The sequence below is a fragment of the Zootoca vivipara genome, chromosome 8, assembly GCF_965207765.1.
Source record: "Zootoca vivipara chromosome 8, rZooViv2.hap1.1, whole genome shotgun sequence".
In the NCBI taxonomy this organism is placed as follows: domain Eukaryota; kingdom Metazoa; phylum Chordata; class Lepidosauria; order Squamata; family Lacertidae; genus Zootoca; species Zootoca vivipara.
This window is the reverse complement of record NC_142591.1, coordinates 59,148,443-59,277,236: the sequence shown is the minus strand read 5'-3', so window position 1 is coordinate 59,277,236 and position 128,794 is coordinate 59,148,443. Positions and strand designations below refer to the sequence as shown.

Here is a 128,794-nt window from a genome sequence, read left to right as displayed (position 1 = left end):
CCCCTGACCATCAGGTCCAGTTGTGTCCAACTCTGGGGTTGCGGCGCTCATCTCGCTCTACAGGCCAAGGGAGCCAGCGTTTGTCTGCAGACAAACAGGTCACATGTGGCCAGCATGACAAAGCTGCTTCTGGCGAACCAGAGCAGCGCAGGGAAACGCCGTTTACCTTCCCGCCGGAGCGGTCCCTATTTATCTACTTGCACTTTGATGTGCTTTTGAACTGCTAGGTGGGCAGGAGCAGGGACCGAGCAACGGGAGCTCACCCATTGCAGGGATTTGAACCGCTGACCTTCTGATCAGCAAGCCCTAGACTCTGTGGTTTAACCCACAGCGCCACCTGGGTTAAGAACTTAATTTGTTCGGGAGGTCTGTTCTTAACCTGAAACTGTTCTTAACCTGAGGTACCACTTTAGTCAATGGGGCCTCCCACTGCTGCTGCACAATTTCTGTTCTCATCCTGAAGCAAAGTTCTTAACCCAAGGTACTATTTCTGAGTTAGGGGAGTCTGTAACCTGAAGCGTCTGTAACCCGAGGTACCACTGTATTACATTTCACAAAGTAGTTCCTTCCCAGAGAGTCTAGGTCAGCTGGCACAGGGCTAGTTCTCTGAAACCATATCTGATAACCTGCCAGCCTGGTCCTTCATGCAAAGCCCAATCCCATCCAGATGAGACTGATTCACATCTGCTTGGTCACATGAAACATGGGCGACAAAAAAGAGCCTGTGGTAGCTCATAACTGCCTTCTGGAAGGGCAATAGTTCCAGCACTATATTCTGGAAATGTCCATTCATGTAGGCATGAAAAGACTACAGAACTGTTCCCACATCACAGATAGCTGCTCCAGAAGTCTACTAGGGTGGATGGGATCAAAAGCCACCAAGAAGTCCAAGAGAAATAACAAGGAAGCACTCTCCTCCTCCTTATGACATAGCCGGGACCACATAACACCGGTCCTGAGAGATCTACACTGGCTCCCAGTACGTTTCCGAGCACAATTCAAAGTGTTGGTACTGACCTTTAAAGCCCTAAACGGCCTTGCTCCTGTATACCTGAAGGAGAGTCTCCACCCCCATTGTTCAGCCCGGACACTGAGATCCATTGCCGAAGGCCTTCTGGCAGTTCCCTCATTGCGAGAAATGAGGTTACAGGGAACCAGACAGAGGGCCTTCTCTCGGTAGTGGCACCCGCCCTGTGGAACGCCCTCCCAGCAGATGTCAAGGCAATAAGCAGCTATTTTACTTTTAAAAGACAACTGAAGGTGGCCCTGTTTAGGGAAGTTTTTAATGTTTGATGCTGTGTTGTTTTTAATATTCGGTTGGAAGCCGCCCAGAGTGGCTGGGGAAACCCAGCCAGATGGGCAGGGTATTATTATTATTATTATTATTATTATTATTATTATTATTATTATTTTATCTTCCAGAGCAACCAAAGCAGTTTCAGTGCCTAGACCAGGAAAGAAACCGGAATGAAAAGGATTTTTTAAAAAACAGCCGTCGTCAAGAATTCCAGGAGTTCCATGACCACCACTAACTTAAGAATCTTGTGCTCTTCTTTTCTGAATAACTATTCTTCTTCCTTTTGCATTGTCCAGGTGGCCCCTCCCCAGTGACCAGATCAGCGATCACAGCACCAAACTGGAAGCAGGAAAAGGAGCACAGTGCTCCCAGGAGGATATAGCATTGAGAAAAAGGACTGGCACTGCAGTAATTCTTTCCCCCACCCTCTGCTGCTTATGCTACATACATTAATCTCTGCTATGGCTACAATTAACAGAACCAAGTGGTGAAGCTTTTCCTGTGGCTGTGTCATTCAAAGTGAAGGTGGTCATTCTAAAATAGTGGTCAGGTAGCAGGGATATCACTGCAAGCAGAAATAAAATAGTATGTCTGGTGGAATCTGTCTTTCATATAAGCTTCGTTGTTGTTGTTGTTGTTGTTTACTTGCAGCCTTTGGTTTCCTGTAGTGGAATAATGAAATATGCAATCTAAAACCTGCAGTCTGACATCCAGGAAACCACAAATCTCTTGACTGGGGAAGGACCATAGCTCAGTGGGGAGAGCAAACGTTTTGCATGCGGAAGATCTCTGGTTCGATTCCTAGCATCTCTAGTTCAAAGGATTGGGTAGGTAGCAGGCAATATGAACCACCCCTCTGCCTGAAATCCTGGAGAACTGCCAACCAATAAAGGGCAGAATAATCAGACAACTTCCTGCATTCCACAATGGTGCTGATTCTGTTGCCCCACAGCTAAATGGACTATCAGTAGGTTTCAGCATGGGGGTTGCCACAGCCCTTTGGTTTCAAAACCCTCTCTTTCAAAAATGCCCTAGAGCGAATTAACATTGGATTCATTCACTTGTGAGGGATGGGTTTAATGTAAGTTTGTGGATGTAGATCGTCAAATCCTTCAAAAGACCATTGTTGTGCAGAAGTGTTTCAGATACATTAGATTTAATCCTATTAGTCTTTGAATTTAATGGGATCAGGATTGTGCTATTTTTTTGCTAAGCATTGGTGATAAAGGCTTCCCGTTTTTGTTGTTATGTTAATATGTACCTTGTTTTGCGAGGGTTTACTGCTGATGGATGTTTTCTCACTCCCTTTTTAACTTTGACATTAATTCAATTACCTGTGGTTTGTCTGCTTGATTGCATTCCTCATTTTCTTCTTTAACATTCTGAATTTGGGAAGCTGTCTTAGACAGCTTCCTTGTAGATATGTTCTCTCTCATGAGAACATAAGGCATAAAAGTTGGTCAGGGTAACATAATAAATGGGTCCATATTACAAGACTGTTTACATTCGTGTGCAAGCATAGATCCCGCTACTAAATTCTGCTAGAAACTTCAGAATGTCTTTTAGCATACTATTAGAATGGGGTGGGCAGACTTTCTTTTCCATAAAAGTTAAAGATTGTTCCCTTTTCAGAAAACGTTTTCCATAAGTGAGATTATGAAATGCCTGGTCCAATCAGACCCCCAAATAGCATGATTATATATTTTTTCTTTTAGAAGCCCAAGGAATACCTGCTAAAGATATTACTAACCATTTGTTGCCTGGTGCCAGATTTTTAATTGCCAGTAGTGGAGGACTCTTAATGTAAATCTCTTTTAGTTTGATTTTCACAGGTATGGGGCTCTATACTTGTGGACAAACTAGTGGCATTGCAACAAGAGCACCATACTGGAAAGAAAAACACAAACTTCGAGTGAATACTACACTTGGGCAAAAAAAATGAAAGGCACAAATACAGGATGGGAGACGCCTGGCTTGAGAGCAGTACATGTGAAAAGGATCTAGGAGTCCTGGTAGACCACAAACTTGACATGAGTCAACAGTGTGATGCAGCAGCTAAAAAAGCCAATGCAATTCTGGGCTGCATCAATAGGAGTATAGCATCTAGATCAAGGGAAGTAATAGTACCACTGTATTCTGCTCTGGTCAGACCTCACCTGGAGTACTGTGTCCAGTTCCGGGCACCACAGTTCAAGAAGGATACTGACAAGCTGGAACGTGTCCAGAAGAGGGCAACCAAAATGGTCAAAGGCCTGGAAACGATGCCTTATGAGCATGGGCGTAGGCAGGGGGGGCAGGAGGGGGCAGCTGCCCCCCCCTAGAAGCAAAAAAATTAATGTATTTTACAGACCATAACCAGCACTTTTCCCCTCCAAAAACTGAAGTGGAAAGGGCTTTGCTTTAGCAAGAGCAGCTAAGTCTCCGCTTGCTGGGGGGGGGGACACAGCAGTAACAAAAACACATCAAATAAATAAAGCAAAGTGGCTACCAGTAGTTAAGCAGTTAAGACAATGGAGCATATATCCCCAGGCAAGATTCGATAGCTGACCATTTCACCCTATTGTTCTTAAGTGGCAGTTGTTAATGAGCATTCAGGAGCATTAAGAGTTCTATTGGCGATTTAATGAGGGTGCAGACTCAGAGGATTCAATTTGAATAAGGTGGCTCTGCAAGGCTAAAAAGAAGTGAATAAGAAAGGGGGGGCTGTAGCATTGACAGACACAGTGATGTTTATAAAAAGCATTGGTGTTCTAGTCTGCCCCTCCTCCTGCATCTGTATACTGTAAATCAGGGGTGGCCACCTCCCAAGAGACTCTGATCTACTCAGAGTTTAAAACTGGGGGTGATCTACCCCCTTTTGGGGGGTTCAGGTCAAAGCTATTGAGTTTTTTTTAAAAGGAAGGGAAGCCCTGTTTTTTGGGGTTTAGGTCAAACTTGTTGAGCTTCTTTTAGGAGGGAGGCCCATTTTTGTTTAGGGCTTCAGGTCATAGTTCAACTTTTTTGAGGGAGGAGGAAAAATTTGGGTGAGCTTTTTTTAGGGGTGCCAGTGACCTACCAGTGATCTACCACAGACATCCAGTGATCTACTGGTAGATCACAATCTACCTGTTGGACGTGCCTGCTGTAAATCAAGCAGAGCGAAAGCTGCTTACAAGGCTCCTGTACATGCAGAGTTCCAGCATCACAGCGTCACCCAGAGGCACCCACAAATATGAGTTATCCCTCTCTCTATTTCTTCCTTCCTTCCCTCCCTCTTCCATCCTTAATAAAATACGGGGGGGGGGCAGATAAGCCCCACATAGAAAGCCCATCAACATGGGGGGATGACTCTTTCAAATACGGTATTTACCAGTAATTGGGGGGGGGGGAGAGGCACCTAGGCCTCTAGGAGTTGGCTGCTATGCCTAGGAGTAGGACAATTCAAGAAAGCAGAACGATGCATATGGTATGGTAATATATCAATAGAATCATAGAATTGTAGTTGGAAGGGACCACAAGGGTCATCTAGTCCAACCCGCTGCAATGCAGGATTTTTTCCCTAAGGTGGGGCTTGAACCATGGTTGAAATATTATGCTGATATGCAGCAACGCCTCGGAGCCGTCGTGGCTGCGGCCATGTCTTGCCTCGCCCTCGCCCGCCCTGCCACCCCCTCTCGCCTGCCCGACCCTCCCGTCCTCTCCAGCCAAGCAGGGTAGCCGCCAACACTACCAGCCCCAGAAGCACAAGGTGGCCGCTGCTGCCACCGCCACGATGTCATCAGGCCCGTTGGCCCTTTAGCCCCGCCCACTTTGTGGCCCCTCCCCTTCTGTGCCTTGGCCCCGCCCCTGAACGACCATGGCTTGCCCCCCCCTAGTTTTGATCCTGGCTACGCCCCTGCTTATGAGGAACGGCTTAGGGAGCTGGGTATGTTTAGCCTAGAGAAGAGAAGGTTAAGGGGTGATATGATAGCCATGTTCAAATATATAAAAGGATGTCATATAGAGGAGGGAGAGAGATTGTTTTCTGCTGCTCCAGAGAAGCGGACATGGAGCAATGGATTCAAACTACAAGAAAGAAGATTCCACCTGAACATTAGGAAGAACTTCCTGACAGTAAGAGCTGTTCGGCAGTGGAATTTGCTACCAAGGAGTGTGGTGGAGTCTCCTTCTTTGGAGGTCTTTAAACAGAGGTTTGACAGGCATATGTCAAGAATGCTTTGATGGTGTTTCCTGCTTGGCAGGGGGTTGGACTGGATGGCCATTGTGGTCTCTTCCAACTCTATGATTCTATGAATAAAACTTGTATTTCCCTAGTTAATTCATTTTTAATTTTATTTTTTGCCAGATTTGTACTTTCACTTACCTCATGCTTGCCACAATTTCTCCACTGCATGCCTACTGTATGGCCAGACTGCGTAAGAGAGATTGGGGCTGCTATCCAGAAACACTAAACTGAACCCAATGGGACTTACTTCTGAGTAAACGCATCTAGGATATCACTTTTTAATGTGCATGGCATACTGGCACAGTATGATAAAGGAAGGATCGCTCAAGTGTTCTAGAATAGATTGGCTCCTATTGTGTCAGGGAGTGGCTGGCCAGATGAAATTAAGCAGAGGAGCTGATCAGAGCACAACAGAGGACAAAGGTCTCTGGATGATTTCATCTGCAATCGTACGCCCACTTAGCTAAGAGTAACTCCTGTTGACCTCGACGTTGACCTGAACTTTTAAGTAGAAATGTACAAGATTGCATTGCACAAAAGTACATTTTTCTTTCTTAGAGTTGTGCTGTACTTGTTCCAGTGCTGATCTAGCCCTAGTAATATTATTTTTTTGTTCCCGTATAAGAGATATGGGCTGTCTAGGCGACAATCTTGTTGCTAGGAAGAGTACAGTCCTGCTTGTGTTCAAGAGATGTTGCTCAGTAGTAGAGCAGCATGTCCCCATGTTCAACCCTCAGGAACTCCAAATGGGGCTGGAAAACACACACTCTCTCTCTCTGAAACCCTGGGGAGCTGCTGCCAGCCAGTGTAGACAATAGTGAGCTAGATAGACCAAGGGTTCAAATAGAAAAAAAGGCAGCTTCGTATGTTTTGAGAAAGCAAGAGGCATGTGCATACCTGTGCTGAAAGGAGGGATATTCAGCTGTCAAAATTAAAGCAATGTTTTAAAAAGTAAACTGTTCACTATGTGGTGGATATTGCTGCAGAGGAAGAGTCAGCCTTGGCAGTAGATTGCCAGTAGATTGTTCAGCGGCCAGGCCACAGGCATAATCACATGGGATAATGGAGAAGCACACAGTCTCTAAATAAATATTTATTTATTTTTATAAAAAAACCTTTTAAAGGTCAACAAGTGCTACGGGCACTGTGGGGGAGAGAAGCAATGTCATTAACAATGTGGACAATTTTCCATGACACTGGGGCAACCATATCTCACACTACACATGCAGCACCAGTGCATATGCTAGCTAGTGGGGGGAAAGTAAATACAATTTTATCAGTAACAAAAAAGTTTGAGAACTAAAGGAAAAAAACAAAAAAAAATATCTCATGCTCTCCTTTCCATGCACACACGGACAGAGAAACAATATCAATATATTTTTGAGACATTTGCTGCTCACTTTATTTTTCAAAATGAATGTTCTTTCGCTTTGGTTTAACTCCACTGCCCCACCTAGAGACAAATGATAATACTACTGACTTGCGCTATTTGTAAAAAGTATTTCTTTGCACAGTCCCTTAAAATTATTTTTTAAGGGATATATCCAAACTTCCTTAGGTGCATAATGGATCATTTCTGCAGCAACATAAAAAGAGGCTTAAACAACAAAGGACCATTTAAGAACCTGGAATGTGATTCATTCTCTTTTGAATCAGAGAGCCAGAGCTTGGTTTCAGCGCCGGCCCAAGGCATTTTGCTGCCTGACGTGGATCAGGATATAGTGCCACCAGCAAATCAAGGGGCACAATATCCAAGGCCTGCCAACTTGACACCTAAAGGAGAAAATCCTACAAGCTCCCCTCTCTCCATCACCCAGCAGTTAAAACACAAACACCACCAAATTGAATAATGAACAATTTGTTGCCCTTTCATGACATCCCTCCTCAACCTTTTACAAGACTGTTAGACAAGGACAGTTTGGGAGCCAGTGTGATCTAATGGTTAGAGCAGGGGTAGTCAACTTTTTTATACCTACCGCCCACTAATGCATCTTTCTTGATGGTAAAATTTCCTTACTGCCCACCAGTGCTCGATGGAAGGAGGATTCAGCTTGTGCCGTAGAACCCCCTACCGCCCTAGAATCCTGAAACACCCACTAGTGGGCGGTAGGGACCAGGCTGACAACCCCTGGGTTAGAGTGTCAAGACTAGCCATCTGCAAGGGATTCCCCCATGGCACGGTTATAAATAGTTGGAATAAGTAAAGAAAAAAGAAGGTACAGTATTGGCTTATTTTAATTAATACTACATTTGTTCTCTGTGCTCTGAAAACTGGTTTCAGGGATCCAAGATGAACTTTGGTATAAACAACTCCTTGACCTTAGTATTTACTTAAGGACTTAAATCCCACAGAAGCGTTCCACAACTTTGCTAAGTGAAGTTGAGTCAACGTCTTCTCAATCCAGTTTAAGAGCACAACACAGCCATTGTCTTCATTTTTGTTTTCTAACACATCAGTCTTCCTGAAGACTGTGAGTCTCCTTTCATCATTTATATCCTCCCCTGGCACTACAGTTGCCTGTCACTGAACTTTCCCTGGAGATGTTCCTGTTCTTAATTGGAATTCATTTACATTTCTAAGATCATAACAGTGCTCTATCAAGTAACAAAAGCACTGAAAGCTAATCAGTATCTTACCTTGGGCAGGGAGTGGGAATCGGTTAAATATGCAATTTCCACTGGTATCTCACCTCCCACATTAGATCACCAAATATGCTAAAAATGAACTTAGTTATTTGAGTGTCACCAAGATGGTATCAGGGAACTTGGGAAAAGCCCATGATTTGCCAAAGAACAAATATCTTTAGACCGCATCCTGCTGCCAGACTAAGTACATCATCAAAGCCATATATGATTGAGGCTGCTCAGTGGGCACTGAATGTTGGCTTGCTGTTGGGGCAGAGGGTGGGACATTGGGGATGGGAAGGAAGAAGGGAATGGAATATCCTGGAAAAGGGCAACGAAAATGGTCAAGGGGGTGGAGAGACATGCCACCACCCCCATGAGAAAGGTTGCAGTAAGAGCTGTTCAACAGTGGAATGGACTCCCTTGGAAGGTGGTGGTCTCTCTTTCCTTGGAGGTTTTTAAGCAGAGGTGGGATGGCCATCTGCCATGGATGCTTTAGTTGAGATTCCTGCATTGTAGGGGGTTGGACTAAATGACCCTTGGGGTCCCTTCCAACTCTACAATTCTATGATTTTCTTCTTGGAGACTTTTTAGTTTAGAAAGGATGTAAGAGGTGGCGTGGCAGAGGTTTATAAAACTATGCCCAGCATGGACAAAGTGCATTGAGAAAAATGGATCAACCCTCTCTCCTAACGCTAGAATTTGAGGACATCCAGCAAAGCTGAATGTTGGAAGGTTAAGGACAGATAAAAGGAAGCATTTATCCATGCAGTACATGGGCGTAGGCAGGGGGGCAGGAGGGGGCAATTGCCCCCCCAGAAGAAAAGGCTGAGGGGTGCAGGCGTGGCAGCCCCAGGCTCCCGCTCCCGGTGCGAAGCTCCAGAGGCGCGCGGGGAGCGTAAGCGGAGGAGCGCTAAGCAGGAGCGGGGAGCATAAGCGGAGGAGGCAGCCACAGGCTCACGTTCCCCGCGTGCCTCTGGAGCTTCGCGCCGGGAGCAGGAGCCTGGGGCCGCCTCCTCGGAAGACCGGGGAGGCGCGGAGGAGGCAGCCACAAGCTCGCGCTCCCCGCGCGCCTCTGGAGCTTCGCACCGGGAGCGGGAGCCTGGGGCCGCCTCCTTGGAAGAGCTGGAAGGTGTGGAGGAGGCAGCCACAAGCTCGCGCTCCCCGCGCGCCTCTGGAGCTTCGCACCGGGAGCGGGAGCCTGGGGCCGCCTCCTCGGAAGACCTGGGAGGCAGAGGAGGCAGCCACAAGCTCGCGCTCCCCGCGCGCCTCTGGAGCTTCACACCGGGAGCGGGAGCCTGGGGCCACCTCCTCGGAAGAGCTGAGCAGCGCAGGCAACATAGCCCCGCCCACATTCCCACTGTGGCCCCTCCCCTCCCGCCCCTTGCCCCTCCCCTTGCCCCCCCTAATTTTTATCCTGGGTACGCCCCTGATGCAGCACATGGTTAAACTATGGAACTTGCTCCCACAGGGGGTAGTGATAGTCACCAATTCAGGTGGCTTTAAGAGAAGATTACAGAAATCTAGCATTGCCTGAGCTCTGCGAGTGCAGCTTTCTCCCGATTGAACTGCATAGTGTTTGAGGAGCGGGACATTTGCAGGGAAACCAAAACGCTTGTTTACAAAGCTATTGTACTATCAACCTTACTGTATGCTTGTGAAAAGTGGACCACTCATAAACGCCATCTCCAACTCCTTGAAAGATTCCATCAACGGTATCTCCGAAAAGTTCTACATATCACCTGGGATGACAGGTGAACCAATGCCAGCATACGGGAAGAAGCAAAGATCACCAGTGCTGAAGCAATGATTCCTCAACATCAACTTCGTTGGACTGGTCACGTTGTGCAGATGCCCGATTATCGTCTTCCAGAGGAGCTACTGTATTCTGAACTTAAAAATGGAAAGTGTAACACTGGTGGTCAACAAAAAAGATTCAAAGACTCTCTCAAGGCAAATCTTTAAAAATGTAGTATAACCACTGATAATCAGGAAACACTGGCCTACGAGCGCTCCAGTTAGAGAATAGCCTTTACCAAAGGTGTCATGGGCTTTGAAGACGCTTGAACTCAGGACAAAAGGGAGAAACGTGTTAAGAGGAAGGCACGCTTGGCAAACCCTCACCGTGATCAACTCCAGCCTGGAAACCAATGTCCCCACTGTGGAAGGACGTGTGGATCCAGAATTGGCCTACACAGTCACTTACACACTCTCTGTTAAGACTGTGCTCATGGAAGACAATCTTACTCGACTACAAGTGATCGCCAAAGAAAAAGAAGAAGACACAAATTCATGGATGGTAAGGCTATCAGTACCGGTAGCTACCAGCCATGATTGGTTCTATTCTATCTCCACTGTCAGAGCCATCATGCCTCTGCAAGCCAGCTGCTGGGAACTGCAGGTGGGCAGAGTGCTGCTGCACTCAGGTCCTGTTTACAGGCTTCCCAGGGCTTAGCTACTGTGAGAAGAGGATGCTGGACCAGATGGACTATTGGCCTGATCAGCAGGCATGTTCTTAGGACAGCAGAAACACTCCACATGACAAGGTCTCACTGATTCTATGTGCAATCCACTGTTTTGTTCCTTGCTCTTAAAACAGTCCTTTAAAAATTAAAAAAAACCACAACCCTCTTTTCTATATGGTGGTACCTCGGGTTAAGAACTTATTTCATTCTGGAGGTCCGTTCTTAACCTGAAACTGTTCTTAACCTGAGGTACCACTTTATCTAATGGGGGCTCCCGCTGCTGCTGCCGCACGATTTCTGTTCTCATTCTGAAACAAAGTTCTTAACCTGAGGTACTATTTCTGGGTTAGCGGAGTCTGTAACCTGAAGTGTTTGTAACCCGAGGTACCACTGTATTGCTATTTCCAGAGAAGGAAACAAACAAACAATAATGCAAAGGCTACAGAGCCAGTGTGGTGTAGTGGTTAAGAACGGTAGACTTGTAATCTGGTGAACTAGGTTCGATTCCCCGCTCCTCCTCATGCAGCTGCTGGGTGACCTTGGGCTAGTCACACTTCTCTGCCCCACTCACCTCACAGAGTGTTTGTGGGGGAGGAAGGGAAAGGAGAATGTTAGCCGCTTTGAGACTCCTTCAGGTAGTGATAAAGCAGGATATCAAATCCAAAGTCCTCCTCCTCCCCCCTTCTTCTTCTTCTTCTTCTTCTTCTTCTTCTTCTTCTTCTTCTTCTTCTTCTTCTTCAATCTCAAGCAAACTAACAAAACCTGCAGAGCAGTAAACTCAGAAAAGCCCAGGTTGTAGCAATAAGCTGGAATTTAAAAGGCATGGGTAAATAAGATACTCTGAAAAGACGTGCAGGAGAATATTGGGGTGGTAGAAAGCATGGAGAAAACATTCGAAAAGTCCACACATCACAATCCAAAAACCCCCACAATTCTCTGCTCATCACCTGCCTGGGGGCACCCAGGCTTCAAAAGGTGACCTTGGATTCTGGGTAGGTTAATGTGAGAAATCCATTTTCTTAAGAGTGTGTGTGTGTGTGTGTGTGTGTGTGTGTGTGTGTGTGTGTGTGTTTAATCAGCAAAACTGATCAGTTCTCCACCATGAGAGAAAGACTTACAGGAGCAAGTCAAAACGTGCATTCAGATGAATGCCTGGCTCCTCAACACAAAGCTTATTTTTCTGGCACTCTGTATTGAGCCAAAACAAATAAAATAATAAAATAAAATGGTGGCATGTTCCAGAGTGGAAAAGAAATATCTGTCCCAGCCAACTTCGTTTCTTGGGCACTTGTACCACGTAGTTGTACATGTGCAGCTCAAGGCAGAGGAATTGTTGGCCCAGCCAAAACAATGTGTCTGCAAGGAGGGGGGGGGGCGGAGTGACTGGTTGCCTACAATGGATAAATTGTGACTCTGGAAGGAACTCCTGCCAGCCGAAATGTTGAGAAATTAATTATGAGAGAGGGGTGTGTGGTGGGCCACACTTCAGACCCATTTAGCCTCAGCTTGAGAAAAAAGCAGTTATTGTCTCTGTGTCTCATCCTGCTCCCTTTCAGCCCTCAGAGCCAGTGTGATATAGTGGTTAGAGTGTTGAACTTGGACCTAGGGGACCAGGGTTCAAATCTCCACACAGCTATGAAACTCACTTGGTTACTTTAGGCCAGTCACTACCTCAACGCCTAGTCTACCTCACAGGGCTGTTATGAGGATTAAAGGAGACGGGGGGGGGAACCATTTACACCACCCCGAGCTCCTAGGAGAAGAAGGTGGCATATAAACACAAAGAATGAATCAGCAATTTGTGGTGGCCCATGAATTGTCAGGCTGCCCCTTTCCTTGGCAGGCAATTAACACACGTTTCTTGAAAAGCAAAGTTCAGCCATCCAGATCTTCAGAGAAAGCCTTGGAAGAAAATATTCTCCTTCTACAGATTTGCAAACACTTTAAGCTGCCTTTGTGCTTTGTTGGGTGGGGATTCTGGCTTGTTTGTTTGCTCCTCTATTCTTAGAAGCCCCCCATTCTCTTGTTGGGGGAATTTCTTCCAAGAAATGGTTACAGCAAGCATTGCCTTATTTCCAGGTTGTCTCGGTGTATCATCTCTTCTGATGGATGTGCCTCTGTAGATGTAGTTACTGTATTCCTGATTTAAGACAGCATTTGTTTGTTTGGTTGGTTGGTTATCGCTCACGCTAAACCTCTGTGTCTTGCTTTCATTAACAGCTGTGAAAGCTTTGCAGTGGCTCACCAGCAGCATCTGAGAGGGTAAGATGGAGACAGAACGATAATGATTGATGATGACTTCACCCTATTGCAGCAGAGGATAGAAAAGACTGGGAAAGCAAACCGGTGACCTGGAAAACAAGCTCAGATTAAGAAATGTCAGGTCAGTAGGCAATAGCAAAGGAGCACATATAGGTATAACAAAGATACTTTTGTCACACTGGATTATGATGGCATGGGGGATGGGAAGGTACTGTTCAGCTCCAACCTCATTGTGATGAATGTTATGAACCTGGGAGAAGGAAGGGAAGGGTAATCCCTCCCATAAACACGCTCAGTATTCCCTCTCCCCATTGCTATTTCTGTATTGACACACAGCCATACACGTTTCTATACACAACCACACACACACTCAAGAGTTTGGAGAATGGACAGTATTTTCATAGATTATTCATGAGCCATCTTATGTATGCAGGTATATTAAAAAAAACAAAAAACTTCGTTAGATACTAGAAAATGCCCCTGGCATTCTGCAGTCATAGATAATGTTTTCCATGACCATTTTGCTGTCCTCAGTGCGGAGATAATTCAGGTGTGTACATTCATGTGTCTTCCTGCTGAGCTCTGCCTGGTGGTATGTTCAGCATGCTGGTTCTGTTGTGACTAAAACTTACACCGCATAAATAACTTCAAACAAAGGAGTAATCCCTCTGGAGGAAAGAAAAACGCTTCTCTGCTTTCTTGAATCCCCGTCAAACCAGTTGATGTGAATGTTTGGAAAAGAAAGCATAAATATGGCATCTAGTATCAACATCTATGTCTCTACATCAATAAATAAAAGCAAAGCTTTGAATATTAATAATATAAGCACATGAGTTTTATTGTACACATAAATATGTGTCCAGGCACACCTGCAATACAGATTTATATCAGCAATACAGCAAAAATTGGGGAGGCCATGCATCCTATTTTATAGAGGACTGTCCTTTGTTTGGACGGTCCCAAGATAGAAACATGTGATGGTTCTTGGAGTTGGCCATCAACAGAGCACCTGGAAAGCAGAATAAGCAAGGCACACAGAACCTGCTCAGTCTTTCTGACAATGGTGGTATGTCTGTACACTAAATTATAGAATTTCTCCCTTAATTTGTAGCTATATATGTCATTTAGTGTCTGCAAGTTTTATGCAAATCTGAGGGTTTTTTGGTCCTTTTTGTGATTGTCTTAAGTGATGTGTGCATGGGCTCCTCTACAGAAAATTATCTGAATAGCACCCTAGAGATGTTAGTGAATCAAGCTCCTGAATTAATCACTGGGGCACAGTGCTTCATATATGCTTAGGATAGTTGAAATCATGACATTTGCACTATTTATAACCAGAGCAGAATACTGACCAGTCCTCTGAGGAAAAAACATATGGAAAAGAAACTGTACCTATTGCGATGGTAAGGAAGCACCGAAAATAAAGGAACATTATTATTCTGCAGAATCAGGGTGCTTGACTTTATAACTCTGCTTAGCATTAGCATTCTAAGGCAAAACATTAATGAGAGAACTGTGAAAATCCATCACACTAAAAGAGATCAAATTTTATGATCAATATGTAAATTGGTTCCTGGGCAGAGGTGAGTAAATCATGATGTAATATCTAGATTTTATTAGACCACAATATTCATGAATATATTCTTCAAGGACAGCTTTTACTTTAATAAGTATCTTGGCTGATTATCTCTCATGCGTCCGTCCTCAAATTGTGCTGAGTGTGTTTCTACCTTACCATCCTTGAAACTGGTTTCACTCCAAGTTTTCACTCCATTGGCAGCCTAGATAATGGACCACACGGTAGATGTTAGCTTGGCAAAGTCTCAACTCTCACATCGTCTTGAATGGCAATATGCTATTGTCATGGACTGGTTGGACACAGAGGAATGATGGGATGAACCAGCTGAGAAGCCACCAGGGGAAGAAGGCTTACTTAGAGCCTGGGGAGTGGTGGTGGGACAACAATGAGTGGTCAGAGGGAGAAGAAGAAATAGAAGACTGGGGGGGGGAGGTGTCGGAAGCTGAAGATGTAACAGGGCTTACTGAGCTGGGAGAGTCTGTGGCAGAAATAGGGTTGCCAGACTCAATAGAGGACAGGACTTCTGTGCCTTTAATTGCCCGGCTCTCTTTTGAGTCTGGAAACCTTAAAGAGAAACCAGCAGACCCTTTGCAACAAAGGGTCTGCTGGTTTCTCTTTAAGGTTTCCAGACTCAAAAGAGAGCCGGGCAATTAAAGGCACAGAAGTCCTGTCCTCTATTGAGTCTGGCAACCCTAGGCAGAAAGAAGTCCAGAATCAGAGGCAGTAACTGAAGCAGGTGAGTGGGAGGAGAGAGGCCAAGAGGCAGTGATGAGTCAGGCTGGCCAAGAGTCATGGTTGTCTCCCCTTCCTTCCCCCACTGTTTCCCAGAACCAGAAAAGGCCTGAAATGGGTAGAGTTGTGACAGGTTTCACACAGGCTCAGATGGCGATGAGGAGCCGGGGACCTTCAGTCTTGGGAACTGATTCATGGGGTAAGACCTACCAGGGATGAACTGCTGTGCTCATTAGGCCTAATGCTTAATAGATTCCCCCCATTCCATTCTACAGCATTGTTTTGGCGCTCTCTGCAGGGTGGCACCCATTCTGGCTGCGCCAGTCTTGCTACCCCAAAACTGCCTCTGTGGCTAGTCTAATGCCCTCTAGAGATGGTTAGATTCTACCTCCCATCAGCCACACTGTCCAATGGGCAGAGATGTCCAACAACATATGGAGGATACCATCTTGGCTACCCTCACCATAGGATACCAATGTGATTTTCATGGAATGTTTTGTCATTGTGGGTTGTAAACTGCCTTGAGTACAGTAATATAGAAAAGCTTTTAAATATTGTAATATTTCACTCCTTGGGCACTTAAGAGTTAAAGGCCAGCACCAAAAGTGCCTTAAAAAGCCCCATGACCTCAGAGTATGAGTTGAAATTCTAAGTAGCAGAACAGGTTTTGGTAATGCATTTGGTAATGCATTCAAAACCCAAAGGCTATAATCTCTGCTGCACAATTGTTAACTCTTTGGCAATGTTTCACCTGACCTTCTAGACTGATAGACATCAAAGGGTCGGACTTCTGTGTGATAAAAATAATTGCATTGCTATCTTGCACTTCCAAGTATTACCTTCTTCTTGAATAGTCCACATTTATTTTAACCATTTGAAATGGATACCTAAACACTTATCAGGTCTCACAGAAATGCAGTCTCCTCTGTATGAAATGTGACAGCTGTCTGAGTGTTTCTACTGATAAATGACAATAGCTTAGGGCTAGGGATTGCATACAATCAAATCCAAACAAAATAAAAAAAATCCTTCCAGTAGCACCTTAGAGACCAAGTAAGTTTGTCATGGGTATGAGCTTTCGTGTGCATGCACACTTCTTCAGATACACTGAAACAGACCAACACGGCTACCTACCTGTAACTAATCAAATCCAAATGAACTTGCAGGAAGAGCTATAAACAGGTAAGAAGCCCAATATGTTGGATTTAGGACATCTTGCACAGCTGTTATTTCACACTTAAACATTTTGTTGAAGGGAAGTACAGTACCACTGAGAGCAGGAGATTAGAAGAATGCATTTGCTTCTGCTTTAAACAAACCACAGTTTCTCTTCAACACTTGGAGAGCTGTAGTTTGTTTAAACTCATCCAAACAAACCAAGCATCTTGTTTCAACTCCTGGCTTATTTATTAAACAGAATTTAAGCAAAACACAGATTCCCCCCAGTTCAGCTGTAACAAAGAAATCTTGTTTGTTGAAAATCTCCTGATCTTTTTCTCTAGTGCCTGTTAGAAGAGGGGATCAGGAAGATAAAGCTTGGTCTGGCTTGCTCAGCTAGTAGCAAACCAGGCTTCCCTGTTGTGTCTGAATCAGTCGTTCATATAGAGAAAAATTGGGGTGGGGAAGTTTCTGATAGGTGTTTTTTTTAAAGGAAACCACCGAAATTCTTGAGCTTTTTTTTTTTTACAAGCATGCTAAAATTGTGATTTTTTGATTGGAAAATCCAGATCCAGGACAATGTGCTGCCTTTTGGAAATTTCCCCCGGACATCAATTCTGCCTTTGAAATCCCGGTAATGTCTGGGAAGATCCAGACATGTGGCAGCAGTAATTTCTGATAATTGATAACTTTGGTTGTTCAAATCAGTGTACGTAAAAACAAAATGGAAAACAAATTTCCTATGAGCACCTATGACTGGATTTCAGCTTGAGTTAAATATTTAAGAAAACAGCAGCATCCAACCAAACAAGTGTCTCAACACTTCTTAAAGCAGTGTCGCAGGTAGAAACAGGCCCTTTGTATCATTCTACATTTTAAAAATTGTAGAATCTCTCTGTGTGTGTGAATCTTTACAGGCCTCTGTGTCAGGTTCTTGGGAAATTCCCCATGCAATCCTTCTCCTAGAATTATAGAGTTGGAAGAGACCACAAGGGCCATCCGGTCCAACCCCCTGCCAACCAGTACCTCTCTCACCCAGCTCACCGGCCTTGAAATTTCCTCTGAGCTGCAATGTGTCCTTGACTTCTGATAATGACTCTTGCTCTCCTGGAAGATGGAGAGGCTGTGTGTGAGACTGTGAGCCAGCCTACTGTACAAAGGTAAGTTTAACATCCATTACTGATGTGGTCCTCAGAAGGTTACCCAGAAGAGAAGGCTAAAATAAATTTCCCTACCCCTCAGTTACACCATGGTAGCTCTCCTTTCCCTTTCATTATGAAAAAGAAAACCCCCACGCTCAAAAAACAAAAACAAGCAGGTGGCATAATTTAAATTTAAGCAGCATCTCATGATACAATTAGGAACAGAATCAAGAGCAAAGGAACACATTTTAGATTAAACACCTGTCTTGCTAAGGCATGATTTTCAAAGGCTTATTTCCTAGCGAGAATTGAGTTCAGAAGGAAATCAGCTATTTTACCATCTTAATATGCCTTCATCAGATAACAAAATGGATATACTTTGTTAAAAAAAAGGTAACGTGATAATGGTGATACAAAGAGGAGATAAAACAAGAAAGTCCCAGCATGTCTTCCTTTCATCTTGCTGGTTTTCTGCAAGTTTCCTTACATGAAGGATTTTTTTCATGTGTTCTCTCTCCTCAAGTCTTGTCAAATGATTCCGAACAAAAGTGAGATTAGTTTAGTGGTCTAAGTGCCTCTAAAACATTATTGGCTGTGTGCATGTGGTCGCTTCTCTCCTCAGGGCTCCCTGGGATTTCATCTCTTCCCGAGCCCTGGCAGGAGAAAATTTAGAAAGGAAGACCGTTGGCTCATGGCTCAGTCAGCAGAGCATGGGGTTCTTAATCTTAGGGTCGTGAGTTCGAGCCCACATTGGGCAAAAGGTGCCTACATTCAGTGGCATAGCAAGGACAGGTGGTACCCAGTGCTGAAAATTTCTTGTCACCCCACCCCTCCACATTTAAATTATTAAAAGAAGGAAAAATAAGATACTTACAGTTGCAAGTGGTATTTTCTGGTTTATTTGCTTAACATTGTGAGCATACACACTTAAAACCTTTTTTCCACAATGGGAATTTCTTATTTTTAAAACACATATTTTTTGCCATTTTGTCACCCCCCTCAGTGATGACACCCGGGGCGGCCAACACCCACCACACCCCTTCCTACGCCCCTGCCTACATTGTAGGAGATTGGAGTAGATGACTCTCGGGGTCCCCTCCAACTCTACAATATTCTGTGATTCTTTGGGAAAGTGTATGTACGTTTCTAAACAAAGAATTTAAAAGCACCACATAGACTCTGACTTGCCCCTTTGGGAAGCAACTGGTAAAATCTAATGCAAGTCAAGAACTACTGAGAGCCAGTGTGGTGTAGTGGTTTAGAGCAGTGGTCCTCAACCTTGGGCCTCCAGATGTTTTGAGACTACAATTCCCATCATCCCTGACCACTGGTCCTGCTAGCTAGGGATCATGGGAGTTGTAGGCCAAAAACATCTGGAGGCCCAAGGTTGAGGACCACTGGTTTAGAGCATTGGCAGCATTCGCACCCTACATTAGAAGCATATGGCTTCCCCCAAACAATCCTGGGAACTGTAGTTTGTTAGAGGTGCTCAGATGTGTAACTCAGTGAGTGGCAAATCAAAGTTCCCATGACTCTCTTCTGGGAGATATGCTTTTAATATATTGTCTGCATGCAGATTGTCTGCATGCAGACCAGATAGATCCAGATTCAGATCCCCACTCAGCTATGAAACTTACTGGGTGACTCTAGGCTCCATTTTGCTAACTGTAGGATTTAGTTCAGAGCAAGCATTTGGGGGGGGGATTTTTGATTCAGTTCTCATCTAAATCCAAATTTATGAAATCTGCACTTTCCAAAACAATACTAGAACCAAAACACAGCCACTCTCCAAAATTCATATTTACTTGGATTTTGTGATGCTGCTCTCCAACTAGTGCTTGCAAAAATGCCTATATCGTGGGAAATGCATAAAAAAAGAAAAATATTTCTGAAAATAACATACAAAACATACTTACATTGCTCTGATATTCTCAGAAACCTGTGAGCTTCATTGCAACCAGGTTCCAGGCTGTTTAGTGATATATACGGTAGTTATCCAGTAAGTGGCAGCAAATAACTTAAGAGTAACCAGCAATGAATTCAGTAAAGCAAGTTCACATAGGCTCTCTTTGATGAACTGCTAAGGCCAGGGATCCCCAAACTGTGGCCCTCCAGATGTTTTGGCCTACAACTCCCATGATCCCTAGCTAACAGGACCAGTAGTCAGGGAAGATGGGAATTGTAGTCCAAAACATCTGGAGGGCCGAAGTTTGGGGATGCCTGGCTAAGGCGCTTTTAAGATTTGATGTTTCACTTGGGTCTTTTTCTTTCTTTTTTAACAGGAAAGCAAAACCAAAAGGGGCTGAAATTTGAGGAAAGCAGGATGAAGGGGACTTTCGGTTAGCAGTGTGAAGCTAGAGAAGAAGGGATGGGGCAGCCTTATTTGTATTAGGGGGTATAGGTACAGAAGCAAGAGTCACCACGGGCTTATCATTCTTTTGCTTTAAAAATTAACACACCCTTTATAACTTCCCTCCTAATTAGCAGAAGCCAGCCATTCCCGGGAGAATAGCACAGCCTTCTGCAAAATAAACCTTTGAGGGAGGCTCCTGGAAGCAGAGCACCAGATGAATAGCTGATAAATTCTAGAGGGGAAAGTGTGCTAACCTGCTTGCAGGGAAAAAAATAACATAGCGTCCTGTGCCACCCTAAAGACTGGCAAGATTGTGGCACCAGTTTGGAGGGGATCCAAAATTTCAGGGTTTCTAGTTAGTGAAGCTAAATTAGCTGGCAGGAGGAAGAGGTGGGGGATGTTATTACAAAGTGAAGGGTGGAGACCAAACAATGCAAGAGATAAGAGCATCTCATTATGATGCAGAGCCAACTGCAAACAAGCAAAAAAGGGTCAGTGATTCAGAGGGAGAATTACTCTATTTAGTGGGCTGCCAGTCATAATCTTGATTGAGCTGTGATTGTTTCAAACCTGCATACTGATAGCAGTTCAGCAGCATTTTTAAAAATGAAATCTAGGGTTCAAACTGTTGTTTCTAGGTGGGTGGAAGCACGGGAACAGCTAATAGGATCCCTCCTCCTTTGCCATGCCATTAAAACCTGAGTACTATTTCTTTATTTAAATATTTATGTTATTTGGTAACTGCACTCTCATGAAAAGGTAGTATAACATCTTTCAAAATCTGTTACTGAATGCCTTGACAGGCTGAAATGTTCTCTTGCCAGTATCTAAGTGTTACCATCTTCAACACCTGACTTGTGTCCATTTATTATTTTTGCACAGAAACTGTGTAGTTTGGCTGATGTAAATAATTGAATGGCACTGCTGGAGCATTATGGCCTGTATATATATATGCACCATATGTTAGGGCATTTGCTGGTGAATACACCCTTGATGGTATGGCTGAAGATGTGAGGTCCTGTAGTAGTGTTACCTGAACAGATATGGGGACAGAGTTAGCACCAAGTCTAGCTATATGGCTACTTCCTGGATTTGTATATCCATTGGCATTTCCCTGCAAGGCCTGTGAGAAATAGTGAGTATTTTCCTCCATATGCTATCGAATAGGTGGAGATGCTTTTAGCTAGGAGCTGATGGAAGCCAGCGGGGGGAAGGAACTATCCCCCAGGCATAACTCAGGGATGTTTCCAGCCTGGCTCTCTGACGTCTTCATGACCCGTGGTTTGGAGACACTGAGTACATATTCAGATATCTTGCAGAGTAAAATGCAGAAGGACTGAGGCAGAGGTGTGTGCTAAAAGCTACTTTATTACTAAGTATAAGGCAGAACAAAAGAAAGCATGTCTCCTCTCGCTGAGAGAAGTCCGAAGAAGAAGAAGAAGAAGAGGAGGAGGAGGAGGAGGAGGAGGAGGAGGAGGAGGAGGAGGAGGAGGAGGAGGAGGAAAACAAACGGAGGCAGAATACAGCAAACATCCGCTCCCGTGATTCCAACAATCTGTGAAATGCATAAACACAGTCTTGTGACTGCACAGTGAGAGGAATAGAAACCAACAGGAGCTGTAGATGATGACTATTTAAAAAACAACATTTCTTTAATTATCATTTTCATTATTACTGCTGCCTGTCCTTTACCCTAGAGCCAGGGTGGCCAACTCCCCAAGAGACTGCGATCTACTCTCTTGAGTTAAAAACTGGCAGTGATCTACCCCTTTTGGGGGTTCAGGTCAAAGTTGTTGAGCTTTTTTAAGGGGAGCCACAGTTGTTCAGCTTCTTTGGGGGAAGCCAATGATCCACCAGTGATCTACTGCAAATGTCCAGTGATCTACCAGTAGATCACGATCTACCTGTTGTACATGCCTGCCCTAGAGTCCCAGGGTGGGTCATAACAATTTAAAATGCTACTTAAAAAATGGGTTAAAACAACTTATAGTTACAACAGTAGGATGGGTCCTAAAAATACACATCTCAGGTGCCAAAGAAGTTCAAGTTCAACATATTTCCAAAACTATAGTGAAGTTGCCAGAAGGAGTGCCACAGTTTAGGGGCTGCAACAGAGAATCCCCTACTCCTAGACCACCACCACCCCCAAAATATATATGAGGGCAGTGGAACAACCAAGAGAGCCCTCTCAGCTGACACCTGAGGGTGTCTGAAGGGAAGAAAGCGATCTTCCAGATATTTGGGGCCTAAGTGAGTTAAGGCTTTAGACACTAGCATGCACAGGCACCAGTGGGACCCCTCCATGTTTTTTTGAGGGGGCTCGGCCCCCTCAGTATTCAGAGGACATTTGACTTTGCTCCCTGGCTCCCTGTGATGTCACAAACGCGAGTTATCTTGAGAAGATGGAGCCCCTACCAATGTGAGTCCCTTTAATTGGGCCCAGAAACTAATTGGTAGCCAATGCAGCTGTTTTAAGCAGGGTTTATGTGAGTTATTTCCTAGGAAGTGGGCGGGAGATCAAAATTGTACATCTCCACGTCTTCTCTGGTTGATCTGTTGCTTCTACAAACACAGATTGTAACAGGACTCCAGCAGAGGGAGCTAAAGAGGACTTTCTTCCAGGAACTGGAGATTGAAACAAACTGCCAGGAGTCCACTAATTCCCAGCCAGCTTGCACTTCCTGTTGTTTCTTTTAGTGCTACCTATCCGTAGACAAATCAAAACTCAGAGAGGATTTTCTTGGCTCCAGCTATGCACTTTGGAGCCGCTTCAAAAGTTTCTCCTTCATAAGTGATTGTATTTTAAAATGTGCAAGTCTAACCTACACAGTTTGTGCAGGACATGCAGAACCATTGATGTGTGCTTATTTATTCTTTCATAGGCTACCACATTGTTCGCTGCAGCATTTACTTTCTAGTGTGTGCAACCCTCCATCCATTTTAGCTTGGGCTAAGGAGAGGTTGCTTACATCGCAACAATATGCTTGACATATGTCACTGTATTTGCAAGTGAGCTAGGCACACAATAGACCTGACCAGAGGCGGATTTAGGGGAGTGTGACTGGTACTGGGTGCAGAGACTTGGGGGTGCCACAGGGGACATCAAAACTATGATTTAGAACAGAGCACGAGAGGGCATGCCAAATTTTGGCGTCACACAGGGCACCGCTGAAATTTGAGACCCCAAGGTCTGCCACTGACCTGACGAGTGTCGAATTAAGCAGGGGCCAAATAGTTTTAAATGGGACGTTTAGAGCTGAACTCAATTTACCCAGCACACTAGTGGAAGCCAGTGCAAGGGCTCCCACTATGACAATGGGGCTTCCCACTTTTCCTCCCTCTCTCGCCACCCAAATCCACTCCAGAGGGTTGGGAACAGCACACAGGGGAGGAGAGGGGACGGTTGGGAGCAACACATAGATGGAGAGTGGCTGGGCTGATGGGAGTTGTAGTCTGGAGAGCACCAGGTTGGCCAAGACTGGCTTAAAGCAGATGTTTTGTGGCAGGATCATAACTGCCAAGAGAGCCAGTGTGGTGTAATGCCTATAGTGCTGGACTAGGGCAGGCGAGGTTAGCTTTCTATTCCTCTCATTGTGCAGGTCACATGCCTGTGTTATGCATTCCAGCAAAAATTGTTGGATTAACGGGAGCAGATGTTTGCTGTATTCTGTTTCCGTTTGCTTTTCTTCTTCAGACTTCTCTCAGTGAGAGGAGACATGTTTTCCTTTTGTTCTGCCTTACGCTTAATAAAGTAGCTTTTAGTACACAACCTCAGCCTGGCTCCGCCTGTGTTTTATCTCTGCTGGACTCTGAATATGTGCTCAGTGTCTCCAAGACATGAGTCGTAATAAATCGTCGGGAAAGAGCTGTCGGAATTCCCTAGAGCTGAATGCTGAACGCTGATGGGAGAGACGGGCTGGATTTGTTCCTGCATTATGCCTGGGGATCGTTCTTGCCCCCAGCAGACATGACATGGGATTCAAAACTCAACTCAGTCGGGAGGCTTACTGAGTAAGCTTTGGACCTTTCACTTTCTCACAGGGTTGTTGTCAGTATGAAATGGGGGGTGGGGAGTGAAGGACCACATATGTCACTCTGAGATGAAGGGTGGAGTATAAATATGGTACTTTATTGCTAGCACTGAGGTCACAGAAAGTTGCCTTGTCCTTGCACACAGCATTGGTTCCTATGGCTCAGTTTTGACTAACTTGTGGTGCTCCAGACCCTAAAACTCCCGTCAGTACCACCCAGCATGGCCAGTGTCCAATGGCCAGGGATGATGGAAGTTGTGGCTTGGCAGCATCTGTGGTGTTTGTGTGCCACATTGACTAACCCTGTTCTACATGGACTGGCAGCAGTTTTCCAGGCTTTTGGAATTTCCAAAACCCTACCTAGAGATCCAGCACTCCTGTCTAGATTTAAGCTGCTTCAACTCCACTGAAATCAATTGGTGTTTAGACAGTCCAGCTTATATATTTATTATTACACTAGCTGACCCTGCCATGCGTTGCTGTGGCTCATCCGTGTGATTCCCCCCACCCTGTGCCAATCCATGATGTATCCCGCCCCTCCCCCCAGCTTATTCCTGTGATTCCCCCCCACCCTGTCCCGACCCATGACATATCACATCCCCTCTTACCCCCATCCCTGGGTCATCCCTGTGACTGGTCCCACCGTGTCCTGACCTATCCTGTCCCCTCCTCCTCCCAACCCCCACCCAGGCGAGTCAGTACCTCCCATTCAGCCTAGCTCATAGCTGTCAAGTTCTCCCTTTTTAAAGGGAAATTCCCTTATGCTGAATAAGCTACCTTGTGAGAAAAAGGAAAACATGACAGCTGTGCTAGTCTATAAAGGCTTCGGCCTAGTATGTACAGTAAATGGAAGCTGAGGTGCTGTTGAGAGGGAAGGTTTTATAGGTGTAGTACCAGTGTAGCCGCCGCTAGAGGGTGCTGGTTTGCAACCTGGTTCTTTTCCCAGCATGCATTTTCGTCTGAGTGGTGTTTTGAAACATGGGTTTCTTGGGGTTTTACCTGGCACAGGTGTGCCATCTGTCTCAGCAAACTTTCGTATAACCTTCAGACATTCACATGTGATGTTGTGTCAAAATTTCACCTCAATCGGTCAAGCGGTTTTGTTGAACATTGGAGATGAAGGAACATACCCAGTTTACATTTTTATATATATAGATTTATATCACACCTTTTTCTCCAAGGAGATAAAGGTGGCACACATTGTTCTTCCCCTCACCATTTTATCTTCACAACATTTACTGTGAAGTAAATTAGGCTGAGAGACAGTGCCTGGCCTGAAGTTGTCGATACAGCTTCATCAGTGGGAATTTGAACCTGGGTTTCCTTGGTCCTAGCCCATTATTCTGACTACCATGCCACAACTGGCTCTTCACACTCAACTGTGCATTTTCCTTGGAAATGAGGATGCCGAGAGGAATCCAGAACCGGACTTTGCAACAGGTCAGGTCAGTTCCCTTCCGAGGCACATTCGTAACAGAGTAAGATTGCAGCACAAAACCCACAGTAATGTTTGCAGCAATCACTTTTAAGTTGCATGGAATAAACTTGGTCTGTGTGGCAGGAGTATTTGACACGGAGCATTTGTAGGTTTTGGCTGGAATCTGAAGCAGCAGCAGATGGCGTAACCACAGGAACTTATAGAGCAGGTTTTCCTCATCGACACATCAGATAGTCAGAACACCATATTGGATCTGGTTGCTGAGATAGTAAGTGCTTGAGTAATCTCAGAGCAGACAAAGGCAAAATGTAATAAGTGGTGCAGGAATTAACTGGAATGTTGTCTGTAGCATTTGAACTGAAACAGAAAATTCAAATCAATTAGATGGTGGCCTGATTGGTGGGGCCAATGTGTGTCCATTCCTGTGTGCACACATAAAAGGATACTGGAGCTTAGGATGTCAGTGACTGCCTGCCTAGTGAGCCCCATTGGCAGAACTTGGGGTCTCAAATTTCAGCAGCACCACTGAAATTTGGTGCCCCTGCCTCTCTTCTTCTATTCAAAAACATAGTAACTGTGGCACCTCCAAGGCTCTGCGCCCAGTGTGACCAAACGGTTGCGCTCCCCTAAATCTGCCTCTGGTGGAGAAGAGAGGAAGAGATGGCAATGCAGCCATATTTTTAAAAAATATCCCCCCCCATAAGCTTGCACAAACTTTCATCATGTGGGAGATGAATTTACCAAGACTACAGCTATGAATTGCTTGCCACAATCCATTTCCTAATCAAATTTCGGTTCCTTGTAAGGAGTCATCCACAAATCACTTTGGAACCGAACAATTAAATATATTGTAAGAAGTTATTCCAAATGTTTACTTTCAACTGCTGAGGTGATTCCTGCCCCAAAGAATATCACAAGGAGTGGGATGAAATATTTTGAGTTCCCTGTATTAAAATAGGAATGTGTTATTCTCTGTTTTAAAGTTTAGTTTCAAATTTAACATGCTTAAGCATTTGTTTGTTTGTTTGTTTCATAAAAATCTCATAACAAGAGCTCACTGGAAAGCTCGCAAAGCAAGGAAACAAATCTTAAAATATAATATAAAAGCTGCCATCAAATGATTAAAACAAAGCACTTAGTCATAATACATTTGCTGGACATTTTTTACTTGATGTAGTCATTTTGATTTAATCAGTATGACGTGTTTTTGCAGCAGATGTCATCAAGCTGGTGCCACCGCAGGGCATATCTAGGCAATGAGTGTAAACTACTTTCACGGTCACGTCTTTCTCGTCAAGGAATCCTGGGAGTTGTAGTCCCCGGTAAATGCTGAAAATCTGGGTGCTGCTGTTTAAGGGCTGCATACATGCACATCCTACCTAAACCAGCTTCTTAAACCAGCTAACCAACCTCCTAACTGTGAGTCTGTCTTAAAACCTTTACCTGGTTGAGGCCACGTTAAAACTAGCCAGATGGCACCCTATTTGGACTTTTGCCTACGTAGGGATGGCAGGAAGGAAGCCCAGCTGTGAGCAGGAGAGCAATTAATAATTAGTCGCAGGGCATCCTTTCCTACATCTCTCTGAGGATCAGTGTTTACGGGAGCAAGAGATGATTGGATTGAAACTGGCAGCCTTATTGTGTTAAGTGAGATGACGTTAGCGGCTGCTCAACCAAAAATGAAAAAAGAATGAAAATGAAATCAGCTCTTTACGAGAGGGGCAAAACCATGGATCGCTGTTCTATCCCTTGTAAAATAATCCTTCACACACTTATCTTGCAGACAAGAACATGAATGAGGCAGGAGGATTCTAGCCAAGGCAAGAGAGCACAGCTATAGTGCCCTTTTGCTGGAAGTCGCTTGCCACTGTTTTGTGCTGGTGCATTCGCTCCTACTGCTGTACAACTGTGCAATTTCTCCCAGCTTTTTTTTAAGGGTCTAATCCTACGTTTCCCTGTTTGAGGAACTGGCATGGTTGCGACCATGCTACATGACTGTGTTTTTTAAATCGCTTCTCAGTTGTAAACCAAACAAATGCTTAACATACAAATGCAACAAAATGTAGCTTGGTGAATTAATGGAGAAGAAAGCCAAGACCCTTTAGCAATTAATACTAGGAGACACAAGTCTCTCCATAGTCCCCTGTGGGCCTGGGTTGGTCGCCTTGTTTGATCGTCCCTGTGTTTACAGGAGATGAATGGTTATCCAGGAGACTAAAAGTGGAATGGATTTGTCTTTCCTTTGGTTAGTCAGGTTTTCTGCCAGTGTGACATTCCAAACACATGGCGGCTATGACATTTTGGACAAACCAATAATGCAAGGTCAAGAATGATCCGGGTCAATGATCCAGGTCAATGTTAATATACTGGCAATGGTTCATGAGCAAAGCCTTAAATAAAAGAATGAAAATACCAGCATCCCTTCCATTCCATGCATTCCTTCCTCCTGCCTTTGTCTTTATCCTTGGAGAAATGTTATCAGTAGTATTTGGAATCAAAATTGTGGCAAAGGGTGTCTGCTTGGATGTGCACCATTATTTTGGAGATTTCATACATCACTCTGAATGAATGCTGCAAGTACCAGTTGAATAAATCAATCAGGTAAGGACCTGAGGTTTTAAAGTGGTGTGTCAAAGGTAAAGAAAATGTGACAGTGAAAGTACTTCAAACATGAGCTGGTAACAGCCTTGAAAAGGACATTGTGAGCTGATTATTTGATAGCATTAGCTATATTGAGCCTCAGGACAACGAAGCTTTAGCTAGTGTTAGCCTACTATCTTGTATATGTGTCACACTAAACAATATTTTACCTTTCCCACATGCAGACCTCAAGAAGGACTCTGTAGTGGCACATGGAGAGAATGGTGTTTTGAAATACCTATTTTTGTATGTTGTCTGAAACCAAATCAGAGTGAAAACATTCCTTCCTGACCTCCCTTGCCCAGGAGCCTTATGTTGAGAAAAAAGTTTTTTTTGGGGGGGGGGGTCGGAGGTATCTTGTAACTTGCTTTCACTAACAGAGCCACAAAACAGGATGCAATGGTTTAAAAAGGTAATCTGGTGAGGGCGTTGGTCTCCTTAAAGCTTTTGCCCTCCTGAGATGCTGTTTTTGAGCTGAAGAGTTCTTTTTTAAAAAAGGACTTTTTATTTGTCTATAGGCACAGCACACACAAGACTTTAGGCGTATGCATGTTATCTATCTTTAGAAACCTGTTTGTCTTTTCAGTACGGTAGTATGCATTGAAATAGGAATGCTAATTCTACCCCCTCCCTGATAAACTGTTTAAAATATTATCTTTATTGTTATTGTAATGAAAGTGAGATTTTGTTAGTGTCCTTAATTGAATTGTAAAGGCTAATGCCTGAATTGCTTAAGAAGTAGTTAAACGAAGTTTAAAGCTCTTAATCCTAAGCATGCTAAGAAGATGCTGCTCTTTCACCTCAGGTGTGATGCTTTTTAGGGGGAAAGAGGACACAAGGTGGCTGGGAGACACTTTTGAAGACCAAGTGAAAGAAAGGTCTCTTGAACCTTCACTTTAACCCTCTGATTCAGCTCAACTTTACCTACTAAATTTTCAAGGAATGATTTTAAAAATCCTGCAGAAGAAATCAGAAAGGCATGCTAACCACACAGAGAGGCTTTTAGATAATAATTAAAGCCACGCAAGGCACATGACCTGCTCTGTAGCATACTAAACTTGCTGATTAATCAAGCCCTGCTTCTTAACACCATCATAAAATTGGTCATGGAAGTCCAATAAGATGAGGTTAGCATGCTCCTTCATCTCTCTTTGTAGCTTATGACAGATTCATGATATTGTGTTAACATGTTATGGTTTATTTATATACCTTAAAGCCCCCCCCAAGCAGCGAAGAACATATCTAATTAAAAAGATATATACAATAAATGTACCATGAAATGTAGAAGGTCCATGTTTGTTAAAGCACACCTTTCTCTGAACCCGCTTGCCCGATCGGCCTCAAATTTGGCCACAATGTCACATGCGGCTGTGGGAGTGTTTCCATGCACTTACACTGGACAGATGACACACCTAGGGCAGGTAAAAACCTGGATTTCTGTTTAAAAAAATTGCGCCCTCCAGTGGACATGAAACAAACATGGGACAAAAATACTCCCACAATCCCGCCCACTCCCCATCGACCCCCACCACCCCGGGAGCCAGCCCGCCCCGGAGACCATGCCCACCTCAAGAACACGCCGTTCCCCATCCCGGACCTTCCAGGGAGCAGGCCGTTCGCCCGCCCCAGAAATTGCTCCACCGCCAGGGAACAGACCGACCTGAGAGCAGGCCGCGCCGGGACCCCACACCGACAGGAGAGCCACCCCCCCCCCACAACGACCACACAGAACCGAGCAGATGGGACCTACCTTGAAAATGGCACAGTAGGAGAAGGGGGAAGGGCAGGGAAACATGCCTTCGGTCGGGGGACGACGACGACGACTTAGTTTCACTTTCCCTTCTTCTCAGTTTCACTGACTCACCCACGGAAGGCAATGCATGGCAGGGCCAGCTAGTATTATAATATGATGTCATGTCCTGGCTAGATGCAAAGGAGTGGTGGGAGGCACCAGCTGGGGAATCCCCCAAGGAAACCCCCAGTGGAAAAAGGCTCAGAGCCAGGGGGTTGGTGGTGGGACGACAATGAGTGGTCGGGGGGGGGGGAGGAGAGGGAGCAGACTGGGAGGAGGGAGGAGGGAGGAAGGTGCAGTCGGAAGCTGAAGAGGCAACAGGGTTTAGTGAGCAGGAAGAGGCTGTGGCAGAGAGCGGATCAGACTCAGACGCAGGAGAGGAGATTGTAAAATCCCTGCTGATACTGAGCTAGATGGACCAATGGTCTGACTCGGTGTAGGGCAGCTTCCTATGTCCCTATGCTATCAGATCTTTGTAAATGAGTCTGGCAAAGATGTAGAATTATTGATCAACTCCTTCCTTTAAACTGTTGCTGAAAAGCTGCAAAATGGTCTCTGTTACAGCAAGAATACAAATTCTACTTACTATTGCTATCTTGGTGGCTTTAACTGATTTACTTTTATGTAGTGAAGAAGGAACATTTTTCAAGAAAATTTTCTAATCACTTCACTAAATAACAGATTGCCTGCAGGCAAAAATGCCACATTTTCAAACACCCATGATCTTAACTTCCAGCAGTGACAATCTCTGCAGCAAGTGTGATATTGAATAAACACATCATTTCCTTCTTCTTGATAACTGCCTGTGAATAAACTCTTATTTCAAACCCACATACTGTATATTTTAAATTAAACATGAATTAAAAGATACATTTTTCATTCTGTGAATCGGCCTGAAATCTTGTGATGAAGAGTGGAAGAGGAAGAGGAAGAAGAAGAACAACAACAAAAGCTAGGCAAAACTCAGCTGATCACATACAGAATAATCCGAATTGTTTACAGTAAACGTGTGGAATGATGTATGCTGTAGTAAATAAAACAAGTGAGCAAATACAAAGCCAGCAGAATCTTCACAGAGGAAAGGATGGTGGATGTACATTAATACAACTCACCGCCCACACACATTCTGAGCCCATTCCAAGTAATTAAACCTACTTATTTGCTTTATTGTGGGGGATAACCTTTGGCCCTCCAGATGTTGTAGAACTACTAGTACCATAATCCCAGAGTATCGGGCAGCAGCTGAAGGATGCTCAGGAGTCAACCATTTCTGCAGGCCTACAGCTTAGTCATGACTGGGTTTTAATCCTAGCCAGTTTTCTCTTGAAGTTCATCTTCAGGCAGTACGGTGTGGTATTTAGGGTAGTGGAATAGGATTAGGGAAAATGAGCTTCAAATTCCTACTCAGCCAAGAATCACCCTGGGTGATTAAGGAAGAGACATGTAACTCCTCCTTTTCCATGTCCCTGGATGCTGAAGCTGAAACAGCACTGCTTCACTTCTCATCCCCTTCTCCCCTCTCTGGGAAAACGTTCCAAGATTTTAATGCTTTTCCAGTAAAACCCCATTTCTGGATAAACTCCCATCTTCTCCCTGTTGCTCCCCAATAACCTTACATGGAAACTCCACTACCTTGTCTAAAGTTACTCATGCTGTGCTTCTCTATATTTGGAAAATGCTGCAGTGGTTATTGTTTTGTTATTGTTATGGTATTTGTGCTTTTATCTTGTATTTTTATCTTGTGATTCGCCCTGAAATTTTTGGATGAAGGGCAGTATATAAATTTAATAATATTATTAATAATAACAGCGTTGTGTCACTTGGACTCCTTCTGGTAACAAGCAGCTAACAAATCTAATAAATAATCGTCATACAGAGACATGTCCTAAACAAGCATGATAACACAGATGTGTGCCTAACGAACAAAAATGTGAGCTTTAAAATTAGTGTCCTCTTACATATGTGTTAATTACTGTGTAGACAGATAAAATCAGGAAAGGCGTTTTCTTGAGGTGGTGTGATGATGCCTAATTATTGCCACATTCTGAACATCTAAGTTGCATATTGCCTGGAGAGGAAGTTGAAATAAGAAAAATAGTACGAGGCTCACTTCTACATAAATTTTGCTGATTTTTAGAATGTGATGATGTTCACCTGTTCTTGGGTTAAACTGGGGTCAGTTTAATAGGTAGCTAATGTATCAAGCTGGCATGGTATAATGGTTTTGTAGTGTTCAGACCTGAACTGGGGAGACTCTGAGTTCAAATTCCCACTGGGAACCAAACTGAATGATCTTGAATCAGTCCCACTCTCATCCTAACCCAGGGATTGAGGTTGAATCCTGACAAGACAGAAGTACTGTTTTGGGGGGACAGGAGGCGGGCAGGTGTGGAGGACTCACTGATCCTGAATGGGGTAACTGTGCCCCTGAAGGACCAGGTGCGCAGCCTGGGAGTCATTTTGGACTCGCAGCTTTCCATGGAAGCACAAGTCAATTATGTGCCCAGGGCAGCTGTTTACCAGCTCCATCTGGTACGCAGACTGAGACTCTATCTGCCCGCAGACTGTCTCACCAGAGTGGTGTATGCTCTAGTTATCTCTCGCTTGGACTACCTCAATGTGCTCTATGTGGGACTACCTTTAAAGGTGACCCGGAAACTACAATTACAGTCATACCTCAGGTTGCGAACGCTGCGGGTTACGCGTTTTTGAGTTGCAGACACGGATTGGTACCTCCATGATATAACAATCCGGAACGGGTTACTTCCGAGTTTCGGCGCTTGCGCATGTGCAGAAACACAAAATGACGTCACCGCATGCGCAGAAGTGCCGAATCGCGTCATGCATGTGCGCAGACATGGTGCTGTGGGTTGCAAACGTGCCTCCCGCATGGATCACGTTCGCATCCTGAGGTATGACTGTAATCTAGAATGCAGCAGCTAGACAGGTGACTGGGAGTGGCCGCCGAGACAAAATAACACCGGTCTTGAAAGACCTACATTGACTCCCAGTACGTTTCTGGACACAATTCAAAGTGTTGGTGCTGACCTTTAAAGCCCTAAACGGCCTTGGCCCAGTATACCTGAAGGAGCGTCTTCATCCCCATTTTTCTGCCCGGACACTGAGGTGCAGCTCTGAGGGCCTTCTGGCAGTTCCCTTGCTGTGAGAAGCCAAATTACAGGGAACCAGGCAGAGGGCTTTCTCGGTAGTGGCACCCGCCCTGTGGAACGCCCTCCCACTAGATGTCAAAGAAAAAAAAAAACTACCAAACTTTTAGAAAACATCTGAAGGCAGCCCTGTTTAGGGAAGCTTTTAATATTTGACGGACTATTGTATTTTAATATTTTGTTGGAAGCCGCCCAGAGTGGCTGGGGAAAACCAGCCATATGGGCGGGGTATAAATAATAAATTATTATTAGTTGTTGTTGTTTAGTCGTGTCCGACTCTTCGTGACCCCATGGACCAGAGCACGCCAGGCACTATTATCTCACAGTTGTGTTGTGAATAAGGATGGGAGGAATGTATTTATGCTGCCATGAACACACTGGTGGAAGCATCCTATTTAAATGTAATACGTTGTCACTGCTCATATTAAAATCTATCCAAATGAATATATCACATCACTCCAAGAACAATTAACACAGTACATAAGAATAGTATTGAGAGCAGATAAATTGAAATGAGGGAAGTTATATTACTATCAAAAGAGGTTTGATTCTGCTGTGTTATATCATGGAGGTACCAATCCCTACTGCATGGCACTTCACTTTCCAAAGATTACATTACCCATCAACATCTAGCTGATTTTCTTTCTTTCTCTTAGCCACAGTTGAAACAAATTCTAGTTTATTCAAGTTTTAAGAAATATTGGAATTTTCAAAATGAAAAGTGTCTTTGAATTGTATAGGCTTTCAGAAGTTTCTGAAATTTCTGCGAATTTTGGTAGGTTTCTAAAAAAAGATGAACTCTTATACAACCTGCTTACTTGAAGTAAACACTGGGGTGAATCTTTATGTGATGAGCAATAATTCCTCTTCAAGATTCTTGGGGGGAATGCCATCTGCCCCCAGTGCCAGGTAAGCCTTGGGGACCTTATACACTTGTAGATCCTTAAGGTGAGAGAAGCACTACAGGTGCCTTTAGGATAAAAATTGTGGTTGCATTGGTCTCCAGAAAATATGATTTTCCCTAAACTTTTGTGGCTTACACCCACAATTCTTATCAAATAGATTTCATATAAATTCTGTCAGATTATTTCCACTGCCACAAAGAGCTGCAGCATAGGATATCTCCTGCCCTGACCCGTATCACACAATTGCACGAAAGTCAACAGGACTATGGTTGCAGTATTGGACACTGTTACTTGGGAGTAAGTCCCATTGAGCTCAATGGGGCTTACTACAAAATAGACAGGTGCACGACTGCACTGTACGTCTCCGTATGTTTCTTTACAAAGTGCCCTTTCACTTAAGACGCAGCCCTCACAGTATGATTTGGCAGTAGCTATGGCAACAACTCTCTGGAACAGCCAATCAGATTAGGCATACCGGAATATGAATATGGGCCATGCGTATAATTTTTTTATGCACACCCTTTTAAAGAATTTAATTTCTAATGAGTAGTTCAAGTGTGTAATTGAGCATAGGAAGCACTGAAACCTGATGTTCCTGTTTCATATCAAAACGCTTCTGATAAAACACACATGCACACCCCTAGTTACAGGGATGGATCTAGAGAAAAAAAGACCACCACTCCCTGCCCTTATTTATTATTTATCTCTTACAGTTAGCTTCCGGCCTCAGGGGCACATCCAGTACAATCTCTACTTTGCCAAAGCTGAGCTGCAGGGAATATGAAAATGTCTCCTAAACTGTAGATCATTCAGAGGCTGGTTTAAATAAATGTAGCATAACAATAATTACTGATATAAACATGATTGCACAGCAGTTTCAGAAGTGCACTGTTCATATCCATGCCTGAAACAATGAGCTGCTGTTCTATTAAACAGAACGCCTTAACCCCTTCTTCCTCTAAATTCAGATAATTTTTCTGACTTGAGAAACAAAAAGTATTATGTACCTGAGCATCTTGTGCTAAACCAACACAGGGCATTGGTACCTATATAATTCTATGCTCACTAGTAATTGTGTCTAATGCAAGAGGTGCAGATTCCGTTTTATTTCTGTTCTGCAGGTCTTCAACCCTGAGTCATATATATTGATCTGTGGTATTGCATTTCAGAAGCCCGAAGACACAAAAGTAATTTGAGGTAGCTGTTTTATTTGCGTAAAACTGATGCTTTTCAAGCCTAGAGCAGCGGGCAAGGTACATGGCAGAATCTCAAATGAAGCTGAAATGTGGACAGAAACATTTCTCACGTTGCTAATTCTTGGCCAAAGGGGGAAATACATGTGACAGGTTGAAGAAATCCATTATTTTGTCATGTTGAGGAGTAGGACAAGGATTTCTCTTCAAAGTTAAATATGACACGGTGAAAATGCCCCAAGGAAAAAAAGTAGGTTTGGAAAATGTGATTAAGAATTAGTGATATGCTCAGTTTTATACTGCTGTGCCTGGTGGAATTGCTGAGGTTCCAGGCCTAAGCATGGGAGAAGACAAATGGCTTGGAGGTCTGTTTCCAGGAGCCCCCAACATAGGCAAAGTTGAAGCTAAATGGCAGGTCATGCTTGAGGATTATTTATTATTATTTATTAAATTTGTATACCACCCTGTACCCAGTAGATCTCTGAGGATGTTTATGCAAACTTTTCCCCTTGTATCTATATGCGAGAACATACCGGTAGTGTAAGATTTGCTGGAGCCAACATGCCTCGCCCACGAGGGGGTTGGAAGGTGGCAACATGAGAACGGTCCTTTCTGCAGTGCCACCCTGTTTGTGGAAGGGAGGTTCAGGCAGCGCCTTCAATATTCATCTTTAGGCAGGATGAATCCCTGCCTAAAGGGATCATCCCTGACTATTGGACATGCTGAGTGGGGCTGATGCGAATTGGATTCCAAAATCTGGGGGGCTTAGGGGTACACCTACACTAAGGGTTCTAATGTGGAATTTCTACTGTCTTCTATGTGAAAGGTGAATAGGAATTCACATGATGAAAAACAGGGGAATGTACCTGCTGAAGAGTGAAATGTAGCCTACAATAAATGGGCAGTGCTATATACCCTTTGAATGCACCCTTAGTCACATAACTATGGATATATGTTTGCAAGGTCAGTCTATAGTGGGGTTTTTTGGTATGCGTGGTATTCCTCACTATGCAATCAAATGCATATTCAAATTGTGCTTTTTTCATTGTGTGCTAAACCGCTTAGTTTTATCTTTGTGTTAGCAGAAGAGAGGGACACACACACGAAAAGCATTTGTATGGGCAGCAGGTAAAATTATGATAAAATGTGCCTGTAATATTTTGCTCTAACATGAAAAACGCAGCTTGAAGCTCTCCCAAGCAAATGGCTGGAGGCCATAAAGTGAGTGCGATGGGAATTGCAGTGAGTGACAAGAATCTCACAAGATAGCTGGGAAGATGAAAAGCAGAAAGGTTGCAAAACTAGGAAGGGTTAAATGCATGCCAAATAGTGTGGCTGCATTATGTAAAAAATAAAAAAGTGCAATAAACAAAACTATTGTGCAATAACACGCATGCAGCAGATGTAACGGTTTTCCTAGCAGTTCTCCCCAACAGTGTTTTCCAGATAACAGCATCTTATTTATTTATTCACGCAACAATACATACATAGCATGGTAGTGGGATTGCTAAACTAAAGTTCAGCAGTTTATTTCTAAGCAAAGCAATGCTGGATTCAATCCTAGCAGAAACTATCAAAGGCCGCCCTGCGCCCAATCCCAGTTGGTAGCAGATTCTGCTTATCAGTCAGTACTGAAGGCACTCTGTGCATGCCCAGGGGTGCTGTCTCCTCCATTGCCGTATCTCAGCAAATGGGTTTTCTGGGCTGAACCCCGTTAATAGGGACAAACTCCACTTGGCACAGGAGTATGTCTTTCCATACACATACACACGTGTGTGTTCTTTCACACACACACACACACACACAGCCCCGCACCGTCACTCTTGCACACCCCTTAAGGAGGAGACACCCCCTGAAAGGAAACGCAGCCAGCCCCCGCCCGCACCTCCCACACACCTGCCGCGCACCTTTCCGCCGCGCGGGCCAGGCGGGGCGAGAGCCGCTGGTCAGGTGGCTCCGACTGCCTGCCTGGCTGACGTGGACGCCAACAGGAACACGCCCTATATGAGGCGCGGGCGGGTGCGCCGAGTGCGGCGGAGCGAGGAGCTAGGCGCCTGCAAGGGTGGAGGAGGTCGGACGGGGCGGGCGGCGACGAGGAGCCGGCTGCTCTGCTGCTGCTGCTGCGCGTCCCCTCGGCGTTTCCCCTCCTCCTCCTCCCCGCTTGCTCCCTCTTGGCACGCCCCGAAGAGGAAAAAGCGCCCGCGCGAGAGAGCGTCCTGAGGGCGATGGCTGCCGAAATGGACCCCAACAGCGAGCAAGGTAAGGGAAGCGGGAAAGCAAGGGGGCGCTTCCTCCCTCGCGGGGGGCGGGGGCGGGCATTGTTCGGGCCTCGCTCCGGCCGGCTTTCTTTCCGCCCGCCCCCTTCCTGTTCAGCTGCCCCCCCCCCCGCCTTGCTAGCAGTTTTTGCGCTTTTCGCGCGCGGGCTCCCCTTCTCCGTTCGGGAGGCGCGGCGCCTAACTCCGGGTGGGCGTGGGAGAGAGACGAGCAACTGCTCTTGGCCCTCGCTGTGGGTGCAAAAAAGAAAGGGGGTGTAAAAGTGCCCGTTGTTTGCGGGGTGGGTGTGTCGGTCGGGTTGGGGTTCCCCCGCCAACCCGCCCCCCTCTTAGCTCCGCTGGAGGCCTCTCTCCCCGCGGGTCGGCTCCGCCCTTCGCTCTCCTGCCTTGCAGCACGAGCCCGAAGAGGGTCTCTCGTGGAAAAGAGGAGCGAAGAAGGCGGCATCTCTCTTCGCGCCATGCAGCCCCTCTGGACCTTTCCGCCGGGGGGGGCGGGGGGGTCCGAAGGACTCTGCTTCTGTTGTGCGGCCACCCCGTGCTTATCTGGCACGCTTCCTTCGGAGGCTGCTGCTTCTTCCCCCTCCTCCTGCTTGTTGCATCCGGAGGCGGGAACTGGCTTGGAGATTTCTATGGCCCCGTGAATGCAGCTGTCTAGCAGAGTCTTCCTGTTGGTGCAAGATGGGCTAGGATCTCTGGAGTGGCTGGAGGCGTCGTCGTCGTCAGTGTGGCTCTTGGCTATAGAAGCGCGTCTGAAGGGCGCAGGAAGAGAGAGGCCAGAAGTGGGGACGACGACGACGACCTGTGGCTTTCCATATGTTGTTGGGTCACCACCACTCTAGCACCCCTTGATGTTGGTCTTGTTGGCTGGGGCTGATGGGAGTTGTGGGGCACGCCAGATGTTGTTGGCCTGCCTATCTGGACAGCTTGGTTAGAGCGTGGAGCTGATAACACCCAAGGTTGCAGGTTCGATCCCCATAAGCGACAGCTGCATATTATTGCATTGCAAGGGGTTGGAGTAGATGGTCCTTAGGGTCACTTCTAATTCTTATGCTTCTATGAGATCCCATCAGCCCCAACCAGCATGTCCAATTGGTCGGGCATAGTGTAGCCTCAACTGGAGGGCCACAAGCCCACTGCCACTGATCTAGGAACAGAGGTACGTTCCTTCCAGGAGGCTGCTAGATACTGAAATGGCAACTTGGAAGACTTGTACCTAACCCTGTGTGGGCTGAAAGGGGGTCTCCTTTCTAGGCTTGAGTTGGGTGGTTTGAAAGGGTCTGAGGCAAATGGTGTGGCGACAAAGCAAAATGTTTAAGAGGAGACACTAGATTCCTTGCCTCTCCCACCTGCCATTTGTCTGCTTAGTCATTTGCAAGCCCCCAACACACCCTTTCTGTTCTGCACCCAGATTAGGGTACTGAAGCCTTTAAATTTGTCTTGTGTGTATGTGGTAAAGAAGAAAAGCAGAGAGATATTTTAGAGTGTGTCCCTTTATTCATGTTCGGGCGTTACATTTATTGCACTTTTACATTTATTGCTGTTTGAGAACAGAAAGCAATGCAACACCCACCCTGAGTTTCCATTTGTCTTTTGGTTCGCTTGTGGTCTGCCTGCTTTTCAGACACCCAAGGCTGAGCTCCTTGGATCTGCTGTAACATTGGTAGCCTAGGGTGTGTGACTGAGGAAGAGACAAATGCCTGCAAAAGCCTTTTTGAAGTTTTCCACTTGCTTCAGCTGACTTGAGCAGGTGTCTGTGGGCTATGCTGAAGCACACAAAATACTCCGAGCACAGCAGGTGTCAAATGCCTATGTGTGGCCAACAGCAGCCACATATCTTCTGGTGACTTGGCTTGCCTAGGATAAAGCAAGGGATCGCTGATTTCTTCCTGTATTGCAGAGAGGCGGGTAGGGCCTCATTTTGTGTTTGTGCAGGAGAGACAAAGTTTCCTGGTTTGTTTCAGGTACTTTCTTCTGGAAGAAAGTAGTAGTCCGTCACTTTATGGCAGGCATTAGAGAGCCCCAGAGAGCAAGAAATTACCACTACAGTAGTGCCTCGCTAGACGAGTTTAATTCGTTCCACAGGTCTTTTCTTATAACGAAAAAATTCGTCTAGCGAATCCCATAGGAATGCATTGAATTTTTTTGGGAATTTTTTTTGCCCATAGGAACGCATTAATTGAATTTCAATGCATTCCTATGGGAAACCGCGATTCGCTAGACGAAAACGAATTCGTCTAGCGAGACAACCTCCGCTAGAAAAAACCTTTCGTTAAGTGAAAATTTCGTTAAGCAGGGCATTCGTTAAGCGAGGCACCACTGTACTTCAGAGTGTCTTCAAAGCTCAGCATGGGCCGTGTGTCCTACTCAGGTCCTTGGCACAGGAAACCAAATAATGGCTAACCACCAAGATCACTCAAATAGTATCCTGCAGTGAGACTGCATAACAACTCTAGTTCTAGGTCAGGCATCCCCAAACTGCGGCCCTCCAGATGTTTTGGCCTACAACTCCCATGATCCTTAGCTAACAGGACCAGTGGTTGGGGAAGATGGGAATTGTAGTCCAAAACATCTGGAGGGCCAAAGTTTGGGGATGCCTGTTCTAGGTCTTACAGGCCTCTTTCATGCTTTATATAACTTTATATATAACACTTGCAATTTCCTTTTAGATTGCCTGTTACATTTGTGTTTCTTTTCTTTTTATTTCATTTTTTTTCAAATGTAAGCTGCTTTATTTTTATAGGAAGATGGGTAGAAATGAATAATGCATTAAAATGGATCAGGGTGCAGACCTCCTAATGAAGTTGGTGGCAAAGTGCCCATTTCTAAGGAGCAGGATTGTGATACTTGGTATTTTAATGGGGCTTGCTGAGATTTTAGTTTTGTAGCCTATATGTGAAAGATATTTAGTCAGCAAAGTTGAGCAGTTGAACACCAAGGGTCACATTAAAAGCATCTAATAAGATGGACTGGTGCAGCTGAGTGGGTTGTTTATGCTCAATCCACATTAGCATGAACTAGGAGGGTGCATGGCCTGTGTAGCTGCTAGAGCAGTTACAACACCCCAGATGAAGATTATGAGGTTATTATAGGTCCAAAATGACAGCTGTTGAAAGTTATTTTGGGTGGTATAGAAAATTCCCAGAATGATGTTTTTTTTCAAATGGAACTATAAATTTTGTTCATTTACAGTCCCTCGTGATAATCACTAATGTTGCTACGTGTTTAAAATTTAGTAGGCCTTAGAGCTGGAAAGCTAAACTTGCAAAACCAGTGAGATGAGAAATTGCCTACCTGTCTCTTCCATTGTTTTCTCAGCCATTACAATGAACTCCTGAAAACTGGTCCCTAACCTTAAAAAATAAAATAAGTCAATACATTATAACAGGGGTTGGCAAAGTTTACCTCGCCTGGACCAGTTCACTCCAGTGGAGAGCCCTCCACGTGCCGGATTGCGCCTGTGTGTGAGTGCGCACACCCACGATTTCCGGCGTCTGTGCAGACGCGATTTCCAGCGCTGCGAAAATGAATCCCTGTGTTGCACTGCGCCAGTTTAGCGCAGTGCGTGGGGACTCGCTGAGTGGGTGGTTGGGGGCGGCTCGTGGGCCAGTTAAACAACCCCCATGGGCCGCTTATGGCCTTAGGTTGCCTACTCCTACATTACAGTCTGCATGAAGCAGGCCTCCCCATTTGTCCTGCCAGACCATTTTGGGCAAGCCACCTGCCAATACAATGGACCTCGAATTTATGATGTCAGATGTAAAGGAAATAAAAATCTGGCCTTGCTGAAATAGAGTTTGCAGTCACCACTGATCAGCTGATTCTTGGGTTTTACTAGGCCCCTTGCAAATCCTTTTGCCAAGGCTCCTTGTGCTATCAGGCAATTGACAGGTGGGTTACCTCTGTTTTCTTATAAAGCTTGGCTTGTGAGGGCTGGGGAAAATAATTATCTGGCCTGCTGGCCGGATCTGATTCCCTGCCCTAGCCTAAAGTGTCAGATGTAGCTCATAAGCTTTCTACATTGCCTCTTTTAGCTGTGGCGCATGACTAGGCACAGTGCACATAGACAACCCTAGGAAGGTTGTCTTTTTCACACGTTGTATAGAGATAACAGCTATGTATGACGTGGCCCTGTGTCACTAGATTATTTGGTTGTCCAAGCACAGTGCCATTTGCTTGTCCTGGAAAAAATACCTTGCGCTATAAGGTTGAGCAATTTTAGTGTAGGAAACGTAAAATCTTGCCAGTGTACTATAGTCCTGTGTACTTAAAGTAAACATGCTTAGGATTGCTCTGTATTTCTTTTGTCATATGAAATGACCACTACTGTATTCGCATAATTTCAAAAGTGGCTGATCTAACAATACATGGAAGTAAACTGTTGTCAAAAAACAGTTCCACATTTAGAGTTTCCCGTTCTTTTACTAAAAGGTCAGTAACAGTGGGGAGGCGCAGGGGAGAATTTAGATAGTGGCCATGGCACTGGGGAATGACTGCCAGATGATATTTACCATTTTCCAGGTGAAAATTGAGCTCCTTTCCCCCACAAGCTATGTGCTCAGTAAGCAAAGTAGACTGTTCTCCTACAGATGACCTTTCACCCTATGGGCAAATAGCTCTAAGGGACCACATTTAATTGGGGGAAATGGTATGTAGGAAGAAAGAGTTTAACTCCCTTCCCCAGTGCCAAGAATTCTTCTGGGCTACTGTTAGTGCTTTAAAACGCACGCACACAGAGAGAGAAAATCCTATTTGTGTATCTCTTACATCATATCTTGTTTGGCCCTCATGCGTTCAGTCACATCTGAGTTGCCAATATTATGCTTCATTTTTACTAGGAACTCTTTATTTTTCATAACATGGAAATGTGGCTACTAACAGTTCTAATGGTCAGGTCTAAAGTGCTTCAGCTGCTTATCTTCAATTTGTATTGCTGTTTCTGCCAGTTCTGCTATCAAGGGTAGGTGATCAAGTGTCGATCCAATCCGTGGATATCAGCAATGCTCCCTCATCCTTTTGATGCCGTTTCAGCGTTTCTGAAGAGTTCATGCCAGCTGAGCTATTTCTGCTGACTTCTGCAGAGCAGCTGAATCAAGTATATACAGTCTTCTGTCTGTGACTGGGATTCAGACAGAACTGACAGCAAGGAAAATAACTTGCAAAATGGCCATGTTCAAGTTATTGGGAAGATTGCATTTAGAAGGCACAAGTGTTGACCCGTCATGTATGGCAGAAAAGTTTCCATGGAAGAATATAGCAGTGGGAAAGTTTACACTTCTAGGAATTTTCCACTACCATATATTTTTGTGAAAAATATTTCATTTTTAAGAAATGCATTTTGTGATAAGCTAGTTAGTACAATGTGTGGCTGGTATTTTGTTGAATCTAAAATTGTTTAAATGCCGCGGGATTCTTTCAAATTAAAGGTGGTTTAGAAGTGAAATAAACAAATGAAGTCAAAGTTATAAGTAATTTTACTTCAGATAACTAGCACTAGGAAGCACATATATTTATGTGCCCTGGTTCTTGAGGAATGCTAAAATTAGTATGTAAACAGCTCTCAACTCCTCTTAAAATACAGTATAAACAATGCAAGGGAAACAACAAGTTGTTGAATTGTATCTTAAAATATCTACAAGTATTTCCAATTAAAATGTCTTAACTAAATATTATTTTAATTTCTTTGAATATAATAACTATACCATACTAAGTGTGCTTTATTTACAACCCCTCCCCCTCCAATAGCATGTCAGTTCCCTCTTACTTCCTTTTCTCTCTACACTAAAATGCCTGAAATGTTGTAGTCTTTCATCATAGGGAGGTTCTAGCTCCATAAATACTTGGCTTGCATTTTTGGAACTTTTTCCAGCTCTGCAATAACCTTTCTGAGGTACCATGTATTTCTAAAATGACATTCATTATGATATTGGCAGTTTTATTTTCAATCCCTTTTCTGGTGATCCCTGACCTGGAATTTACCTTTTTCACAGCTGCTGCAGGCTAGTTTGCCATGACTCCCAAGAACTGTTTCGGATACTAGCAGTTCAAACCTCATAAATATAAAGTTAGGAGTTTTCATCCCATTGTGTTGACACTTGCTGACATTGGGTCATGTTTGCCATTTTAATGTCAGAGCCCCGTTTGGAGAGAGTCTTTTGGAGCTTCGTGCAATCCTTTGTTTTAACCACCCTGAACAATTTGGCATTAGGAAACTTGTCCACTTCACTGATCACCTCTAGCTCTAGATAACTTATGGACAAGTTTTAAAAGCTCAGATTCACTGAACCATTGAGCACCTCACCTCTTACATCCCTACACAGTCAGATGGGTGGCATATAAATAATAAATTGTTGTGAGAATTGTCCTTTTGTTTTGATTCTCCGTTTTCTGCTCTTTACACATCCATACGAGGACCTGTCCTCTTATCCCAGGCATCCCCAAACTGCGGCCCTCCAGATGTTTTGGCCTACAACTCCCATGATCCCTAGCTAACAGGACCAGTGGTCGGGGAAGATGGGAATTGTAGTCCAAAACATCTGGAGGGCCAAAGTTTGGGGATGCCTGTCTTATCCCATCACTACTAAGCTTACTCATGAATCTTCTGCAAACTCCTTTCCCTCTTTTAGCAAACATTTTACTTTTTTGTAGTTGGTGATGCATAAAAAGCTCCCAGAAATACCAGTGGGAGGGATGTGTGGGTGTGTTTTTTTAAAGCTACTGCTATTTGTGACACTGGGGAGAGACTTATTCAGGGCCACAGTAGGAGTGGAATGTTTGAACATCTCTCTCCATATGCTGTGGGTCCAATCTGGATCAATGTGTAGTTAAGCTCTAGAACATGCTTGATTCTATTCATATTGTCATGTCTAGAATTAAGAGTATAATGTACAATATTATTGCCATTTGGATGGCCACCTGTCAAGGCTGCTTAAGCTGAGACTCCTGCATTGCAGGGGGTTGGACTAGATGACCCTTGGGGTCCCTTTTAACTCTACAATTCAGGGATGACTAATCTGTGACCTTCCAATATGTGTTGGGCTTCAACTCCCATCAACTTTAGCTGGTATGGCCAATATTCAGCGTAATTTCTGCCATGCTTTAGAGACATTCCGGACCTATTCAGCATGCATAAGTAATGACTCTGTGGGTGGACATGGTCATTCCTGGTGTATCCCCTCTGCTGATGAAAATTATGCAAAAGTGACAATTTTATTGTACTCTTGGCGAATGTGCTGACTCAGCTTCAGTTAGAATGAAGTGTTAAACGTTTCATAACATTGCCAGTTCTCTTTCCTAAGGTTTATTATACCGTAGTACCTTCAGACAACGTTCCAAAAATATGTTTGAAGTGGGAAGACCAGTACTAGGGGAGGCTTGCCTGTTAGCAAAGCCTCTTCAGTATTTTTTGGCATAGTGGAAGATAAGATAAACTTTATGCAGGACAAATGAGTGTTTAGACTCCGTTTGACACTTTTAATGGTTTGGAAATACGTTCCCTAACTTTGCCAATATGCATTGAGCAAGTCATCTTATGTTGGCTTGTGCAACAGCCTGGTCTAAAACTTGCCATTTTCTCTGCATCATTAGGACTTGCTATCCTCTTGCACATCAACACCCACTTGCACTGGTATTGCATTTCCCCTTAATTATGCACCATCATTTGAGGTCTACAATACCCTGCACAAGAGACAGCAGTCCATGAAAATCAGCAGCAACAAGGAACAAAGAAGAGTAAGGAAAATGTGTAGATGCAGATCAGTGCATCGGATTGTTGGACCAAAGTCTCCCTACAAATTCTCAGTGCAAGCTATGAGCTTCCTAGAGTTTTGACCCAGAATTCCTAGTTCAGGATTCCAAGCCTGTTCAAAGGGCCATGTGCTAATTTTTTGTAATGGTTGTACGAAAGGTTTTTTTGAGGGGGCACTGTCAATAGACCTTCATTATGAATTGCCTGAATCTGCACACTGATAGGAAAAGGCAACCTACCAACAGGGAATGAACAAATTATTCTCCCATTCCTAGGAATGGAGATTTTTGTTTCTGTTTGAGGCCACTGGAGTTTCATCGAACTATAAAGTTTGAGCAACTACCCACGTTTTCAAGGGAGAAACCAAACTATTGAAACTCGTTGTTTTCCTCTACTGTTGAGACAGTGTTCATTTCAGAATACAATCTGACTAGACAGTAGCTGCTTTCTAGGGCTCATGTATCTTTACATTCTCAACTGTTTTGACAAATGATTTAGCAAAATTGAGCAGAATCCCTCTGAAGAGGGGAGGATGTCTGAAAGCACTTGTAGAGATAGCAAACAAGACTTGCGGTGCCTGAGCAGCTCTAAAATACGAAATGGGCTGGCCCTGGGCTTAGTTTGTCTTACATGGCCCAAGGTGTGAGTGCACATCCACCTACTATTAATTTGAACTGCACATTTCCTTGTATGGGCCCTGGTAATCCTATTGCATTGAAGGCATAGTTTGATCTGGATATAGGTGCCAGAGCAAGCTTTACTTCCAAGTAGGGCTTCCAAGATTGATACTTTATTATAGTAAGAACTTTTGGCATTTCCCTGCATCCTAGTGAGGAAAGAGTGCTGTACTGTATTGCAGCCTTTTAAAACAAGCCCACAAGAGCTATTGATACGCAGTTTTGTGATTTTAATTTAACTGACCGCAGAGGAGGGGAAGCTCCCTTCTCCACAGCCAGCATAGAAACACAGACTGCTGACCTATTTGCAGGCAAGTATCCCAAAAGAGAGCCTTCTATTAAGCAGATTGACACTACCAGTCCACACACTGGTCAGCATAGAATTCTGTGCGCTATGGTGGCCAGGTGAGTTGTTAACCACGAGCTAAAATACAAAGCTGCCATACTGTTCTGGATGCACAAGCACCAGTGTGGAGTCATAGTCACTGTTGGATTATGACTTGGGAGACCAGGGCCCCAATCTCCACTCAGTAAAGAAGCTCACCGGGTGACCTTGGGCCAGTCACTGTCTCTCAGCCCAACTCTCACAGGGTTGTTGTGAATATAAAGTAGGGAGGAAGACAACCATGTACACTGCCTTCAACTCCTTGGAGGAAAAGGTGGAGTTGTTGTTTAGTCGTTTAGTCGTGTCCGACTCTTCGTGACTCCATGGACCAGAGCACACCAGGCACTCCTGTCTTTCACTGCCTCCTGCAATTTGGTCAGATAATAAAACAAAGTGCTTACTTTATTAGAACAGCACCTTAAAAGCACAGTAAGTAATTCTAATGTGCCTTGTGATCTAAAGTACATAGGGAAGCTAATTTAGCATCAGGGGGTCAAGTTCATGGATCAGTTGGGAATAAACTCTTAATATCTGTGATGCAATGCTATTTGCAGCTCCCAATTTCACGGTACAAGCCTTTTGACCTGGTACAGTTAATGCAATCTTGGGTTTGTCAAGACTGTTCTCGTGACAGCTTTCTTTAAGCACACTTTTTAAAAGCAGTGTTTAATGACGTAGAAATCAACCTCTTATGTCTAGCTCTAATGTCTTTGCAAAAACCTGAGGACTTTGTGGCCTCTTTCACTACTCTTGACAAAAGCCAGCCAATACCAATAATGCTATGTGTAAACTTCCTCTTGTGGCACCTGTTGCTTAATGCCTGCCCTTCAGTGCAGGTGAAAACCAGGTTTCAACTAAATGGGTTGAATTGCAACTATGTGGAGATTCCTGGGTGCTAGGTTGGCAGTGGACATCTCCATCGAGCCAGGTGACTCCTTTCAGCAAAAGATGCACATCTTGTGCTTCTGCGCTGCCCCACGGATCATGGACTGGGCATCTTAGTCCTCCATCACATCAAGGAAAGTAAGTGCTGGGCTGAGTATAGGTACATTTTACTGTGTTGCCGCCTTTCCACGGGCTACCTCGATGGAATTCACAGGCCACAATTTAAAAACCTGTGCCTTGGTCCATAGTTAATACCTTTTCCATTTTTCCTCCTTGCCTACTGAAACAAGTGAATTGTTGTAAGAGCAAGCAAGGTAGTTGAGATCATAGAATCACAGAATTGTAGCGTCGGACGGGATCTTGAGGGTCATTTTTAGTCCAATCCCCTGGTGAATAGACATTCCATTACGGCAACTGTAACCTAGGTTTCAGGTGCCATTTCATGCCTAGCTTATATAGCTATGCGTTTCTAACACTGTTTATACGGTATTCTGAAATGAATCACTTCGTAAAAGTACAGTTCAGAGGAAGTTACTAACTTCAGACTCATGACAGCTGGCGAAACAAAACTAGCTTTTAGTAGTTGTGATTAGTATCTTATGACTGTCTTGCTCGATTTCATGCAACAGCCTTTCTGTATGTTAAAATCCATTCCGTTTCAAAATATAAATGGGGTAATCTATAAGACATAGGCTTTCCTGTCAGAAGGATTTAATTCTAGTGGTCTGGGTCACAGTGTATCTCTTGGATCGAGAAATGACATAGTTCATGTGGAAGTGCTTTATCTGAAACATGAGTGCGTGTGGCATGAGTGCGTTGTGACACATTTGTATTTCCATGGTGCAGTGGAGAGCCAGTGTGGTTCAACCATAGAGTGAATTATGACTTTCAGATGGACAGGGTTAGAATCCACACTTGGCCATGGATCTCACTGGTTAACCTTGGGTCAGTTACTATCTCTCAGCCTTAACCTCCCTCCCATGGTGGTTGTAAGTATAAAATGGGCAGGGGGAGAACCTTGAGCTACTTGGAGGAAAAGGCACTCTGTGTATGTAATAAATAAATAAAATACCAACAGTTGAATGGACTCTGACATTGTAGTAATTGACAGTCTTATTGAACTTGGGGTGTTAAAAGCCATACCGAGTCTAGAGAATGAAAAATAACATTAAAGAGCATTATTTCACCTAACGCAGAAGGTAGCCTCCCCGCCTTCCGAAGAAATCCAGGGCTACATTTTCTCAAAGCGATCCATTTGTTTGCTTTGGGAGCAGGGCAAGAGCCACTCCTTTATGTTTCTCATCTGTCACTAGGGCTGTCAGAAGGCCTTGCTTCCCATTCTGCATTGCATTCATTGCATGCAGAAGTGTTTCCATTCTGCTGCAGTTTGTCTCCCACCAGAAACTCAAGTTGTCTCACTGCCTGTTGCGGCAAAATTATTGTCTATGTATGTTATTCCATATTTCTCATTTCTGTGCAGAGAAAACACAAGTACTGTATTATTTGCAGACTGGAGGCAGCTGTTGGCTACTGTGGGAAGTAGGATCCCCCCCCAAAAGCTTATATTGTATAGATAACGTTGCATTGAGTTAAATTTTGTTTTGCCATATCTATGTCCTTGTAAACTAGCAAACAAAACTAGTGTGGAAAACAAGGGTTGAATAGACACAAGTCTTATAAATCTGAGTAGCTTTGTATATATGTTTGTTTTGGTGCACAATTTATTGTATGCAATTTTCCATGTAAATATCCATCCAAACACCCCCTCCCCCCCAAAAAAACATACAGACACAACAGAATGTCAGTAGGGGGAGCTCTCTTACTTTAATTATATGGCTGTATGGTATTCTGTATAAAAATGCAGAATGTGTAGAATGCAGACACTCAAGTGTGTTCAGTTTGTAGAAAATTACGTTTGTGCAATTTCTGTCTAAATGGATGTTTGCTAAAGGCATCTTAATATATATTGGTGATGGTTTATGTGGTCTTGAATAAACAATAGAAAAGTCAATATGGGGAGTCATTTGCTGGGTAAAATTGCTTTAAAAGCTTGCATATTTTAGAAAGGCACTAGATTCTTAAGAGTAGTTCTTGAGTTCCTCTGGTAGAGGTGAGATGGAAACTTGGCAGCTGTGTGCTTTATTGAGGGGGAAACGGTGAACTTTTGTGATATCTGCAGATAAGCCACCTTGCAATTCTTTCTTCCTGAAAAACTAGCTGTCTGGGCAACTTGCGGATACTTTTCAGCTTCTGAAATGAAAGATCAGCCAAGAAAGCTACGAGGTGTGGTTGTGCAACCCTTGTTTGCAATTTTTTAAAAAAATGTCTGATAGCCCCACCCCGTGGAACTGGCTTTCACGTTCGGTTGGACAAATATTTGCACATTTGCGCCTAACTTACCTGTGCAAGAGTGTGGGTGGAAGTGGCATCTGCATAGCGTGCCATGTTTAGGAGATGGTAGAAGATTTCTCTTTGATTATTGACATATGGGCTAATTACATGTTCTGCATGCACACATTTAACTGCACCCTGATAGGGCATTTCCTCCCTGATTTTGGCTACCAATGAGATTGTACATATTAAGTCATCCTTATGTTGACCTTCCACCCCTCAGATAACAGGGCAATATGAAGAACTACCATTATACAGCACTATTTCGTTGTATAGAGACTCCGTTTTTGGAAACCGAAACCATATGCCCTGGGTGAAAACAGGATCCAGTCACTCTAGTCTTATTTGGGAGGGGGAGCAAAGTGAAAGGAGCGTTAACTTGCTCACAATTGTTCAGAATCTATTAGTGCTTTCCCATGCTAGAACTGCTGCATCACATTATATAGTCCAAGGGTAACTGGTATTTAGTGGCATCTTCCAGTATTCAAGAAATATCTTAACAGTTATGCAATGGGCACAAAAGATTTAGGACACTGGAGTCTTGCAGAAGCTTATAGACAACAAAATGGCAGCATACTCCCCACCCCCACCCCAAACCAGGATCGCTTCTTTCCAAAACTAAGAAATACAAATTGGATGTATGCTTGTAGCTAACTCTGTATTTGGCTTGCTTAGACTGAGCTGACTAAAAGTGGAAAAGTAGGAAACGGGGCATTGAGGTCCGGTTTATAATCGCCCCCAAATTTACAGTATTTTACAATATTTCTTTACCGTTCCATAACCAGGGTTCTCTGTCTGGCTTATAAAAACATTACTGTGCTGTCTTAAGTACTGTATAAATAAATATTTAGCCATATATACTGAATTTGTGTAACTTGACATTCTTAAAATGTGCTTTTAAATTGCCAAGTACATATTCTCTTTTCTGAAATTTCTGTTACGCACCACTTCAAAAAACATCCATTGAAGTTTATAAATTTGCAAATGGATCGATACATTAAAAATAAAACATAGACAGCTGAGAGTAAATCACTGAAACTGCTGCAGGCATTCATAAGTTGCACAGGAAAAATCTTCAAAACTCTGAAACATTTCTCACAACCTTCTATCACTATTTGAAAACAGTGTTGGAAAACACATTAAATTTATTTTGATATTAGATCTGTTGACTTTTTTCCTGGTCTTGAAAGGCTGGTTGTAGTTGTACCCTAAGCAGGTTTTCCCACTTTGTCTTGGTGGATTCTCCATAGTGGGATATGCTGCAGCCTTCTGTACATCCTTGGAACTGCCCTGATTGTAGCAGGGCCCCAAAGGGCCCCAATTAAGGCGATAATGTAAAGATAAGTCATTTTTTGGCTTGCAGCACTGGCAGTTGTACAATTCCGCAATTTAGAGGGAAGTATAGGTGATTGTTTATTTGCTGTATTGTTTGGGAGTGCTTCAGCTGTGCCATGACCTAGTGTTCAAGGCTACGATTCTATGCACAGAGGTACAGCATAAGACTGGGAATGTGGAAAGGGGTTTGGGTGACTGATATTTTTGGCTTGGTTGTCAAAATATACCCTGTTTCCTAAAAAGGAGTCCTTGCAAATGATGATGACCGTCACAGAGCTGGAGCTTTATATATTCCTCAGTTGCTATATTCAAAACTTCTGTGCTGTTTCTTCACTCTAAAGGCCTAGTCCAGTTCCATACCGTAATAATGTTTTATTTTGGGCTGGGCCTGATGTTACCAGACTCTTCCTGGTTTTTGCAGGTTCCTCAGAATGAAATAAATGGGTTTTGGTGCCATTCCTAGAGCTGTAGTTAAGTGCACAAAATAGGAAATGTTCCTTCAAATCTTTAATGAAAGCATGGGATGCCAAGATCATGTCATTCGTAATCTAGTTTTATTTATTGACTTGAAACACTTAAAATGTTAAAACATCAATTCCTTTTCTCAAATAATACAGTCTCCAAAATGACATTTCAGAACCAAACTTTATAGCCCTTTGTAGAAGATAATCCTCTACTAGATAAAATCCTCTTAAATATATATATATTTATCTGAACACACTCCCCCCCATTAGTATGGTGTGTCCCAGCTTCCCTGTTTTCTATTCCATTTCAGCCTCTAAAGCAAATTGGAACAGAGACGTCAGAGCTATAAGATGCAGTTTATGTAAGAATGATGCTTCTAGTTTTGTGGGTGGCTGCCAGATGGACACAGAGGCCAGCTTTGTGATGTATAAGCTAAAACAAGTTTATAATGCTACCTGCTTTTAAAAATAGCAGTCACTTCAAAGGCAAGAACCTGCTTTTAAACACATTAACAGTTCCTGTAGCACAACCTCCACAATCACTGGCTGTTCCTATTCATATGCACCTTGACTTGATCCAGGATGTTGACTTATTCTAGTTATCCTTTTGTCCGTCCTGTCTCCCCCCCCCCCCCCCCCCGCAAGACATAGAGGACTTTTGGAAGAAGGAAGATCTCACATTCCACTGAGTGTGGAGTCACTGTGCCTCCGCTGCTCTCTCAGATGTTTGTACTGTATGTTCTAGTGGGCAAGCCCCTAGGTATTGTCTGGCAACAGCAGAATATCAGGAAAAGCTAGCCTTTTGAGCACTTAGAGGAAGACGATGCAAACCTGCATTTCTAGTGTTGTAAAATGAGCACCCTCCCCTTCTTGCTCTTGAGAAACAGTTGAATCCTAAGCTGAATTGGGTTGCTTCAGAAAGATTCAGGGCTCTTTTGATGGGAAGCAGTTGTCATCTGAGTTGTCATGAGTAAGTCGCTGTTGTTCCCGAAGCTGTAAACTGCCATTGTTTAAAATTGCTGCATTTCTCAAATTTAGCATCTAGGCATGGGGGGTAGTAGTTTTGTGACCAATGGGTCTAACTTTCTGCCAGGAAATACCTTTACCAGGGCTCTGCTTTTTACTACTAGTCCCAATTCTTTTGGAAGGGATGTAGGTGTCAACTGAGCGTAAAATAAAAACTTCAATCTGTTTTTAAAACTCTCTGGTGGAATTTTGCAGATGACTTACCCGGGACCCTTGATGTTTCTATCTGCATATAAATTGCCCAAAGACTAATCCAGACAAAGCCTTGGATTTACTGAGATGGACTTTGGTTTTGAAGATGAAGTGGGTTGTGTATGATGTGACTTTCTCAAGCGCCAAAATGGGATCCATACTGAAACTTGTATAGTATTTGGTACTTGGTTGTTGCTAGTATGCCCCAAAGCAGGAGTGAAGGCTTTCTTTAGTTTGGAATATAACTCTGAAAATGTTGCTACTTGCGATTGCAGACATCCTTTGCATTAATTTTTCTGCAGGTCTTCCCAGGTTATGACAATAACATTGAGGGATTATACTGAAAGCTACACTGTAGTAGGTTACATTGAGATGTTTCCATGCTTGTGGGTTGCTCTCATTCATCATTTAGCTACACACATGGTGGGAAATTGGGGGTATTACCCCCTGATGTTGGGAAAGATTGAGGGCACAAGGAGAAGCAGAGGACGAGATGGTTGGACAGTGTTCTTGCAGTTTGACCAAACTGCGGGAGGCAGTGGAAGACAGGAGTGCCTGGCGTGCTCTGGTCCATGGGGTCACAAAGAGTTGGACACAACTAAATGACTAAACACCACCACAACCACCACCACCAAAGCCAACATGGTAAGTTGGACCAGGAAGTTGTAACTTGCTATATTAAGGAGTGTTCTAACCTATCCTGTTTTGATATGGAGGTGAATCTGTACTAAAGCAAGAAGAAGAAGAAGAAGAAGAAGAAGAAGAAGAAGAAGAAGAGCACAACAACCCTCTGATGGAATGGTAACAATGTCAGCCTGTCACTCCCGGGATTAGAGCAGTTTCCTGGAGTTGCATCGTGCTCGCTCTTTCTTTCTCTCTTAGGACCTCTCTCACACAGACTTCTTTGTAATTATCTGCAAGACCTCTAAGACGGGCTTTTCCAGCTCTCTGCACTGTTTCATGTGAGAGGATTCACGATCAACCTTGCCACATGGACGCACTGGCACAAGCTGAGTACCTGCTCTCCTTCAGCAGCCCAATTAACCATTGACTGTTGCTAATTCAAGCGATGGTTTAGCAACTTAGTGGAAGGAAGACCAGGCTCTTCAGAAAGAAGGAGCATGGCAGTGTGCTTCAATGCCACTCAAGAAGAAGTGTTATGCTGCATCCCCCAAATTAATCCATTTTAGTAGCATTCTGCTGTAGCCATGTCCTCGGAAGGGGTGTATGAATTTTCCCCACATAGCTGTGACAGACTGCCTCTGCAGTGCAATATGTTTTTGCGTCTGTGTGTATTTAGGTGGCTGCTTGCTGGTTTCCCCAGGACTGCTCCTGAGGGAATGATTGGAAAAGAAACCGTGCCTCAGCAGATAAAATTGCAATCCAATTACTACAACCAGCGTTGAAGACACTTGATAATGCTTGGCTGAGCCTGAACAAGCCAATTTACGTTGCAGCGCATTCAGGTTAATTCCATTATAATTGGCTCAAGTGCCTTGGCCACAAGCAATATACTCGGTTGTCTCATCAACACCTCTGTAATAAAATTAAAGCTTCTGGCCCACAGTTAACAAGGAATTGTGTTAAGATTCAACTACAGTAGGTACAGGCTTGTGAACAAGTGCAATGCGGGGTTGTGCTCCAGAACTTCTCTGCACCTCCTCAACAGACGTATACTGGCTCCAAACTCTTTGGAGACGGAAAGCACAGTTGAATGCTGAAGGTGGAGCTGAGCATGAAGTGCCTTCTGTATTGCCTTTAAATATCCACGCCAGCCTTGAAGGGAGGGTGGTAGTTGAACAAGAGAACCAGCATTTGCAGAGGAATTGTACCTACTGTCAATCCTTCCCAGTTCCTTTATGCTCACTGTTTTAGAGGCTTCTGGGGGCTTTAAATGACCTGCATAACTATTGGGGATCAGTGTGGTAATCCATCTAAAAAGAAGCTTGAAGTTTTCCATTATGGCACCCAGTGTATGGAATTGTCTCCAGTTTGAAATACATGGTGAGCACAAACTTTGATAGGCCTGCAGTGCTTATTAAAGGTGCATCTGTCCACCTAGGCATTTCCAGGTTAATATTGAGCTTGGGAGGTACCGTAGGTTCTGTGGATTGTGATGTACCTTATATATTAATGTGTTGGTTTACTTGAAAATGTGTAGTATTGTTGTGAACCACCCCAGTATTGCCGATGAAGGGTGAGATGGAAATACGTTCCATAAAAGAATTTTTTAAATCATGCACAGTAATATTTTACAAATAAAGCATGGTGATTTTCTTTAAGCATTTGAGTTCTGAAAACCATGTGTCTGCAACACAGCACTAGCAACACAACACAGCCCACTCAATGGTGAGTTTGTGTTGAAATGTGGCTCAAGTATAGAGGAGCTCTTGCATAATTCTTACGCTGTGAACTGTCCTAAGACCTTCAGATGAAGGACAATATACAACTCTCTAACAAATAAATAAAATATAAAGAAATAAGCCAGCTTTTTGTGCAAGGGCTTTATTTTGGGGGTGGGGGAAGAGGCCTGTAGTGCAGTTGTAGAGCTTTGCATGCAGAAGGTCCCAGATTTAATCCTCAGCAACTTCAGGTGGGACTGACAGAGACACTCTACCTGAAACTGGGGAGAGCTGCAACCTGCCAGTGTCGACAGTATTGACCTAGATGGACCAAAGGTTTGATTTGTTATAAGGCAGCTTCCTATGTTCCCCTCCAAAATAATCACCATCACTTAAGTTTTGGACCAAACCCTGAAAAATGTGTCTTGTTTCCGTATCCTACACAGTCAATTTAGTTCGTTATCTAGTTAGTGCATCCACTGTCTGCTTGCAATTCTGTGCCTATATTCATTGCTCATTTTCTCCCCCATTTTCTTAAATGGATCCTTTCTAAGGATGACAGTTAGCATCTTGTTTCTTCATTTGCAACCTATTATGCTTGCTGTTGCACTTTCCTGAACGATGGGGAGCCACATACCCCGTACCACTTCCGAGTTCAGCAGAGCTAGACAAAGATTATATTACATGCCAGGACCTTCATCTGAGGTGAAGTCAGTTGACTGACATATCTCTGCAATTGATAGTGTAGAATCCACAGCAGCAACGTGATGAAGCTGGAAGTAAGAAAAGGGATTGTTCCAATCTGATAAGGAGGCACTTCACTCATAGAAACCTGCTGTGTGCAAGCAACAGATTTGTTTTCCCCACTAGGAAATTTGACTAGAGCTGTCTACTATATATACAAATACAAACAGGGCTGGCAAGCTACACACTGGAGAAGAAAAATCTATTCCATTAATCAGGCATAAAATCCTACACAGATGGCTTATAGGATAGATTATGGCTGGTAATCCTTTTGTGCCCTAGAAGATTAAGAATATCCTGGTGCAACAGCAGTCAGCTGACGCTTAAAAAAAAGAAAGACTGAAAACTCTGGTGTAATCCTGCACAGGACTGAGACTTCCCAGAGCCCATGGCAATTCAGTTTACTGAAAATGCCTTGTTATGTAGAGTGGATTTTGGCATACTGAAAAGTTGTAGCCTTAACCATCAACTGCATAAACTACTGAAGTTAAGGAGTACCCAAGCCATTGCTTTTTAAGTTGGTATCCCAAACCTCGCAATTATATCAATTGCTTCCAGTGGAAACAGCGTGTGAGTGCCTAGCATCTTTAAATTGGTGCCTCGGATTTTAACAAGTCAAATGACTTGTGCAAAGAAAAGGAGAGGAGAAGACTGGATGCAAGAGCAACATGAATGGCCCCCATGCATGCTGAGATCTCTGTGATGGACTGGCTGGATATGGATTTATATGAGGATTACAAATCTCCTTTTGATTTTGATACTGGAGTTAATCGAAATTATCTCTACCTATCGCCCAGCATGGCTTTTTCCCCTCCTGGATCTCCTGTGTTGAAGGATTCTGGTAACTGTTTTTATATCTACAAACTTCTTAAGAGAACCCATATTATAAGAGCAGATCATAGCTCAGTATGCTTTCTGAAAGCTATAGCCTAAGATCATAGAATCATAGAATCATAGAGTTGGAAGAGACCACAAGGGCCATCCAGTCCAACCCCCTGCCAAATGTTTGTTGTAATGTGCTCTGTACTGTTCTGCTGGAATGGAAATGATCATAACAGGGTTCCCAGAAGGGAACCAAACATAGCGTGTTAGATTTAATGGATGAAGAAATAGGAATGCACTCAATAATATGGAAGTAACTGAAAACCTGATTTGAATAATAGGTAATTAAATGTTAGTGGAACTTTGCCTTAGAGCTGCCTTAAACACTATCAAGCATAGAGAATGATTTGAGAGAATGGGGAATGTTGTGTTAGCATCCAGTACCAAAACAAGCTTTCACATGCATCTGACAACAAGGACTTATGCAGAAGCTGTAAGCTCTCTGTGTTTCTCTGGTCCAGGGTCACCCAATGAGCTTCATGGCTGGGTGAGAATTCGAACCCTGGTCTCCTAGGTCATAGTCCAACACTCTCTAACCATTACCGTGTTTCTCACATTTTAAGACATGTCTTATATTTATTTTTACTCAAGAAAATAAGCCTATGGCTTATTTTCGGGGGGTGTCTTATTTTATTTCTTTTACTAACCGGTAAGTTGCTGCTGCTGCTCAAGCACCGACAAAGCGCCCAGCAGCGTGCGCCGCATGGAGTCCCGAGCCAGCGGGACCCGCTGAAGCGCCGACAAAGCTCCTGGCAGCGCTGCGCAGAGCGCCCTGAGCCGCAGGAGGAGCACCGTGGCTCTCGGCCTCTCGGCCGTCCCGTTCCTGTTTCTGCCGCAGGCGTCGCCGCCTCCTGCTCCCTCCCAGGGCGTCCCAGGCTTCACCCGCTCGGCAGTGCTCCATGCAAAGCCAGGGGCGAGCGCAATTCCACCAGGAGGTTCCTCCGCAGCACCCGTAGAGACCATAGAGGAAAGGCGTGCGGCAGACACACCACTTCCGACTTCCGTTACCCTCACCCACTCCTGCTGCGGCTCGGGGCACTCTGCGCAGCGCTGCCGGGAGCTTTGTCGGCGCTTCAGCGGGTCCCGTGCCAAGGGGAAAGGAAGGGAGGAGGGGAGAGAGAGCGGGCAGAAAGGGAGGAGGGGAATAATCGCTGGCGCTACACGGCGAAAGAGAAAGGCAAGTTATGGCTCCAGGTGGAGCGACTGTCCCGAGATAATTGGAAAACAATCCTGCACTGTGTGAGCGTTTCTGCAGACCACGAGGCGCTGCTTGGCCCTTCCAGTTTGCTGCTGCTGCACGCCACGAACAGCGGAGGGTGAAAGGAGCAGCGCCGGGTAGCCAGAGTAACCTCCACCACCCCACAGCCACAACGTTTCCTAGCACAGGATGATTGAGGCTTTGTCGGCGCTTCAGCTGGGTCCCGCTGGCTCGGGGCCCCACACGGCGCGCGCTGCTGGGTATTTTGGCGAGGCCCTCCAGAACTGCACTTACGGTAGCACTACGGCTTATTTTCGGGGTATGTCTTATATTTTTTCAAAGCATGAAAATCGTGCCATGGCTTATTTTATAGGGACGTCTTAAAATATGAGAAACACGGTACAATGCCACACTGGCTCTTAGAGACATGCACAAGCAGTTAAATGTTCTTCTGGTTCTTAGTCCAGAGCTCACTTGAACTCTCCTTTGTGCTTGATCTTGGAAAAAAATGTGTGTTTCCCAAGTGTTCATAGAATACTGATTTAGGTAACTATAGCACAGCCTTCCTTACCCTGATGTCCTCCAGATGATGTTGGAATCCAACTCCCATCAGTCCCAGCCACTTGTTGTCTAAAACATCTGGGAGGGCACTAGTTTGGGGAAGATTTTGTGAGTGGAGCCTTTGTGAATTTCAAAGTGATTATATATATATTCAACATAACTGCTAGAAACTACTCCAAACAACTTAGAATAAAATTAGTTCCGTCATATTTGAACATAGTTTGGCATATTTTCACCCTACCACCTTTTATTATGCTCAGAAAAGATTTCAGCAAATCTTTTTGCAAAAAATTAAAGGGGTTTGTGTGGGGAGAAATGAATTTACAAATGTGAGAGACTTCCAGGCTTAGACATCACAAGCTAGGTTTTGACAGACTAGAATTTCTGGTTCTGTAGAGATGGTTTGATGCCTAAGGCACCAAACTTTTAATACTATTTCATGCTTCCAGGCTATAACTAACTTACTAAGTTATTTGGTAAAGCTAGATACTTGCCACTACAATAGTTTTCTTAAAATTGGACCTTAGCATACTTTAAAAACTGATTACAGCATTTAAATAAGATTGCAACTTTGGAATCTGCACTTAGACACGCTCTGCACAACAATCTTCCTGCAGATGGATGGGTTATTATGTACCCCATAACTACGATACACATCCTATGAAAAGCGGGTTCTTGCTGTGAATATTGGTGCTTGATGGAAATGACCTCTGTGCAATTTCCTCTATGGTAATGAGATCTATGTAAGAATATATCTGAAATGCTTCTTGGCCTGGTAGGATCCTAAATGGCATTAGTAGCAATGCATGTTTAGCTAAGTGGGTAGGATTCCACATAAACTTGTTTACTGATGAGCAGTGTCCTTCCAGTACAGTACTTCTAGCAATACTCTTGATTGTGGAAGGAGAAGCAAATCTAACCTTTTCCCATTCCGTTCTCTGTGAAAGGAAGTGACTGGCCCAGGTTTACCCAATGAGCTTCATGGCTGGCTTGGGATTTGAACCCTAGTATTCCCAGATCCCAATCTTAACGATCCAACTGCAGCACCACACAGACTCTCTTCTGCTGATGTGTTCTGCTGTCATTCTGTGCATCCTGAGACAACTTCCCTTCAGTGTGACTGGGAGGCAGCCAGGAGAGTTGTGCGGCACAAGAACCAAAAACCCTTTTGCCCACCATCCTTCTGGGGAATGCAAAATGGCACATTCCTGGATGGATATCCCCAATAAAGTCACAGCACAGCTAAAAATATAACTAGAATAATCTATTCATATAAAAAATTAAACCAGAATGCACTTATTGCAGAGAACTAGAGGCATTTGGCGGAATGTTTTAATTCAGTTGCTTGCTGTCTCATGAAAACTTAAAACACTATTTACCATCCTTTGAGGATAGGTTTTGCATAAATGATTTTAATGTTCCTGTAATGCAGAATAATTCTCAATTGGTTTACTGCCTTCTGCTTAAGACTCTTGATAGTAATCTGAAGAGAACTTTGCAGGAAATACTTCCATTTGCTATTGGAAAAAGAACATTCTCTTTGGTATGTGGAATAACAAGATTGCATTGGTGTTATTTACTACGTCGGTCTTTAGCATCAACCTCTGATTTTCAGGCTGTTCCAGGGAACCATATTGGAGGCGGTTATGTCCTTGAGAAGACTGGTAATGCAAAATAGCTTTCCCACCATTACTGAACATACTGTGCAGCTGCATAGGAGTGTTGGTTGTGCTCTGGGATGCATTCTGGGCATTGGGAACAACTTAGGACTTCCAGAACAGGCCAGTGTTGAACTGTATACTCTCTACAGTATTTGAGTTGTTTGGCACACAGATTTGCAAGTTTCAGATTTCCAAGCTTCAGGAATCAGATTCATGTAAACCAGCGTCTTTGGTTGTCATTTCTGCATTGTCCATATGATCTATAAAACCCTCGCCCAGTTCTGCAGAAGATGAAGATACCAAGAGGGCATGAATATGACGTGAAAGGGAAGGTGTGCAATAGGGAAATCTTGGATCACACAGAAGTGGTAAGGATAGAAGGTTTTAAGAGGCTGGATGAGGCCATGCCACTGAAATCTGAGTAGCAGTTAGTTCTGATCTTAAAAAACCAAAACCCTAGATAAAGCAGCTCAGTGTTGTAAATATAGCTTTTGCTTCTGCCTCTATTGAACTCTGTATTCGCTGTCAAATATCGTCTGTTGTCTTGCATCCATTCATTGAAACACTCCTTACAGCAAGATAATTCAGACAGTCCTCTTATCAGGGGCATGGGAAACCTGTGACCCTTCAGCACAGCCAAAAGGTTGGGGATGATGCAGTCCCCAGTGTGTGAGGAGCCGCAAGTTCACCATCCCTGCACCATTGCAGCAGTGGGAAACCTCCACTCTTGGTTTTCACACACACCACCAGCCTTGATGACGAATGTTTCGCAACAAAGCAATCTTAAAGTAGTGATCCCAAATGACAAATCTGAAGGTTTTTTCTTTTCTTCTTTTAAGATCTGCTGAAAAATGAAGTAATTCCTGAAGTTGGAGAAGATGCTGCTGCTTCAGTTAATGTTGCAGAGGCTTTGTCAGAAGAAGAACAGGAAGAACTTAGAAGAGAGCTTGCTAAGGTAAACCTATTTTGTGTGGCCCTCAAAATTGATCTGATTCACGTGCGTGAGCCACAGTTACATTTAATATGGAGTTATGAGGCTGTCTTTCTGATAGTGCTATTGGAAAATAATTTGTAATAAGCAGAGTTCTTAAAATGGACACAGTGAATAGCCTAAGGCTGTGTGGTGCTGTTCTGTAGTTAATTGTGTCTTGGTCTCAGTAGAAGGTCCATGTACAGCAGCTCTGTGTTTGCTGGAAGAAATGTATAACCTTGATTTATGGCTTAAGCTACCTGTGTATGCATGAAAGGTTCAACTGATTTGTGTGCTTCATATATTTTGGGGGTTTTAACAATTGCAAATTCATTAAAGGGAAAACAAAACAACCAGAAAAACACAAGAAGGACCTCCAACTGGCTTACATTAACAATACATTTAAATATCAATGCATCGATTTTAATTTACACATATTGATCAGTATATTATTTTGCAAGCAAAGGTAGTTCCTGGTTACCTGTTTCCACACTTGCTTCGATCAGCTCTGCCTCCTTACAGAATTTTAAAAAAGAGCTGAAGCAGAAGTTGGCATTTGGAATTGCAAATGCAGAAGGCTCTGGTTAGAATAAGAATGCTTGAAAGACATTGCAGATGTAGCACTCACTTTGTGTTTTCGTGTTTCTTGCTCTGCTGTTCAGGAAATCAACCATTCTTTTCCATTACCCAAACCAACGTGGCCACTGAGCATTCTGTCATCACCAAACTGTTTGTGGGGTTCACCATAGCTTAGGGTTTGTTTATTTTTTGCCTGAGGGCTTTCTGTTCTTCTGTAGTTTAAAAAACCAACAAAAAACCAACAACCCTGATTATCTGTGCAAAGGCACTTGCAGCCTGAACATTGGAAACAGAGGGAATTATATTGCCTTAAATCCATTACAAGTTTTAGATGCTGTTTTTAATGCAAATGTTAATGTGATTGGAAGTTGCTTTGAGTTGCTTTTGTCGGGGGGGGGGGGAGCAACCAATAACCAAAAGCAACCAATAAGTTCATTAATGTGAAAATTACCTATGCAATTGAATTGGGGCGCTATTAGTTGATTACTGAATCAGAATCGGTTGGTGTGTTTTTTCTCAAACTGAAACCTATAATTAACATATGGTATATTTAAACCTTTAAAAGATGCAAGTGTGATTTGTTCCAAACAAGGAAATGTTGGTAGGAAATGTCAAAACATCTGCTCTAAAATAATTCCTCACTAGCTTATGCTTCCCTAGTTGATTTTCTTCATGGGCTCTATCTTGTAGGTGGAAGAAGAAATCCAGACTTTGTCACAGGTACTAGCTGCTAAAGAGAAGCACCTAGCAGAAATAAAGAGAAAACTGGGGATCAGTTCACTGCAGGAGCTGAGGCAGAACCTTTCCAAAGGGTGGCAAGATGTCACAGCAACAAATGCGTATGTTTCTTCACTTAAATTATTTTGCCTGAATGCAACAAATGCGTATGTTTCTTCACTTAAATTATTTTGCCTGAATGCAAGGGATGGGCTTGAGTTTCCTCATCAGCTGAATTTGGTGGGCTTTCTCAGAGGATCTAGTGATGGCAGGTTATATATTTGTAGCGAGGGTTTTAGCAGGACCATTCAGAGGAGACCATTCTTTCTGAAATGTTAGTTTTCTATACTCCTGGATTCTCTTTGGCGATGGGAGAGCATTCAGACACTTTGCATGAAGCCTGAGCTAGGAAAACTTTGTGAATCGGTCCTTAATGTCTTGGCAAGGTTTAGTCAAGGCAGAAGGTAGCTTCTTTCCAGGGTTGGTTAGAATGGTCATGCCATTAAGCGTTTGGCTCTTCCGATGTTGTTTAATGACAACTCTCATCAATCCCTGGCAGCATGACCTTTGGTCAGGGTTAAGCTGTAGTTCGGCACATATATTGGAGGCAGTGTTTCTTTGGATGTCTGGGAGATTGTGGGTGTGAGAATGCCATTGCAATTGTTTTTGAACATTGATGTTTTTATTGTGAAAACACTTCCAATGTATTTTATGGGAAGCAATTAATAAATGGAATCAAATACATACTTTATTCAGTTCCATACCCCAAAGACACACACACATCTCAACATTACATCAATTTATCATTCTCATTGTCCACTGTGGGAGAAGAATGCTGGGCTAGACATAATAATAATAATAATAATAATAATAATAATAATAATAATAATATTTATTTTATTATTTATTATTTATTTATTTATTTATTATTTATTTATTTATTTTATACCCTGCCCATCTGGCTGGGTTTCCCCAGCCACTCTGGGCAGCTTCCAACAAAATATTAAAATACAATAATCTATTAAACACACTTAAGTAACATCTGCAGGACCACAGCTTCCTGTCCCTGCTCTTAAGCACGTGTGTTGAACATGTGGCCAGATGGTTCATTCTTTCTGGTCAGCTACAATTGCTGAAAACGCCTAATGCAACTGTGGGTAATGACTCAATATGGCATATTGGCACCATTATCTAAGACAAAAGAACCTGGATGTGTTGCAGTTTTCTAGAACTTTTTCTGGTTAAGTCTGATAGGAAGATGAAGCAACTATCCCAGCTGTTTACTTACCACACAAATTGTATCGTGTAGCAAATACTTTGACATGTATGTTGCAAAAGAGATGTGTTATTGGCAAACCTTTTCCATTTTAAACCAAATCAGTTATTCCACATGCTCTCCTGTAGATACCTTGTTGTGACTTGTTAGTTATGCCACTTATACAAAAAGAGAGAGTTCTAAACCCAGTTTCTCTCATTTTGATAGAGGAAAGGGACGCAGGATACAAAAGCTAACTTTTCAGATAAATTTGATGTACCGAAGCTAGTGTTCACTGGAAATGCTAAGGGCTGAAGAAGCTTATACAGTGGTACCTCAGGTGACGTATGCTTTGGGTTATGTATTTTCAGGTTACATACAATTTTAACCCGTAAGTAAGTAACCGAGAAGTGAGTGCAGCCTGGACATCGGCAGGGGCCTGCGGAGGCCTCTGCAATCGGCCTCCAGCTGCGGAGGCTCTTGGAGGTCTCGCTGCTGCCTGGGGCGCAGCCTGGACATTGGCGGGGCCTCCGCAATCGGCCTCCGGCTTAAGGCAGCGAAGCACAGCCTTTGTTGACATCTCAAAGCCTGGTTAGGCGGCTGTAGCTGGGCCACGTGTGAGAGGAGCGAGGAGGGGGCGCGCTTGGAACCTACTCGAAGAGACCCCCCCTCCCGCCATGTCACCCCGCTCCCTCGGTGGGCTTCTGCTGCTGCTGGGCCTGCTTGGAGACGCCATCGCCAGGTGAGCCGAGGGGCGTGGGAAGGGGCCGGAGGAAAAGATGCCGCCCCACCGGTGCTCGCAGGTGGCCTCACGGTAGGGTGGAGCCCCCCTCACCCCTCACTGCTGCCGAGGGGGATTCGTCTCACCCGCGCCTCGCAGCCACCTCTCCCCTTCCTCTTCCCACGCGGGATGGGTGAGCCTGTGCTCCCTTCCCTGGTTATGGCCGTTATGGAGCCCTGCCCAGGGTGACCGGGAAGAAGGCTGGTTTGCTGCCGCTTTCGCAGCTTGTGCAGACTTGGGAGTTTCGATTGGTTGGTAGAGTCGTGTATCCGGCCAGGACTATGTTGAAAGCCCTGTTCAGCCATGGACCACGCTCAGCCTAGCCCACTTCACAGGGTTGTTGTGAGAGATTGTAGGAAGGCCTGTGCCTTGGGCTCCTTTAAGGAAAAGCAGGTTATAGATGTGGTACGTGACACAGATGCTGCCTCTCACATCACGTTGTTGTAAGGGTTGAGATGCTAGTGCACTGGAAACAGGCAGGAACTGAATGGAGGCCAGTGCACTGTGGCCTGATCCAAAAAAAGGGGGAGGTACTGTTTGGGCTGTGTTTGTCTCCTCTGAAGGAACAGTTTCACAGCCTGGGGATAGTTCATCCCTGTCATGGAGCACCTTTTACTGACTTATCCATGCTCTGATAACCCTCAGATTAGACAACTGTGATACATTATTACAGGATCCAGCAACCTCCTGAGAGGGACTTCCCCCTACATTGTGCTGTCTCAGCTTTCAAGTCTGCTAGGGAGGTGCTTTTGGTAATCCTGTACATTGATTATTGCCTTCATTTTATGGATCAATGGTCTCGTTAGACAGTAAAATTTGTGTTAAATTGCTGTTTTAGGGGGTGTTTTTCATCGTCTGGAACGGATTAATTCACTTTCCATTACTTTCAATGGGAAAGTTCACTTCAGGTTAAGTATGCTTCAGGTTAAGTACAGACTTCCGGAACCAATTAAGTACAGTACTTAACCTGAGGTACCACTGTATAAGCTGCCATACTAGCAATGCATGGCTTCTTAATTTCAAGTGCACTAGGAGCAAAGTAATACGTATGCCTGATCCAACACTTGTGGGGCAGGTGTTTGAGAATTGTGATAATAGGTTGACTTTTTTTTAATTTAGGTATAAGAAGACATCAGAAACACTGTCTCAAGCTGGGCAGAAAGCTTCTGCTGCATTCTCAACAGTTGGCTCTGCAATAACGAAGAAGTTGGAAGATGTGAAGTATGACTTTAATTTTCCCCTCGCCTGTAGTAATATCTGTTTACACTGCATAGCGTTTCAACAGTGCCAAACACAAAATTGCAAACCCTTCCAAGAGTGTAGAGTTTGTGGATTGCAGCTGGGAACTGACAGCTTGATTCTATAACTAAGCCATTTATTTTGACATGAACGTGCAGGGAACTACCACCTCTGGCCTTGTGCTAATGACATTCTTTTTTTTTAATGGGTGGGTGGGGACTGTGCCACTTACATGTGAAATGGTCCCCAGTCCATTGAATGGGCTAGTAGTGATCCACATTGAGACTTGCATCTTCCCAATGTGCCTTGATTAGGTTCCTCCTATTCTGTGCACTTCCCAAGATATTTAGGTGCCTGAGTCTGCAAATTGTGTTTCCTTCCCGAGTGTTAACAAAGTTATAGCTGCATTGTGCTTCTCTCTAACAAAACCACACAATCTGCCATCTGAAGCAGGCCGCCTCAACCTACCTAACAGTTGGGCCGGTACTGCACTGAATTGATAAGACTAGTCATGGAGAGCTCCTGCATCTAGATGTTCCTTTCTTGATGTAATCATGTTGGAGGGTAGGCAGTCGGTTGGAATGGGGTTAAACAAGTCGCATGTTCTCTCTTCTTCGGTTACTTGTACACTGGGAAAGAGAGAAGCCATCAAGCTACCAAAAGCAAGCATGTGGGAGCTGCATGAACCCCAGGCATAAGGAAATAAACCAAGAACATTCTGGGTACCTGCATTTTTGTGAAAACTAACTCCCCTCCTAGAATTGTGGTTTACGATACTTCTCATCTTTTACTCTGTTTATATGTTTTGTACTGTTGGTGAGGTTTTCTGGGGGTGAGGGATGTAACGTACTTGTGTTGGGTTGTAACATCTCTAGGTATCCTTAGCAGAGGATGCGTGAACTGTAGCTTTGAATTCTATTTCCTGGAAGCGTTCTTTTTATAAAAATATTTGCATTGTGTGAGGGACAGGGGATATCGCGAAGTCCCTCCCCTCCTGAGTTCAAGCCCATCCCCGAGCACAGGGGAAAGCAGAGAGAGTTCCGATTCCAGTGGGGAAGCAGGAAGTCGTGTCCGAGGCTCAGGCAAGGTAGAGGAGCCAGGGTACCAGGTGGGACAGGAAGGGGCAAATAAGGGGGGGAGACCCATCCCCCCAACTCCGGAATTACGCAGAAAGAGGAGGGGAAAGAGGATGGGTCTGCCAAAGCTTTTGTGTTGGAGAAAGACGCGCCAAAAGCCATTCGGAGGTTCTGAACCCGACTGAACACCTAGCTCCGTGTATATAGCAATGACTTCAGCACTGTAAATACGCAGCACCAATAAAAGAATAAAATGCAGAGCTGTGTAGAGTCGTTACTCTGAAGTAGCCCGCTCCGGCCACTGTGACAGCAACCTCCGAATCTTTTTTTGGGCTACTTTGGAGTTGCCGGGATGAGTGCGTCAGAGGCGGAGAAATGGCGGCAGATCGCGGAGAAAGCCCAACAGGACCTGCAGCAACTGGCGCTGCAGGCACAGGGGAATTAAAGGCAGCTAAAGAAGAAACCAAGAAGGTCCAGGAGGACCGGCTACAACTTGCGGAACAGGTGAGAGCGCTTCAGGAAAAAGAGCAGCAATTAAGGGCGGTGGCGGTAGAGCTCCAAAACAAGCTGGATGCTGAGAAAAACAAGGCGGGAGGGGCCCCCCAACTCCAAGTGCTGCCAGGAAGGAGAGCGGGGACCCTAGTAAGCAAGTTCAATGGAGACCCGAGGGAATATCATGGCTTTGAGACTGAGATCGTGTATGCTCTTGAGCTGTACCATGATGAGTTCCCTGATGATGAGCACAGGGTAGCGTTTATTGTGGAACACCTTACAGGGGCAGCCAGGGAGTGGCTAAGACCGTTAATAGCGACAAAAAATCCTTGCATGAAGAATGTCAAACTATTTCTAGAGGCTTTAAAAACTATGTATGCGTCCGATAGTCATATGGACCAGACCAAGGAGGAACTGCATAATTTAAGGCAAAGAACAATGACAGTTCGCGAATATTGGGCGAGATTCACCATGCTAGTGCACAGACTGGGGTGGGAACTGCACTCGCCTCCGATGGAAGCGGCGTTCTACCTGGGGTTGAATGAGGATGTGAAAGATGAGCTCTCGAGAGGTCCAAAGCCCAGTAATATGGATCAGCTGAGCAAAGCGGCTCTGGCGGTGGGGGTGAGACAGGAATCCCGGTGGAACGACAAGCAAGCAACGCGCGCAAAGCGGGCTTGGTTCCCACGGTCGCAGGAGAAGCCACTCCCCCAACAACCCTTTCAAGCCACGCCTGGGACCAGCCAGGACCAGGAACCCATGCAAATTGATAGCGCGCGCGCGCGCGGGCTTTTCAAACCCCAGCGGCGACAAGACGCAAGGAGGGAAGGGGCGGGAATTGCTTTCTCTGCAACTCCCCCCAGCATCTCGTCAGAGACTGCCCACATCGCAGAGAGTGGCAAGGAAAGGCGGGAACGGTTGTGCCCTCCCCCACTGACGCAGCACCACAGCAGGGAAACGGGAAAGCCTGGTTGCAGGAGACAAGGGGCAGCAGCCAGGCGCAGTCAGCAGACAACAGCCCCAGCCAGCCCACCCGCACAGCGAGGAGCAGAGCCAGCCCACCCCTCCCAGAGCAGGAGTGGTTCTAGAAGTGACGCTAACGCTCCCAAATGGCTATCCCCTGACAGTCCTCGCCTTAATTGACAGTGGTGCATCTGCCAACTTCTTCTCGAGAAACTTTGCAGAAGAGCACCAAATACAGCTTCTGCAGCTGGACTTTCCTTTGCACGTAGCCACCATTGACGGCAGGGAGCTGCTGGGAGGGGCCATCACTCATCAACCCCCCCCCATGAGAATGATGGTGGGAAGGCACTCTGAGACACTGGCATTCAACATCACCACCATCTCAGACCCCCCCATCGTCTTGGGCATGAGCTGGCTGGCGCGCCACGACCCCTCCATCAGTTGGCACCAGAGATGCATCACGTTTGGGTCGGACTTTTGTCTGGAACATTGCATGCAGCACCAACCAGGGGAGGGGCCTCCAATAGCCACGGTGGCCACCATGCACGTCAAAGGGGGCGAGGCGATACCCAAGCCGTACTGGGACCTGCAGGAGGTCTTCAGCGAAGCGGAGTCCGACCACCTACCCCCACACAGGCCTTTCGACTGCCAGATCAACCTGGTGCCAGGGGCAACTATACCCCCAGCCAAGCTGTACGCCATGTCAGATCAGGAACTGGAGGATCTGCGCGCTTTTATCGACAAGAACCTCAAGCGGGGGTTCATCAGAGAAAGCAAGGCAGCAGGGGGCAGCCCGGTCTTCTGGGTGGACAAGAAAGACATGCAACAGCGCCGTCTTGTGGTGGATTTTAGACGACTGAATTCAGTGACAGAGCCAGTGGCTTTCCCCATGCCCAGAGTGGACGATCTCCTGACAGCGGCACGCAGGGGCAAGATTTTCACCAAGCTAGACCTAAGGGGGGCGTACAACTTGATCAGGATCCGGGAAGGCGATGAATGGAAAACCACGATGTTCACGCCTCTGGGCTCTTTTGAATATCTGGTGATGCCCTTCGGGCTGCAAGGGGGCTCAGCATGCTTCCAGGCCTTCATGCACCACGTCCTGGGGTCCCTCCTCTTCAAGAACTGCTTGGTCTTCCTAGATGACATCCTTATCTATTCCAATGACCCAGTGCAGCATGTGAAGGATGTCAGGGAGGTGTTGCAGCGCCTGAAGGAGAACCACCTGTATGTGAAGCTGGAGAAGTGCAAGTTTCACACCAAAGAGGTGGACTTCCTAGGCTACAAGCTGTCAGACAAGGGGCTGGCGATGGACAAGGACAAGGTGCAGGCCATCCTGGACTGGCACAGCCCCAGGACGCGCAAAGATGCCCAACGCCTACTAGGCTTCGCTAACTTCTACAGGAAGTTCATCAAGAACTTCTCTCGTGTCACGGCTCCTATCACCGACTGCCTGAGAGGCAAGCAGAAGTTCCGGTGGACACCGGAGGCGCAAGCAGCGTTCGAAAGCCTCAAAAGGGTGTTCGCTTCAGACCAGCACCTGTTCCACGTGGTGCAGGATGCGCCCCTACGCCTGGAGACAGATGCTTCAGACAAGGCTTTGGGAGCGATTCTGTTGCAACTGGACGCCAACAGAGAGTGGAGACCCTGTGCCTTCTTCTCCAGGAAGCTGACCCAGCCAGAACGCAACTACACAGTGTTTGATAGGGAACTTCTCGCGATCCACGCTGCGTTCCAGCACTGGCGACACTTCCTGGTGGGCGCCAAGCACCCCATCCAGGTGTGCACAGACCACAAGAACCTGGAGTTCTGGAGAACTGCCAGGGTGCTCAACCAGCGGCAGATACGGTGGGCAGAGTTCTTCTCGAACTTCAACTTCTCCATCCACTACATCCCGGGGGAGCAGAATGTCAGGGCGGATGCCCTATCCCGCAAGCCAGAGTACATGGAGGAGGAGTTGCCACCAGCACCCAGGCACATTTTCCCCCCATCAGCATGGTCCTGCGGAGCAGCAGTGGTGAGCGAGGCAGAACTCACAGCACTGACAGCAGCTGATGAATTTGCCACCCGCATCTTCAGAGAACTGAGAGGGGGGAGGGAGCAGGCAAAAGACTTCACAGACCGCAGGGGGCGGCTTTTCTACAAGGGGGCACTGTACCTGCCCACCACCCAGCTTAGACGTAAGGTCCTCAAGCAGATGCACGACAACCCAACGGCGGGTCATTTTGGAAGGGACAAAACCGCTCACCTAGTCATGAGACACTTCTGGTGGCCAGGGGTGCGGGAAGATGTCAGAGACTATGTACGGGGCTGTGACACCTGCCAACGAGCAAAGGTGGTCAGAGCAGCACCAGCAGGGTTGCTGGAGCCATTAGCCACCCCGCACAGGCCGTGGGAAGTAGTGTCAATGGACTTCATCACAGACCTGCCGTCGTCCAGGGGCAAGACCGCAGTGTTGGTGGTGGTGGACCTTATGTCCAAAATGTGCCATTTTATACCGTGTGCCAGGGCGGTCTCTGCAGAAGAGACAGCCAAACTGTTTGTTGACCACGTCTTCAGATTGCATGGATTACCTTTAAGGGTTATTTCGGATAGAGGCCGCCAATTTTTTTCCAGGTTCTGGAGGCGGCTCATGAACCTCCTGCAGGTGGAGGTTAGCTTGTCGACGGCTCGGCACCCGCAGACCAATGGACAGGCAGAGAGGGTCAACGCCATTCTGCAGCAGTACCTGAGATGCTACGTCAGCCAGAGGCAAACGGACTGGGTGGATCGCCTGCCACTGGCAGAATTTGCCTACAACAATGCGGTGCACGTCTCCACAGGGGTGTCGCCCTTTAAGGCCAACTACGGGCGCGACCTCAGATCTTTCCCGGAGAGGGAGGGGGAGGAGGAGGAGGAGGGCCCGCAGGCAGAGGATTGGGCAGAGGAGCTGGAGACGGTGCACCAGCAGCTCAGAGAACACTTGGAGAGGGCCAAGGAAGCGTACAAAAAGGGGGCAGATCGCCACAGGCGACCGGGGGAGGTCATCAGGGTGGGGGACAAGGTTTGGTTGTCCTCGGAGGGCCTTCCCACCAGAGGGAGGTGCAAGAAGCTGGCACCCAGAAGGTTGGGCCCTTTCACGGTCACGCAGCAGGTAAACCCGGTGGCATACAGGCTGGCACTGCCAGAGGACATGAGGGTGCATCCAGTGTTTCATAGATCGCTGCTGTCGCCGTACAGGGAAAGCAGCAGGCTCCGAGGCAGCGAACAAACCCCCGAGGGAGGGGGGGAGAGGGAAGGCAGGGAGCAACTCAATGAGGCCACGGCCATCCTTGATTCACGGAGAGGGGTGGGGGGCCTGGAGTACCTCATGGCATGGGAGGATGCTCCACCGTCACAGAATGAATGGGTCCCAGCCACTCAGATACAGGAGGAATTCCTGGTAGAAGAATTTCACGCCCTCTTTCCCCACAGACCCAAGCCCTGGCACATGGAAAGGGAGGGGGAGGGGGAGGAAGTACGGGAGAGCAGGTCACCATGGCGCTGGGAAGCGGAGTTTGAGGAACCAGAGGACGAGGTATGGGCGTCACCGAGATCCACCCAGTCAGAGGAAGAAGCAGATTGGCAGAACATTTTTACCCCCACCAGCTCTGACGCCACGGACTTTTTAGAATTCCCGTCCTCCCAGGCGGAAGGGGGGGGCTCGCAGGACTGGGGGGAGGTGTTCACACCAACGGGCTCGGAAAGTACTGAGTTCTTAGGCTTCCAGTCGTCACCGACACCTGGGGGGGACCTGGGGAGGGGAGAAGGAGAGCTTGGGAGGGGGGTGGATGTGAGGGACAGGGGATATCGCGAAGTCCCTCCCCTCCTGAGTTCAAGCCCATCCCCGAGCACAGGGGAAAGCAGAGAGAGTTCCGATTCCAGTGGGGAAGCAGGAAGTCGTGTCCGAGGCTCAGGCAAGGTAGAGGAGCCAGGGTACCAGGTGGGACAGGAAGGGGCAAATAAGGGGGGGAGACCCATCCCCCCAACTCCGGAATTACGCAGAAAGAGGAGGGGAAAGAGGATGGGTCTGCCAAAGCTTTTGTGTTGGAGAAAGACGCGCCAAAAGCCATTCGGAGGTTCTGAACCCGACTGAACACCTAGCTCCGTGTATATAGCAATGACTTCAGCACTGTAAATACGCAGCACCAATAAAAGAATAAAATGCAGAGCTGTGTAGAGTCGTTACTCTGAAGTAGCCCGCTCCGGCCACTGTGACACATTGTTTCTGAGGTTGAAGGGCCCGATTGTTTTTCTTCATTATAAAGCAGTGGTTGTGGGAACTTGTGATGAAACCTCATGGTATAACAGCAGGCACACAGTGACCTGGTTTGCATGTCAAGCTAAGCCAAACTTTGAACATGAATGTATGAAGGTGTGGACCCTTGAAGAAGAGCTTGCAGTCGTGTTGCTCCTCCCTGGCCCTTTTATATCTGCTGCATTGCACTAAGGTTTGGCTTTAGCATGTCCCCCGAACCTGTAACCAGCTTGCTTTTGGCTACATCCCATGGCTAATATTCAGGGAGCTTAGCATGTGTCCCAATCTGGGCTTTTGTTTAAGCTTGGCTCAGTTCTGTGCAGCTCAACATGGCAGCAAAAAAGGACTGGGGAGTGGCAAAGTGGCTGCAGTTTCCTCTTTGGGAGTCTGCACTAAGCCAAGTTTGGGCTCTGTGTTACACTCTGGGCAGCTTCTCTTGTAGACGACACAAAAATTTGCATCTTTCTTATTTAAGTTTGTGGGTGCTTGCACTCAGATTTCTTCACTCAGAAGCAAAATCACTTGCATTTAATTGCACAATATTCCCTTGGAACTGCTGAATCTCAGAGCTAGATTTCATTGCTGAAAACGAACCCTTCACTTCTGTTGCTGCCGTTTTCTTCTGTAGTCAGTTAACATATAAGTGCTACTTCAAGCTCACTTCTTTTACTGTGAAAATCCCTGTGTGTTTATACTGGAACTTTCTCTTTATTTTTAAATGTTTGCTTGGTGTCCTACAGAGTGCACGCATTTACACATTCCTTTAGGTAAGATTGTGAAAAGTTACTGTAGAGAGCATGCAAGTAGTCTTTCTGTTGTCTAGTGGATAGCTCCTGACTGACCATAATACTGGGTAACTTGAAGAGGGCTAAAGTAGTTTTTAGGGTATTCCTTCCACACCACAAAAAACTTTTCAAAAAGTGTTTAATAGATTATTAGAAATACTGGGTTGTATCCAGTAAAGTCGTCTGCAGAGAAGACCCATTTGCGGAAGGGACGTGGGAGATAGCACATGGCAACTCTGAAGAGCACTTCAATGTTGTTAGCCATATATAATATGTGAAATTCAGGGGAGGGGGGGTGAGAGCCCTGTGAAGTTGATTGCAATAGCAATGCAATTAAATAAGGAATGGAAGAGGTGAAGGGAGCCAGGGAAACAGCAGAGGGTTTCTGTGGTGAGTGGAAGGATGCTGTTTGGATACCACATCCATCCATCCATGGACAGGTGCCTTACCTGTTGAGAGCCAAACAGAGGGATAGACCTTGAATACAGGTTTCTCAGAGGTCAGATCTACCCCAGGTTTTGCCACCTCGCAATCACAAGATGTACCAGAAATGTTAGGCCTGTTATTTGATAGTTGGTTTGAATTTTTTTTACTATGAGTAATTTCTGCAGATTCCTATGAACCAAGCTTCCCCTGGATTGAGCACTTAAACATATTGAATAGCCCGTTTCAGGGGAATGTTACCAACGATCAAATAACAACAGATTGCCTTTGTTAAGGAAGAGAGTCTTAGCAAGAACAGTCTCGTTGCCCCCTAGCACAAACCACACTTGTAGGTGGGATTCAACCAGTGAGTCCCCTTAGTGGAAGCCCTGTGCAAGGACTTTCACTTGTGCAGTTAAGCTTCTCTCCTCTCCTCCCAAATGACTTTTTCTTGGGGGGGGGAGGGTATTGGGAGAATCACTGAAACAGCACACAGGGGGATCGTTCTGTCTGGCAAGCTTGAAATGTTTGCCACGATGGAATGATTTTCTTAGCATGACGTTGAATTTCTCCCTTTAAGGTAATACTCTTCTACTTTATTGGAGCAGAATTTCAGCACAGAAATGAGCAATAGCTTTTCTTATTTATTTAAAACTCAGATATTTTTCCTGCCCCCTCTCTAGTTCCTTCTATTATATGTCTGAATGTTTCAGACCTGCTGGTGAAAGTAGGAAGAAAGTAGGAAGAGGAAAGTAGAAGGGGATAGTAATGTGCACATAACACATTCTTCCAGTGGAACATCTGAAGAGGGAGATTTCTGTTGTCTCCGCAGTGAGACACCTGGGCACCAAACAAGAATAGAGGCAAGATAATCCTCCTTTGGATGCTAGCACTAGAAGAATGAAAAGCAAACGATGTGTCTGCTGAACTTCCCTGTGCAGGATCACAATAGCAAAAAAAAAATTTTATTAGAAATTTTATTATTGCAAAAAACAGTACATGCATACAGTACATGCATATATATACAATATATAGCTTCAATTTTATACTGTTTACATAAGGTTAAAATCCCAAAAAGAACTAAGAGGCCAAGATGAAAAAAGAAAGGGGAGAGGAAAAAGAAAAGAAAAAAAATGGAAAGGGGAAAGGAAAAAGAAAAAGGAAAGAAAGAAAAGGAAAAATTAAGAAAAAAAAGGAAAAGAAAGAAAGACTGAATCAACAGCCTTCTCTTACCTACATTCTTTACATCTTACAATACTTCCACTGCACTGAACACATAAATGAACCTTTCAGTACTTTTATACAGTTGTCCTCTCAATAACAATCACTTTTACATTTATACAGAAAAAAGAAATGCTTTAATCCTCTTTCTATACAGTTACCCTGCACAGTTATTCTAGGCACAGCCATGTTTCTTTTCCCACTCCTGAGTTCTTTAAATAGTCATTTAGGCATTCCCACTGAATCCTGACTCTGTTTCTAGGTTTGTTACGTATCCAATCCGTTAATTTAGCTAGCTCCAGGTATTCACAGAGCTTGTCAATCCATTCTCCTTTCGTTGGTATAATAGGTTCTTTCCAAACTTTCGCTGTTGTCACCCTAGCTGCTGTTGTTGCATATAGGAAGATGTTTATCTTATCGGGTGGGATATCACAATTGAGAATTCCTAATAAGTATGCTTCTGCTCTTTTCCTAAACGATATCTTAATTAATTTTTGAATCTCTTGATGAATCGTCTCCCAAAACTTTTTAATTCTTGGGCACAGCCACCACATGTGGTACGTTGTCCCAATAGCCTGTTGACACTTCCAACATTTATTGTTGCTACTTTTATTTATTTTTGCTATTCTCACCGGGGTCAAGTACCACCTATAATGTACTTTCATTTAGTTCTCTTTCAATACATATGAAGCTCTAAAATTAATTCGTCTCTCCCAAAATTCTTTCCATTTAGTGTGTTCTATCGTGTAACCCAGATCTTGTTCCCATTTTTTAATATACTTATTTTTTGTTTCCTGCTGTTGTTCAGGTTCCCTTAATAATCTATACATTTTAGAGAGGGTTTTATCTTTACTATTGAGAATTTCTATTCTCAATATTGAGGTCTATTACTATTGAGGTCTAATACTATTGAGGTCTTTCTCAAACCTTGTATTCACCTCATCAAAACCCCTCGTTTGAATGTCTTTATCAAAGGTTGCTTTCAATTGAAAGTATTCAAGCCACGACATTCCTTTAGCCTTTAGTTCTTCGTACTCTTTAAGTTTAATATTTCCATTGGCGTTTTCAGTTAGGTCCCTATATGTTGGCCACACCTGTCTTATGTAACATTTTAAGGTGGCACTTGCCTCGACTGGTGATGCCCACCAGGGAGTTTTCTCTATTATTTTTCCTTTAGTTCTCTCCCACACCTCCCACAAGGCCCTTCTTATAGTGTGGTTTTGGAATTCTTTATTTTTCTTTCCCTTTCCATATAGTAGATAACCATGCCACCCATAGATTTTGTTTACACCCTCTATCTCCAAAATGTCAGGTTTCTCTAAGGTCAACCAATCTTTTATCCAGACCCAGCAGGCTGCCTCATAATATTTTTCCAAGTCCGGTAAAGCAAATCCGCCACATTCCCTCGGGTTTGTTAATACTTCCATTTTCATTCTCACTTCCAGAACGGCGCTCTGGAGACCGGGCGGGAATCCGCGCTCCAGCAAAAAATTTTTTACCTGTTAATTCTTAGCAGTTTTGACTATTGCTCACTTCCAACACCGGGCACTATATTCCTTTAGAAACATTGGAAGTTTCTTTATACTGAATCATACCAGTTGATCCATCAAGTTCAGTGTTGTCTACACTGACCGGCAGTGGATTTCAGGGAGGGTTTCTCACAGCCTTCCTTTGGAGGTGCCATGGATTGATGCTGGGACATTCTGCATTCAAAGCAAATGCTCTGCCACTGAGCTATGGCCCTTTGGGGCATGCTGTAGCTACAGTAAGCATTTCGAGGAGGGTAGCTTGTCTTTAATGCCTGGTACAAATCCCAGCCCTAAGCAAGTGGAAAGTGTGCTGTATTCTTTCCAGTTCCGTTGTCTGGTTGTGCAGCACTTTTGAGAGAAATTGGATCTGTGGCAATATAGGTCAAGGGGATGCAGGGATAGCAGCAGAACTGAGGCTGCTACCTGACAACCTTGAGGCTGCTTCATCGCCAAAGAGCAGAACAGTTGGAAAATCAGGAAGAGGAAAACAGAAAAGAGCTTATGTGTGAGAGAAAGTAGCAACCAAGATGATAGGGCAAGAAAGTGAATAGATGTTAAAAGGTGAAAATGAGAGGTTAAGCACTGATGTGCCTGGGGGAATGATGTGAGTGAGAGGTGCCTGTTCACACATGCACCTTGAGTCGCTTTTGTGGTATATGTGGTGGTATGAATGCCAACTTCCTAGTCTGTAGATGGTGGGGTTTTGGTTGTCTATGCCCAGCATTCAGAAGAGCTGTTAGCAATCTTCACAAGGCTAAAAAAATTCAAATGTTAAAATATGATCCAGTTACTTAAACTCCAAGCTAAGAGACAACCTACAGTGTGAACCATACAGTACTCCTTGAGTAGACCCATTGAAATCAATTCAGAAGTTATAGTAATCAAGACTTAGTTGGACTCAACCCTATGTGGCTAGTATCAGTTGTGTAGTTGGCAAACTAATTGGTGTTTCCCAAACTGTATACAGAAATAGTTTAGAATCATAGAATCATAGAGTTGGAAGAAACCACAAGGGCCATCCAGTCCAACCCCCTGCCAAGCAGGAAACACCATCAAAGCATTCTTGACATATGGCTGCCAAGCCTCTGCTTAAAGACCTCCAAAGAAGGAGACTCCACCACACTTCTTGGCAGCAAATTCCACTGTCGAACAGCTCTTACTGTCAGGAAGTTCTTCCTAATGTTTAGGTGGAAGCTTCTTTCTCGTAGTTTGAATCCATTGCTCCTTGTCCGCTTCTCTGGAGCAGCAGAAAACAACCTTTCACCCTCCTCTATATGACATCTTTTTATATATTTGAACATGGCTATCATATCACCCCTTAACCTTCTCTTCTCCAGGCTAAACATACCCAGCTCCCTAAGCTGTTCCTCATAAGGCATCGTTTCCAGGCCTTTGACCATTTTGGTTGCCCTCTTCTGGACACGTTCCAGCTTACCGGTATATAGGAACATAATTGAAACATTCGGACCAGCTTAAGTGAGAACCATTTTTGCTTTTTCTCAAGATGGAATGCGTTTCTGTAGAACAACCTGTCCCTTGTTATAAGCTGATAACTTTCATTAGCTTTGTTTTAGCTTCCTGATCATCTGGAACATGTCATAAAACTGGCTTGTTTAACAACCGCATCACTAAACCTGGATAGGCTTGGCAGCCTATCTAACGGCCTATAAAGTAACAGCTCACCATAACAGTGGAGTGACTTCCCCAAGGCATTATCTACTCCTGTGTTGCTGAAGGAACAAGCAATATTAGTATACTGAAAGCTATTGTGATCCACTGTATAGTTATTGATAGTCCAGATCCGATTTTTCCTTGCACTTTTCCAGGCTGGGTGAACAGATAAAAGAATAGGTGCCTGGTGTGTCCTGCATGATGGTTGTGAGGATGAACATAAAGATAATATAAAGAACATGAACATAAAGTGCTAATATAAAAAGAGGAGTGGTTTTTGGCAGAAGCTGATTGGCCCCATTCTGAAAACACATTGATATTGACTAACATGCTTGATCATGTTTATATCCCTAGGTTAAGGTTTTAAAATTCTGGGTGTACTTCTGAAGTTTACACTCAGGCCTAATCTGATTAATCTATGATGTTTGGCATTCTTGACTAAATCTGATCAGTTACATTAAGAACCACCCTGTGGAGTTTGTTTACTAACCTAGCATGATGTGCTTATATGTTGCTACTGCTTGCCTCTTAGTGGTGCATGGTGACAAATTTGCTTGCCTGTTTTGAGTGCGTTGGATAAATATTCTGATAATGTGTTGCTACATGAAATGGCAGGGACATGGCACACCTCTCCTCATAATCTGACTGATTCTCCTTTCTTTTAACGCTGCCGTGTAGTATACGTTGTCTACAACATTCAATTAGCATGCCTGCTATGAGGTAATGTATGTAATTGCACTAAGTTTTAGTTCCTATTCTAATGTAAGCAGGGACAAATAATCTTGATTGCTGCAAATGCATATTTAAAACAGGTAAAGGTGTATTTGACTTGCCCCATATAGAGTGCTAAATACCAGTTGTGAGAACATCATATGGCATCGTATGTGACGTATAGCATTGCGTATGATGTCTGTTGCAGGGGGTGGAGAAAAAACACACAAATAAAACAAAAGAATAATTGGGAGCTTTAAAGCGTGCTGCCTATGGCTTCTTGACAAATGGGGTTTTCATTTGGTATTTAGTGCCAAATGCAAGATGGGATAGGCTACACTTCAGAGTTCAGCTGATTGGTGCTGGCTGAATATCAGCCCAGTTTGATGTTACGCTGGTCTGTAAAGGGAAATGTTTAATTTGACAACAGATGATTGAGGTGGGTGGCCCAGCTTGTCTGGCAAGTGCCCCCAGGGAGCGTGTGTGTCAGAATCTGGCCCACTGACCGGATCTAGTTCCCCCCTCCCCTGGCGTATAGGATTGGGCTGGAAAATAATGAAATTTAAAAAAGGGAATTGTATAATTGGAATCGTGCAGGCTACTGACTGTCACCATAGCTGCATCTTAAAAGTACTGTTCTGCTCTTCATGTTTTTCTTTAAGTGGTTGGCCATTGCATATACGGTACATTTTCTAAGGCCAAACAAGAAATGTAACTCTTGTTTTCCTTCCTGAATAGAAATTCCCCAACATTCAAGTCCTTTGAAGAGAAAGTGGAAAACTTAAAGGTAAATCTCCTAACTACAAATTTCATTCCTAAAATAAATTTTTAAAAATTAGCTGAGATTTCTAAGAATACTTGGTCTGTGAGTATTTTGCTTCCTTGGAACAGTGGAGAACATTTAACTACTATGGTGTCTACTAGCACTACCACATCGTTGGGAACTAAATGAAGCTTAAGTTCTACATTGTTGGAAGAGAAAAGAGAGGGCAGGTTATTGGTTCTTAAGGGGACCAGAATGAAGTGTGCTCAGTAGAAACAGCCTGAGAAATGCATTAGCAGGACAGTGTTAGTTTCCTCCTTTCTCTCCCCATATACCAATTGGAAGCACAGTTGAAACTCTCAGGAAGTCAAACTTGCATTGAATTAGTAGCTTATACAATGCCTTGTGTGCACCTACACCCCGAGGATATGCTTAAGGTAGGCTACTAAAATTATAATGATTTAAATAAATTTTGTACACCCGTAATATCATCATCATCATGTGCCTATTAAAATAAGTCATGACAGCATAGAAAATAAATCTTACTGGGCAGCGTTTTAGCTATTGACCTTACTTGATTTTTTTTAGTATGTCTGTCCGGGTGTGGCATTTATGCAACCACAATTATGCAAATTGGCCTAACCATCTTTTTGCCTTATCTGTAAGGCACAGAGATGGTTGTTTTAACACGTTGCTTGCATGTCAAATTGAGATTACATCATTTACCTACCTCTGGTATTTTACTACAAAGTTTCCTCTACTATTGCTGGGGCTAAACTTAATCTGTATGCTAAGATGCTCACGTGTGCACACTTTATTCAGTTGTATCAACCTGTTTTCCAAAAGCTCAGAACTGAAACTGTTCCCAGTAGAAATACATAATGGATTTTAAATTGCTGCATAAAGAACAAAATTATTCTGTATTCAGGTTTCTGCTTTGGACATTGGGAGAAGGAAGTTTCATAATTGTGGGGCAGCTATGGGAAGCACCTGTGTTCCCTTGCTATCTAAACGTGGATTACACAAAGAGACAGAGAGAAATAATATTTGAGTATATAGCCATAGACTGTTAACCATAATTGCAGTTTAACTTCTAAAGAGTGTAATCTGAAGTCTCTAAATCTCTCTTCAGTATAAGGTTGGGGGAACCAAGCCTCCTGGGGGTGACTTTGGAGAGGTCTTGAACTCTGCTGCCAATGCCAGTGCCACAGAAGCTACTACAAAGCAGACAGAAGAGGAGACTCAATGATTGTCCTGCCTTCCTTGTGCTACCCACTGCCAGATGCTACAAGCAAATGCTGAAGCACAACACCTCTGCTGTAGACTCTTCCAGGATGTCCTTCTGTTTAGCACTTAGCTTTATAGCTGTTCAATGTAAATCGTTTCTATAGGTTCAGAGTATTTTTGAAACCATAAAATACACTCTTGCCTATGTTATCTGTGGGATGGGGAATTTTTATGCATTTTGAGTATTTAAAAAGATTTATTTCTGGTCCAAAGAAATCATTAAGGTTTTACAAAAGGTTTAGAAATGGGACTCAACACTGTATAAGATAGGTGCTGGGACGAATAGCAGTTGCTTCATGCCATGTCTCTTCATACTTAATTCACTGTCAAAACCTTTGAAAACTTCATTGTTTTAAGTGTGTACCTTTAATTGGTTCTGTTGCAAGAGGTTCCACTGGCAGAATAAGCTTGCTTTGATATTGCAATGTTAAGTTATCAGTGTATGTGTTGTGGTCTTGGTAAGTGGACACTGAAAGTAGGGTGATTCCAACAAACATTCACTATGTTTATGGTTTCCCTAAAAAAAATAAAAATCCTGATAGTAAACTTATCTGAACAGTTCCAACTAGCAGAGATGCCGTTTTCTCCTGGGTATTGGAAGTTGACTTCCAGAAGTAAAATGAGGCAAGCTGTTAACATAAATTAAAAGCCTACTGCAAAGGGAGTGGTTTAGAAGCACCATACTTATAAAAATAAAATGGTTGCTCCCTTCCGCTTGCTAATTGATGAAAAGGAACATTAGACTAAAAGTCCATGTTATTTCTGCTGCTTATAACACTCCCCCCTCTCAAGAAAGAAAGAAAGAAAGAAAGAAAGAAAGAAAGAAAGAAAGAAAGAAAGAAAGAAAGTGTATGGTGCAAACAGTGCAGTCAGCTATGCATTTCCATTTGGGGAAAATGCACATTGGAATGTAGTCATTATAGACCCAAGCTCTGAATTGGCTGTAGTGGAAGATTGGAATAAGATAAAGTGGGCAATCTCACAGCCTGGAAATACAAAAATGAGCACGGTCAGCTCTTTCTATGCTTAAAAATGTTCTCTTAACTGAAACCTGTTGCTGATCTTGTAAAAAGACTTGGCTTCCTAGAAGCTAAATGCACTCCCACCTTGTATGTATACTGTGTGCCTGCATTAGACAAATTTCTGGCACACTGTAAGGTTATATTTAGCAGAAGTGTTTTGCCACATTAATCACAAAGTTTGAAATGAACTAGAACACATTCTTAAAAGGTGCATTGCAACTTAGGCTTCATCTTTATAGCTGCACCAGAGCTGCCACAAATAATGCCTATGAAGCAATTTTGCTGTATTTGACAGCGTTCTGTAGCATTTCAGATTTAGCCTCAATACTTGATTACTTGTTAAAATAAAAGCATTGTCTTCTCAGATGTAAAATGCTACTTTGAGTTGGCTTGTATCTTTTAAACAAGGTTATCATTTTCAAATGGTGGTCTCAATTAGAGCTTCTAAATTTGAGAGAGCGCTTCCTTTCTAGATGGGGTTGGAGGAGGAGCATTTTGCTCACTGATGCAACCTGGGCACCCAGATACTTGTGATGGGATGCAGCAGTACCCCAAGGTGCTTGAGAGCTATGAAAATCCTATTTGTTTTAGGCCATATTCTCAAAAGTCATGTCTGGACATCAGTTTCCGTTTGGATCCCATTTTCAGTTTCAAAGAATGGTCATATACCAAGTAAGTACTGGAATTCCAGGATTTGATTTGGAGAAGTAAGTCCAGAGAATTGGGTGTCAAGCTTTGGATCTTTATTGTCATTGAGTGTTGTTATACTTACCACTCCCCCACCCCCAAGGCTTACTCTGTCTCCAAAAATATTTAGGTCTTACACAGTTTTAAATATAAGGAACTTAATTATACCTAAAATAGGCTAGTCTCACAATAGCCACAAGGTGGAAGCACTTGAACAAACTATTTTAAATGAATATATTGAGATAAACCATTATATTTACAACAGCAAGAGGGCGTTTTGTTTTCTAAACTTTTGAAAAAGTAATGTTTCAGGCATGTTTATGTCTTGTGTTGAAACCAAGCATCTACTTCTGTTACTTTAATATCCCAATTTTTCGGTAACAGAAGGATCACAAGTACAGTACAGTACAGTGGAACCTCGGTTTATGAACACCTCGGTTTATGAATTTTCGGTTTATGAACGCCGCGGACCCATCTGGAACGGATTAATTCACTTTCCATTACTTTCAATGGGAAAGTTCGCTTCAGTTTATGAACGCTTCAGTTTATGAACAGACTTCCGGAACCAATTACACCCATGCTTCGGGTTAAGTACGCTTCAGGTTGAGTACTCTGCGGACCCGTCTGGAATGGATTAATCCACTTTCCATTACTTTCAATGGGAAAGTTCGCTTCAGTTTATGAACGCTTCAGTTTAAGTACTCCGTGGACCGTCTGAAATGGATTAATTCACTTTCCATTACTTTCAATGGGAAAGTTCGCTTCAGTTTATGAACGCTTCAGTTTATGAACAGACTTCCAGAACCAATTGTGTTCATAAACCGAGGTACCACTGTATAGAACTATAGTCCGCTGCAGTCTTGCTCTGCTCGTGCCATAGGGTTAGACACCTGTGCACAAATTCTTGGAAATCGGCAATATTTGTTTTCCCCATTTTTGCCTTAAAGTTAGTCCTGTTTAATAAAACAGTATCAGGGCAATGGAAAATAGCAAACATGATACAATTTAAGGCGGTGTGATTCATAATACACTATGATAACATTCAGTACAGCGCAACAACCTACCGGTATATCATCTGCTTATATAAAGTATTTGACACTGTTCTTCAAAAGTTGACTTAGAACTTAATTAAATTTCAAATTCATGTGGTAAAGCCCTTGAAATTAATTGTCATTGGACTACAACTCCCATTACCCCAGACCATTGTCCATGTTGGGCCGCGGGCGATTTGTGCTAGTTACCCACCCTTCCCCTCCTTCCACTTCCTCTGGCACATGGTCTTAGAGAGGAGTGGTGATGTCTCTCAAGTAACACTGGGTTTTGGAGTACAAGGTTATATGCACAACAAAACTAACAAGCTCTGATTTAGTCTTCTCCAATATTGGAGAACCTGTTTAGCTTCAGGGGCCATTACTAGAGGCCTGGGGTATATGCTCATGGCAACCTGATCTATAGAGTCTGGTCAAAAGCTATATACATAACTGACCATACCATTGGGCAGATTGAAGCAAGCATATTGTTTGTAAGGAGGTTTCTTCTTGGTATGCTGCTGCTGGTTTAATGGTGACAAGACTCCACATCTTGCCTGGCTCTAGCAAAGGCCAATGCCCAAGAGGGTCATAAAAAGAAGCAAGCTGGGTTAGGCCAATGGCCCATCTAGTCCAGCAATTCTTTCTCGCAATGGCCAGCCAGATGCCTATAGGAAGCTTCCAAACAGGACTTGTGTGAAATAGCACTCTCCCCACTTCCTGTTCCCAGCAATTGTTCTCCACCAATTTAGCAGCAACAAAACAAAGTAACTCGGGTGAAGGAGCTATAACCACTGCCAGTGGGGGAATTGGACGAGAGTGGTGGTGAAATCTCTTGTGCTAGCCCTGATCTCAGCCTCATGTACCTCATAACACTTTGGGGCTAAAGTTTGTAGACTACAGTCATACCTTGGTTCTCGAATGACTTGGTACTCGTCCGTTTTGGCTCCTGAACGCCGCAAACCCTAAAGTAACTGTTCTGGTTTGTGAACGTTCTTTGGAAGCCGAATGTCCGATGCTCCTGCAGCCAATCGGAAGCTGCGTCTTGGTTTTCAAAGGTTTGAGAACCAAGGTACAACTGTATTGGTATAATTTTACTGCTATTTTAAGTAGCATTGGAATGATTTTAAGTTGTGGGATATAGGGCATAAAAAAATTAAAAAGACAGTAGCTGCATATTCTCCCTCTTTTCCATGCCCTGTCATAGGTGAGATCTGCAACAAAATATTGCAGTGTGGGGATGCTCCTGTGTAGGGTTTAGGCCCTGTTCCAGGATTCTGCAAACCTCACTTTGCCCTCTTCTTCCTTCCACCCTTGGTCAGCATTAGTCTCTACAGTGAGCTATTCTGGGGTTAACCCCCCCCCCGTAAGTTTCTTTGGCATTTCTGCTCAGGGTTTTTCAGAACTTGCTCGTGCCTCCCTCGTGTGTGTCTGCATAAGGATCCACAATGTCTAAATTAAGGAACTGGTATCGGTAGCTACAGCTCCCATAATAAGCAAGATTGCCGTCTGGTTTAAGCGCATGCGCGGTTCTCTCTCTCCAGGCTGTCGCCGTTCACAAAGCCAAGGACACTTAAGCTCCTTTCCGCACCGCCAGCGGGGTCAGCCACGTGACGAGATGATTCCTTGCGTGATTTCTCCTTGTAAGGGAAGGGGCGGGCGTCAACGGCCGTCGCTCACGCGCGAGGAATCCAAGCGGGCTGGTTGCTACGGAACTTCATACGGGCGGAACTACAGTGAGAAGGGTTGGGCCTCCCTAGGCTACTTCCGGCGTGAGTCGCAGATACGTTCAAACCTTTCTGCCTCTCGGGGCGGGCTTTGAGAAGGGACCATTTCCGGCGCAGGAGGAGCTTGGCCGACTGGAAAGCGCGGGACAGGTGTTTGCCATGGCGGCGGCCGTTATCGTCGCGGCGGCAGCGAGACACCTGAGAGCCTCTTTGTTAGAGACACGAGTCCTCTGCGGGGCTACAGGAACGACAGTTGGCTGGCGGCGCCAAGGTCTTTCGGGGCCAAGAGGCGGCGGAAGCGAGGTGCGGCGCGCGCGGACGTGCATCCCTTCTTACCCTCCCCCTGCTTCCTTCTAGCATGGCTTGAGTTTGTTCCGGGGCGGAGGGCGACAAACCCGGCCCTGCTAGTGGATGTGTGTCAGTGGATGCTTTTTTTGTGGGGGAATCTCCCCTCCCCTCCTCCCAGCCCCCTTCTTTGCCTCCCTTTTTCCTCTCACGTCTACTTCTGAGAGGGGCTGCCTGGCCACGTGTGTGCGTTTACTCGGAAGCCGGTCCCGCAGACTTACATGGAGTAATTAATTACCCCCAGGTAAAATACAGAAGAGAGTTATAGCCTTAGGTTTCCACATTTTGCTTGTAGGTAACCTCGTCGAAGGTAGCGGGACTGGTTTCCAAGACGGGAAGGTCCGAGTATGTGCATGTTTACTTGGGAGTAAGCCCCTGGTGGCGCTGTAGGTTAAACCACAGAGCCTAGGGCTTGCCGATCAGAAGGTCGGCAGTTCGAAACCCTGCGATGGGGTGAGCTCCCGTTGCTCTGTCCCAGCTCTTGCCCACCTAGCAGTTCAAAAGCACATCAAAGTGCAAGTAGATAAATAGGGACCGCTCCGGCGGGTAAACGGCGTTTCCGTGCGCTGCTCTGGTTCGCCAGAAGCGGCTATGTCATGCTGGCCACATGACCTGGAAGCTGTACGCCGGCTCCCTCGGCCAATAACGTGAGATGAGCGCCGCAACCCCAGAGTCGGTCATGACTGGACCTAATGGTCAGGGGTCCCTTTACCTTTAAGCCCCGGTTATTGCCCAATGTGGCTTATTCCCAGGCATAGCTGCCAAGTTATCCCTTATTTTAAGGGATTTTCCCTTATGCTGAATAGGCTTCCTCGCGAGAAAAGGGAAAACTTGGCAGCTATGTTCCCAAGTCAGAGTGTACATGGCTGCAGCCTTGGTAGGTAGTGTAAAATAGGGATGAGCAGATTTCAATATCGTAGAATCTACTGAATAGGTTTCTACTAGAATGCTGCGATCCACCAACTGGAGTGGTGGATCTATGAAACATACTAATTTGGGCATTTAGATTACTCACATGTAAATTCTCTTTTGTTGTTGTTCAGGGAACCTCCATGAAAAAAGAGTGCTCCGAACTTCAGACCTCTGTCAAATATGTGGAGGGCTGTAAACAAGATCAAATTTGTTTCAAGTACCAGAACAAAATAGAGCTCACAGTTTTGGGGGGGCCGTCAGTTTTTAGTATTCATGATGAAACCGAATTAGTACTCACAATGAAGCCAATTTTTTGGAATACAAGCTCTTTCATTTGGGTATATTTTCTTATACTTTTTTATATAAACAGAGAACACCATGGGCAGGATATACATTTTTGTATAAACAGACAAAATAAATAAAAGACTGCATAAGTTTTTGCTCTTGAGACTGCAGTCTTCAAGAATCACCACCACTGAAGTAGGCGTAGTGCGCAAACTAATCACATTTCTGAATAACTGCATAGATTCAGCTTATAAAACACATTGAGTATTTGTTTCTAGCTCTTTTTTCATCAGCTGATTGCAATATTTAGCTTTTAATTAGAAAAGAAAATTTAACACTTAAACTTAGCCTGAAGTAGGAACAGAGAAATACCCAGCCTGTGTTTGAGTCTTTTTCTCATAGACTCTTGTTATTTTCTGATTAGTTCCTCTCAGGAAATAGCACTTTCTGACAATTCTCAGTGGCTCAGTTTGCACAATCCAGACATGCATTTCATTGGGCAAATACATATTTTTAACCTAGCTTTTAAAGGAGTTGTATACAAGACTGAAGGTGGCGCTTGGTCCTGGAAGTCCTTTCCAAGTCACAGCTTGGGATCTTAGGGTATTCAAACAGTTGCAGCCTTCCTCAGATGTGTGCTCAAACAAGCATGGCATATGAACCAGGCTATATTTCTGATTGTGACAGCTGGGAAATATGGCTCTGGTCACGCAGATTCCTGCTAGATATACAATCTGGTTTGTTGCTCTGTACTGAAGAACAGTTGGACCCAGTTAAGTCTGTAGAAAAGTAATTTTGTGGCGCAACACCAAATCTTCTCCAAACAGCTTCTTAATGTGTTGGGGGGGGATGTAACTTGGGAAGCTTTTCTTTCCAGAGCTACAAACTAGCTATATTTACCGGATTATTCGCTCCATAAGACGCACCTGACCATAAGATGCACTTAGTTTTCAGAGGAGGAAAGGGGGAAAGCCCTGCTTTTTGGGGGGGGGATCAGCTCACAGTTGTGCAGCTTCTTTTGCAAAGAGGAAAAGCCCCATTTTTAAAGGATCAGCTCAAAGTTGTTGAATTTACTTTGCAAAGGGAAAAAATCCTGTTCAACTCACATTTCTGCAGCTTCTGATAATCTAATCAGCCAGATAATCCAATCAGCCAGTCACATGTTGCTGGGGAAACAAACAGCCTCCCTCTGCAGAACATTCAACAAGGGAGGCCTGGGCAAGGGGGCAGCGGGAAGGGAGCTAGAGTCCCTTATCTCCCTCCCCAATCTCTTGCAATCAGCTCCTGAGAGGCTTCTTTTCAACACCCTTCTTTCCCTATTGTTAGCCTTTAGCTCTTTCTAAAAAAAGAAAAGAAAAGCACAATCTGCTTTTTGCCCCTGGGCAATTCGGCTCAAGGGACCACACATTCGCTCCATAAGACGCACAGACATTTCCCCTTACTTTTTAGGAGGAAAAAATGTGTCTTATGGAACAAAAAATACGGTCCTCTCCAGAAGTGTAAGAATGAGGTGAATATTTCTTGTACAAATACATTAACGAGGTACATAAAATACAGTATGAGGCACCGTCTTTAGGTTAAGAAGTGACACACAAGAAAAGAAAGGAGGAGAGGTTAGAGCAGGCATCCTCAAACTTCGGCCCTCCAGATGTTTTGGACTACAATTCGCATCTTCCCCGACCACTGGTCCTGTTAGCTAGGGATCATGGGAGTTGTAGGCCAAAACATGTGGAGGGCCACAGTTTGGGGATGCCTGAGTTAGAGGGTAATAGATTGGTTAGGGTAGCATGTATTGGCATACTTTTCTTTGCATATATTTTGCTTGTGTCAGCTACAGATACATATAAAAACATACCTTTGAAAACTTCATTTTATGCATGTGTTTATTCTTGCTGTGTTACTTGCAAATAACCCCACAAAGGGTACTTCTTCTTTTTTAATGGCAAGCTGGGGGCTGGCAGAGGAGGGAGAAAGAACTGCATTTCTACAGTGGAACCTCGGTTTACAAACACAATTGGTTCCAGAAGTCTGTTCATAAACCGAAGTGTTCGTAAACCGAAGTGAACTTTCCCATTGAAAGTAATGGGAAGTTGATTAATCCGTTCTAGACGAGGAAAAACACCCCCTAGAACGGATTAACCGCTTTGCTCCGATGCCTTCGCGGAGGCCGGGGAGCGTTTCCGCGACTGGGCTGCAGCCGCGAAAGCGGTCCCTGGCCTCCACAAAGATATCGGAGCAAAGCCCCAGCCTCCGGAAGGCATCGGAGCTGGGACTTCGCTCCGATGCCTTTGCGGAGGCCGGGGAGCCGCGAAAGTGGTCCCCGGCCTCCGCAAAGGCATCGGAGCGAAGTCCCGGCTCCGATGCCTTCCGGAGGCCGGGGAGCGTTTCCGCAACTGGGCTGTGCAGCCGCGAAAGCAGTCCCCGGCTACCTGAAGCCGGGGACCGGTTTCGCGGCTGCACAGCCCAGTCGCGGAAATGCTCCCCGGCCTCTGGAAGGCATCGGAGCGAAGTCCCGGCTCCGATGCCTTCCGGAGGCTGGGGAGCGTCGCGAAAGTGCTCCCCGGTCTCCGCAAAGACATCGGAGCGAAGCCGCTCCGATGCCTTTGCGGAGGCCGGGGACCACTTTCGCGACTGGGCTGTGCAGCTGCGAAAGCGGTCCTTGGCTTCCGGTTGCCGGGGACTGCTTTCGCGGCTGCACAGCCCAGTCGCGGAAATGCTCCCCGGCCTCCGGAAGGCATCGGAGCCGGGACTTCGCTCCGATGCCTTTGCGGAGGCCGGGGAGCATCGCGAAAGTGCTCCCCGGCCTCCGCAAAGGCATCGGAGCGAAGCCGCTCCGATGCCTTCCGGAGGCCGGGGAGCGTTTCCGCAACTGGGCTGTGCAGCCGCGAAAGCGGTCCCCGGCTTCCGGTAGCCGGATGCCTCCGCTCCGATGCCTTCGCTCCGATGCCTTTGCGGAGGCCGGGGAGCCGCGAAAGCGGTCCCCGGCCTCCGCAAAGGCATCGGAGCGAAGTCCCGGCTCCGATGCCTTCCGGAGGCTGGGGCTTTGCTCTGATGCCTTTGCGGAGGCCGGGGACCGCTTTCGCGGCTGCAGCCCAGTCGCGGAAACGCTCCCCGGCCTCCGCAAAGGCATCGGAGCGAAGCCCAGCCTCCCCGAAGGTATCCGACGCTCCGATGCCTTTGGGGAGGTTTGGCCTTCGCTCCGATGCCTTCGGGGAGGCCGGGCCTTCGCTGCGGGCCTCCAGGAGGCATCGGAGCGAAGGCCCGGCCTCCCCGAAGGCATCGGACGCTCAGTAGACCTCCGGCACCTCGGTTTACTAACTTCCGGGTTAGGATAGTTCGTAAACCGAAAGTTCGTAAACTGAGGTGTTAGTAAACCGAGGTACCACTGTATACTAAATGTGCAGGAGGAGGAGGAGGCTGTGTCTTGTAGCAGCCCACTTGATTTCTATGGTGTGAGCTGAGAAAGGATGTTTAAATTGTTAGTTAATTGTTAGCACTCTATCTACCCTCTGCTGGCCCACTCATATGCAATTCCTCATCATATTTGGCTATCGGTTAGTGACTAATATTTATAGTTGCCTTTATTTCTAATTCAAAATTGGTGATTTGTTGGTAAGATGACACACACAAGTGGTATGTTATCTTGGATAAGAATAGTTTGGATTCAAATTTAGCTGACAAATTATTCTAGGTCAATACTTTACTTAGGTTGCTCCTGCTGTTTGTTTTCTGTCAGCACGCCTAAAACATCAGGCTGCTATTTTTTAAGCAATGCTAACAAGGACTAGGAGTGGTTCTCATGTCTCTTATTGGGTTGGGTTGTATCCATGTCTAGTGTTTTCAGAGTCTAGGTGATATTTTTGGTTTCATGCTTCAGCAAATGTTCAGATTCTCCATTGTATATTGTTCTTCTGAGTCAGAATGTGTTTGTATTCTCATTACCTTCAGTTCTCACCTTATTAACTTTATTTGCTGTTGGCTTGTGTATACACATAAAATGTACACGCACTAATATGTTTATTGACCACCATGTGCCAAATAATGGTACAAAATCTTTTATCAGATAAACCAAGTAGTTTCTAAGGTGGAAGGAATAGTTTCTGTTGTTGCTGATATGTGATTCTTTTGCTTTTTAAAATTCTGTTTACCCAAATGTATTTGAGAGAGGTTGTAAAGCAGAATGGTGCTAATATATGTTTCAACTTGGCTTGCCACTTAATGCTTGTTATTTAATTTGTTAGCACTTTTTATACAGTATGCTTATTTTCATTCATTCTATCAATATTATATTAAGTAATATATGAACATTCAAAGTTTGTCTACGTATTTGCTCCAGCCATGCAGACTTAGAGCAGGGTTGGCAAACCTTTGGCCCTCCAAATGTTACATAGCTACAAGTCCCATCATATCTATCTTTTACCCATGCTGGTTGGGGATGATTGGAATTGGAGTGTCACAACATCTGGAGGGCCTAAGGTTAGCTACCCCTGGCTTAAAGGGAAATATTATGTTGTTATCATAAATCCTCCCTTTTTCTTTTCTTAGTTATGGACTAGATTCTAGGACTCAGTTGAGGTGGCATCCTAACCTCAGAGACAATTACTTGGTTTTGTGCATTTGCACCACTACCGTAGGATAGCTTTCTTAGAGGTGTGATAACTTTCCTGTTTTCTAGTGGCTTTATTAGCCGCTAGGTGTGATGCAAAATGGGATGGTTCAGGGCAATGTCTCTTGTATGCCCGGTTTTTTTGTACCATGAGTGTCATGAACAATCACTGTGAAAGTAAGGAAAATATGAATATCTGGATGTCACATTTTCATTCACTGTTAAGAAAACATAAAAACAGCCTTGTAGGATCAGGCCAGTTGCTCATGTAGCCTAGCATCCTGTTTTCACAGTGGCCATGCAAATGCCTGTGAGAAACTCACAAGCAGGACCATAACATAAGAGCTCTTTCCTCTCCTGTGATTTCCAACAACTGGTATTCAGAAACATAGCTGCCAAGTACCCTGTTTTCCCTGGGAACCCCCCGTATTTTCTTACTGTTTCCCGCAGGTGTCCCGAATGGCAAAATACCCTGTATTCCCCCAGATTACGGAGCTCCTGTCGGCGGCCATGTTCTTCCGGTGCCAAGGCGCTGCTGATCCCGGATTTTTCAATTTGGAACTTGGCACCTATGTTCAGAAACAGTCGAGAGAGAGCATAGCCAACATGCCTATTAGTCATTGTTATCCTTATCCTCCATGCAATTGTCTAATCCAGTGGTTCCCAACAGGTGGTCCGGGGACCCCCAGGGGTCCGCAAGCTATGCCAGAGGGGTCCGCAAGATGCTATTAGAATAAAAAATATATTAAATATATTTCGTATGATAACAGATTTTTGTTTTGGCCGCTTCCTGCATGAGCAGAGTCTAGCACAAAACTAGAATTAGATAGAGGCAGTAGTTCTGCTGTATGCCGTTAGGTGGCGCTTTACAAACACTACTGTTTTGCAAAGAGGCAGCGCGTGCATTCTACTAACGCTCACCTCCCCAAGATGCTTTGCACGTGTCGGCTTCATTTGTGCGCTACTGCACAGGTACCCCGTCTTCTCCATTCCCCTCCCTCCTCCCTGGCGCGCGCTGCCTCTTTGCAAAACAGTAGTGTTTGTAAACAAAGCAAGCATTTTCTTCCATGTGTTTCATGAAAAACAAATATAGGAATCGGCTCGACATGCGGTCGGATTTCAGAGTGAAAGTTTCAAGTTTGGAACCTAATATTTCAGAAATAATGGACCCAAAGGACAGATTTAACTCATCTCATTAAGAACTGAAAATTAAAACTAACTGTATACTGATGGAGTACTCTGTTGTAACTGTAAAAACGTATAAATATACAATATAAAAAGACTCTTAATTTGGCTCTCACTTTTTAATTTTAGAATTAGGAATTAATGGGGGTCCTTGTCACAATAGTGGCTCGGTGAGGGGTCCTCAAGAAAATTTTGTTGGGAACCCCTGGTCTAATCAGCATTGAGAGGGTTGGTTTTTTTTACAATCAAGCAGTGTATAAATTTTATGAAACAAGCAAACAGTCCTCTTAAAGCTAAGTTGGTGGCCATTGCTGTCTCTTGTGGGATCGAATTCCATATTTTAACCCTGTGCTGTGTGAAGAAGTACTTTATGTGTCCTGTATCTTCAGACATTCAGCTTTACTAGATATCCACAAGTTCTTGTGTTCTTAACCATGCTACTTAGAAATGTTCTAAATTGAAACTCTGCACCTGGCAACAGAAATCTAAGGATAGATTTACATAATTAGCTATTACATATTACATAATAAGCTGCCCTTTGGCAGTAACTTTATAGCAGTTCTTTGTTTATCTGGTCTTGTGGTAATGCTCAGTTTGATCATATCTCAGCTTAATTGAGCCAAGTGATGAACATTCCTTTTGGTGTGCATACAGACAGGCCCGTTTGCTCCTCCATTTGTAGCAAGAACACGTAAATCATGAAGTCTTCAATTAAGTTGCAGTTGTAGAACCTCAGAGAGCTCTGCCCTGTGACAGAGGTGGGCTGAGACCTTCTGAGCTTTTTCCTTCAGTCCTAGGGTCCATTCCCTTCATGAGAACTGCAGTCCTCAGAGCAGGGTTAGGGAATATTTGGCCCTTCAGATGTTTTAGAACTACATCTCCCACCAGCCCCAGCCAGGATGTCCAAGGGTTCTCCACCGCTGCCTTAGAGGAACTATGGGTCATACGTAGTGCTGCAGCTCAGCTGGTGCAACAGACTTCAGTGTGTGCAATGCACCTTTCTTTTGTCCCTTCCAGCCTCCTACATACCACCAAAACAACCTCTGGGAGGTTGGGGACCCTCCAGAACACATTTAGGAGGCACTTGGCAGAAGCGAGAAGAGGAAACAGAAGTCCCATTATAGCAGTGGAGCTTTCTGGCACCTAACTATATAGATCTAACACAAAGTGCCTGCCGATGGGTGATTATGCACTCTCTGTCCCATTGTACCTGAGTGGTGGGTTGGGAGGTCTTTGGTTCTTCAGTCCCAGGGAAGAAGGTGTCCATGAGGATTCCAGTTCTCTCTCCATCAGGCCTAGCTCTGTTAGTTCTGGTCCATGTTGCTCCTGCCCCGCAGTTCTGGATTTAGTGATCCCCTGAACACCAACATCAGGCTCAGAGTTTGACTACTTAGTTGGCGAATCTGCAGTCCCCAACTCTGTGTCTTGATTGCCACTAGGCTCTGGGGCCATGACAGGTTTCCTGTTTTGCCCATACCAGAGAACTATGGTTAACAGCTTCAGAACATGCCTGGATAGGAAACCATGATTGCAAGTTGGTTTGCTATTCTGGCTTGCTCCCAAGCTGGTTCAAACAAAATAAGAAATTAGTTTCCTTGCTGACACAGAAGTGAAGGGACTGCATGTGCAGCTGCAAGGCTCATTCATATATCAGCCTCTGCTACTTCCTTGATAAGAAGCTTCAGTATAATCAGTCCCAATCAAGTAAATGTCCTTGGCTGAGGGGTAGCCAATATGGTGCCTTCCAGATGTTATGGGCTACAACTCCCATCGGCTCCAGCTAGAGTGATCAGTGGTCAGGGATGATAAGAGTTAATAGTTCACAACATCTGGAAGGCACCTTGATGGTTATCCCAGCTTATCATTACAGCAATTGATAGGTGACATGCTAGTTTTGACAGCACCAATCACTCATTTGGTGTGAGAGTGGACGCACTTAATCCCAGTCTTTTTTCCACATATCAGGTTTTAAAAAATAGCATCGGTATTTTTTTGACTGCATGTAGGTGGATCATTGAATGTAGGCTATTACTGCCTATTGTGGTCACTAGTTTGGGAATCAAATTATCTAAAACAAAGGATGCTATGTAAATAAAATCCTGAATGGTTGCTTTTCTATATGTGAAAGAATAGTGTTTCATTGAATGAGAAAAATTATTATTATTTTTGTTTAGGTTCCTTCCAGGAAGGCGGAATCCTTTGCATCCATGTTGAGGCGCTCTCCTTTAATTCAGATGGGACCTTGCAAAGACAAAATTGCCATTGGAGAAATTTTCCACATCACAGAAGATGATCTGTATATAGATTTTGGTGGCAAATTTCATTGTGTATGCAAGCGACCAGAAGTAGATGGCGAGTAAGTAAAACATTCATGATGGAAGTTTAATATGCGTGATAAAAGTTGAATATTCATGTATTTCAGACAAGTTCCCCCTCAGATACTGAAATTTCACAATCTCATCATTGGTTTAGACATTGCCTTAAAAGTCTTTTTGCTTTTCTTTCCAGCTGCTAAGGGAAGTGACCATAAAAGATACTTTGCATTTAATGTCATAGACAGGCTTCTATGACAGTATAGGAACCCGTTTACCCCTCTGCCTCTTAATGAGGCAGGACAGGTGTAGAATTTTTCTCCTGCTTGTCCTGGCTCCAGAAAAAGGGAAGGAGCTAAAACAAGCAGCTATGGCTAAATATTGCTTTTAGTACTTTTAAAATCTACTCATAGTGTTGCTGGTGATGATCTCCTGCTGCTGTCACATGTGCTCCTGCATTCTGGCAGGAATTGCATGATGCATCAGATGGGCCTCAGGAGACAGAATGGGTGAAGGAACAAGGTAGAGTAGGAAGCAAACTGTGTAAAACAAGTCTTAACAGAAGAGAGAAAAATGATTTTGGAGAGAGGCCTTTCACACAGATTTCTATGCTGTTTATGGGAAGTGAGGTATGGGGAGCAGAAGGGAAATGAGAGCTGACAGAATTGAAATAACTAGACAAATGTGGTTCTGGGTCTCTGGTTTTAGATACTTTTGCCATGCAACAGTGGGGTCAGATAAAATTAAATTATACACACCAGCTATTTCCCAACACTCTGTCACATTCAGGAGAAAGAGTTACACTTTGAATTCTCATTCCAGTGGGTACTGGGTCTATTTCCTGTGCTTTGTCTGCCAGCTGAGCACATGGCTTTAAGAGTGGGTAACACAGTCCATTTCAGAGGATCTGCAGTAATTGCTACAGTCAACTGGAGTAAAGCAGACTTGACTCCCTACACAACCCCACATTGATGGATGAAAGGATGGGAAGCTGGGAGAAGAGTTTCTTATCTTTCTGTCCATCATTGAAGTTGTTGCTGCTATTGGAGGTAGGGAAGGAGAGACTGGGAGTGGTAGGCAGGGTTGGTTTGGGAGGTCAGGAGATGAGAAAATGGGAGGGAGAAGGATTGAAACCCTTCCCCCCATGTCTCCTAACATTCCTGTGAAACTTTATAATTCTTTAGCTAGTTTACAAGTAATAACCAGTGACTTAAGTGAAATACTTTAAGTTAAATAAATTTGTTTAAACTTCTGTGCAAAAGGTAAGCAATTTAAAGGAAAACTTCTTGTTTCAAAAATAGAGTCTGTAAACCAGGATTGTAAACTATAACAAAAAGGTTTTGTTGTAACTTGTTCCTTTCCTCACTGGATGGAATTCCTAAGCTTTGTAAAATACGTTAAATAGATGTGCTGACTTACACCCTTGCAAGCTCTTCTCTTTTGAACAATGAATAACCAAAGCTATCTGATTATTAACAGTTTCTTTTTGTGTGTGTTCATTTTTCCTTAACTTCCTCCTCAAAAGAAAAGGTGGTGTGAGTTTCAGTGACTTGAGATGGTTGCTGGCAAATAAAGTATGTCATACTTACGCTTCTAGCCACAAACTACTGAAATCCCAGAAAGAAATCTTTGACAAGATGGTTTTCCTTGTCCTGTTTCTGTATCATAGAAGTGTATGTGTTTTTTTAAGAGAATAGCTGCTATTTTATATTTAAAGAAGTTTAAATTCAAAGAGGGTAGTATTTTAGAGCTGCTGTTACACATTCACCATAGCTCTTAGTCTAAACAATGCATGTGGTGCCAGTATGTCTACTGTCAAGCAATAGACAGCTTTTCTTTTTTTACAGCACACACACATAGTAGCTGTGTGATTGCAGGCTGAATCTATGCATTCTTCCAGCAAATAACTCCCAACTTTATTTATAGTAGTATATACTTTGGAAATTATAACTCTTTATCTACTGTGGACATCATATTATTCGCTTAGTTGCCTTACAGTGTACTTTTTGTTTTGCCACCCACTTTGTTGTTCTGAAGAAGTTATTTTCAGCCACAAATTGAGGTGCTGCTTTCTGTGGCTCAGTATTCCACAAAAACACTGTTACCCAAATTGCTGAGGACATGAATCTGTACCCATTTTTGGAGTATGTCTTTGTTTAGTGCTGTAGACAATTAAGCATTAGCTAGCAGAATTTACATCTTGGAGCCAGTGTGCAGGTCATTGCAAACCACGATCCATCAGAATAGTCATTGTACTTGAGGGTCTACTCAGTTTTTTTCTAAATGAACTCATATGCTTTGCTTGCACATGTAGATGGGTTAACATAAGGATCACCAGAGCCACATGCACTGTTGAAATGAACTAAATGTTAACCAGTTCATGGCGGCTCAATAACTTTGGTGACTCCCTTAAAAAAGTCCTTTCAGGAGGACTTTGGTGTCCTCCTGAAAGAAGCTCAGCAATTTAGGGTTGTCTTGTCAAAGAAAGGTGGGAGCTCCTGCACCTCTTTTTCTAGAAAAAAAGCACTGGGTATGTCACTCACTCATTCTGAGTCCTTTCCCAGCTGGTGCCACCTTGTGCCACCTTTCTCCTATTGCCTAGAGCAGGCATCCCCAACTGCAGCCCTCCAGATGTTTTGGCCTACAACTCCCATGATCCCTAGCTAATTGGAACAGTGGTCAGGGAAGATGGGAATTGTAATCCAAAACATCTGGAGGGCCGAAGTTTGGGGATGCCTGCCTAGAGGCTGTATAGGCTGGGACAAAGGTGGTGCTTCCATCAGTGGTGGATAGAACTTCCTGGTTGCCAGGTCGAAGACCTCTTGAGCAGAAAGATTGGGGTAGGGTCACCAGACATGTAGCCATCCCCCCCCCTGCTTCACACCTTCTCCCCTATAGAAAATAAAGGGAAAGAGAGAGATTATGGTGGTATGGACAGAAATAAGGAATTTTCTTGTATACTTTTGGCTCTGGCTGTATGTGACCTCCAACCAATTCCCCGTGAGGACCCTTAATAACACAGTTTCAATGAAGCAGCATTAAAAAATGGGGTCCAGAGAGCCAGTACTAACCAGAGAACAACTCATAATCATAGGCTGCTCTAAAAGAAGAGTCTTGTAAGTGCTGGTGGAACACAAAGTGGAAGATGATCAAACCTCTTGGGACAGCAAGTTCCACATATGGGGTGCTGCAACAAAGCAACCATTTTTGCATGTTGCCACCAAACATGCCTCAGAAATGGAGAAGGCCTCATGTTTTCTGGTTCCACATTTGCTTTTTAAAAATTGGGAGAAATGGGGGGTTCTGAGCTTTAAGGGCAGGTTAGCTGCTTGACGCTCCCTTGCCCACCTACTCACCTACCAAGGCACTGCTGCTCAGGTGAAGAGGCCTCCCCTGTCCGACTTTGGGAAGGAGGCAGCAAGGCTCCAGAATCCTATCAGAGCATCACGTCTCCTTTCCTAAGCTGGGCAAATACTTTCTGGACTTGGGGAAGGAGGCGCAATGCTCTGATGTGGTCCAAGAGCCTTCCCGCCTCCCCCCCCCCAAAAAAGGTGGTGTTACTGCGTACCATTGTGTACTGCCAGAAAAAAGCATTGGCTATGACTCTACTATCTGTGTAGTCTGAACCATTTCTACTCGTAAATAATTCAGTACAACTAACTCCCAGGTAAGTGGGTTAGGATTGCAACCTTTGTGCACTTTTAACACTCAACGTCCCAGGACACTTGTATTCTTTTAGAAGTTGCAGTTCTCAGGTGTCTGACAAAGCAGTAATGTACCAAGGCACCAGGATTAACTAGATAGAGAGAAAATCAGACAAATGAATCTTAAGCTCACATCCTAGTGGTAGAAGTTGTTCCAAGTCCCTGCTGCTGGATCTTTAGGGGAAGAGCAGAGGTGCTGTGGGAGTAATTAAGGTGGGAGAGTGTCAACTGGTGACTTTAGGCTTCTCATTTGACCTTGTCATGTGCACATGGATATTCTGTTGGCTGCAGAAGAGAGTGCAGCGCCATTCTTCCTCCTTCACTTCCTAGGCTCTTTAGCCCCCATTGAGCCGGGAACAGTGGCTGAGGACAAAAGCTGTATACACTGTACAAACAGAGCACCAAAGCAGCAGTACACTGACTCATTCTTCGCTCTGTGTGAGAACTGAGGGGGACTCTATTCACTTCCTTTGTGCTGGTGTCTGTCAACAGCGCTGTTTGAGGCAAGGCCTATTGTGCCGGCCAATGTTTCTTATTGACCCAAGTCTGTGCCTGCAATGTTCCCAGGGTCGAAGTTGCGAGTGAGAGACTGTTTGAAAAGGGGTAATCATAGGGTAAATGCATTTTGCTGCATTGTCATCTGACCTATTAAATCTAAACTGTGGTCTTTGTTAATGCAAACAGGTAATTATGTAGTCACAGCTGCAGCTATTGACATCTGGTTACCGCCCTCAGGGGGGAAAATAGGTGGTTTTCTCTACAGTGTCTAGGTCCTTGAAAGCTTGACTTTAATGATATTAAGTGGAAGTAGAGGATGGATAAGTGAGACTGACAGGTCAACAAGGTAGATACTTTTATACATATAAGGGGGGGAAGCTGTGATCAGTGATATGAACTTCTTCATCCTACCTGTTTCAGCATTTTTCCATTGCTGTACATTTGGCTGTTTTGTATTTCCCGATCTAGTTTCTCAGTGACTGTGAGCCAAGTTTGGGGAGTACATTTTGTATCTAGCCTTCCTGCCTCTTTTCATATTCTAATACCATTGTCTCTTTCTTTCTCATAACTGACTTACTGCTGTGGCACATATGTATGTTTTACCATCCCTCTAGGCTGAGCTGCTAGGAGCTCAATATTTATAGCATTATTATGCATAAGTTTAAAACCTTAAGTGGTAAGTGTGCTAGGGTGGTAATCGCATTCCTGGCAATAAATTATTTTTATTGCAGCTGCCTTGCTTTCAGCATAAAAAAGGTTGACATTCATGGTACCAGTTGAAAATCCTCTAATGCAAATGCCTGTTTCCAGTGCAGATGTTTTGAAAGTCACGATTCTCCTCAGGGCCTAAGAATGTTTGTTGCAAGTTTGGTGATGAACTTGAATTTGGAAAACAAGGCTGTAGTGAATGTAAAGTCAGATATAATTTCAGCTCACTTGATCAATTTGACTGATCTCTTAGCTCTTTGCTTTTTAACTGGTCACTTTAGTTTTGAGTCTAAGCCACCGCGATATGTGTGTGTGTGTGTATATATATATATATATCACACACACATACACAATATAGATACAGTCCTACATATTGACAAATTGATATATACACAACATTTAGCATGGATAGGTGGGTGCCATAATAATAAGAGAAAACTAGGAGATTAGAGGGCAGATAACTTTTGAATGTATATTTCTGGTTATTATTGTTGATAATATGCTTCCATATTTTCATAAGCTTCTGAGTTTTTCAGTGGGGCTTTTAGGTTAGCCTTATTCAGTTACTGACCCATTTATTTATTAGTATCAAATATTTTAAGTAAACTATTTCTACCTAGCCTTTCCATCCAAAAGAACTTGCAAGGTGGCTAACAAAATAAAATCACAATAAAACAATTAAACAATCATTTAATTACACATCAGTAAATATACACATAGCCACGCGGGTGGTGCTGTGGTCTAAACCACTGAGCCTAGGGCTTGCAGATCGGAAGGTCGGTGGTTCGAATCCCCGCAACGGGGTGAGCTCCCATTGTTTGGTCCCAGCTCCTGCCAACCTAGCAGTTTGAAAGCACGTCAAAGTGCAAGTAGATAAATAGGTACCGCTCCAGCAGGAAGGTAAACGGCGTTTCCGTGCATTGCTCTGGTTCGCTAGAAGCAGCTTAGTCATGCTGGCCACATGACCCGGAAAAACTGTCTGCAGACAAACGTTGGCTCCCTTGGCCATTAAAGTGAGATGAGCGCCACAACTCCAGAGTTGTTTGCGACTGGACTTAACTGTCAGGGGTCCCTTTACCTTTACCTTTTTAAATATACACATAGCTGCAACACCAGCAAGCAGTAGATCAGTCATACAGTAGTAAATATAAACAGTAATCAGCTTCACCTGTCCCAAAAGCCCCACGGACAAGCCATGTCTTGTCTACCCTCTAATAAGACTGCAATGAGTCCCCAACCCCCCTCTTTTCTGTATTGTGACGCATGCTTTCAAATCTTTCCACTACCCTTTTCTTTTTAAAGATACAATAATTAAATAAGTTTATAGACTATGAAAATGCATATTACAATCAGTACGTGCCAACTTCAGCTGTGGGCATTTGCCACCCATACACTGACCATTGTAGCTGCTTCCCCTTATTGTATGTAGCATGAGACCAGTTGAGTTGCAAAATTGTGTTGTAGGTTTTTTTTTTAATATGTGGGAGAAGTTGGGCAATGCAATGCTTTGACTTACAATGAGTTTACTTCTATTATTTGTTTTATTTTGTAGCCCACACTTTTTCTCCTGAAAGGCTCCCAAAGTGGCTTTACACTAAAGAAATAAAGAGTAAAATTGTGTACAATATAAAAATTAAAATTATAACAGTCAAATCATGTAAAATACAGGGGGGTGGGAATACTTAAGCTGCAGCATCAGCATTATTGAAGAGACGGGTTTTCAGTGCCAGTTGTAAAAAGCAAGCAGTGACTGGGCCAAAGAGACCTACTCAGGAAGAAATTATTTGAGTGTCGGGCAATGGCTGACAAGTCCCAGGCTCTACTGCTCACCCACCTCACTTCTGAATGCAGGGGAATGAGGAGAGGGACTTGGCTGTTGATGAGAATGCGCAAATTGGCACATGTGGGATGATACAATTCTTCAGGTATTCTGGCACCAAATGACTTTAAAAGCCCTTAAAGGCTAATGGCAGCTTGAATTGCACCCAGAAACAAATGGCAGTCAATGACGATTGAGATACGTTGCATACAACAAGCCTTAGTTAAAAGTCTGACTGCTATATTTTGTACCAGTTGAAGTACTCTGCTTATAGAACAAGGTCCCTGTCTCCAGATTTGGCTCAGTAAGAAGGTTGGTTTGCTTTTTCTTCTTCTTTGCCTCAGAAGGGATAAGTGGGGGGGATGCACAAATGCTATATGCAGCCACTTCACCTATTCTGAATATTTAAAATACTTAATAAGCTACTTTTTAAGGCAAAGCCCACCCAAGCTAGTGTACAAAGATAAAAAATATTTTATAAAACCATAGTTTTGACTCTTTAGATCAGTCAAGCAGTTCAGTCCCATGTGTTTGCATATTTAAGAGCAAAGGAGTATTCTGGGTAAAAAGGTTTAACAAAATAATATTTTACACAATCTAAGTGATAGTGTTGTTGAATAATGTTTTATTTTTACTTCTTTTTGTCTGCCTTCCAAGGATTCTATAGGAGCTGATTGACACTAGAGTAGAAGAAATTTCCTACTAGTTTTGGTGCTTATTTTTAATCTATATAACCTGAAACCCTTAGGCATCCTTGTAATCTTATTAGTATAGTTTGCTCAGTTTTTTCTCTTCCTTTGTTCTAACTAAAAGAACCCAAAGCCTTGGCATGTTACAGCATGAAACTGTAAACCAATTTTCCTCTGGACACCATGTCTAAAGAACAACATGTTGTTTAAAAAGCTTCCTTGCAATATTTGTAACTCCCTATAGGCTGAATAAAAGACACATCTTTCTTTGTTTTGCACAGTGTCTTAATTAGGCCTTCTCTGAAAGCCATGGCCAGTATAAAATGGGATTTTCCTAAGACAACAGCAGAAACTCGTAGTATCAGTTTTTGGCAGGGTCTTGACTGTCTTAGCAACATTCTGTGCTTGTACTTACCTGTTGTGAGAAAGTAGGATGCTGCCCAGGCTTGAAGTAAGCAGGTGGACATTTTCCCAGTGCAAGTCTAAAAACTCTATAAAGGTTTCAGAAAGAAGAGTAACTGTCAGTGAACATGGTCATTGTTGCAAGCCACTGTACTCGACAAAACTCAGTCACAAGTGGATGGACTAATTAAACCTGTAGAAAAATGTCAGCTTTGTCAGACTGTACTAGATATAGAGAAGTGCCTCTCTTTCAGATCTTCTGCTTTTGCTTCAACTTGGTATTTTTTATTTTGCTTCATTCCTCTGCATCTGAAATCAGCCCAGATGAAATGCTTTTCCATATCAGAATACAGCGCAAAGAGCAACTATGGATACCATTTATTTCTTATATGAATATGAATAAGAATATATAGGAACAAGCCTTTCTGATGTCATTTTTAAGATACCAGACTACTGTGTCAGATTAATGAACATTTCTTAAATGCTGGTTGCAGAGTTTCTGATAGTGTGAGTGAGATACCTTGAGGGAAGGAATACGAACTACCTTGCACTTGCATAGTGCCACAACCCTGCCTGAAAGAATGCAAGAAATGTGCTTGCCTCTTCTGTCTACTGTGTGCTTAATTTTAAAGCAGTAGAAATGGCAGCAAGTTTAGTTGCTTTTTGTTTTCATTAGATTGTAGGCATGTGAAATACAGAAGAATCTCTAGAGCTCAAACAATGCGCCGAGAAGGATATGGTGTGTGTGTGTGATGGTGGCAGGATGCATAGCACCTCAATCTTGTCCACTGTTCAGAATTTGGGTATTTTTTTATTGGCATTTACAGCAAAATAATAAAAGGGCCCATCATGGAATCTCCTGGATCCTGAGCTCTTCTCACAGCCAGCGTCTTCTGGCATAGTGCCCAATCCAGGCCTGATCAGGCCCAGCCTGTGTCCCAACCACCACCACCTGCTGCTGTGAGTGCCCAGGCTGCAGGAGCAGGGGCAGGCTTGGATTGCTCAGCCCTTTATTTCCTCCTGTTTATATCCTAGGACTCAGCTAGATTGGTAAAGAAAAAGCGATTTATCTGTGTTGTATATGCGATCTAACATTGTGCCACCAGGTGGCCATGTAGAGTCTCATTTTTCTCTACCTGTTTTCCCATCTGTTTAAATTTACAACGCTTTTAACTGAAACGCTTCTTTGATGTGTCTAGATCCAGCCCTACTGTTCCTCTCAGTGGGAGCATGTCGGGGATAACAGTATCACATTCATTTTTTGTCCCACTTTTGAGGGGCCCAAGGTGCAACCTTTTAACAGCAAGCAGAAAAAAGAAGCAAACAAAGCAGAGAGCAAGCAACAGAGAAGAGATAATGTAAGAACACTTGAGGAGTCAGGGAGAGTCAAATAATACATCTAACGTTCCATTTTGGCATATGAATGTCTTTTTCTTTCAGGTCTGTTTCTTAAAGCTAACTTAGATTAAAAACAAACAAAAAATAAGGCAGTAGTGCCTTGGAGAGAGAGCATCAGTCATGAAATTTGAAAAGAACTTGGGTAGCGGTGAAAGCAATTTCTCTATATCTTCTTCTGAATAAAACAAGACATTCATGGAATTCTTAGATGTTTTGTGTCTTCTGCTCTGCAAAATCATTGTGAAATGTGAAGTCTGTCCAGAATGATATTAAAAAACAACAACAAAAAACAGCTGCTGAATTTGCCCAACTTGTGCAGCTGTTGCTTGATGTCTGGTACTGTGAGAGCACCTTTCTGGCAGGTTCTCAGGCTCCACTCGGAGGTCAGAACAGGATTAGGACAGGAACCATTTTGCCTACACTGACAGCTGCACTATTCAGTCAGTGGGGTCTGACATCAGCTTTGGAACTTCAGAAGAATTTACAATTGGTGCACAATCAAAAAGGTTTATATCTCTAGCCAGAAGTCAGACATACTGAAAAGATAGATATGAGAATATGGTGCATTATGGTTTTTTAAAAAGCACAACAAATAATCTTTCATTCGCCCATCAGTTGTATGATGACCAGCACTGGGTGAAATCCCCAAACATCTCTGGCTTCTCCCCAGCTGTAACATGACTAACTGGCTGGAGGAGCAGAGAGGAAATACATGTTTCCTCTGCAGCAACAGGGAGTGATGGGAGCAGTGAACCAAGAAATTGGTTCAGGGTGTAGATATTCTTGTTTGGTATAATTGTTTGTTGGTAGTTGTAAGCCACCACTGAATGTGACCCCCCCAAAAAACTTTTCCCCAGGCTACATCCCTCATCAGCCCTGCTCTGAGCCCTCCCCAAGAGCCATTGCCTGGCTAGAATGTGTCCTTGAAATTGGATAGTGCATCTTGCTTGCCTGGATGGAAAAATGTATGTGTGTTTGTATAGAAACCTCTGACTTTTGCATGGCTGGAATGTCTCCTATTGTACAAAGGTGAGAGTCACAACCATAATATAGAATTAAGTTTATAATACTACTATAGCACTAATAGTTCAGCAATTAATTTTATTTAAGAGAACATAACACTTATCAAAAAGCCAGTTTGTATCCCACAGTGGCCACACACTTTTATAACGGGAGGCAAAAGGTCAGAAACCCCTTAACAGTTTTTCTGGCAGCTGTTTCCTTAAGAAGGCGACAAGGTGGGTAGGTGACAAACACAGTCTCTCTCCCCACCCCACCCCTCAGTGTTCCACCACCATCAGCTGTCATATGAAGGCTTGTGGGGAAGAATAGGTTCATTGAATCATAGAACTGTAGAGTTGGAAGGGGTCCTGAGGGTCAGCTAGTCCAACCCCCTGCAGTGCAGGAATGTCATAAATGAGTTTTCCCAAAGATAAGTAGAATAAACCACATTTTGCAGTACTGGTTCAATCATACATATGTCACAGTCCTATTTCAGTGGGTCCCATGGGGTTACTCATGAAACTTGAAAATTGTGTTCCTCCCTCTACTTTGTAGAAAGAGAATAAAGTTTGCATTTGTTTGCTTAGTCTTTGTTGGATAAAAGCTTCCAATCCGGGTGTTTGATCTGGTCATCAGCTGCCAATATGTGGAAAGCCTTGTCTGTATGAAACTTCCTGTCAAATTCTCAAGTAACATAAGGTTTTGAATGAAAAAGAAGAGGGATTAGTGAAAAGCCTAAAAATACTGTGTGTAACATAAAGCCAGGCTGTCAACAGTAAATGACCAACGCCTTCCCCTAAGCCACTTCAGACTTTGTTACTTCATTCAGCATTTTCTTCAAAATTATGCAGGGAACATTTTCTTTAAAGTGGGGAGTGCAAGGAAAGGCCAGAAGCACAACGGGATATTTAATATGCAGTTGTACTAGACTTTTCCATGTGATAATACCAGCCATTGTTCAGATCAGGCTCCAGTGACACAGTGCATTACACTTTTGAGCCTCTTGTAGTTTTTAATATAAACTTTCTGGGATAAGGAGTGCTTGAAAAGTAAATAGCGAGGCATGAGAGGATCTTGGTATTGAGCAAAATGCCCTTTCTTATGGAAGAGGAAGGCCTACGTTTCATAAAATCTCTAGTACCCGAAACAAGTTGTTCAGCAACAATGTGATGGATGTTTCTTCCATATAGGCAGAGAGGCACCAACACTTTAAATTGTGCTCGGAAATGTACTGGGAGCCAGTGAAGATCCTTTTAGGACTTGTGTTATATGGTCCCAGTGGCCACTCCCAGTCACCAGTCTAGCTACAGGATTCTGGATTAGTTGTAGTTTCTGAGTCATCTTCAAAGGTAGCCCCACATAGAGCGCATTGCAATCATCAAAGCGGGAGATAACCAGGGCATGTACCACTCTGGCAAGACAGTGTGCAGACAGATAGGGTCTCAGCCAGAATCCCAGATGGAGTTGGTAGATAGCTGCCCTAGACACAGAGTTAACCTGCACTTCCATGCACAGCTATGAGTCCAAATTGATCCGAAAGTTGGATACCTGATCTTTTAAGGACACAGCTACCCCATTCAGGACCAGGGAGCCCACCCTGACCCACCTACCCTGTCCCCTACAAACAATACTTCTGTCTCGTCAGGATTCAACCTCAATCTGTTGATTATATAAAGCAAATTTGCCATAAGTTTCAGAAATAGCTGATATATGTATTAAGCACCACTGGAATTCTTTGTTATGTGTTGAGAGGTAAACAAAGAACCAAATGAAAGAGAATGATTAAATATGATATGAGAGCAATTAAAGATAGTAAAATGAACAGCCTTGAAAAAATGGGCAGTGGAATGGCAAAAGCTGATTTAAAGTTGTAAACTAAGTATTGAATACTAAATTGTTTTTATATCTGAACCTGATTTGGAATTTATTAGATGGTGATTTTTAGAAATTTTTGTTTGGTTCCATGTTGATATCCCCTTGGTATTTGTTATATTTTTTATAATAATATTTTAGTAACTTCACAATTAAATGCTATTCAAACTATGATCTTAATAAACAATATATTTTAAAAGAAAGCAATTATCATAAACTGCAGTCAATATCTGCTTTCCTGTTTAGGTTTCCAAATCAGACACCTCATGTCTCAGAGAGCCAACTGTTAACATTATTTAGATGTCTCAAAGTGTTTAACGAGGGATTGGATGGCCCAGTACATCAGTGGATAGAATCACTTTATACGCACTGCTTTCCCCCTTTTGTCTGAGTGTGAGAAAACTTTCAGAATAATTCTTTACCCCAAGGGTATTTCTAGATTGCTGGTACTGCCAATACTTTCCTCAATCTTTTGTTGAACAGTAAAGCGGCTCTGTTCTTTTTATTGAGAAGTGTGCTAGAATTTCACCTGCCACTTAAATGCAGATAAATGCTTTTGTTTAGAAAAGTTTGTTTGAAAAAGTGGTTGAAAGTGAAATGAATTATCTCTGAGGTGTTTGGTGTGTACACACCCACACCCACACACAGAGGCAACTTGATATTGTGGGAAAGCTTCAAGCACCTTCCGAGATGGCAAATAAAAAGAGAGATACTGAGGTTCAATTAATCTTGCTCACACTCGGGTATATGATTTGTGTAGTGTGTCTTAATGTACTCTGCTGTGAAATGACTGATAACCCTCGCCAGCTGAAGGTGGGCTTTTTTCTTGTTCTTGGCAGTGTGATTCTCACCCTTAGAAATCTGAACAATCTGGGGTGTTCTTAAAGGCTGTCACATGGAAGAGGGAACATGCTTGTTTTCTCCTGCTCAGGAGGGTAGAACTCGAACCAATGGCTTCAAGTTACAAGAAAGGAGATTCCCGGAAAAACTTTCTGACAGTAATAGCTGCTCAGCAGTGGAAGACTCTCCTTTCTTGAAGGTTTTTAAACAGAGGTTGGATGGTCATCTGTCAATGGAGGCTTTAGCTGAGATTCCTGCATTGCAGGGGGTTGGACTAGATGACCCTTGGTGGTCCCTTCCAACTCTTTGATTCTATGATCCTGCCTTGAATTCATACAACATTTTCAGGGCACAAGCCCTGCTTAATTTTTTTTTAAAGAAGGGACAGGATCTTGAAATTTAGTCTTCCTTGGGCCTGGTTCTCACTGATGTTGTAGGCTTGTGTCTAGGCTGCATCACCTAAAAATTACAGATGGGACTTAATAATAGAATTTTAGAGGTGGAACGGACCACAAGGGTCATCTAGCTCAACCCCCTGCAATGCAGGAATCTTTTTGCCCAGCGTGGGGCTCAAACCCACAACTCTGAGATTAAGAGTCTCATGCTTTACTGGCTGAGCTATCATATTAAACTTTGGGACATTCCATCATGTGACAGGAACATGGTCCTCCTTACAAAGTTGCAGTAGCACAACTAAGAAAACACATCTTGATTTGCAGTACTGAATTGTTTCATGCAGCTGATTCCCATAACAGTTTTAGGATGGGGGGGGGCAGGGGGGGAAGAGATGTTACCAAGCAGGGGACTTCGATGAACAGAGACTGTGAAGAAGTCTACCTGCCTCCTTAATGTCCCCTTTTGTTGCCCCTTATGTGGAATGATCTTGTTAGGATCTGTGATGGAGCCAGCTGAATCACCACTGCCTGGGACCTCAACCGGCTGTGCTTGAGAGAAACAAGGCAAAGAGCTAAAACTCTGATCATGGCCTATAGGTGGTGCTATAATAAATAGAATATGCAGTAATCCTAGCACACTATCGACTTATTTAGGGACACCTTTATGCTTGACTCAAACCAAGTATTCTTTATTACTAACTGTGAACATTATTAATTGCATCCATGTAAAATTTAAATTAATTTACTTTGACTGTATGGTGATCCTCAAAACCCCCATTTTTTAACAGCAACAACTACTACTACTACTACTATTACTAATAATAATAATAATAATAATAATAATAATAATAATAATAATTTATACCCCGCCCATCTTGCTGGGTTTCCCCAGCCACTCTGGGTGGCTTCCAACAAAATATAAAAAATACAGTACAACACAATTAACCATTACTCACTTAATTCTAGAGTGTACTGCATAATTGTGGTCTGTAGCCAAGTTCTGTAATACAGCCACATATTCCTAAGTGTTAAGCACACACTCTTGAAGGACTTCACAGTGGGAACTTATGAACCTGTGACACCTATTTCATGAGCTGAAAAGACAGATTTGGTATCAGACTAAGACCCACAGAAGATCTGCTGTACTATATGTTTATTGGAGAAGAAGATGATAGAAAACCCCTTGTGGGAGCCAACAGTTCCCAGATCAAATTGCTCTGACACATCCTAAATAACATCAATCATTCAAAATCATTCAAAAAGGCAATATATGAAAAGTAGTAGGGGGGCTATTTTAGTTGCACATAACAAAAACAAAAAGCACAAGGCCCAGATACAGTAAGAACTACAAAACATAGTTTTGTCCTGTTTGAAAGAAATACTGTGAAGACAAGTTACATTTAGGGTATGCATTGCATCCATACTTCATATATGCATGATCCTGATTTTTTTTTTTTGCAATCATTTAAGTTAATTAAAATAGACTTTAACATGGTGCACATGATAGCTTCCCCCCTTCCCATTCTAATGTTTTCTCATCTTTAATACCTATTACTATAAATTTCCATATTATTGTTTGGTGCAAGGTGGTCTTAGAACTGACAATGCTTAAAAATGTGTATTTATTAATTAACTGTTCAGGAACAGTGTCTGATTCAGACTTCATTTATTAACATAATTTTGCCCAGCCCTTCAGTTGAAGAGACCCACCAAGGCACCTAACAGTAATTAAACACACGTAAGTGCTATTTGACAGTGGAACAGACTCTTATGGAAGGTTGTGGACTTTCCTTCCTTGGAGGCTTTTAAGCAGAGGTTGGACGGCCACCTGTCATGGATGCTTTAGCTGAGATTCCTGCATTGCAAGGGGTTGGGCCAGATGACTCTCAGGGTGCCTTCCGACTTCTACAGTTCTATAATTCTATGATAAATAACATACCATTAGACACAATAAAAACCTCACAAACCATAAAACACAGAAGTACTTTTAGCTGATTTCCCCATATCTGAAGATTATGCCTCCATATAAATAATTTTTAAAATGTGCAGTTTTTTATGCTGAAGCTCATTGTGTGCATATACGTGTTTGTGAGTCTTGTTAAAATCATGATGAATTACAACATTTCCCCCATTATAACGGTTTGAAAAACTGGTGGCTATTGCCATGATTTTCTGTAGTACAATATATATTATCCTTAGGATTTACAGTAATCTTATATTAGTTTTATTCTGTGATTAAACTGCAACCATTATACATGGCATTAATGCTATTCAGTGATGAATTCTGCTTAATGTCTACAGCAGTTGCTTATAAAAAGAAATGCAAATTGGTGTTGGTGACAGAAGATAAACTTCATGAAACTCAATTAATTTAGACAATGCAACATGCGTTTGGATAAAAATAATAATATACATTTGAGGATATGGGAAGAGAATGTAGGAGTGCCCCCTAACCAAGCAATCACATGGGCATTGTTTGTGAGGGTTTTTATTTAAAGCTGGGTTTGTATAGTTCTGAGCACACAGATGTTCCTCTTGGCGTTCTTACAGTATTAGCCAGAATAGAGAGATTTTAGTAGCATAGAATGTGAGTCTCTTTGTTGAAGACAAAGTGCTGCCTGTGGTGGGTAACTGCTGCAGAGATGGGAATGTAGCATAATGTATTGTTTTAGTTTTCTGACTCTCTCCCCCCCCCCTCCAGTGGAGACTGTACTTTTAAAGTAGTTTTGTGAGCAGTGGATTGTTTCAGCCAAGCCTGGCTAATAACATACTCCTCCAGCAGACAGTCTTACGAGGTATGCTTCACATAGTTAGCATAGTCATGTGGCTTGCTTCAGTTCTAGGTATCAATGCCACTTCAGTAAGTTCAGGATTTAACAACATGAGTTACAGGAGTTTTGACCCTAGAGGTGGAATAGAATCTCTTCTTGAAAAATAATAAAAAAGCCACACAAAAAACATCTCTCTTTGTCTTGGTTACCCCTTCCCAGAGGCTTGGAGTAAGTATCCACAAAATTAGAAAAGTACAAAAGATCTTGGGGTACACCCAATAGTGCTTGAGTCAACAGCAGTTTACATAACAAATCTTTCTCTGCTTCTCTGAAGTTACCTGTACCCTCTCCACTAAGTTGGAGGACCTACCAGACAATTGTGGGTTTTGGTTTACAGTGGAAGGAGAAACTGGGAGCTTTGTCTATGTGGTGCAAGTTTCCTCGCATGAAGCTCTGCAAGATGCAGCTCACAATGTCCACGAGGTCTTCAGGCTCTTGGGAAAGCTTTTCAGGGGGGTGGGGGTGAGAAGGGCAAGATTGCTTGCATGAGCTGCCTTCTGCACATGCAACATTGGATGTAACCACGAATCCCATTTTTAAATCCAATGTAAGAAAGCTTAAAACCTCAAACTTTGAAACTGCCATCCTTCCTGATTCACCATTGTTGCTGAAAAAGTTGAAATAGAAAGGACTTAACAGTGTTTAGGGGAGAGAGAGAGAGAGTGCAGAAATGTATCTTGCTTAATACAGGAATGTGCAGTCTTATGTATTTGGACCATAACAATTTTTGGGTTGTGGGGATCAAAAATAGCTCTTGATTTGAACCTAGAAGACAAGATAAATAGGGAACCAATGCAAATGTTGGCAGACTATTGTTGTATCCTCCTGGTAGCCCAGCTTCCTGTATCAAGAAAGTAGTCTGTTGTAACCTGAGCCTCTGGGAGCACCAACATAGCTCTGAACTTACATGACCAAAGGAAGCTGAGCCATATCATTGGTGGGAGTCCCTATCATCACTATGCTCGCTTGTGTGAGACCTGATTCTGTTGAAATTCAAGTGTGAGAGATGCTTAAGAACAAACCCATTCATTTGCTGAAATTTCAGCTTAACAGCAGCCTTGAACTACACTGCAGAATACAGGCTCCTCTTGTCAGTTCTATACCTCAGATAGCATGTCATTCTTTTTCTTTTCAAGGTGCAAACCACTGCAGTAATCATTATGCTCCCTCAGAATGGGACTTTTAAGAACAGACAATCCACTGACTTGGCTAATGGAATAGCTAGTTACATTAAAAAAAGAAAACTCCTTGAAATTTGAAAACATTCGTAAAACAGCAGCTAGAGCTCTTGTTGCCTTACATTCTCATTGTGAAGTTGTTTTTTATTAATCTCAAGGTACTTACAATAAGATATACAATAAAGCAACTAAAAATAGGTTTAAAAACAGTTTGAATGAACACACAAAGCAACTTGCATTGCTTTTCATCCAACTGAAATATTACATTCAGAGTGGTAACAAATAAAATGTTTCCCACATCATTATTGTTAAATAGTAATGAGAGGCGAAACATATCCTTGGATTCAGTGAAATATTTTCAAGTTTCACAGATCTTACACTGGGAAAGGTTTGCACATTGTTACATATCTGCTTGCGCACACTGGCGGCTGTGGGGAGAATTATGGTTCGGCCCATCATTTTTTAGCATTGTGCAACTTCACCCTCCAGAACCAGAAAATAATATGGGGTGCAGAAAGATGTATTGATGTAAGCTGGCTATTGTGACATTTAAGGGCTCTGGGCATGTGTGCTTGCTTGCTTGCTTCTGTCTTTTTGCTATTCAAGCCCTGGTGCTTGAAACCTTATGGTACTGGAAACATATAGCTGGGAGAGCAGGGAAGAGTTATTTTGATGTTATGCATAGATGTGTTGGTACTTCAGACAGTCTGAAGGAAAGAGACAGTTATCTCCTGTCACTGTCCTTTTGAGATGGCGTTTCATGTCAAATTAGGTGATAAATTCTATAATACTGCCTTGAAAGGTGACTGGCATTAACTATTTTTTAACGACATAATCACATGCGATACAAGTTTTGCGATGACAGGAGTTACTTTTCCTGAGTTTCAGTTGTCAAATTCTTCAGCATTTTGTCACAATGAAAAGGTTACAGATTTCATCTTTGATTTGAAAGAAAATGTATATAAGTCCCGCAGGGAGGCAGATATGCCTTAAAAAAGAAAAGAAAGGTGATTCCCCACCCCCACCCCCTGGAAAAAATCTCTCTAGATGCAACATTCTATAGCACACAAGTTTTTTTTAAATTGGCAGCAGCAACAGTATACAGATTATTGTTGAAAAACGTCTTATTAAAAGAGAGTTTGCAGGCTAGAATGCTTTATTTATGCATTTTTTAAAATATATTTATTTTTAATTGACATTAGGCATACATATCAATTGTCTTAGGAACATTGATTTTAGTGGATCTACTCTTCACTAAGATTTTGTTGGATATCACCCTATGTCAGGGAAACCTCTGGTCCGTGGGCAAAATGTTCAACCAGCTACCCCACTACCTGTCATCATATGACATCAGGTGTGAGACAGGTTAAAGTTGCAGCAGCAGGTGTGCATTCCTGATTGTTCCTTCACATCAGGGCTTACATTCAGTACTGCTTAAATTTGGTGCTGAGTCTAATGGTGCTGAGTCTAAGCACTGCTAGGATTGGTTTCACTCAGAAGCTCCTGACTGAAGTCGATCCCTACTGAAAGCTTTTTAAAATATAGCACCAAATGCAGGCTCCTCTGCTTTCTGGTAGGCACAGATTCACCTGATGCCAAATGGTGTCAAGTTAATGTGGATCTGCCCACATGTCAAAAGTGGCCTGCTGCAGAAGCCATGCAGATTTTTCTTTCATACGGCTTTTTCTTTTATACAATTAATTCTTTAAGTCTTAATGTCTTCAGCAGTGTGCCTGTTTTATAGCACTTAGATTAGCAAATCTGTAATTTTCTGAATCCCACGTGGGCCTTTCTTTTTTAAATGGTATTATTTTGTCCGCCTTCCAGTACTTTGGGAAGGAGATTGGCTTTGTGTACATTTGAATGAAAATGACATGTATAATGCTACCCCCCCTTTCTACCATACAAAAAGATGTTCTTAGAAAATAAGCAATTCTGCAATAATAATTATTCTCAGCTGTCCTAAAAATCAGAATATCTCATCACAGAAAATCCGGTTGAAGTGTGTTCTGTTGCATGCCTGGCCGTTCATCTGGATTGGGGAGAGAGACCAAAACATCCTGTGATAGCACTCATCTTGACTTGTATATTGAATTTTCCTGGGTCTGTGTGGTACTCTCCAGTCCAGATGTTGGGAACTTCATCTCCCATCATCACCAACCATTAGCCATGCGGGATGGAGCTGCTCCACAGTATAGCCCACAATATGTAGGGAGCAATGCATTGGCTACCCCTACACTGGAGACTCCATTGTGGCCTGATTTATGATAGTTGTTTTAGGCTTTGAATACTACGTTATAAATTCAACTGTACTGTATAACTGTATTGGAAGTCCTGCTGATGAGTAAAACAAAGCAAAAACTTTATAGTGGCATGGCTTACAACAGTAACTAACAACTAGTTTTTCCAACTAGCTGTAGTGAGAGTTCTCTCATTAATTAGGTTCATTCCTAATTTCAAGGCTATGGCAGGTGTTAGTGGGATGGGGTGTATGTAATAGCCAGGAAGCTTCAGCTATAAAGAACTACAGTATATTCCTGCGTATAAGACTACTTTTTAACCCAGGAAAATCTTCTCAAAAGTTGGGGGTCGTCTTATACGCCCAGTCGTCTTATACACGGGTAAGGGTTATATACGGGTAAGGGTTTTTTTTTTTTGTAGCATGAGTCCATACCAAAACATATGATAGATTCAGTGTGCTTTGCATTCATAATGTCAAAGCCTTAGCACAGAGAATTCCTTCTAAGAAAGCAAAGCAATTTCTAGAGAGAATTGGCTAAGGAATGCCTATAGGGGGAAATGTAAAAAAGTACCGTAAAAATAAAAATCTCCGAGTGAAAAGCTTTCAAATCACCCCCTCATGCAGAATTGCAAAATCAGATTTAATTGCTCTCTTTGTATCCTGTTCAGACAAGCAGGCTCCTTTGGGTGCATAGTAAATGAGAGTCTTCAAGGCAAAAACTAATATTTGTTTGGCTCCGGCTATCACAAAACATAAGTGAGGGAAAGTGCAACTGGAAGTCAGAACTGAAATTTTCACATGCAGTAACCTATTTGGCATTTCAATATTTTAATGATGAGATTTCTCCTTTCTTGTAACCATAGAGGAACTTGGTGGTGGCAGAACCTACCGTGTTTCTCCGAAAATAAGACACTATCTTATATTTATTTTTCAGGGCATGTCTTATTTTTTCCCCTCCTCCTCCCACGGCTGGCATTGCTGCTGCGCCTATCACTATGTCTTATTTTTGGGATATGGCTTACATTCCTTGAATGCTTAAAAATCCTGCTATGGCTTATTTTTATAACTACGTCTTAAAATAGGGGAAACGGTACATGTCCAGCCTAGCCTCTTCCTTGGTGCCCTCCAGAACTGCGCCTATCACTATGTCTTATTTTCGGGGTATGGCTTATATTGCGCAAATGCTTAGAAATCCTGCTACGGCTTATTTTATGTCTTATTTTCGGAGAAACAGGGTAGGATAACAATAGAATGTTTCCAGATATCGCTTGCATTGACTGATCAGAATATCAGGGGTCAGCAAGCTTCAGCAGGGGGCTGGTCCATTGTCCCTCAGACCTTGTGGGGGGCCGGACTATTTTTTTGGGGGGGGGAGAACGAATTCCTATGCTGCACAAATAACCCAGAGATGCATTTTAAATAAAAGGACACATTCTACTCATGTAAAAACACACTGACTCTCGGACCATTCATGGGCCAGATTTAGAAGGCGATTGGGACGGATCCAGCCCACGGGCCTTAGTTTGCCTACCCATGCAATATAGTCTTCAGGTATATAGCTCCTTGTTACTGTTATCAGTGCTACAAGGTGACCAGGAAGGAGACAGTGAGGTACTGCAGCAGTCAGGAGAGAGATGCACGCACCCAAAGGCCAGACTAAGTTAAATGGAAACCCTTGAAATTGGATATTTTCTCCATAGTTTCCCCCTCTCTCAAACCACCATCAAATCACAGATCTCATTGACTGAACCCTAAAATTATGGTGCTGGTACTTTCTAGTGCTGTCACAACACAAAAACGTGAATCGAAAGCATGGATCCTTAAGGGCCCTCATAATTTTTATGAGGGGTCCTCTCAGATTGTAGGCCATAGATGTGTTCTGTGATTTGATGTTTGTTTTATTGTCAAACTATGTAAAAAAAATGAGGCTCCATGAAGATCTGTGCCTTGGGTGACAAGCACCACAACAAAATAGCTTTTCATTTGAAGCAGCTTATTGAAGATCACAAAGGATATCATACAGTAAATAAAAGAATTTAACACAGTCACATTACAGTATTACCAAATTTTAAATGCCGTATGTGAGAAGATGTAAGTACAAACAGTGCTTAATTTTTTCCCCTTTTTCTCACCAGGAAATATCAGAAGGGATCCAAAGTCCGACTGAGAATTACTGACCTTGAACTTTCATCTAGATTCTTGGGAGCCAAAACAGACACAACTTTACTGGAAGCTGATGCAATACTCTTGGGACTTGTGGAAAGCAAAGAAAATAGACAAAAATAGCAAATGCTATTCCTCCCCCCCAAAAAAACCCCTCAATATAGATTCACTCATGACTACATTTTAGCAAATCTAGGTAGTTATTTGATTTGTGCAGCACTTTCAGTTTTTTTGAGATGGCTTAGCTAAGCAATAAAGATTTGAATTGAATTAAAACGTTGAAACCATTCTTCCACCTCTGTTTCCTAATTGATGCGAGTTAAAAAGAAACCATCTTAGCAAATTTGGTTCTGTAATATCTATTTCACTTCTGTTGCCTCTGTACTATTAATTGTTTATATTAATTCTATTTTGTATTCATATTTAATCCAAGAAAGGGGTATATTTCACCTTGTCTGATTATATGACAAAGAGCGACACAAATTCATGACAGATGAAATATGACTTTTTCTGATTAAAGTGTGAACAGTTGAATGTCTTAAACTTTGATGCTTCCGGAGTGACAATCAACTGGCTACATTCTGAAGGCCAATGCACACTACCACCCCCAAGTACTACTTGACCTTAAACTTGCTGTTTGCACATAGCAGTGGGGGTGGAGGGAGGTCAGCAGGAAACTGGTGCAGAAGCACTTTCCAAATCAGCTGATTTTTCCTTCAGAATAAAAGCCAGTGCAAGCACATTTTATTCACAATATTTTAAATGCAATGTGTATTTTGGCCTCCCAAGATAAGTCAGGAAGAAATTCAGTATATGCCACTTTTAAAAGGAATTATTCAACACTGCCAGTCATTTCAGTGATGTGTGCTAGGTAAGTTCATAATGCATTTGTGTCTCATATCTTGAATCCCATTATACCTATCTGTCATAGAATAACAAGTCTTAACTAGAAGCATAGCAGAGTATATAAATTATTTCTTCCACCTGTAAGACCAGACTATTTGAAATGTCCTGTGTAGCTACTCTTGATCTTCTCTTCAGTATTTCTGGTAAGTAAAAGAGTAAACTGGATTTAAGTCCAGCCCAGTTATGAAGGGTAATTCAGACTCTAAAATAAGCTACAGCCATAATTCTCACATCACGTTCTGTGTAATAAGATGCCTTTAAAAATAACATGCTTGGAATGGAGACATGTTTTAGCATATTCTGCATACCAACCAATAATAAGAGGTTGTTTGTCAGATCGGAAATGCTCTAAGCCAAAGGCAACTGATCTCTCATAGTGTTATTTATTAGGAGAGTTTGAACATGAATTCCATATGTTACCAAAACAAAAAGAGATGGGCAATACATTTTCAGGAACCAAGAAGTGTCACCAGCAAATATTGGGGGAAGGGAGCGGCAACCAGAAATACTTTTATGTCCCTGCTTTTATATTTCATACCAAATATGGCACCCATACTTCTATGGTATGAGCTTTTGGTATTGCTAGGAATTATCATCCTTCCTGGCTTGTCTGTGAGCTGTTTAGTTAAACACCAAATGCTGGGCCAGATTGAACCAGCAAGTCCTGCTAGCAGAAGCCCACACAAGGACTTGAAATTGGCTCAGAAAACCCCCCAAAGTAGTGCATGGGGGAAGGAAGGGGGAGTGGTTCCATCTGACAAGCTGAAATGCTTGTGCTGACAGAATGATTGCCTTAGTGTTGCACTGAATTCCTCCCCCTAATACTGTAATTTTAGTTAGCTTCAATTGTACATTAAATTAAAATTATTTTGGATGTAGGCGAGCTAACCTTGACTCAGATGTATGACTGCCCAATTAAAGCAAGACAGGAGTGCCTGGCGTGCTCTGGTCCATGGGGTCACGAAGAGTCGGACACGACTGAACGACTAAACAACAACAACAAAATATTATTAACTGGTGAGCTGGCCATACTCTGCAGCTGCACTGCTTCCCAGACTGTTTCCAGGCCAAAATTAAACTGTTGGCTTTAAACTTTAAAACTCTAAGCACTTAGGACCAGGTTACCTGAAAGATTGCCTTCTATAGGTACCTTGGCAAATTTTAGTATCTTCTTCAGAGTGGTACTGCCAAACCAAGTGAGGCAGGTAACCACTAGGGAAAGGTGCTGTTTTGGTGGTAGTACCCCTGTTATGGAACAGCATTACCAGAGAGGTTTGCCTGGTACTATTTTTTGTGTGGTACTATTTTTTATGGCCTTTCTGGTACCAAGTGAATATCCAGGCCTTTAAAATAACTTATGTTACTTATGTTTTAGGACCAGGTCCTTAAAATCTGTGTTTTGTATGGATTTTTCATTTTAACAGTTTTCATTTTAATTGTATTGTTTTGTGAGCCACCTCAAAGAACTTAAGTATCACTAGCAAGTCCACAATCGCATTTCATTATTTTACACACCCTTCCTACTTCAAGAACATGGCTATGTCTGTGGTTGCTCATTTATGACTGCTCAGCATCATATCGGTGGGAAACATATTTCTCCAATAATCATACCCTGCTTAATAAAGTTCTTTGGATGGGAAATATGTAGAGACTCTTCTGACCTGTCAGTCACAATCCAATATGCATTCCCCCCCCCCTGGGAAGTATGGGATATTATTGGATATGCAAATTGAGTTATGAAACTTACCGATACTGCTCTGGGTTAATCAGTGTAACCACATGTTCAAACAGTCTTTGCAAAGTACACCCAGAACTTGGATAGGCTACTGTGCCCCGAATGAAGTTACATAAGACATAATGCCAGTGGCTAAAGGTGTGCTTATTAATGAATTGGAGCAAATTTTCATATGTTGTGGTTAGTGAGGTAGGTCAGTTGAGTACTAGGAGATAGCATAGAAAGACAAAAGTCTCCATGGCTTCAGCATCACCAACACACACACACAAATACCCTTCCACGTTCTGTTTACCATCTAGCCCAGGGGCCAGCAAACTTCTCCAGCAGGGGGCCAGTCCACTGTCCCTCAGACCTTGGGGGGGCCGGACTATTTTTGGGGGGGGGGGAACGAATTCCTATGCCGCACAAATAACCCAGAGATGCATTTTAAATAAAAGCACACATTCTACTCATGTAAAAACACACTGATTCACGGGCCAGATTTAGAAGGTGATTGGGCCAGATCCGACCCCCAGGCCTTAGTTTGCCTACCAATGATCTAGCCCAATGAGTTATGTAGAACTTGAAAAAATGCCATGCACTACTTAGTGCAACAAAGTAGTAATAATTTTTATTATTATTTGTACCCCGCCCATCTGACTGGGTTGCCCCAGACACTCTGGGCAGCTTCCAGCATATATAAAAACATCATAAAACATTACACAAATAAACTTACAGTTGGTCTGCACTCTACAGCCTTCCTGGGTGTCTGCACTTCCTGAAAAACCCACAATGTCCATGGCTGAGCTACCCTGTGAGTACAGAAAGCAGGGATGCCAACAACCTTGTGCCTGTCTGCTGTTTCTTATGGTGGTTTTTAAGTGATCTCTTCACTTGTAAATAAATCAGGGCAGAAAGCTTGAAAAAAGAAAGAAAGATGGAGGGAGTTCTCTTTAGAAACAAAACGGCCATGCACACCAATCTTAGGTGCTTGGTACCCACCTTCTACAACTTCCCACATCAGTTAAAATTCAGGGAAGGCTGTCATAAGGTACGTAACTCCTTCCATGGGGCTTTCAATGATCACAAAGCACAGGCAAAAATATTTAGCTGGAATAGAAACACAAGCATGCTATCCAGAGGCACCTCGCAAAGATAAATTCTATGTGATGAAAGTACGGTATATAAAAATGTCCTGTGAAAGGTAAAAAACTGAAAGCCTCTTTGAAATGTAGAAAATTTTTTAGTTTTCTGGGCAGAAAGAACCAGTTGCACAAATACAAGATGGAGGACACCTGACAGTAGTATATGTGGAAAGGTTCTAGGGGTCTTTGTGGACAACAAGCTTAATATGAGTCAACAGTGTGATGCAGAAGCAAAAAAAAAAAAAAAAGCTAATGCTATTCTAGGCTGCATCAACAGAAGTATAGTGCCCTGATCAAGGGAAGGAATAGTTCTGTCTTTGTCAGACACACCAGGAGTTCTGTGTTTAGTTCTGGGCACCACAATTTAAGAAGGATGTTGACAAGCTGGAACATGTACAGAGGAGGGCAACTAAGATAATCAAGGGTCTAGAAACCAAGCCTTATGAGGAACTGTTGAAGGAGTTGGGAATGTTTATCCTGGAAAAGAGAAAGAGGAGATATGATAACCATCTTTAAATATCTAAAGGGTTGTCACATGGAAGATGGATTAAGCTTGTTTTCTCCTGCTCTGGCAGGTAGGACTCGAACCACTGGCTTCAAGGAGAAAGGAGATTCCGACTAAACATCAGGGAGAACTTTCCATCAGTAAGAGCTGTTCGACAGTGGAACGCACTCCTAGAGGTTGTGGACTCTCCTTCCTTGGAGGTTTTAAAGCAGATGTTGCATGGCCATCTGTCATGGATGCTTTAGCTGAGATTCCTGCATTTGCAGAGGGTTGGACTAAATGACCCTCTGGATCCCCTCCAACTCTACAATTCTATAATTCTGAGTAGTTGGGGAATGAGGTTTCAGCACAGTATTATCAAAGCCCCACTAAACAGTACAGCTTCCTAGGTGATCTTGGGCCAGCCATTACCTCTGAGGCTAGCTTTCTTCACAAGGGTAGCTCTGAAGATGAAATGGGAGAGGGAGAGAAGCAGAGGCATAGCTGGGGGGAGCAGGGGGCACTGGGCGCCACATCTCTCCTAGGAGTGACGTGGTAGCTTGGGCACCTGCAGGCTCCGCGCCACGCCAGGTACCTGAGGAGCTAACTCTGCTGCTGAAGAGCTGCTTGGAGGAATATTTATTACAGTAATGAGACCAGTAGAGAAAAGCCTGCTAGTGCCTTGTGTAGCCCCATGAACCCTGAGTTGGGAGGAGTGCTAGGAGATCAAGATCTGTGTGTGTCCCCCAGTTTTGCCAAACAAAGCAAGCTGCCTGGCTTTGGGGCAAAGCGAGCATGAGCTGTGAAAGAGCAGCGGCTGCCTGGAATCTCTTTGCTGTGCTCTTTGCCCCTTGGGCTGCAGCTTCCCTGCACACGCTGGATCACAGGGGAGCTGAAGTTTCATTTACCGACTGAGCAACTTTGAAAAAAAAAGCCCCTGTTCCCAATTAGTGTTGCAAGTTGTCCAGATCAATGGCGGGTTAAACTGAGCTGCCCACTCAAGTGGGGGGCGTAGCGTGCAATAAAAGGAGAGGAAAGAGCCGGGTGCATGTGCGGGGGTGGGTGGGGGTGGGGAACGCTTGCATCTCTTTCAAGGGACTGGATTCTTTCAAGCGAGCTGGATTCTTGTGTGAAAAACAACTGCCACAATACTTAAGTTGTAACCTCCTCACCCCTGACGGCATGGGAAAGTGTACTTCTCAGCTGTCAGTGAGGAGAGAGGCCGCTGTAGTCATGAGAAATTTTGATTAAAAAAAATGCAGCTTCAAGCTTGCCCTCCTCTTTTGCACATGTCATCGTGCCTATCAAACGGCTTAATTGGAAAATTAGTCGTGCTTTTCATTTAGAGCCCAGAAAGTTCAAGTGCCAATAATTTCTCAGAAGCCTTTTGTTTTTGTTTTTGTTTTATTTACTAAGAACATATTCATTGAGGGACACTGGAGAAAGACCTACTACAACAGAAGAACCAAATGTCCAGCACCTTTCTTCCTGATCCATCCCTTTTTTGTTGCTAACATAATAAAAAAAATTCATTTTGTGCACGTGATTCCTAGGCCCTTTCATTTTTACCACGGTGGTTTAAAATGTAGTGATTTATAGGCTACCCAGAGTTCAGGGAGCATGATTAAACGAACAATTTTTTTTCTTAAAAGAATGAGTGGAAATAGCATATTCTTTGTTACTATGATATTATGGAACAAAATATTGCTCTTGAAATAGGTGGTATCTTGGAACCTATTTGTAACCACATTTTAATCCATCAGTATTTTTTGCACCTGTGAAAATAAACTTGAAAGTCACAATGGGATTTTTGAGACTTGCAGACACAAAATACATTTTCAAGATATTTCAAACATGAACACGTTAGGTCTTTTCCCAGAAAAAGTTAATACTTAAAATAATTGGTGATGGACTCACTCCCCACTAATATCCCACCCAACATTTCCAAACCCTTTACTAAGGCCCCTGGCTTAGCACCACACCTGCTTATTGCACATTACTTCTAGGGCTTCCCTAGATCAAGGATCCACAGCTGTTGCTTGCACATTAAGATGTGTGTGCTGCTCCCTGCTGCTCTCGCAGCCCCATTAGGCAAGGGCATGGAACTGCAAACCAGCAAGGAAAAGAGTTTCCGTTGCCACCATCTTGAGGCCCATCTCCCACATGAGCCCAGAAGCCCGAGGATTGTTTTGAATGTTACAAATAACACTGGGAGGTGGAGGGATGGGGGAGTGTGTCTACTGTGCCAGTACCAGCAACGCAACACTAAATTATGTAATCATATAAAACTGTCCTGAATCCATCTGCTGCATTTGGTGACATGAGATCTGTGCATCGTGAGACCCAAGTCACAACTCTAAAGTGGTAAATTAATGTAAGATAATCGTAATTGGGTAACTGTGTGTTTTTTGTAATCTTTTAAGTTGTTGCTTCAGATTTTGGATACTGTTTACAGATACGTTAAGCGGTCAAGAAATTAAATAATCCATCAAAATAAATATAAGCAGCAATGCGTAAAATTGTGCTATAAAGGCTGCTTTGTTTGATAAGTTGCTCAAACTGAAGCATCTGTGATTGTCCTTCAATCAGCTCCTAAAATGATCTGCTCTGACTGGGTTGCATAACCTTTCTGGCCATTATGTATTGGTAGGTGTTGCCACAGCACATCAAAGATCAAACCAATTGCTGGGGAACATGAGCAAAAATGTCCCGTTGAGCTCATGTCCTACTTGTGGGCTTCCCACAGGCAACTGGTTGGCCATTGTGAGAAGAGCATGCCGGACTAGAGTAGGACGCTTCATTTGTTATTTTATTTTCCCTCTGCCTAAATGCAGACTCAGTGGATCAGGGAGTATGGTGCATTGATCCTATGGGTCAGGTTCCTTGAATGAACCCTTTGTTGAAGAATTTCATCAGCCCCAGAAAGCATAGTCATTGGGTGGGGATGATGAGAGTTGTAGTCCAAAAGAGCTGGAGAGCATTTCATTGGGGAAAGCTGCCTTACGTTCCTATTTGTATTTTAATATTCTGTTGGAAGCTGCCCAGAGTGGCTGGGGAAACCCAGCCAGCTGGGCGGGGTATAAATAATAATAATAATAATAATAATAATAATAATAATAATAATAATAATAATATATTATTATTTATTTCATTCTTGGCCTCACCAGGGCTTGCACCACTGCCAGCTCAGATTGGGGGACTCTCTGTGTACAGATATGTTTGCACACATCCATGAATTTCCTGCCACCCCACTTGTTCAGCGGTTCCAGATAGGCAGCAGCAGAAATGTCTCCCCATATATACATCTTCTCTTATCAAATATGATGAGCAATTTCCTGCAACTATCCCTGCCCAAACAAGTGATGGCAATCTTAGATGTGATGGTTGTTGCAACAGCTTTGTGAGGACTGCCTGAAAAGCAGTATTTAAGTCCAGTACCATAATTAAATAAGCAACCAAGATTAGATAACAACGGTGACCTTATGTTTCATGTTGTATAATTTATTGCTTGCTCAATATTGGTGGGCTTTTTGAAAATGTGAAGCACATTTTAAAATGTTCATTTTTCTTCATGCAAATAACAATGTTATCAAGGTATTCTGCAGGTTGCAAATACATTAACCTTTTTCAAATTTGGATCTTCCCACTACGATATTATCTTCCTCCCCCCCCCCACCGCTTTGCCCCCTTAGCCAGAAGATGGATATACACAGAGACATGAACACACATCTGCAAAACCACAATTCTTCACCCAAATTACATGAGCTTGTGGCACAGATGGGGATTGTCTGCACCCCAGATAATATTTAATTTCAGTGGGTTAAGGCTCTGGTGGGCACACCTAAAATTAGCCATGTGGTGAGCATTTAACCACTTGTACCCATTCCCATCTGAGCAGCTGACAGCCCTGCATAATTTATTGCATGCAAATGGTGAGACCTGCCTTTGACGTGAGAATCAGGATCCAATTGCCACAGGATATTCCCTGTAATTGCTAGTTTGCTGTGACAGGGGTAGTACAGGCAGTACTACCGCGAGCGATTAGGGAGCTGTGGGGAGTGTCTCCTCCACCCTCTTTCCCATCAAATATTTTCTCCCCCTTATTATTATTATCGAACAAGAAGGGCTGACCAGGAAGCTCCCATATGGCCCATCCTTCAAGGCAGCCTTCATTCACAATGGAAGCTCAATTAGTCTTGTGGTGTCACTTAATTGGGATCAGAGTTTCGAAAAACGAAGGATAGCGGGCAGCTAAGTAGGACACAAGATGTGGTGCAGGATAATGATTGCTTGCTTGCCCTCTATCCTCTCCCCCCCTCCATTATTTATTTGTTGATTTATTTGTCCCCTTAAAGAAAATTTCTCTAGGTGAGTGTTTATGCACACAATGAAAAATCAATAATAAAAAAAACAACTCAGTCTTGGATTCCCCAGTCTAAAGTCAAACCCTAGCTACTGGCTCTCTTGGAAGCAATGCATTCATGAATGCTCCTGGGAGTTAGGTCAGGTGGCCACCTGGCCAACAGAAGACTCTCCCAGCATCCGTTGCTTGAGGCAAATAGCTCATTCTGCCACCCTTCCAGGCCACCCCTAACAATGTTCCGTACCAGGTGCCAGAGTAACATATTTGTGGTCGCACTCATCCACCAATTAACAGCAGGGGGGGGGGGAAGGTGAGGCAGAAAATTTGGTTTAATTGCTTTGTGATGTTTCATAGGAAGCAAATGAAATTAATTGTGTACAAATTATTATGGTGCCTTCGACAGGTAGTCTACAAGGGGAATCCAAATGGGATCCCAAGTGTTTTGAGTTCCACTGTGGGAACAAAGGATCTATGCAAATTGAGGTCTTGCCACCATCTCCCAGGGAGAAAGAGATGGAAACTCACACAAACACTAACATGCACGATAGCCTCACATGGTTAACTTGGCCCATTTATGCCCCAGAAACCTTCCGTTTTAGCCAGCTCCCATTATGCTGTCCAACCACATCTCCATCTTCATTTGGATGATTGTCATGGCCTGCTGGTTGACAATATATGTAGCTTGTGATTAAGAGGAGGCTGTTAAGATAATACATGTTTCCCTATATTGCAGCTGTTCAGGAGGAGGAGTCATCTGGTGGTATTGAGTGGTGGACTTTTCAGCTTGCTCTTGTATGCAGAGTGAGGAGAGTGAGGGATGTAGGCTATTTGCAAGTCCTACTAGAATTTAACTGCTCCCACTTCTTGCTTGGCATTTGTTTGGGGAGAGTTCATAGCTCAGTGGTACAGCATCTGCCTTGCATGCAGAAGGTCCAAGGTTCAATTCCTGGCATTCTGGGTAGGGCTGGGAGAGATTCTGTCCTGACTAAAACTCTGTGGAGCTGTTCTCAAGTCAGTATAGCTGATGGACCAACGTTCTGACACAATGTAAGGTAGATTTCTATGTCCTTGAGTAAGGTTGCCATACACCCAGAATTTCCCAGACATATCTGGAATACTGCAGCCCCAAGCAGTGTCCGGGTGAAAATCGGCAAAATGTCTGGGGAAATCTGGATTTTTGGCAGCCCAGGTTGCCAGTGTCATTTTTGCCGATTTCCCTCAGAAATAGCTCAAAAACATCCAATTTCTTTGAGAACAACTTTGGCCCAACAAAGCTTGGCTCAACAACTTTGGCCAAAACTTTAAAAAATTGTCCAGATTTTCACTTTTTGAAATATGGCAACCCTATCCTTTAGGCCCCAGTTGTGGGAGTATTTTGGTTCCTCATGGTTGTTTCTGGTCCTAAGAAGACAAGTGTTAGCAATACAGTATGCACTTTCTACATTGTTGTGATTATTGTGATCCTTGGTAGTCTTTTCCTTTTTTTCCTTGCAAGGTGACATTTTATCCGTGTTCTCACTTCTGTGCTGCAAGATACATAAGGCCAGAGTGATACAGCCCTGTGCCATACATCTTGATAAGGGGTAGCAAGTTTCCTTGGCTGGATCTGATATGCCTCTGGTGTCATACAATGATTTAATTAGCCGTGGAGTCAGACAGAATTGCAACCACCACTACAATACTGGCAGGGAGTGGGACAAAGAGGAAGGAATGGAGTGGAGACATTTTGGCTTGTTCATTAACTTCAGTGTTAGTGTTTTCTTTCAGGCCAACACAATATTGCAGTATTGCAATGGCATGATCAAGCTTGGAACGCACTGGATTCCTCCTTAGCCTTGTTCCCTCCCTGTAGTGTGTTTAATTTTTTTTGTTTTGCCCCTTATGCTGGCAGTTTTGAGAGGGAAGGATACACTGTCAGCACGGGCAAATCTATCTATTTATCTCTGTTTCTCATTTTTTCCCCCAGTTTCAGGTTTAGTGTTCCACATCAGCTGTTGAATTCTTTTAAAAAAGTCATTTTGAAAATTCATCAGCATTTTACTGCAAACTTATCGTAATATACATATTTTGGTATCCAGTTTTGTCTAATATACCCATTTTTGCAAGGCATATTCTCCCTAATGTATATATTTCCTGTAATATTTATGTCTTCTCTAACACAATGCATTTCTCTATGTTCTTCTCACTAATGTGTGCATTACCCTGGTGTGTGCATTTTTGTACACATTACCTGGCTAGAGAGCTGCATTGCAAAATTCGGAGAAGTTTTAATTTTGAAGGATGCCAGTGATTGGGTTTCTGTTGTTTAGGAAAGTGAAAATCACACACTGAAACAAATTTTCGCCCATCCCTAGTTGTCAGTAGCCTTTCTGCTGGTTCAAATATAGCACTATGCCAGTGTAATTCCCCCCGCCCCCTTCACTCTCACACACCTGCATAGCATGATGCTCTACCATTCTGACGGAGGGTGGTAAGAGCAATGTCATAATGGCCAGTAAGAATAGGTTCGCTATCTCACAGCAAGTATGGGGAACATCTGGCATCCAGATGTTGTTGGACTCCTAACTCCTTCCAGCCAGTGGTTAGGGAGGATGGGAGTTGTAGTCCAACAACATATGGAGGGCCACAAAGTTCCTCATCTCTGTGTTAAAACATGAACTGGTAACACCACTATTAGCATTTGGTCTGCAGTTGGGGCTTTGTAGGTCAAATCCAGTATTTTGAGCTGTGCACAGAAGGCAATACGAAACCTGTGCAAACAGTAAAGGAGAATGTGATTGAATCTATTTTCCTACTGATTCCTTCCCTTTCCTCCACCCCCAACCCAAATCACACACAGTACCTCCACTGTTTACTCAGCTTACTTTTTTGAGGGAGGAAAAAAGCAGCCCTCTCAAATGCAGACCAATAAACTTTTGATACCACATTGCATATTATAGAATAGAAGTTGTGGACAGGGGAGAAATGTTAGCCCTCTTCTTCATTTCCCCCCTAGGACCTTCCCCCTCATTACATTGGAATTTTATAAAGAGAAAGCAAACAGAATTTAGAATTGGTCTTTGTAGCGGGAGGAAAGGAGTGTCACTTTGATTTACCATTTTGCATAATCTTAAACCACAACTGGTTTTCAGTGCCTTGGTACAGACTGTCCTTGGAGCAAACTTGAGTATGTTATCTGAAAAGGCCGAGATTGGGAGATAAGGATTTAATACCGGCAGATAATCATTGCTGTAGAATACAATGCACAGTGTTTGTTTCGCTTCCATTTCCCTGCTGCTCCCTTAAAGATGCCTCTGAATATTTACATGATGCATCTTAATCTTTCATCCTCTGGTTGTTTGTTTAGGCATGCTGATTCCGCTTTCTTCCTTTAACTGATAAAATGTATGCATGTTCCTTGTCATTTTCTTGTCTATTCTTTTTTTAAAAAAAAAAGAAAAGAAGTGTTGAAGCAAACCAAAATCAGATAGCAGGGCAGTTGAGACGCCTGTTCCCACAGTATAGAAGCCAATGTGGTACTCCAGATGTTGTTAGAAACAACTCCCATTAACCTAGCTTGGAACAGCCAATGGACAGGGAGGATGGAAACAGTAATCCAACAATATCTAGAAAGCCCCAGATTGTCTACTCTTCTGACGACAACGAGAATGTACAGATGTTAACCGACATGGCATGTAGAGGAGGGACCAGGATATTGCCCATTCAGCGTAAGATGTGAAGAGTCTAACATTCATATGTAAACAGGCTCTTTCATAAATTATGCCAAAGTATGTGTGTGAGAGTGTATTAACTGTCTGTATTAATTTGTGTGTATTAACTGCACACAGTTGTAACATTTGTGACGCTCTGCT

At 43.6% G+C, this 128,794-nt stretch overlaps 2 protein-coding genes and 1 long non-coding RNA gene across 4 annotated transcripts; 2 read left to right on the top strand and 1 right to left on the bottom strand.

Moving 5' to 3' along the window:
* Window positions 1–24,982: 24,982 nt before the first annotated feature.
* Window positions 24,983–30,019, bottom strand: LOC148684865 (uncharacterized). The gene is made up of 2 exons (XR_015951525.1): window positions 29,677–30,019; window positions 24,983–25,643 (listed from the first exon to the last, which is right to left on the bottom strand). It is a non-coding gene; the product is annotated as an uncharacterized LOC148684865 (long non-coding RNA).
* Window positions 30,020–37,013: 6,994 nt separating this feature from the next.
* On the top strand, window positions 37,014–81,881 carry TPD52 (tumor protein D52). 2 transcript variants are annotated; one of them, XM_060277738.2, is made up of 7 exons: window positions 37,014–37,242; window positions 60,583–60,698; window positions 61,983–62,131; window positions 65,165–65,266; window positions 78,399–78,440; window positions 79,170–79,218; window positions 80,327–81,881. In XM_060277738.2, the coding sequence occupies exons 1-7, from the start codon at window positions 37,209–37,211 to the stop codon at window positions 80,441–80,443; spliced, it is 609 nt and encodes a 202-aa protein (XP_060133721.1). In that variant the 5' UTR covers window positions 37,014–37,208; the 3' UTR covers window positions 80,444–81,881. The 2 variants fall into 2 exon arrangements, with proteins under 2 accessions (XP_060133721.1, XP_060133720.1); XM_060277737.2 differs by lacking the exon at window positions 78,399–78,440.
* A 3,167-nt stretch (window positions 81,882–85,048) lies between these two features.
* On the top strand, window positions 85,049–116,607 carry MRPS28 (mitochondrial ribosomal protein S28). Its single transcript, XM_088675643.1, has 3 exons — window positions 85,049–85,248; window positions 94,453–94,634; window positions 116,304–116,607. Exons 1-3 carry the CDS (start codon window positions 85,105–85,107, stop codon window positions 116,452–116,454), a joined length of 477 nt encoding a protein of 158 aa, XP_088531769.1. The 5' UTR covers window positions 85,049–85,104; the 3' UTR covers window positions 116,455–116,607.
* Window positions 116,608–128,794: the final 12,187 nt, after the last annotated feature.

What these genes read in the sequence shown, in the direction of transcription:
- MRPS28 (XM_088675643.1), top strand. Translation starts at nt 85,105, where the DNA reads ATGGCGGCGGCCGTTATCGTCGCGGCGGCAGCGAGACACCTGAGAGCC. An exon ending in CAAGAGGCGGCGGAAGCGAG is followed by an intron (nt 85,249 to 94,452) that starts GTGCGGCGCGCG and finishes ATTTTTGTTTAG; the next exon opens with GTTCCTTCCAGGAAGGCGGA. An exon ending in CGACCAGAAGTAGATGGCGA is followed by an intron (nt 94,635 to 116,303) that starts GTAAGTAAAACA and finishes TTTTCTCACCAG; the next exon opens with GAAATATCAGAAGGGATCCA.
- TPD52 (XM_060277738.2), top strand. Translation starts at nt 37,209, where the DNA reads ATGGCTGCCGAAATGGACCCCAACAGCGAGCAAG. An exon ending in TTAGAAGAGAGCTTGCTAAG is followed by an intron (nt 60,699 to 61,982) that starts GTAAACCTATTT and finishes TCTATCTTGTAG; the next exon opens with GTGGAAGAAGAAATCCAGAC. An exon ending in ATTAGCATGCCTGCTATGAG is followed by an intron (nt 78,441 to 79,169) that starts GTAATGTATGTA and finishes CTTCCTGAATAG; the next exon opens with AAATTCCCCAACATTCAAGT.